This window comes from Thermobia domestica, chromosome 14 (genome assembly GCF_964235325.1).
Source record: "Thermobia domestica chromosome 14, izTheDome1.hap1.1, whole genome shotgun sequence".
Lineage (NCBI taxonomy): Eukaryota > Metazoa > Arthropoda > Insecta > Zygentoma > Lepismatidae > Thermobia > Thermobia domestica.
The window spans coordinates 50,070,954-50,215,132 of record NC_137467.1 but is presented as its reverse complement, the minus strand read 5'-3'; positions in this window follow the sequence as shown (position 1 = coordinate 50,215,132).

The following is a 144,179-nucleotide window of genomic DNA, read 5'->3' as shown; positions in this document are numbered from 1 at the left end:
TTTACTTTTCCTATCCGTGCTTCTACAACCAGGTTGATTATCAAAAGAGCGATATTATAGCGGTGTCGTTATGTCCTATCAACTTCCTTCCTATCTTGACTTACATCAATACTCACACTATCAACACGTAGCGGGTTCAAGGACAAACACCTGCTCGTAACGGAAGGAGTGCTCGATGTTAGACTTTATTTATTTTTGCCACTACACTACGGCGCTCTCACTCAAGAACTGTAAACTGTAAATGCCACACAGTAAGAGCGATTTAATGGCTCTACGAAAACACCACGATCACCATTTGAAAATCCATTCAAAACTAATTGACATCTAGACCTACGTATAATGCTCAAATTCATTTTTATAAGCAATATCGACAAAATTAGGCAGAAAAACACAACGTACCTACCAATAATATTTGTACTAAATTGCAAGCTATTTAATAACTGGCTTGAATTTCTAAATTGGCTTATACTGTAAATACCTCTGCATTTCCGCATATAGCCAAACTGCCCGTTCCGTATCTTAACACATTTCTTTTCATTCATTAAACTTACAATAAAGGCAACAAAGGCAAGGTTATACATTTAATAATCTCAATTGTATAATTAACCGTTATGTGAGCTTGCTTTTCACGAAAGTCAAATTTTTATTTTTATTCCGCCACTTATTAAAAAGAAGGAATTGTGAAGTTGAAATTTATTAACTTTTTATGTGCGTTAAGAATAGAGGATCAATTACCGCAACGTCACTGGCTGAGGAGGAATGAATAACCCATTCCGCAAATAATTTTCTGGCAGAATTTAAGAATGAATAGTTTAGAACAGCTAAAGTTTTCAATATATATATATATATATATATATATATATATATATATATGTGTGTGTGTGTGTGTGTGTGTATAAATGACTAAATCCAAATCTGCAGCCATATATTACTCATATTATGAACGTTTACAATAGTAAAATGAGTAAGCAAAGGTCAAATTAATGCTATTTTAATACATTTTTTTTCTCAAACTTGTAACGATCAACAAGATTATAACTATTCGAATGAGATTGATTTAACATATAATTCACTTTAAATTTTGCGAACATATAACAAAACTCCTAATATGATTTATGTTCGAGCTCTTTTATATGCAAGCTCTATTAGAATCAAGGTCAATAATGTAACCAGGAAAAAAATTGAATCTATTGTACAACCTATTTAACCACTAATTTCAAGAAAATATATAAACGTTTAAAAACGCTCACCAAATACAATTTATTAACTGGCACCTACCACAATATGATATTATTTACTTTCGCGAACAATTGCTTTAAAATAACTATTATATCCATAATTTTCTATTCACCTTTCACTAAACTCTATAGTACAAGTTTTGTTTCCGACCAGTTTGATTTCATTCACAATTGAAGCTTATAGCTCGTGACTAAATTTCGAATAGCCATAGTTCGGTAGATTGCCAGTATAGCAATATAGTCGGACTATCTCCCCGACATCTATACAACTCAATACGGTAACTTATCAGGATTCAGTTACTGTGTGTCCCTTTTTGGGATACGGCAATTCATGAGAGGTTATTCGGGTTCGTTTCCTGTGGGCTACCGTTTGTATAAACAAATTTAATTGTATAGGGTTTGATCCCTGAATGTCCTGACTCATGAAAGAAAATAAACCCATGGACTAAGTAATACCAACCCACAAGTGAACATTAACCAACTTAGAACAAAACTAGCGAAAACCAGGATTCGAACCATGGACTTTTGATATACGAGGACATTACAAAAGTTAAATATTGTTTCATAATTGTTTAACTTGTTGGTGAACAAGGTCTAATTCTGCACCATAAAATTGCAACATACAAAAAGGAGAAAGTAAATAAAATTAGATGTTAAAATTACTCTGTTGTTGATAAAAAAGTGACAGAATTTGTTAAACTATTAAGTATAGTACTAGTTTTCAAATAATAAATTGTGGAACTGAAAACGTCTGGAGGATTTTTTCAAATATATGACGATTTGAAGTGAAAAGTAAAACTATAATTATACCTAAAGTTTATTTAGAATATTATTTAAGCAAATGGAAATTGAAGGCATGAAGTGCTAATAGTTGAACCCACTCCGGGTTCTCACTAATAAAATCAGGTGTCTTGTAATATGATCTAAATTCTGGTTGGTAGTTTGTTTAAATATTAAGTAAATCAAAACCCATTATCTGTCTACGTATCAGCATATGGCTTTGGACATTCCACGTATAATTTTCGATGAAAACCATGGAAGTATGCCTACTGAAAGATCATTGGTGTTGATGGAAGTATCTGAAGTTTACTAGGATGTGCTGTAGAGGTATTTTAATTATAATTACAACTTTCATTCAGATTTTCATACCGGAGCTATATATTATTAATTGGTTGGTACAAGGGTGTTGAGGTATGTTTAAAGAAGCAACATGATTATAGAAAAATAATTTATTAATTTTATTAATGATAATGGTACAAAATGTGGAATACCACTAATGAGTAATTTTATGAATATAAGTAATAAATGTAGAAGATAATAATAATAACATATACAGACAACCTTGTATACCAAAGCAATATACGTCACCGGTTATATTCATCTGGAGCTATCTTAAGCAAATGTAGGACCAATATAGCCAACTGTAATAAAATAATCATATATTACTAACAGAAATTTATCTGATACTAGCATATTACAAGTATATATACTCGTAAAGGAAAACAATCTACAGTTATACATAATATGATCATAAAATTTATTGAACATCCTATGACTACCCTAAAACTATTAATAGTAAAATAAAGTGAATGATACTTACATATGATACCGACGTCCTAATCTCCAATATCTTTGGACGAATTGTGGAATTCTGCTGCTATCTATAAAGGACTAAAATTGCTATTAATGTCAATGTCATGTACAGATAATGTGATTTAGCAACGTCATCGATTCATGTTTACTAATTTATGTTTGTATATATATATATATATATATATATATATATATATATATATATATATATATATGGATGTATTATGTTACCTAATTTCTTTTAGTCAATAATACCATGAATCTAAAACACATTTTGATATTTTTGATTTTCTGGTATATCTAATAGTAAATTCATTTTTAAAATATGTTCGATTCCTTGGGGTACGGGCTCCCTACATTAAGAACTTGGATGTATTACTGCAAGAAATTTCCGTTGCGCATTAACATCAGAAGACAAGGCATTAGATATATCGTGTTTGTGATTATTCGCTTCTTCCATCTGAGCTGAATCAACTAATTGTTCCGTTCGTCGTTATCCAGTGTACGGTCAGTGTTCGGTGAACGTTGGGTGCGATATGTATTTCTTTCCCATGTATTTCACGAAAAACAATACCAACCTGTTGCACTGCTGAAACTATAAATTAAATGAATAATATACATGCACAATACATTATTGCAATTACATAATTACATTAATACAAAAAGGGAATATACTTCTTTGCATCCTGGATTGTATACATAGTTTCAAAAATCTTATACAAAATTATTTTTTTCAGTATAAAAGAGAATATTATTACTATTGATTCAACAAGTGGTTTTGTTGTTATTTATATTCGAGATTTGATTTATGGAAGGTTGGAATTGCTAGTTAAGCATTAACTAAGTCATAATATGTTTACTTGAGTATGATTTTAAAATGATGTCGTTTTAATTCTTTTCAGCCAGGATATTAATTTAATTTTCAAAGCATTGGGTGAATTTTAACATATACAGACTATTATTAACATAATATTAAACACCTGTAGTTTGTAACAAGTAAGGTGGCATGGTGGTAAGAACGAGGAGTGCTGTTTAGTGTCTGACTGTTACAAGTGATGTGTTAGATTTTTTGACTATAGTACATCAGAAATTATTGAACCAGGGCTTATGTTGAAACGGTATAACAATGTTGGCTTAAAATTGAATAGCTCCCTAAAATTCAAAGAGGAGAAATTGTTTGTTAGTAGGTAGTTGATACAAAGTAAATAGGTGTATCGCAAGGAATTGCGTCCAACGTGATTCCAGCATCAGAATTCACTGTAAAACAACACGGGTGTAAATTTGCATTGCAAGTAAGTGAAAAATCAGTAACTATAATGGACAAGTATTATAAATGATTTTCACAAAATACCGTGGAATGAATAGGAATACAGATACTGAGAGAGGTAATGCGATTTTGGAACAGCGTATTGCAGAAACGATAATCCAAAGCAAGTTGCCAACCTGAACATAAGAGGCCGGGCTGCAACTTTCAAAGGACTGATCACTACCACTAACGCTTTAATAGTAAGAAAATAGTATCGGATCAATGCAAAATTCTACTCGATAATTATATTAGTTCAATATGTTCCTTTCTCCTTATTACCAATAAGACTACATTTTTGCTTTCATGCTTCGAAAGGAGAGAAGGAAGTGTGAAACTAAATCAAATTGATTATTTCAGTGACACGTTTTACACGTTTCGTCACTAGTAGTTTTTTCGACATACACTGGAATTTTGAATTTGTTAATGGAAAGAGCGGTCCGTTGAAAACTTTGCGCCTATCACTACGTAGTGTTTTTGGTAGAGGTTTGGAATTTAATGTTTTACTATTTATTTATAAAATATTATGAAATTATTTTGTGAGTACAAAGATAATAAATTACATTTTTCTTATTTTATGTAAAGGTGATGAAAGGAAATATTTTTGTATAGGAATCTTATAGCTTTTTGCAGCCTCCATAGGCGTTTGCAACGACAGTAGGATATAAAATGATTAGTGACTTTCTTAGCTCATGGCAGCATTTAGACGTTTATGATGTACTTAGAAATTTCCTTATCTTATGGTAACCCCAAGAATTTGAGTAAGTTAATACTTTTTTGTTCAGGGTGATCTTAGGAGCAGGTGTAAGTTATGTGATCAGTAATTAACTAATATTTATTTGCTTTTGTTTTGGTATTTGATTGGTGACTTTTTGGAAGGCTTGTTCTTCCTCGGGGTTTGTTGTACTGGTTTTTGATTATTTATGTTTATTCTCTGCTTGCATTGATAGCTATAAATAATAACACTTGTTTTGTAAATATAATGACGAAATAATGTTTGATGTTTGATGAAATAACGTGCACTAGGATATAAAGATTATGTTCATTCTGATCTATGTGGACATACAAGCTAATATTTATTAAACTTAATTCAGTATAATTTTACGTTAAGGCTTATATGTCGTTCCCCAAAGTCTTTGTTATCTTTTCTAGAAATAAATTTATACGGGTGGGCTAAAGGAAAAGAAATAAATTTCCTCGTTTTGGAGATATATTTTACAATAACAACCTCATATTGTGGTATATGCCATTCGTCTATGACAAATTGAGAAGAGAAACTGGTGGATGTTGGATGCATTTTTTTACATTTTTTCTCAAAAGCTGATCATGCAATTTTGTTAATATATCATATATAAACATTTGATTAATAACCTGGCAAACTGCCATTACTTATTTCTCCTGAAAATTATGCGACGGCAATTTTATTCATTTATATGTCTTTTCGGAAGATATTCTCAAAAAAAATTCAGAGACAATTTCATTTGTATTTCATAAATAAATATTTAATAAGTAACCTGACAATCTTGCATGATTCATTGTTTAAAAGAAATCTACAGCACTAATTTACTATTCGGGTGAGGCTTCTCGGACTACTTTCTGAAAAAAACTACTCAGGTTACTGTCCGTATTTGAAAACTGAATCTCTCATAAATACTCTTATAGTGATACATAAGATAACCAATGAGAATACTAGAAAGCGTTTCTACAGTCTTTTAAAATATGATTCGCGTAATTCTGTAGATATATTAGAAAAATATATTTTGTTAATAAACTGAATATGACAGAAGTTATTTATTATGAAACAAACTACAAGGAATAGTTCAGTTTAGTGGTTAAGCTTAACATGCGTGATGTTTTGAAGGACGGCTTTTAATTTTGTTTGCATTTCACAAGAGAACATTCTCTTCACAATTGCAGAATAACCTAATTTAGTTTAAGGAATGGCAGCGATAAGAGTTAGTGCCGTGAAACATAACTATATATTTTTCAATAGTTGATTTATAAAGAATTTATATTCTAGAATCTCTATTCCTACCGTTAAACACGGATCTTCTATGATGTTGTCGGCCGCAAACATGTGATATTTTGTGTTTAGTGATTATGCTCACAGAACATACTTCTGCTAGTGATTTTTCAAAATGAGTGTTTATGTATATGCTGTTATCTATGTATTGCTTCTAGCCAGTGTCATAATTTTCAAAGATGACAATGAGTTAAATTACTGTCCTTTCACATTAATGAACATTTCTGCTCAGCTCTGGAGCTGAGAAGTTGAAACAGACATTCTAAATCCCAGACTGAATGATGCTATCTGTCAGTAGTAGTACATTTTTCTGACCACCAATAATGATTTATTTTGCTTGATTCCACAAACTATTCTAGAGATTGTCTCATGTCGCATTTACATAGGATTGCCTCAAATATATCGAACCAAAGTCAATGTGCAATACATAGTGCATGAGCAACCTATTCTCATGAGATAGCCATGAGGTGAGGAACAATATCTCGTTTATTACGCAATTGAGGAGAGTTACGATCGTAGTCTAATGCCCTCAAAATTAAACAGATTCTGGAGAAGCTCATTGTGACCCTTTTCGATGTTTAAATTCATGGCATCGTGTGTTGTAAAAATGTGTAAAGTGCGAACTTTTTTGTTAGTCGTAGTACTGTGAATCTTATTATATGTATAAATGTTGCTCATATACCTGGTACCATCACCTGAAGTGAACAACTAGAAACTGGCCTCCAATGCAGTTGGCCGAGCCACTATTGTTTGTGATTAGGCGTATGGCGACCTCCAAAAATCCATCGCACACAACGTGCAGTGACAAAAAAATTTCGCACATTGTAGGTCGATTGCACTATCCAGAACGATTTACATCTCATAGTCAATAGAAAGAAAATTGTGCAAATCCTGAAACCGTGTCATCTTGGCACCGAAAAGGTAAAAGTAGGTGCATGTATAGACGTAATCTTGCGGATCATTGGTGGAAGTTTGTTGTTATCATTTATAAGGAAACAAGCCACCTTACGGTATATGATTAATTTCGTTCCATTACATATATACCTCCTGACGCCAAAGGCTAAACCACGTTGTTCTGCTAGTGCGCAGAGAGTTTCCGAAGAAGATTCATGATTAAGACAGTTTCTTTTATAGGGACAGACTGCGTGTCCAAAATGTTGAACGAAATATCAAAATCAATTCTGCGTACTACTAGACTCATGTTCTGCCTGAAATGTACTAACATGAAACTCTGGTAATGTATGGAATAGAGTTGAATCAGATTGAACTGTACCAAGACAAGATATCCAATCTCACGACGAAAGCATCGCTAGATTTCTATCATCGTATGGAAATTGAAACTGGAGTTGGAGCAATACAATTCCTGAAATTTATATGAAGGGTCCAGATGTCAGCCAAATGTACTATTGTGCTTTCGGACTCCTCAAGCGGCGATTCTCTCATTGTTGAGTCCGTATCATCTGGGGTTGTGGAAATCTTGTAAGAAGGGATAGGTTACAATTGTTTTGACAGTCATGTAGTTTAATCTCCTGGACTGTAAATGGACGTATTACTATTTTTATTTTGTAGTAAATAAACTTTAATTGATAATTAAGGAAAAAAGGTATTTATTTTTAGAATGCGTTCTTGGATACATGGTTATCGCATGCACCTTTAGTGTGGGATCTCGTAAATGCGTAAAATTTCCTAAAAAATGATAATCTCTATTAATCTAATTTATTATATTTTTATTTTATTTTCAGTCAATGGTACTCTCTAAGGTACACAAAGCATTTGTAAAGCGTTGTAAAGCATTTGTAGACTTTTAGAAAAGCTTAAAATACCAAATTCGTTTAGATAGAAATGTTCTTCAGGTCTTATAATACTTACGGTAAATTAGTATTTTTCTGTTTGCAGTATCTTTCGGTGGAATATGTTCGTTATGCTTCGGTGTCAGTTTACTGTCCCTGGTGGAGGTAGCATATTTTATTGTACGTCCAGTACTCATGTTACCATCCTACTTAAAGAAAAACTCTCAAGAATCAAGGAAAAAGGGTTTATTAGAATCAATTTCTAAGAACAAAAGAGTTACGAGGCAAATCGTAAATGTAAAGCAATCATCAAGTTCTACACCTGATTCAACTATTGCAGTACAAGAAGCTTGGGCTCAAAGGAGAATCCAAGCGAATAAACCGAGGAAGCAGAAAATCAGGTAATTAACATTTTCAGAAAGTTTCAAAAATCTCATGTGAATTTCATAATGCATTCAATAAATAGGAATAGAAATTAACTTAAAGAACTAACTTAATTTACGTAAAATTAGTTAGATGTAATTCCGTAAAGTATATTATTAACTAACTAACTAACTAACTCTATGGCCTATGGAACCCGGAGGTTCAATGCCGCGTTCACAAGAGCTCTCCACTGACTTCTAGTCTAGCTAACTGCATCCAGTTTCTACTTTGTGTTCCAATCTCTGCGAGATCCATCTTAATATTGTCCTCCCATCTGCGTCTAGGTCTTCCTAATGGTCGTTTTCCGATTGGTCTTTCAGTGAAGACTTTGAAAGCGTTTCTACTTTCTTCCATTCTAACTACATGACCCGCCCACCTAAGCCTCCTAGACTTGACGATCCTAACAATGATGGGTAGACCATATAAATTATGTAGTTCCTCGTTATGAAGTTTCCGCCATTCCCCATTCCCGTTCCTCTTGGGTCCGAATAATCGTCTCAGGATCTTGTTATTATTAGATTGTTAATTTACTTGTGATGGCCTGTTGTGTAGCATCAGTGGGAGAGAAAACCAAAAGCCATTACCAGGCTACTTTAGGGTTTTCTAATTATGGTACATAATTACCATCCCAGAAATAATTCGTGATACATGATTCTATAGCAAAACAAAGTGGACTTCAAAAAGGATTTAATATTTTATCTCTCGATCTGTGCTTTTCATTTGTAAAACGATAACACAGAGAATCGTTAATGAAGTTAAGGTTTGTATATCAAGTAAAAATATTCTAAAAAATAAAATTATTTGTTCATCTTTCCTTCACTGACGAGTCCTAGATTTTGCTTCACAAATCAGTCCCATTAAAAGTAACGTTATAATTGCTTTCCATGTAGTATTAAAACCAATGTTAGATTTCGCCACTAACAATTAAAAGTCATCACTGATGTGATAAATACAGTTAATACAAGATCTTTTACTACAAATTGCATATTTGCGAATAGAACACACATAGAGATTTCCGTTTTCTTGAAAAAAAAAATACATGATTTCTTCTGATTTTACTCAGTTTTTGTAATTTCAACACTTCTTACTTTATGATTTCAAATTTTGAGAGCGCTTGGTAAGGATGGTCTATATCTTAAAGTTATTTTAGATCAATAGCTCTACCAATATGAAACAAGTATAACAGTTGACAATGGGGATGAAGGGAAACGTCTTGAAAAACGCGTAATAGTCAATATTGCAAGCAAAGTGTACTGTAAATGTTTTCAATTTGAACGTAGGTTGTAAGTCAATGTTAGGTATATAGTAATACAATGACATGTGTTAGGTATATAGTAAAACAAAGAAATGTTTTGTTTCTTTCATTGATGGATTATTTTATTATTATATTGTTAGCTATAAATTTAGCTGTAGTCTTAGTAGAATTTTAACATTTCGAGCTAGATTTTCTGATTCTCGTAACTTTTTTCTAATTGCACCTGTTAACTGGAGTATTTCACATACATTGAAAAGGAAATACTTTACCTGAATATTGGTAAATTTTTATTTGCACATGCTAGTCCCTTTAGAGTCCAAAACCATGCGACACATACCGATGTGAGCTGAACTGGGATATAGAAAGCTTCAGCAGTTCCACTATTCATATTAGCAACTTCAATAAAATGCATTGATTAGTATTGATTATTTTAATATTTCATATATGTCTATATCTATCTATCTATCTATCTATCTATCTATCTATCTATCTATCTATCTATCTATCTATCTATCTATCTATCTATCTATCTATCTATCTATCTATCTATCTATCTATATCTTCACGCGTTGTCCTTCTTTGACAAAAATGTGCTAGAAATCTAGGTTAGGCCAAAGTCCACTCATGTAACTCAAAGTCGAAGCAACTCTCTAGGACAGTCAGAGAGCTTTTTCTAAGTATATAGATTTCAAGATCCAGAAACTAGGTAACATGAGTAGAGAATCAACACGACACTGCTAATATCGCGAATTTCATAATTAATACTTTAATGCCAGTTTTAGAACAAATATCTAAGACCAACCCAAGACTTAACACTGGATATAACTCAAAAGAATATAAGTCTTGTAAACGCATTTTGCTAAATACAGAATTCGTGCAAGGAAATAAAGTGATATTTCGGTAAGCAAATATAAGAAAGGCCAGAAAGAATAGTGTTTGTTTTTTTTTTCATGAGAGCTGAAGTTTTGTGAAAGAAAACTTTATTGCAAACAAATCTATTTTCGATCTCTCAGCATGTTTAATATAAACTAGCTAATAAAATATGCTGCTGGCTGCATTATATTGGTTAGGAACGAGGTAATTATCAACATATAAAATGTAGTTTCTCCTCGAGAACTACAGAAAAGAACTCAAGCTCGATATAATTATTACAATTTTATGCTATGTATCGATATACACGTTGTATCTATTGGCTAATTTATAGTTAATCAAAAAATAAAATTGAATAATTAATTATAATTTCGAACAATATATCACTAATTAAAATGTGTGCTGATGCCTAGCTAATGCCATACCAGAAGCTTGATTTATGTGTATGTACTTAAGTATGTGTTTCATTTTAATGAGTTGCGTGACTGTCCTTTATCATAATCTTTTAGAGTATTCAAAACATGCTTCGTATCCTCGATGTTTTCTAAAACTGCTCAAGAGACTTCATGTTTACCATTTTATTTTCTAACCTCGATGCGATCTGCTTATTAGTATATACAGGGTTTCTCTGCAAAGTAGTAGGACTGATTGTTTTATTAAAGTTGTTAACAACTTTGACACATCGACTTAATAGTTTTTAAAATATGCCCCTTCCACATCAGCACAGCGTTTCCAGCTAATCACTGAAGGCTCCCTTGAACGCTTTAATTCGAATGCTCTACAGCTCTTTCGTTACGGCCTCATGAATTGCCTGTCCAGAGCCAAGGTGCTGTTCTTACATTACCGTTTTCCGTCGGAGAAGGAGGGAGAAGTCTGCAGGAGCGACATCTGGGCTGTAAGGTGGCTGGGAAGCTGTGCGATGCCATGTTTGGTTATGAAGTCCATTACAGCAAATGCGGTATGACTTGGCGCATTGTCGTGATGGATCTTCTATGATCCTGTGATTGCTGGATGGACGCGGGCGATTCGTTTTCTGAGTTTTTCACGTACTTCTAAGTAGACTGCAGCACTCACAGTCTCATCAGGTGGTACAAACTCTTTGTGCAACACTCCTTTGCAGTAAAATATATGATCAACAACAATTTCATTTTTGACTTGCTTAATTTGTGCTACTCAAAAACACTTGATCGACCCATGCTCACTTCCACTCGTGTCATGGGTCTCACTCACAGTTTTATCCATTTTGACTAATTGTGAAGATGGCAATTCACATTTAAAGACCCCCACTACTCAACCAGCGCAGTAACATCTCCCTACTTCACCAAGTTTTGGTGTGAAAAATCAGTGATACTACGTCGAGGTTGTCCTATATCTATCTATCTATCTATCTATCTATCTATCTATCTATCTATCTATCTATCTATCTATCTATCTATCTATCTATCTATCTATCTATCTATCTATCTATCTATCTATCTATCTATCTATCTATCTATCTATCCATCTATCTATCTATCTATCTATCTATCTATCTATCTATCTATCTATCTATCTATCTATTTATACTGTATACATAATGTTAATAATATCCAAAAATATTATATTTTCTGCACATTGTTAACATTTTTCCTTCATTGGAAAAAGTATCCGCTTCGAGTTTCTTATTGACTGACTAGATAAAATATTTCAAAATAATAATATTATTAGGATGTTGAGGGTAGATTTTGATATAATGTAACAGTCAACAGACAATAAGAAGAGTACATCAGATTATGTGTCGTTTTGTTTCAGGTGTAATATTTGCAGAACATCTGGCCGAAAGAGATCAATACTGGTTCTCACCATGAAGGAAACGATGAAGGATTTTTTTAGTCATTTCTCAATGGATGGAGTTAAATATATTTTATTTTCTCCAGGGATACTATCGAAGTATATATTTATGTTAATATGTTTCATTTTAAAATGTAAAAATATATTAATGCGCTATTCCAGTTCCAAAGGTGTTAGCTTACATAAGATATCGTTGCCACATTAACTTTTTAAATATAGTTAATGTTAACATTGGTCGAGTTTTGCCTTAGACAGCCCAATTATAAGGTCCAATGTATTGTCAATTTTAATTTGGTTCCGGTTTCAGCGTGATAACGTTTTCTTTCCTTTGCTGCATCGTCTTCGTCTCTGTAACGTTTTAAAATATTGATTTTGGTACTACATACGTTTGTTTATTTATCCATTTATTGAAATTAGAAGCCCTTTCTGATCACAAAAGCTTTATAAGATGTTAATCTGCAGTTTAAGGTTGTATATAAACCATCGTAATACATTAAAATATATAAATGCTTTCTCACAGCGAATCACACTTGGTACCACGTGTGTGGTGGTTAGTAGACAAGTGGGAAATACATATCCACATATTTAGTTCCAATTTATAGCATAGTTGTATGTAGGAAAGCACGGTACGTCACGGTACGCATTTAATTTATAATCTTTGGATTTCATTTGCATGAAACTTTATTGCTACTTATACATCCAGCAGGTAGCAAATAGGAATGACCACGTATCTTTTCCTAGTTAGGCACTTTCTACGAGCAAAAGTAGGAAACGTAAAAATTTCACTGTAGTGTCACAATCTGAATAGCATTAATTTGGTACCACTAACTATAACAGATAATTCTAGATAATATTCATGTTCGCAGTATCTAGAGCAAAATATGTTTACCTTGCACTACTCTGCTAAAATATAATTTCACATCTTTTATCATCTAAAGGCTTCTGTCACTTTTAAATGAGAGAACTAGCTATTTGAGAGAAAGAATGAACAAAAACTTACGTGACGGCCATTTACTGAATATACTTTCTAAAAATTATTTTATAACTAGTTAAAACGGACATGCACTGGCTAGTTGGTAAAACTCCTATCTTTTAGGTAAACTACGTGTAATAAATTTCTGGTTGAATTCGAACTTATTTTCACTAGGTTCATTGTGACTCATAAGTTCAGACAATATAATGTAAACGAGAACCGAGGTATTCTGACTAAAAATGCCATGATAGGAGATGTCCATATTTCATCTTTGATCCTTCCTTGTACTCGGGACAGGGCATCGTAGACTACAGACTTTCTGAAGAGAAAATATCCTTAGAGACCACATTCATAGATAACAGTTATGTTCGACAAACGATCTTCACTACATAGGCAGTGAAATTAATAAATGGGTTGCATTTGTTAAATTAATTTAAGCAATATCAATAAGGAAAGCAGGTTGAGATATGAATTGAGAGAAAGTAAAAGAAATGAGTTAAAAGTATTAACGTAGTGTTTAACACAGTATCTCCAATTTATTATGGCGATTATTCTCCACCATAGTTCCTCCAACAATATTATGATTGATGTTCGATGGAGCTATATAAAACCAAAAGTTGTGCTAATGTTCTTTTCAAATCTGAGAGATTAATCTAAAAATCTAAGTCTAAAAGCCTAAATATAAGAAACAAATTTTGTTTCCTTTGCCACTTTTGTGACCTTACACACTTTAATTTTTACATTGAATATGAAAGTTGAAACAGTTATTTTATTTACTTCGAACCAACATATTCGCGAGAGAGGAATTGAAAGGAAACAAATATTTTTTTTGTTACATGACCAGTGGACGTTCCAAAATTCAAAGATTACTCGAGTGAAAAAATACTTAGTTGTAAAACGACCAGGTAGGAAAAACTTCAGAACAATTAGTTTATATACGATACATTGTACATTTTTCATAGCTACATTATTCCTTCCATAACATTTTTAATAAATATATGTCGACAGTACATAAAAGACGTCATAATGTTCGTGCAATATGTAGTAATTTACATATATGGAAAGATATATTTTAGCTACTTCTTTCAAAAGGCTAAACCTCGGCTTTCAGCCATAACTTGCTATTTTCAGCATCCTTTTCATTTTCATCTTCTTGTGGGAAGTACATCCCATCTCATTGATCATAGTTTTAAGGCACGATATTCTCGCTTCGTCCCCTGGTCATTTTCCCTAATATGTTGTGTTGTAAAACGTTTCTAAAAAAGACATCATGTCTAAATAAATGATCAATGATGTTTGATTTTTGTACTTCTATTACATCGATTACTTGTCTTTTCTGATTCACTTCTTGCAGTACCATCTTACTGCTCTTCTTTCCAGTCCATCTAATTTCTGTTATTCTACTCCAAAACCTGTTCTTTTGTTGCCTTATACTGTCTTTCTTCGGTTCTGTTAACGTCCAGGTTTGGCATACATATGTCAAAACTCTCCACATAAAGGTTTAATAAATTCGTCTTAGCGTTTATGTTAATGTGCTTATGCACTGGAAAGTGTTTCTTGTTCTGAAAGGCGTTCTTGCCCAGTGCCACTCTTCTCTTTGTTTCGGTAAGGCACGTGTTGTTTTCTTGTATACAGTAAAATTCGGCCACTTCCTCGGATCTGTCTGGTCTCTATTTTTATCTCGGAGTTTCCTTCACCTCTCTTTCTTATCTGTAAATATGATTTTGGTTTTCTTGGGGTTAATACATTCACGAAGCTTGGTGGCTATAGCTTCATCATTTCCTGCTTACATTTATCTCGTTTTCTGAGTTTGGTACAATTGCGATATCATCGGCAAATCTAATGAGTGAATATGTGTACCACTAATTTTGATTCCTCTCGTTTTTTCTTTCGTTGTGATTATAGGCTGTACGATTAACATATTAAATAAGTAAGTTAATAGAGGGATGTATGTCTCACCCCTTTTCTAATTTTGGTTCCTCGTTGCTGCCATTAACATAAAAACTTCGACTTTTGTACATGGTCAAAATATATCATCTGCCCTTCAAGTCAAGCCCTAGTTTAGACATTTCTCTGAACATTAACTCCCAATCTACCATATCAAATATTGTTTCTAGGAAAGGAATGCTTTTTATGTTCTCCTATTTACTTCTGGTATTCTTCTTCAAAATTTGACGCAGTGCTGGTATTGCTACCTCCATTGCTTTTCCTAATCTGAAGCTAAATTGTCTAGATTCCCACTCGTTTCTTTTTAATTCTCTCTTTGGCTATCGCTAATAGTATTTTTGACCATCTGGTAGAGGGGCAGTATTCTTTAATTTGTAATACTTGCTCTTTGTTGGTGAATGTTACAATGTGGCTTTTGTATAATATGACTTTGGTATAATGTGGCTTTTGCCTAGCCAAATTATATAATGTTTGAAGTTTGAATAAAATAATTTTCAGTTCATTAGGGAGGAATTCATGTTATAATAGGTGTATAGAATGTTAAGTTTGTCCTTGCCAGGCATATTGTATTTCAGCTTAAAATTACAGCAAATACATGATAGCGTTAGAAATACTATGAAATTTTCACATTTAAGACTCTATTTAAAAGAATGCATTTTGTCAACAATGGTTCTAAGATTATTTCACATATTTTTAGTATCATCCAATTAACTATATTATCAAAAAAACAAGTCATCTTCAAATAGTTATACATTATCTATTTGAAGATGATTTATGTTGTCCTGAAAATACTTTTAATCGTGTGGTACTAAAAATATGTGAGATAATCTTTCTCTGTTGATATTTCTAAAAAATGGGAAAAATTCAGCGTTTGCTGTTCTCAATTGCAAAATTGTTTAAAGATAAATGCTCCATCATGTACATTAACCCAGAATTTCAAGTAAGTTCATTTCTCGTGTCAAAAGAAATAGTAGGTTTTTAATGTAAATCTGGTAAATTTGTAATCTTTCCCAGAAATACACTTATTTCTAACACCCTAGACATCTTGATATTTATACTCATTTTAGCAAAACAGAATTTTATATTTGTATTAAATACCGGTAACTTATTTTTTTCCACTGGAAGTTAGGTTGTGATGTGTGTTTTAACCTGAAAGTAACCATTTTTTTCAAAAAAATATTATTCTAATTCAGATTTATTTTAACAGATTATTCTGGATTATTGTAATAATAATGTTTGCAACTTTTGGAGCTATGACAGTTCATCAGTTTTGGACAAACTACAGATCTAATCCTTTGATGTATACTGAAGAACGACGAGAAGTAACATGGAATACCACAATCCCAGGGTTTTATGTATGCAGCGAATATATGTACCACACTAAACTGCCGTAAGTAACTACTTTTAGACTTTGTTATAGCAATGGACTGTATTATTATTTTGAAATTTGCAGATTGTCTTTGAGATGTTAGTTTTCAATGTATAACTCCCTAGTATCACGCAATGCCTCATTTACGGATTTGCCCTAACCTTCAAAATTTGGAAACACGTCTCCTTTCAATACTTTTGTATCCACTAGGTTCTAGACATTATCTAACTGTTAGGCAAAGTCAATATTTAAATAATATTTAACAAATAATATACTAATGTACGTCTTCGATTTTAAACGAGAAATGCCCAAAGTATATTCAGATATAAAGATAAGTTATTAAGTAATTGTTTCTCAGTTATTGAATATTTAAATATTCTGTTATTAAATAACCTAAAAATATTCAGTTATTTCAATTGCTTTATTTGAGTGTTTATAACAGTAGGAAGATCAAGAAATAAAATTTATCCCTGAGCTTCCAAGTTAATTCAAAATCAAGTTCGTATGTAGGAATCATTTTTCATTGTTTTGATTTTCTCTGTCCATAAGGAAAACTTTTTTGTACATATCGCAGTATGTAGTTGTATGCTTGAAGTTGACCATTACAAGTTCAAAAAATTTGTTAATTAACGGTTTATGATAACGAAACAATTTGATCTTATGTGAGAGAAAAAGTTAAAGACAATTGAGGACCGTTTCTTCAAAACTTGATAGAGAAAATGAGAAACGGAGGTATGCTTTTTCCTAGTTTGCTTTTTGTGCTACCAATTGAGCTGTAAAATCAGAATAGACAAATTTCGAAATGTGCCATGGTATAGAATTCTAAATTATGAACGTTTTGGCGAACTCGATAGAGGTTATGTAGAATAAGAACAAAATGAAATTGTTGTAAAAAAGATGATTTGTGCTCTATCGAGTTTTGATAACAACGCTCCTCAATTGTAGATGAAAACGAATTGTAGCAAGATAATAATAATAATAATAATAATAATAATAATAATAATAATAATAATAATAATAATAATAATAATAATAATAATAATAATAATAATAATAATAATAATAATACAACTGCTATTAAAATGTGGAAATCAATTCTAACAGAAAGACCCTGATTTTATGAAAACAATATTCGGGTTATTCTATTAAATGGTTATTGATGTTAGTATTACTATGAAAATCTCTTAGTGACAACAGTAATTGTTACCAAATTACACGGGCAGGACAAGAAATGCACGACTAGAACTTCTGATTAAAAAAATAATCTTATGTGGTAAAATGAATCGGTATTCACATTGTTTCCCACTACACACCTATACGCTCCAGATTGTGTTCTGTCAACTACAAAGCATTTGGGTGGCAGGCAGTAGCCAGGATTTCGTAATGCTGGGTTCCGTGACATAAATGGTGTGTTCTTCACACCAGAAGCGCTCTTTTTACACAGCACACCAGACTAGCAAGGGAACTTTTTCTGATGTTAGACGAAATGTGGAAAAACACTATGGTCAATCGATGTTTGTTAGTGAACACAAAACTCCATTGGTATGAAAAACCCTGGATCGCAACCGTTCCGTTCTTATGGGGGGAGGACAGGCACTGCCAACGCAACATGTTGTGGATAATGAGAGGAAACATCGAGGGCGTTCGATGAAAATATGCGTAGAAGCACAACGTATACTACTATGTGAAATTATATTCGACAGTAGTCTGACAAGTGAGGGCAGAAGCGTAGAACAAAGTAGGAGATTGGTAAGCACAAGTAAAAATGGCCATCCAATTGAGGGAAACGGAGAAGCAAGACGCCAGAGGAATACTACAGTAGTAATACATGGTCAAGTAATCAACCACACACTATAAAGAGCCTGAAGACGACGCCGTAAAGCAGAAATGGGAGAAAGAGAGCTATGAAGGGGATTGACCGTAGGTTCCGGACCTATTCCCATCGTAACGTAAGATGTATATAGAATGTTGTATACATGTAGGCATTCATTTTCATATGTTTATGATAATGTTGACATAAAAGTAAGACAACAATAAATGTTAGTGCACTGCGAGATCCAATACGAAAGTTTACATTCAGAGATCAGTTCAAAGAGATGAGAGCCGTTGTTCCTTTGTATTTCTACTCTCCACCCATGTACTTGTCCATGTCCATGATATTTTACTATGCTATTCACCTCAAATACGTTCTATGCAACTTTCTCCTACGCTATACTCCACGCTATCAGCCCTTCTCGTCTGTCGTTACATGCTCCGCCTCTGCCCTCACTTGTCAGGGTATTGTCGAATGTAATGTCACATTGTAGTATATATTCAAGTGCGCTTCTAAGTATATTTTAATCAAACGTTCGCCATATTTCGTCTCATTATCGACAATGTGTTTTGCTGGCATTGCACCTACAATTTCCCCTATAAGTGCGGAACGGTTGCGATCGAGGGTTTTTCCCGCGTATGGATTTTCTTGTTCACTAATGCAAATCGATTGACCATACTCTCATTCCACATTTCTTGTGACACCAGAAAATATTTTCTTGTAGGTATGTTTTCCAATTATTATGAAAAGTATATATCTAATAATATCTTGTAAAATATTTTACTATATCTGTGTTCCTTTCTCTGCTGAATCAAATGTTAATACAACTTTCTTTCCGAATAACTTTTTGTTTTCATTGTTCCGTCAACTACTGCCTGTGCGAAATGACAAGTTAAAGGGACACGTTTGATAGTGTAGAGAAATGATGACGAAAAATTATAAAAATATTCCCCGTTTTCTCCACAGAAAATTCTTCACAATATAGAGTAACGAACTGCTTGTTGCAGCTTTATATTTTCAATGCTAATTCTTCTTTTTCTCGTTACTTTTTTTATTTCATTCTCTCTTATTTTTTCATTTCTGGTTTCGAGGTTTGGGCCCCTTCACTACGTGCCTATAGATGGTTCTGTGATAGTTTGGCTTCTAATATATACTGTACGTATTAGAATACAGTATATATGTTTTAATATATACTGTACGTATGTGTGAAATCAAAGTTTTGACGGCACACACACACACCCAAGGAACATGAATTTCAAAATAGTGATTACTTGCCATAAAAATATTAATTACATTTATCTCAGGGTTTCGTGGCTTTGGTCTTCTATCAAGTTTCTGTTTGCTGCTAGCTTTCCATCTACACTTACCTGTTCTATAACTCTTTATTTGCTCACAAATAACTTTGGGATAATGATAACTGAATTGTTTACTCTATCTAGTTTAATAGATTGAATAGCTCAATGAAAATAAAATTTACAAATACAAGACGGTTATCATGATAGTGAATATTTGTTTGTATTATTTTAGAAAATTAATTCTTTGTTAATTGCAAAATCGTTAATTAACTTTCCATAGACTTACAAGTTTACTGGAAATGTCTTATATTACACCTAACCCAAGTATATAAGTTGGCCTTTTACCTAACCCAAGAGTGTAAGTTTACCTTTTCTTTAATACAAAATAATTGCATTGATTTTACAAAACAAAAGACAAAAATATAAGTTTACTCCAATTATGATAAACTTTCAACTGAGATTTGAAATTTTGTCTACAGATTTTTATTATCTTGCACATCACTCGAAATTCAGGTAATAAAATATCACTTTATCTTCTTGCTGACAACTATACATCGAATGTCTTCTTCTTACTAGAATACGAATATTTATATTTGTATCGTAATTTTATCTTGAAATAATAATGAAAATAAAAGCGTTACTAAGAACTACATTCTTTCAATAATGATTGAACAACTACTGGTATTAACTGTGGTATCCAGCTCTGCTCGTACTACTGATAGTGTATGAGTACTTATTAATACTTGTTGGCTGAATATAACGAAATTTACAATATACAAGTCTTATATATAATAGTGTTCAGGATAACCCTGTAAAAGTATATATCTACCTGCAATGGCTGTACAATATGAGAATGATCTTACTTTCCATGATGATACTCTGTGATATTGCTAACTACTTGTACCAATGATAATAATATTAAAAATAATAATGCTATTTTATTTTGAAATATTTCCACAGATTACGTACTGCTTTCAACTAGGTCAGAAATGATATTTTGCCTAACAGTGGATTGATAATATTTCTAGAGATACGAATGTGAATAGATCTCATATACGGGCTGTTTCAAAACAACACCGAGAAGGTTTGGGAGGTGATTCCTGATACCAACATAACACAAAAAGTATAGACCAACTTGGGTGCACAAATGCCTCCTTTCGGAGTTATAGGCTGGCTAAAACATGATATTATAATTATAATTATTATCTAGGGTCAGGTCATGCTATTCTTAACCTCTTACGTAGCAGAATTCTGTTATTGCTTCTCTTTTCCGAAGCAAAGTGTCGAGTTGTCATTGCGTTGGGTTCTGTTTTTGTACTATGTGTTCAATTGTTAGCAAATGTTTTCGTACATAATTCTAATAGTGCATTATACATCTTATTATTTAACCTTCTTCCCTCTACTAAATAATACTATTCTCTCCGGGAAATATTACCTTTTTCATTATATACTCTTAAATAGCGAAGTTTTATTTATACACTAAAATTTTCATTTGCTTATTTCTCGTATAAATTTGGCAACGTATAGGTCATTTGTATTCATGTTTGTTCGTCTTCAGTTAATCTGAAATGTGTGAGTGTTATTTTGTTTTAGGACGTGCCTCCACACGGGTTTAAAACCGCACTTCCGTCCGCTGTACGTACGGTTATTTTTTCGAAAGTGTGTTGGTGACAATCTACGAGTAATACTTATCTAGTAAATTAATTCTTTGTCTCGTGTTAGTCGATGAACTATCTACATTAAGAATTCTTCGTTGGGTAGTAAAGACGCCACATTGTAACTTTTTAGAAAAGAAACCACAAAATTTTCAAAATTGTCGACGCGCTTTCTCGTGTTTGGCAGAAAATCATGATATCTGTTTTTTTTCTTTTCTTTCCTTTTTTAAAGGAGAAAAAAATACATGTATGCAGAGCCAAGGTGTCTTGTTTAGTTTAAACTCTTATTAATTTAGTCAATTAATCTGTACAATTAAAAGTATTACAATGGCCTATCATAAGCTTGCATAGAAGGATAACAATGTTACTCCACTGCACCACTCAAACACTGTGATGCACACCATGCATTAATCAAAATGATTCAGGTTTTACTACACGGCTAGGACAGTATACAAAGCGTGAGTAGAAACATCCATACCTCTGCATGATTCTCAATTGAGAATCCCAGTATCATTTAACTAAGCGTGTGTCAGAAAACGGGGTCTAGTCTGCTTTTCTTCCATCGTAATGTGTAACAAAACAGGAGCTTGTTTTGCATGAAGAACAGTACAACACCGCAATTACCTTTCTTCAAGAACAAAATAGGTCCATCCTTCGTCGAATACATTCAGTTTTGCTGTAGAAGATAGTTAAAAACCATAGTACGTATATGTTTAAATAGTTTTGGCCTGTTTGCATTGTTGTGTCCCATCCAGTCCAGTGATGCTCTAAGTAATAGATGAAATTTCATCACTGTTTTACTCGGCGTGAAGTGAGTTTGTTTTGCAAATATAAAATTAAATTAGTAAAGCAGACAACTCTTGTGTGAAATGAAGTCTAAGCAGAAGGAGCTAAATACGGCAATATCACCGAAATATTTATATCACTACTTGTCAACATAATTGAATCAGTCGTTTGGGTAAAGTGACTTTTAAAATTAGAACAATTTCATTTCAAGACACGCAGGGGAAACAAAGATTTCAGGAGAAATTATGCTTGTGTGGATTTAGAAAGAGTTCATAAGGGGTATTGAAATATGAGGAACAAAGAGAAAGTGTACTCATCCAGACTATCGTATATTAAAATAATTTAAATCATATAATACTCCTATATATATATATATATATATATATATATATATATATATATATATATATATATATATATATATATATATAGACTTGTTTGCATTTGATTGAAATCGTGTACTTAAGATTTAGATCCCCTTCTATTTTATGTCTTTGATTACTTTCTAGACCTTGTAGAGCATTGATGTCATGTCGGTTGAATGGAAAAGCATTTAATTGCTGCTCGTATATGGATGTCATACAATCTGAACATGATCCATGCTATTTATTTAACTCGAAACAAAGCAGGTAATTGTAATATTCTTTTCCTAATTACGTATTGTATGGGCATTGCATTAAGGTATTTATCTGTATATTTATTTGGTATTTATATAGAAAAACTGTGTATTTGACAAAACACGTAATTAATGTTTTCGAACCACATTAATCATAATATTTGTTTTTGAGAATTTCTTCAATCTTCACAAAAACATTTCCTGTGAACATTATATAAAGACATTTCCTATAATCTCTAGGAAATACAAGCACATACATAAGAAAAATTGTAAAAAGGATTGCTATATTGAAGTGTAAAAATTAGAAAGACAAGAAGTTTAAAAATGAAATGATGTAGCATAGGAACTGCGATGGAAACATTGTTATATATTCTTCATTTGGTACGTATATTATAATTACAAGTCGTAAGTCCCTAATGAATGAAAATTTTATATTTGTCAAAGTTCTAAATCTAATAATTGTTTGAGATCTAAATTACAAATTTATATTGTTAAAATGGACAAACATTTTGGGTATCTGGAACATTACAAGGTTCATACCTAAGGTGTTTATCATTTCTTGTATTAATAATGATTGCATATGAAGAATATTAATTCTTAGTTACATAAACGGCTTTATAATGATATCCTTAAGCTTTCTTAATATATGAAATGGATAAATATACACAATTAATTAATAACACGTGAATACAGTAGTTAATTCGTGCAATAGTAATGCATAGTAATATGGAAAAATTGGAAAGTGTGAAATCACGAATTTACAGAACGTAAGAAACCTCGTAATATCAAATTTTTAGTAGGCAATAAAAGAAACTTACGTAATGTTTAACGTCTCAAAATGATGACTCAAGAGCAGGAGAGGCCGTGAGGATGACAATACTTTTAAATAAAATGATGAAACAAAGGGAGTAGCAAGGTACGAAGTAACACTAAAAAATCTCACACATTCATCCACAACAAAGCCCACATTGCGGCAATCATAGAAGAAACTCATCGACATATCGCAAGTGCAATAAATGATTTAGAAGTAATACATGATTCGAAGTTTACATGTATATCCCTGGCATCATACTAAATGTAAGACAAAAAATCATAGGTTCAGCTATACAATTGGTAGAGAATATAATATACCAGAAACTTTTCAAAAATTGTACTAATCAGGTTTGTCTCCAAAAACAGATATGCGATCGTCATGTGGAACCCAAATACAGAGGCTAGTTATAAAAATATAAAATTTCAATTCAAGTTCTTTTTAAATTTTGAATGATCTCATTTACATTAGTTTGCCATGAATGAAAAACTCTTATTAATTAGTAGGAATTTTGAGAAGGCGAAAAATTACACGGCAGGGTATTCTTCGAAGCAAAATACTGGATCATACTGATTTATTATGAAAAAACTATTTTGAGCTTTCAAATAAAGTTTTTCTCCCGATAATTATGGCTTTTTTGTTGGCAAAACGACGATCAACCTTTTACGCAAATTACCAACAACAAGCATTACCTTAACCTACAACGTACTCATTAAAACATTTAAGGTTGCATCCTTAAAGCATTATAAAGGGAAGATGTTCCTTTATTGTTATAGATGGAGTTATGTATATGATTATCAATCAATGACATTTCCTATAATTCATTTATTAATATTAATATCTCCTGTGTGATTGCATCCTGAACAATTTCGAAACTGTACGAACACTCTTAAAACAAATTTAGTACCTTCCTCGAGTTTGGTTTTGGCAATAGAATTTTCATGAAACAACACATTCAAAGTGAATGACGGGCTTCAAGCCTTTCATTAAAATAGATTTAAGAATTATATGGGCTTTGAAATAGCGAGTCACAAGTTTTGCATTATATATGCACTCAAATTGCTGGAGCGTCTATACGTCATGATGGACCGTAAGTATAAGTTCAAACTAGCGTAAGAAGTGGTCCAGTAACCTCTCTTTTTACACCCGCTTTGTTCACTTCAAACTGTGCCATGTATAAGTATTGGAAGTTTTATATTACAGATATTTTTTATGTCTGTTATGGAGCCCAAGCAAACACTTTAAACGATTACAAGCAAACGAATCTAATTTTATAACCTCATATTCAAAGAGGATGATGTAGAAATCAGCTACAGTTTTGACGATGTATCATCACACAGAAAAAAAACAATAGATAGAAACGGTTTTTTGTTATCGATCAAACGTTCTAAGGAAATACTTCATTTACATCCACTACAACGGACGACTACAACTTTGGGTTTCAAATGTAATCTACATAGAGAGTGATAGAAAAAGAATAGAAGAATTGGCGGTTACTACTTTCTCGGGATTGATTCCACGTCACAAGAATATATTTCTTGTCCATCTTAATCTCTTCTCGAAACCATGAACTGGTAGAATTTCAATAAATATTAACTTACAAAGCAAAATATGTAATAGCAGATCGTCTCAAAAATTAATTTTCACATAACATTTCATCCTCCTTTTTGTATGCGGGGATGTTGAAAATATACAATTTTCTGTTTTAAAACCTACCGCCATACGAAAAAGAACGTTAATAAATACCATTATCTTTTAATTTAATTATTTCAAATGGTCATTAAGGTTTGTGAATAACTTGCGTTGCTGACAAGGCCACTAAACATATTTAGGTTTAAGGAAACTAAACTAATAACTACATAATAATAAATATTGTTAAATGTAAACAATTATAGCTTTTTTAAATTTTTACTTTAACCTATAGTGTACAATGGGATTATGGACCAAGCACAACAAATTAATACCGCTAACACTCCTAGTTCATATATTTTCGAAAACAATAAGAAACATCAACGAGACTAATCAGGTCAGGATAAAGCTTAGAATAATGATAAATTTTGACTTGCTGTAGAAGTTATTGTGTGGTTTGAAGAACCTTAAAAGGAATTTCCTATTAAAACGTGGGCTATTGAAGATATGCACTACACCATATTCTACTGAGGCACATCTTGAAGACTGGACAAAATATCATTCGACGTTTATAGCACAAAACGGCAAAAACTAACGAAAACTAAGGTGTACAAAATAGTTCCAATTCCTAAAAAGACCCAGAACATTCACCTGGAACATATCCTGAAAATGAAGGTATATCAAAGCTCGGAGATAGGTAGAGAAAACAACACCAAACTTGCAAAAATAGCGTCATATAAAAGCTTGAAATTTCTAAATTAGAGTGGGGGCTAGAAAATATAAGGTTATTGACGTGGGAATTAATAGTCTAGACATCTTTGCATTGAAATAGGGCCACTATGTCAAACGTCTTGCTTTAGAACCGATTTAACTTTTCTAACAGTTGTTTTGCGCAATGTATGTTAATATGTATGCACCATTATAATATATTGTGATGAAACTCTCAGAATATATATTATACCTGATCATTAATCTCCTTGTATATGCATGAATATATACTATACCAAGACTCAAAAAGTTCTTGGTTTCTTCCTTCTTTGACTTAGTAAATTATACTCAACTGCTATGAGAAATGTGAATACCGGTTCTTGGAAGTGTGGTGTGTTCCGATGTCAATATCAAGTACAATTTTAGCATATGTGAGAATAATTTTGAAAGATATTAATATACGCAATTGAAATTTTAAATTAATGTACGACAGTAAGGGACATTAGGATTTTAGTAAGCATATAAATAGGAACTAATTTAGCAATTTGTACATTTTGACTATCTTATGCTCTTATTTTACAATAATCTTTATATTTTGAATTTGGTTTCCATGTTTCTCCTCCAGAATGGAATATTTTCCAATCAATATTTCAACAGGACAGGAAGTTTCTATTGAAGTGAAGCTTAAGAATGATTATTATGTGGTATGTGGTATTTATTCTTGAATTTATACTGTTTAATAAAACTTTGTTAATGAATCATAATAAATTGATAAGAAACAAACTTCGACTGATGTGTAACAACATAGGTTTTAGTAATCTTCTTGAAATATTTTTATACAGAAGATTGTTTACTTTAAATTTGACAATTTTTGACGGAAGCACATCTTAAGAGACACCGCGACACCACCATTGATCATGTTCTATGGATTTTCAGCATTCTGGAGTATCATATGGCATCACAATTTCCATTGAAGTAAGGAATGGCTGAGGACATGTATAGGAATTCTGTCCCATTCCTCGATGCAAGCTTTCCATAGACCATCCGGACTGCGATGTTGAAGACGCCGTTTCAACAGTCCAAAATTACAAACATCCATTGGCTGGAGTCCTGTCTTTTTGGAAGAATGTCTTCATACGAAATGATACGAATTCCTAATTATTCTGTCATTTCCTGATAATAACGTAGTCTTGTTCTGGCGGCATGATTCGAAGCCTTATCCATAAGCATCATTATCGGGTTCATCCATTCCATACAATTATAGGATGTCTTCCCGATAGATATGTATCAGGATAGATTCATAGATGATCTGTATTCCCCTTTACGTTTCTGTCGACCTTGCATATAAAACAACTCACCCTCATACCCTCCTTGCCGTCAATGTCACTGTATATGAATACCCGAATATGACCACTACAGGAGTAGTAGTGAGATGGACATATGATTTGTCTATTGTGACAACTTTCTTGCATTTGGAACACGCCAGGTATTTTACATACACTTTCCTGCAGTTCGTCTTACGTTCGACAATGTGTCGCGGTAGTAGGTGGTGTACACGGCATTCTATGCACACAGAGCACAATGTTAAGTGAACTTATTTATGAAAAATATACGATTATGACCTACTTTATTTTCATGCTTTCAGTCCATATTGAAAATTTATATCCATCTTTTTAAAACGCCCTTGCAACTATTAAACTAACAGATAAATATGAACCAAATTACATAACATGCAAATATCGTTAGGGTATATTGTTCCACTTACTCTGGAAAAAGATCAAATTACCAGTGTTGTCAATCCAACATAAAGTTATTATTTTTAAAACCACATTATGTTAGATGTATATGCTTGTAAAAAGTTAACAAAACTTGACTTATTATTCAGTGTTTCAGTGTTTCAACTCTAAAATAATAACAATCTAATTTTGGAGGACTTTAGAGCAAAAGTATTGAAATTGACACGGACTAGTCAATGCGTATTGCAAGTAAGTTATTGGCGAATACTTCGAATATAATATGACGTGTTTGTAACTGGTAGGTACAATGTTACAAGAATTTGAAAATGTTAATTTCATCAAAACATTTTTGTTCAAGAACCCAGGCAAGTCTCATAACAAAATATACGATTTTCAATAAACGCAAAGATTATGTGGCCATTTATAGCAACTTGTTTTCAGAAATCGTGCCGTGACACAAAGTAAAGTCATAAGTTTTGCTATAGTCTGCTACGCAATGTACTTGCATTTACTACAATTCAATAAAATCAGGTTGACATTACAAGTAAAGCCTTCGTGTAGGACTTTATTCAGCCACCATCCTGCCATTTCCTTGTTTTCATGTAGATGTCTTGTCCTTAAAGGCAACTGTTAGTAGGTGTTCTCTTTGGAAGTGTTATCTATGGTCCACAAAGTAGCACGGCTTGTATTCAACGTTTGGGCTAATTATCTTGTATTCTTTTGCGGGTTCACCCCTAAAATTTTGTAACATATGACACTTCATCTAAGATGACCATTCTCTTCGCCCTCTGTTACCGTCGATATGAGGCTTACATTGGTGTTCCGATCTTACAAAGGTGAAAATATAAATCTACAAATGTTTGGTACATTAATTACTGTCATTGGAAACCATTATTAGTGCTGCCATGCTACTTTTCACTCGTTGAAATTATCATTCTCATAAAATAAAACCCCCTGAGGTATGTATAAGCAACCATCTTACGAAATGATAATCTCAATGACACTATTCTGCTCTTCAGGACAAACCTATCGTTGGTTAGTCTCACTAAGTCTCTCAATGACTACTGAATTTCTCATTTCTTTTTATTTGTTCTTCAGATCCTTTTACACCAATCATGTCAGTTGTATCCAACGATATATGGGTATCATAAATATAATATACTAAGTAAACTGTGTCCAGTTAGCGTCTCCTGTACTACTTCGTATTATGCTGAACCGCTTAATCAGAATAACATTTTGTCAAATTTAGTCCATTCAGTGTGACAATAATTTAATCGCTTTCCGTTCATTCACCATGTATTCGTACACATCGATTTATGCAGTAGCTTAAAAAATATGAACATTTACAGCTTTCGTAGACAACGAGTTTCAAATCGGCTTACACTTTTCCTTGAGTTACTAGGGCCTTTTTCCGAAGATACGTTGATGCTAGATTTCACTGGAGTACGTATTTTCATGAGTTACTTTGGTTCATTTCCCATTCTGCATACGTTTTCACTTACAAATGAATAGTATGCAATCGCATAAATTGAATATTACTTCTTTATTTTTGTAAGACATCTACATCTCAGCAACGAATTAGCATTTATTGGTGAGCAGTTGACGGTACTGCAAGTATATTCCAGCTCTTACAGCCAATTAATTGACAAAAATCTAATACTTTTTGATTCAATCCCGTCTGCTGCCACTGCATGATTCTGAAACGAATGTCTTTTGATACATCGAGCTATAAGTGTAATTGAAAAAAAAAATCTTTTAAAAAATCAGGTACAATATGTATTATAACATTATTTCGGAGGTTTGTAGGTCTTTGCCGAACGCTGGTTGATAAGGACGTTTTTCTAGTATTTTGAAGGCATCCTGTATACACACACATACATACACATCTATATTTATACCTATCTAAATATATATTATCGAGATTTCAGTTATAAGCATTTATTAGCAAAGTATGGTAATTTATTACTATTATTACTCTGTTTTATTTTATAGTTCAATTAATTTTAATATTCGTTCCTAATTTTAGCGGCGGCTCAGTGCTAGAGCGTTTGCCTCCGGTGCTTGGGGTCCCTGATTCGATCCCAGCTCTCACCATGTGGACCTTGTGGTGGACAAACACCGTGCTCGTGGGTTTTCTCGGGTTCTACCGTTATCCCCCACTTTCAACATTCCACCATTTTACTCATTCCTCATTATGACCGTCTCCTTTAGTCTAACCGGCATAAGTGTGAGACGTTAAACTTAAAGATTTCATTTCATTTCATTTCATTTCTTTCCTAATTTTAGAATTCGTTTATGAAAATCAGTTTATGTTGTCTTCCTGTTGTAAACAATATATGTCGGCCAATAATTTTTTCCTGACGCAGTTGTGACGTCATCGTTTTGTTGATTATCACCTAACTGCGTGGTCTTCAATAAACTCCAATTAATCAGTCAGTGATCAATGATTGGTCATATTTCTCGATGTTTGGAAAGCTTCAATAATACTGAAAAATATTAATATACAAATAGATAAGAAGGATAGTGTCAATTCAATTTAAGAGTTGATTACACAGTTCATTAACGCTTTTATTTTTAAATAAAATGCTGGAACATGTCAAATATGTATAATATTTTAAATCTTATACCATTTCAGGTATATATATCGAAAGCATATGATGTACCTGATAGACAAAAGAAATTGGGATATGTACCAGGTTCTCAAAAATTAACTGAGTACAGAATTATCATACACGACGATTTTGCGGATGATGAGGTTCAACACACGATTCCCATAGAATGGAGAAATTGCAGATTCCCTAATGAAGTTGAAACCATATGGGCGTTTAAGTTCTACAGTAAGTCAGCATGTAGAACACAGTGTCATATAGCAAAGAAGTTGGATTTATGTAACTGTACAGATATGTATTATGGAAATACTAAAAGTAAGTTTAATAACATATTTGTAGTATAATATATGAGTTATATACACACTTTTATTGATAAAAATAGCGCAATATATAATGATTACAATGTGTTCAAAAGTGTATAGTTTTAAGAATAGCAGTACCACACCTTCTAAACGGTCTTTCCTCGTTAGGTAGCGAAATCAGCCCATCATGCCAATTGGGTCGTTAATGGTACAAAATGTTAGTTTACATCTAAAACAACCCACAAAATGTTTCGACACAATACAACCCCTAAGATCATACATGCTCAAAATTTTGAAATTTTGGTAGGCAGGCTTCCAAATATTTGAAAGTTTCTCCAATTGTAGTATTATCTAGGTACAAATACGAAAATGTTTCTTTTTAAAAAAGATGAATATTTTATTTTTTTCTATGTTGAACATTTGTTTAAAAAAATGTGAAAAAATGGGGGCTACGTTGGTGATTTTTTGTTCGGAATGTGTTAATACACTTAGGTACAACAAAACATGTTTTCAATCTGAAAGTAGTGGCACAGCAAAAGAAAATCATGAACTCTGGCAAAGAAATATTCGATGTTTAGACCTTGGGGCCCTTAAATGGTCAATAAACATATTTTAGTTTCATTTTCTGACAAGGTTGCCATCGCTTTCAGACCCTGACCAAATATATTTTGTGCCTAAGCGTTTGGCAACATTTAAACCATAAAATCAACTACGTGTCCCTCTCAAAAATACGTTTTTTTTTAAATTTCCAACACGCAAAAGAATCAAGAAAACAAACATCGTTTTTTTTTCTTAAAAAAATGTTCACGTTTACTTCCACATAGTGTCTACAAGCAGTGAAACTTTCAAATTACTTGTCCCACCCGACCATAGCAAAAAAAATATTAAATTTTCAGAATGTATGATACGATAGTTCGGTAAGAGGTGAGGACAGGGGTCGAAACTTTTTGGTGGTGGTTGTAGGTCAAAACTAACAATTTGGGTCATTAACGACCCAATTTGAATTAATGGCCTATTATACTATTGTACTAGGTAAGGCTTTTTCATAATTCGGCATCAAGTTTGGAAAACAACATAGTAGGCCAGATTATGCACTAAGTGTTTTGCATTTATTGCATATTTTTAATAATATGCTATATAGTTTTTGCATCTTGTTTCCTCTTAAAAAGCAAAGTAAGAAAAATAACTTACTCCCCCAAAAGATTAAGAAGTACAGCATAGATAAGAATACGCTTTTTATTTCGTGTGTCAAAATGCCGCTTGTTTTGAATTGAACTAAAGGTGTTGTACTTTGAGTCTTTCAACATTAATGTATTGAAGTAGTTAAAATTCAAATATGATTTGCCAAGTAATATGGTACATTATGAAACGAAGGCAATAAGTCCGTTAATATCGCAAATATCGGAACACAAATAAATCGTCTGTAGGAGTTACGAAATTATAAAATTTAATAAATTATAGATATTACAGTGTATTAGATATTTATGGCCCTCATATATGTCTATTTAATGATAAAACAAGTCAGGCATTTCAACCGGAAACACTGCTGTGTATTGCGATGAAGAGATGTAACATCAGTAATAATGGTTGAATTATTCACAAGTTTTCAACGTAGTGTTCTCAAATATATATATATATATATATATATATATATATATATATATATATATATATATATATATATATATATATATATATATATATATATATATATATATATATATATATATATATAAACAAATCAGTAAGTCCTTTGATGGTGAAAGATTCCTGACACTTATTTATCCAGTCTATTAAATTACTGTAATGTATCCATATATTAGATCGGAGCAGGAAATATTGTTAGAGGTTTATTTAATTACTTTAACAGTGACTAACGCAATCCATCTTCAATAAGTGCACGTGTAGTTTCCCTATACAAAGAAAGCATATTTTGGTTTGTATTAATTCTTTGCAAAATTTAAATACCAAAATTCTCATCCGCGAAACATGATATGTGAGTATGACACAAACACGAAAAAAGAGACACTAGATTTTGCTCGAACATTGATTCATATAGGCATATATGTCTGTCTGATTTTGGAAAGGAAACTGATTCAAGAAATGATTTGCAGATTTTTTTTTGTCGCAGACATGTATGTATAATCTAGTTGAAAAAGGTGTTGGTTATATTACCGAATGTGGCAGTTAGTGTTGTATATATATAATCATTAGAAATATTCTATGAACTGCAAATTTTTGAACTTCATAAAGTATAGAGATAAAAGGTAATTTAGTATATTCCTTCTCCAAATTCGGTAATATTTTAATACACAGAACTCTGTGTGCTACAAAGTACGTTGAGTTTTCTCGTTCACTGAAAAACAGGCATGTCCTTCGAAAGATGATAACCATTCTATTAGTAGCTCATTGTAACTTGGAGGAGCTCAGTCTTATTATATATACTCTTACTATATTTCAACTCAGACAATTTCAATAACCCTCAAGCTTGATCGAAGTTTTAATCACTCGATTTCAGGATTGATGTCATAAAAGAGACTTGCACTACCTAGATCTCATGCACATTAACAACGTCTTCGTTTACTGCAGGACTGAAGTCGCTATTATCAACAAGAATCACCGTAACTTGTGCTTATCCTTATCTAAGTGGAGCTCATCCTTGCCTCATTGAAGCCTTCTCTGTTTCCACTTAGTGTCAGACTTGTAACCTTCTTATAGAACGGGTTTACCTACAAACTTACGTTTTTTTATAATACTACAGACTAATTGAGCTCATGAGAAAGACACGCAAGTTTGTACACGTTTTGTTCATGTCGAACTGCTCACAATAAGAAAGTGCTTACTGAAATAGAATTCCAAATTAATAATGTAGGATAATTATGGGTTAGCTTTTAAACTCTTAACGTACGGTGTAGGACGTTTTGTCGTACTGTAGGATACGAAACTTTCAATTCCTTTAACAAAATATTGAATTTATACATGAGATGTGTAGAGAAAGAAAATTTTATTTTAGTAATGACAAATGTTGTTTACCTATTTGATACACGAACTAAAGACGTGATGCGGTTTATTTTTCTTTGGTCCGTAAAATACGCTTCTTTCCTTTAAAGGCTACTTCAATGTAGAGAAGGATACGTAATAGTATAACTTAACTTCCTCGGAAATACAGGGTAAGCAAATGTTACTTCAGCGCGGCACATCCGGAGCTTCGGCTCGTAACACACATTAAGGTATAAGTCTAGCAGAATATTGAATTGCTGTGAAAGGACTGCTAATTTAATCAAATCTACGAACCAACTTTACAAATAGATAAAAGTATCTTTGCTACTGCGAAAGTAAATTACTACTACTTAATAATTATCATAACTCACAAAAGAATATTAATCTAGTTTTTTTATATTTCCATCTACTTTTCTGCTTTTCATCAAATATATGTTCATGATAAAGTACGTCCACATTTAGAAACATTTTTATAACCAAATTATAGTTTCCTTCTGCTTTAAGTGATTTCAGTAACATAAAACATATTTTTTTTTTACTTCATAAACGTTTAAGTTATTAACGCAAGGTATCAACTAATAGGTAACATACCAGTTCTGAAATACTATTTAGGCAGAACACAATCAAAAACATATCATTTTCCAACATTTTGTTACAATAGTGAATAAGGAGGATGTTTGTAAAATGAGTAAAGAAAATTGGCCTATTTTATTTAAAGAAATGGTACATGTTTTAGCGGACATTTTTAAAAGAATGAAAATACAATACAGCAATCAGTAACAAATTAATTATAAATAAAGGAAGAATATTGTATTATATATATATATATATATATATATATATATATATATATATATATATATATATATATATATATACGTAAAGTGGAACTAATGTCTTTACGTTCCACTGAATTATTTGGTTGTTAATTTGTTGTTAATTTAATAATATTCCAGCTTAGTTAATATTTATTATTATTTGACGTTCTTTGAATTTTGTTTTGACAATGAGATGTTAAAAGCGATAGTGGATGTAAACCCACGTCAAAGAATCGAGGAACTGTACTCGATCTTGCCCAACCTTACTAGACCATCGAAGAACAATTCGTAGCTGACTGGGATGGTAAGCGGGTCCCGAAGAAAACAATGATAACCTTTCCAAGATATGGAAGTTATTTCTTCAATGGCACAATTCAGAACCTTTTTTTCATCGCTTGATCACCGAAGATGATAAATGTTCCCTATAATATAATCCAAACAGCGAAAGGCAATGCTCTCTCTGAATAAATCACGACGCAGTACAGGCAAGCCAGGTGTACTTTTGTGTGATTGATGTAAAATGCGCATGGTTGTTTATATTGAAGTTCTCGAACGTGGACAAACTGTGAACAATTGGATCGCATACAGGAATATTTAACTGAACAGTGGCCAGCGATTTTTAACAGAAAATGCGTTATCTTGCAACATGTTAATGCAAGACCGCAGTTCACACGAAGAATCCTAGAGAAGTTTATGATTTTGGGTGGGTTATTACCTCACTCACCATACTTGCCCAGTCTTTTGTCCTCAACTTTTCCTTTATTCCCATGGCTACAACGTGTTTTCAGTGTCAAAAAGTGTTGATGAAGATGCCCCCTACAGATATTTTGATCAAATACCGATTGTCTGGCATTAAAATTTACACAATAGATGACAAATGCTTGTTGATAACAAGGGTAACTACATCATTGATTAGAAATAAAACTTGTTCAGAAATCATGTGTTACCATTTACTGTCAAAAAAGACTTTACTTTCCGCTCCATCCAATATATATATATATATATATATATATATATATATATACACCATATTTTTCATTATTAAAATTAAAAAAAACAATTTATAATCATATTTTCGGCTAGACTAGTTGAGTAGTATCTTTCGTCATATGAGAACCAGAGGAACGTACCTCTATTTTCGTAGGCTGACAGAATAGATTGAAAAAGTTGTTTTTTTTTTAAACAAATGTTGCTTTAATAAGATGGTAAAAACATTATTGCATAGCAGACAAGTCAATTTCAATAATACTCAAATAAAACATCAAGTGAGGCTTTCAGAATTACGTGTTATACTTTACTCCGGGTGTGTTATACTTTATTCCTCAGTACCTACTGACCGTATTAGGACGAAATTAGGTGGACAAGTAGCCTAACGATGTGAAAAAATAGTTGTACACTGCCGGAAGATCTGAGCCTGGGAGAGGCTTTGGTAGACTGAAATAGCCACGAATGTGGTACTTCGTAACTATTTGCTGGGTTTAAACAAAATTTGGTGTCGAAGTAGTTCATTCTCTAAGAAATGAAACCAGCTATATTTCGTTGCCAAACGCAGTGAGTAACAGTCTTGGTAATTTATAGTTTTGTCATACTTTACTTCCAGGTGTCTGGTTTCCAGGTTTAAACTAAATTTGGTATACATAGCTACGACAAAAATGTAAATATTTATATAGTAACCTGCCAAGGTCGGCTTAAGACTGGATAGACTCGATTCTTTTCATCTCTCCTCGACTCGCCCTTACGTAGTACTTTATACCTTCCTGTCTGCTAGCCAGATATGTCCGAAATTCGAAGTTAAATGTAGCTCCTTGTCCATAGAATAGAGATCAAAATATTTGGTAAGTGAAATCGTCGAAAGACAGTTTCAGCTTGCCTTGCCACGTATCTAGTACTTTAGTTCTTGATAATTACTAGCCGGATCTGAACCAAGTTTAACTTGATATTGATGTATAGAATTCATATTGCTATATTTCAAATCCAGGCTTCGCCAGGGACAAGTGTGGCTCGGCTCGGCTCCTTATATATGCGGCACTCTATTGCGCGGTAACTTCTAGCTGAATTTGAATGAAATTCTCTGGCTAATTGGTCTTTCTAGTCTGAAGTAAACATCTCTATATTTGGTGGTCGGACTTTGCCAATTTAGGTTGGTTTCAGAAGTTGTGTCCACAAGTTTCAGGCCAAGAGCTTCTGCTTTGTTCATCTAGGCTAGCTTTTGTCTCTTATATAGTGCATTTATTAATTATCATTGGATAATTCATAACAACTACTTGTTCTACTACACAGACATGTTTAAGTATGTGTATGAAGTGTACATAAAATATTGCACATTAAAAACAACATTAATATAATGTATGAATATAATATCTAGCAATGCATGTGATTTTTTAAAAAAACCTAAAGACCATTTTCTATCGTATATATAGAAAGGAACGGTATCAAACATTGTTAAGTTTGTTTCTTTTGGGTTAGTCTTGATACGATTATGCATTTGTATATTGTTTGACTTCGAACTGAATTTTTACTCTTTTCTAACTGGCAGTGGCAGTGATTACGTAGAACACTTAAAACATCATACTCATTCAAATGTAAAATTGGATATATTGATCCATATGCGACTACTATTCTGGGTGTCTCAAGCGATAGAACGTAACAGTGTACAATAAAGTTAAAACTGAAACCCAACGTCAATACTTTATGAAGAAGAGTGTAGAAGATAGGGAGCTGTACAATGTTAATAGCCGAGTGCTGTGGTGATAACTCCCAGTAATGATCCATTCAGTTTTATTGAATTAGAAGAAGACTAGGAAAGAAGTATGGGTAGTTAATGGGAAGGTAAACATAGGAGAGGAGGAAGAAGAAGAAGGGTAGGAAGAAGAAAAGATGGTTAGAATGACATTATAAGGGAATAATGTTGTCTGAAAAATAGTAAAATGCAAGAGTAAAGTATTACAGGAAAGAGATACTGAATTTTTCTAATGTAAAGACAGAAAGAGATAAAGGAGAAAAGAAAAGAAGAAGTAGAGAGGAAGAAAATACAGGATAACCATCGAAGTACAGTAAAGAAACTCAAATAGTACTAGAGGTATTTATATTTCCATTCTATTTCTTGGGAATCGAGTTTAAGCAGTTTGCAGCATAACACTTGTCAACTCGTACAACTCTGACCTGAATCCAAGTAACAGCGCAAATCGGAGTTACTTAAACCATGCCCAAATGGTAAGAAAGGTTAGATTGGCGCTTGTAATCATTGTTTCTGATCATATAGTATCAATTATTTGCTTAATGTTTCTTACCCAGTAATCAGACTAGTACTTGAACTAGTCAGGAAAAAAAAATCAGCGAAAATGTTTCTTATTTGTCATTTGGAGTTACTGAAAGTTCTGAACTCAGTGATTACTTATTATTATTATTATTATTATTATTATTATTATTATTATTATTATTATTATTATTATTATTATTATTATTATTATTATTATTATTATTATTATTATTAAATGCTTATCGAATTGCCCTTTCACTCTCCATGCGCAGAATCACACGTTGAATCTTGGATGCCAGTTCGAACTTTTGCCATGCATCTGGATCTTGCTATACTGTGTGAATCTCTTTACTCTGTTTTTCATTATTTTCGTTTGTATTGCAATTGTAGCAATCAGCTGCAGCTTGTCTTCTACAAGTACTATCACCGGAACCGGTTTCAGTTCCTGTATAGTGAACGTTGCATCACCTCCTATTAGCGCTTTTTAATTACACATCTGTTGATCCTATGTAAAGCGCTGTATGTCTCTACCCCACTGTCGGACTGCCGTTTCTGCTTCCTTGAAAACATGGTTTGAATAAACCTGTCGAAATTGCGCTTCTTTCCTGTATGATTATGCAACCACGTACTTCCCCTGCCATCTTGGACTTTAGCTATTCGTTTCTGTATGCATGAAAACTTCACATACAACCTCTCACCTTACTTTGTCCTCATAACGTCCGCGGCATACTTCGCATCCTTTGGGGAATCCCTTGCACTCGCCTTGTACACATCTAATCTTAGTATATTTGGATAGTCCATGTTGAGAGTCTGTGTGGGCCGCCTAATACCGCCGTAGTATCTCCTGTAGTTTTGCCAGAATTGGCCTTCAAAAATTAATTTTCCCACCCTTTTGTACGTCCGTAACTCGGTTCGGAGGCCTAGATGGACATTGTGTTACATAGACATATTACTTGCTTTCATCTTTATTTAACCCATGTTAATTTAGGAAGTTGTGGCAAGCAAAAGCGGACAGAAGTGCCTACCTGAACTTGAGTTTACATGTTAAGATTTAACATACTTAACCCGAGAAAACTATATACTGCAAAGACCTATATAATATTTACACAGATAATACTCAAGGAAATTATCTAATGGACAGGTTACCGGACCTTTTCCCGGGAGGTGGAGGAAAGTTTAGAAGTGAAAACGAATATTCAAATTATGGGTTTGATAGTCACAACATCGAAAAAAATTCACTTTCACTTTAAAGCCGTACAGGGATCTTTGTCATAACGAACATGGTGTCTGCTAAATCGGATTTCATGTATAATGTGTCTCTTCCCGTCTCTCTGATTTTTTAATAGTCCTGTACTCTTCTTTACTTAACTGCTGTTTATTTTATAATCAAATTATTGTTACCTTATATATTGTTGATTTGTTTTACAAATTTTGCAAGCCTTTCACAGCCTGAGGTTGGAACTGTTATAACATGTCAGGAACAAAAGCTCCGTAGATGTGCGCCAAAGCACTTTGGCTGCTTGCAATAACCAATCACAATACAGAATTTTCACGCGGCAGCATTACAAATCAAAACAAATGGTTACAACCGGATAAAACTAGGGTTCGCCAGGATATGGGTATCTCATCGGGCTGAAGGGGGTCATAAGTGTCCTATCTGATTTTGGATTGGCGATAACTCGGAGGAAATTTTATCCAAGATTTAAAATATGAATTATATTGAAACAATAATATATACTATCTAACTGTTTAAATGAGATGACCATATACGAGAAAGTTATGAAGAAATGATGAGTGAATGAAAAGAAATTATTTCCTAAGAAACTACACACCTAATTATCCAAAAACTTGCTAATCATTACTTTTTAGGTAGAAAAGAATCGGATTTTATAGATGGGTTAAATAAATTTATACACTAAAACCTTATTTCAAATACTGATATTATATGGTGGTTTCAACATTTAACGGAATAGGTTCTAAAATTTTTAGAAAGTGGGCACTAGATACACTGTGACTAAATTGGTTACAAAATCAAGAAGAAGTAATTATTTTAATATAAACCTAAAGCAAAGAATAAGCACCGTTGTGGGTAAAAATCCAAGCATATCACTACATATGTTACTCTGTTATGAACTAAATGTTTTAGCGATTCTAGTTAATTTCACATATAAGTTTGCACAGTTTTTAAAAGTAATTTTGATATTCTTTCAGAGGAGGTTCCAAAATGTGACTTGTTTGGAATGCTGTGCGTGAAACAAATGGAAGGTAATACGTATGAAACGTATAAAATATAATAATTCTTATATTTATATATTAAAAGTATAACCTTTTGAAAACCTAAAAATTTAAAAATAATCTTGTTAAAAAATCTAATCTACTTTTTCCTGAAAATAGAGTAATGACAACTGTAAATAGAACTATATGAAACAGGTGGTACGCGGGGATCTTCATGTGCTATCTGTGGTTGGAAAGGTCACATCGAGTATACCACAAACGTGAAATATCTTACTTGAATGTTGCCTGTAGGTGCGTGGTGGCAGAATAAACCAAGCTCCGAAACCACAGAAAAGGTGGACAATATAAGAATTTATGGTGTAATTGTTGTGAGACGTGTTATATATATAGGTTTAAAAGGAAACTGAATGCGAATTCGACATCAAATATTTACAAATAGAAATGGCGGATCCAACAAAGCGGACATAAATTACAAAAGAAAAAAACAGGGTATGGATGAAATTGTGTATATAAGGATATTCGAGGTCTGTATATACGAATCGAATACAAAAGTGCAAAATTAAAAGTGGCAGTTCCAAGCAGGGAAAAATTATAAACACTGCTATGAAACACAAACATTTCAACTGCAGTGAAAAGGTGAGTATTTTGTATTGACAATATGCGTTTTGCTTCGATAACTGTCTTTGTGATATCACATTATGCCGTTTACACTTGTAGCTCCTAGGTGTGCACTCCTGTTGGTTACATGCGTGTAAGAGGATGACGGAAAGAGTGTAGAATGACAAATGATAATAGTAGAAGGCAAAGAAATAGGTATGACATACGACAAAAGACATAAGAACATGCAAGGAAGGGCACTTTCTGCTTGCAGTAATGGCAAACGAGGTCGTCGAAAGAAAAAATGTTGTCCTTGACATCTTACATCAAACTCGCTTTTTACCAGGCATACCTAAATAAGGGGCGATTAGGTGTCGACTGAAATTAGTTCAAAATGAAGCTATAATTTTCAAGACATTTTCGCTGCTGTGCAACAATGCTCCGTTTCCTGTAGGGAAGGCATGCTCAGTGAATTTTTTCAGAAAATCTTTCCACTGATGGAAATAGAACACATCCAGTGGTTGCACCAAAGCAGTGGAACTTGGTGGAATTATTAATGTAACTGCAACACTGTCATCTTGGTAGAGTGTTTCTCAGGTTTGAGCATTCCAGCCATCAGCAGTAAGAATGGCCGTCTTTGCAGCAAACGACTCGAAAAAAAAAAACAGGATTGCGGGCATCCAATGACGAGATTCTGGTAATTGGAATATATTATGGTGGGAGGATACTGACTCCCTACCTCTTGCAAACAAACAAACATTAGAGATAACAACTGCCCTTTCATAGGTAGAACATGCTGTATAATGTACGAACGAGTTCGAGTGTTTAACTATGGAATTAATGCATTTAATTTTTCCACCTGCATGCGATAATGTGTGGTTCGATAGTAAAATATTCTTAAACCCGTATTCGTCGGTATTCAAAATCTGATTTTGACCAAAGTTTGGGTAAATGGTATCCACAAACTCGAGATGAAGTTCGATGCCCTAAACTATAATGTCTTCTGTTTTTAGAAACTTCTTTGTAGATATGAAAACATAAATTATTCTTGATGACAAACGACACCGTTTCTTAAATGTTTGAATCCAATTATTTGAACCTTTAAATCCCGTCAGACCAATAAGCTTGGCCCAATAAAGGGTCCACCATTGAATAGTTTATTCGTGAACGGATATCCTTCGCTCTAGTGCTACAATGAAATGTTACAATGAAATGTATTTTATCACATTACTTTTCACCCAACATAGTTTTGATATATGCGCAAATACGTGCAACTTTTTTTTTTCGAAAACCGTACCCTGGTGAAAGAAAACGACAAATGCAGATAGTAGTTCTGCGCCTGTAAGACCCGTTGTGCATAGTACAAAGGTATAAAAGAACTTGCAGAAGGCTGTGATTTTTCTGAAGCATCCATGTTGTCATAAATTACATCAACGTTGTCAGTATCGAAAGCATCATCACAGTTTATTTCATGAACCATTTCGTAATCGAATTGATCCTCGTTGCCAGAGAAACTATTCTCTCTACTAATTGTATCTATTTCAAAGATGGATTACCTCCAATAGTGAGGGGTTTGAAGCTTCAGCTTTAAAATCTGAAACACTCTTAATGCCCTAGTTTTAATTTCAAACGATAAATCGCATACCTGTAATTTTACACATGAACAAAATGAAAGCGAAAAAAGAGCAAATTCAGCACATTGTGTTGCAAGACCCTGCTTCTACAGAATAGTATGTACCAAAGCTGAAATTATATACGAAGTAATATAAAGGGTTAGAGAAATTGCACAGATATTTTCATCACAGTAATGTGAACAAACTATATACGTTACACAAATATTCTATTTACACAGTGAAATAAGTCTTCTATTTACACACTGCTGTTTGCACCTTCAACTCTCTGGTAGATTATCCGAATGAAAAATGCGATTGTACAATTTAACATTCTGTCTCAAGTATTGTAATAATAACTTAAGACGTTAAGACTTCAAAGCACTCGTTCTGCATATGTGATTGCACAAATAATATTTGCTCTGCAAATAACAAACTGATTCACTTTCCCATCGCTGTTACTGCCACAGCCTTTACAACTATGCCGATGTTTCAACAGTGTAGCACAGCACTCCTAAGCATTCATATTGTTTGTAATCAACTATTCTCAATGTGACGTTCTCTACATATCATAGCAATTGACAATAACTGGAGTATATGTTTCTTGTACGTAAAATGAAAGGGGGTTACTGAAGCACTGCCAAACATGAAAGATATCTCCTGAAGAAAATGCAAGCCTAGAAGAATGATTTGATTTTCTTTATAAGAAACGTTCCATGACCTTTTCTTTTCTCTTTCGCAATTACAGAAACTACGGAGATGCCATTACTCACAACGATATCCTCACTCTCATACACATGTTTAACAATCAACCTCATGAAGACTAATTGATTCTCACCTTCGTGTTCATAAAGACCGCTTGGCATTCTCATTTACGAATATTGCATGGCCCTCACTCACTCTCACCCTCACGAAAATAACTTAGTTTCGCAAAGATCGCCTGATTCCATTCTCACTCACTGTCATGGAATTTATTTGACAATCATCCCCTTCAGACTAATACGACTGGTGCGAATGATTTTGCGGAAATCTCTCGTCAGTAGGAATGGTATCGAGACGAGTCTGGGCTCCGTCTCGGTCTCATCTTGATTTGGACATGCACATCACTGTGTCGGTCTTGAATTCAAGGCGAGATCGAGACTAGTCCCCTTATCAGTACTATCCTACACAAGACATTAGACGTTTATCATACACCTAGCACACAAGTGTACACAGCATATTGCGATACCGGAAAGATAGTTACTGAAGCATAACGATGTTATCAAGTCCAACGCACACTTTTCAGTGTCAGTGATGATATCTTCAAATAATTGCAACTTATCCTACAAGTACCATTCAAGTGTGATGCTACAGATGTGAAGTGCATTTTCTGCGAGTTTTGCAATGATATACAGTATAAGAGACGCCGATAGCTAAGTATCTTTTCAAGGGTGGGGAGGGAGTTTGTTGTAAAAATAAATATTTTCTATGAATGCATTCTGTTCATATAACAAAACTTTCATGTGTACAACAAATACTTCCCCGCATTCTGTGCCTCAATCTTGGCATGATTGCACAGCAAACCACGCTTCTTGTAAAACATTATCTATCCATACTTGCACACTTACGTACTATACGTATTTTTCTATTACATGTGCAATAATCTTATTTGTCCGTTCTGCACATATTTTTTGTAGTTTCGTCCGCCATATTGGATCTTTCTTATTGCATTTTCCAGTTTTAACACTGGATTCGTACTCCGCGGCCGAGAAAACGTACCCGCTTGTAGTTCCATAGCTGTGTTTTTCATATTGTCCGCCATGTTAGATTCGTCATTTTGAATTTTACAATTTGGTATTAGATTCATACATAGCGACGTTGATAACTCGACCGAATTTGTGATCCGTAGCATATTTTTTCAATTTGTGTCCGCCATGTTGGATCCGCCATTTTTATTTGTAAACATTTTATGTCAGATTCGTATTCAGGTACCTTTCAAATCTATATATACTACGCCTTAAAACAATTACATCATAGCTTCCTATTTTGTTCACCTTTTATGGTGTTTCGGAGCTGGCCTGGTTCTGATCTTCAAATAGTCGTCACGCCGCCATTCAAGCGAGATATTTCACACGTGTTTTGTACTCGGTGTGACGTAGCTAATGATACGAGGGTAAGTCAACTGAAAACCATAAAAGTAGAAATAAAAATCCGCATATGGCGCCAGTGAGCTGTAAGTTGGCATGCCTGTTTACGATAGTATGCCGGATGTCTCCTAGGTGGCAGCAGCCGGCAGATGCACCAACACCGGCGCAACAACAGTTCCAAAATGGCAGACCCACTAGCCACATGCACCAGCGAGGAGCAGCGTTCTGTGATTCGGTTTTTGCGAAGTGAAGGTGTGAAACCGATTGACATTTTTAGGCGAATGAAGGTTCGGTATGGAGATGCGTGTTTGTCACAGCCACAAATCTATGAATGGTGCTGGAAATTTGCAAATGGCGTTACGTCTGTGGCCGATGCTCCACGCCCCGGCCAGCCTCGGCGCGTAGTGACTCCAGAGACCATTGCAGCCGTTGAATCCATCGTTTTGGAAAACCGCCGTGTGACAATAGACGAAATTGCAGCATGTGTACACATGAGTCATGGATCGGCACATCATATTGTGAATGATGTTCTCCAGTTTCATAAGGTGTCTGCAAGATGGGTGCCCCGACAACTGACGCCTGAACTGAAACAGCGACGTGTTGATGCGTGCGAAGACATTTTGTGGCGTGCTGAACGTGACGGTAATGCCTTCCTGTCACTAATCGTCACTGGTGACGAAACATGGGTGCATTACCATCAGCCTGAAACAAAGCGAGCGAGCAAGGAGTGGCGCCACTCCTCATCAATGAAGCAATGGGCGGCAGGAAGTTCCACTCCGATGAAGAGGTACGCAACGCGGTGCAGGAGTGGTTGCGCCGTCGCCCCAAAGACTTTTTTCTGCAGGTATTCAGGCTCTTCCGAAGCGCTGGCGGACTTGCATTGAACGAGGAGGGGACTATGTTGAAAAGTGATTTACTTCTGTACCCTGTGTGACCAATCAATAATATTTAAAAAATAATTATGGTTTTCATTTGACTCCCCCTCTTATGTAACACATGCAGATCCCCGTGTACCACTTCTAGTACTGAGTTGTAGATACATATTAATAGTTGGAGGCAACATACTCTTCTGTGAACAGTTTCAATAACATGGCGTCCGCTCTTGTACACTTCTTATGGTCTTTTATTCCCTGTCAAACTATTCCTTCATGTTTCGTTTTCAGTTTTTAAACTTCATTAGTATGTTTTGCACAAGTAATAAAAGTCGTTTCGTCCTCTATCCAAAAGTATGAGAACAAGAATGATGAGAAGCAGAATCTTTAATTGACGTAAAGATTGAATAAGAGGTTCCAATTTATAATATTACCGTGAGTTGAAACCAAAAGTGGTATATATAAACTAAGTGTGGATTTAACCTTTATCAACTAGTCAGACACTAATTCTTACATTCAGTTTGCTAACGCTTCAGGACTACGTGAAGGCTGGTTATTATCGACTTAATATCCATATGTATCCTTCCAGACCACTGTTCCAAATGGCAACACTTCGGGCACACCAAGAAGCTGTGTAATGTGAGTGCTGCTCTTTGTAAAAACTTGTACCCGGGAGGTCATAGTGTATACCCCTGTAGAGCTACCAAGCCCTTTTGTGCCAACTGTTCGGGCGAGCATCCTTCCAGATATTAAGGTTTTCAACGTGAAGAATATATCATAGAGCTAACTGTTGTTGAGATCTCTGCTTTAGATGTTAAGTGTCGCTCAAGAAGAAGCATCTTTTCTTTAATTTATGTGTTATTTGCTTCTGTTGCAGCTACTTCTTGTAAATTTGTGGCAACCCAGACGTTCAAGTTTGCCACCCAAACTGACCTTATTCTCGGAAAAAGTTCAGAAATTCTGAGAAGAGTTGTATCGACAATAGAACCCCACAAATGCACAGGTGCTTCTATTATTGGTTGTCCTCGGCGAACACCAGTTCTTCGCCAGCCTTAAACTCAGCCAGCATGTATGCCGTCTCAAGGATACGGTCCTTTCCCCGTAATTACGAAACTCTAGAGATATTCTTAGGCCACCTACCGTTTTCTTTCAAATGTGATATGGTAGATAGAATTCGCTTGATTGGTCATTGAGTTTACCGCATTCGCCCCACGTGGAAACGTTTGCCTTAAACGTTAATCTCTCTAATAATGGCCATTCTTCAGTCGAACCTCAATGACTCATCTTAAGTAATTGACACAACTTCTCTCAGACCATTTACCAGTTTCATTCTGTTTGTTGAAAACTCATTTAAAGTTTACCCAGGCTTCTCTTATTTCTGGCTATACTGTTTATAGACGTGTGCGAAATGATACAATTAAGATAGAACACATATAATTTTAAAGCTGTAATAACAGAATATATTTTGTGTACAATAATAATTTAGAGTACATATAATGCGGGTTCTACGCCACTCCCTTTTGTGAGAAATTTAAATCTTTACATTTGGGGTGTTATAAACATATATATTTGGATGCAACCTGAGAAACGAAATTTTGAAGTTGAAATATACCGTATGTAGGAACATTGTCTTTTGCTCTAAATTTATATATATATATATATATATATATATATATATATATATATATATATATATATATATATATATATATATATATATATATATATATATATATATTTCTCTTTCAATTATTGTTACCTGGTAGAAACCCTATCAATTCATATCCATTTAGGCCCATTTTCATTTGGCAGATTATCCCTTGCGCAAGCATAGTAGGATTGTGAAACATGCAAATTTCAATACAGCAGGTATGACTTCTTCAGCGAATTTTTTACTCGCCCTCTTTACGTTGGATACTTTCCGAACTATTGGAGTCAGACAGTCATTTTCCACGCTCTCGGCACCTTGTAGATCCGAAGCTATGTCCGATAGCCGAAAATTCAAGAGAACTTTTTTTCTTGTCTCAGTGGCGGGAGTCACCTCCCAAGAGTTGTAACACTTTTTTTGCAACACCCGATTTCGCTTTCAATATTTAGAGATGCCCCAGGGCAGATGAGTACTGCCAAATACGATGAAAATTGTCATTTTGTAAGTTGAAACGTCAAAAAGGAAATTTTGGATTCGAAATATGTGCAATATGTGAGAAAGTTGCGTATTGACCTAAAATGGAAAATCACAAAATAATTTTCTGGGTTCTTAAGTCGAATTTAAATTTTTTAAAAATATTTCACATACGTGATTTACTCAGAAAGTTTCCAATAAAATTATATCTTATTTAAGAGGTTTAGTTTCCTTTATACTATACTAATTCACCGAAGAGAAAACTTGAAAACAAAAAGGTAAACAAAAATGAATTGTAATTGTTATTAGAAAAAGCATTGTTTTAAACACTAAATCCTTAGGGTACGGATTTCATTATTAAGTTTCCATAAAATTTCAAATCTCTAATAAACTTTTGTAATTTATGTTTTGTAGACAATGTATTACAAAGGAATTTACCTTTATATACGTTAAGCACTAGAAAGATGGGTTTATAATTTCAGAGAATAACATTCTGACTTTTAGTTAATACTTGTATATTATTTTAAATTATGGATATCAAGTTGTTTCCAAAACTCCCACAGTTCATACATCGGTTTGAAAATATTTTCCCATTATTAGTTTATTTATGTTCGGAGGCACTGATATACTTGATATTTCTTCTAAAAATTGAAAATGTTTTGTATATTTCTTTCTAGATCAGATTTATTCTTCAGAGGTATTGGATAAATGCAATTGCATCGCGTTGTGCTTGGGAAAATGGGTTACCATACAGAAGAAAACATATGAGTACGTTTAAAAAGTAGAAACATATAATAGGAATTAAGATATTATATAATCTTTCTTGAACGTTAAAATAACAATTACTGTAGTAAATATTAACGACATAACTGAGAGTAACCTTATCACCTAATGTTAATTAGGCTTATGTTTACTATTACTGCAAATTGTTGGTTTACAATGGATTTAGTTAGCGTATGGTTAAATTAAAGCTTAACTGTTTAGACGAAGAGGGAAAGTGCGTTTAAAAAAACTAAAAATCTATGTTGTGAATGTCAGGATTTAAATGACGAATGATACGAATAAGTCGTGGCTGTTATATTATTAATTTATATTTTTTCAACTGCTTCGCCACGATATCTCAGGCTTTCTTTTAGTTCCCTTTCTTTTTTAAGTGAATGAAAATATTTCAGAACTGGTCTCTTCACCAGTGAACCTCTCTTTGAAATGGACCGAAATCTAGTGAAACTATGATATCCATTGTGCTGTTGGTAACTTCATACCGACGTTTGAAACTGAGAATATTCAACGTAAAGTAAATATATTCTTTCAAGATACCGTGTGAAGGAAAGCCACTCTTTTTGTGGAGTATTGCACTAATTTGCATCATATTTACTAAACCAAATTAGTTATACTCTATGATTAGTTAACGTTCACTCTCAGTAATATTATGCCAACGTTCAAGAAATTATTATACCTTATATTTTAACGTATACTCTGTATATTTAGGTTATAATATACTTCCAGTTATTTCCCTATTTATGTCCAATTTTGGTCTCCATGTTTTCAGTTTTTATTGCTTAAATATTTCGAAACTATTAACTACTACGTCTAGAGAGTCATCGTGGTTAATTGGCATTGTGCTTACACGTGGCTGCAAGAGCCGGAGTGCTGTAGTGGACTACATTCAGAAGGAGGGGGGAAAGAGTTTTCACTATTCCCGAAACATAACTTTAACAATAACTTTGGACCTTAATGGCTACTGTTTTCAACAAAACACAGCGTCTGTTTGAGGATTTATAACACAATTATTTTTTACATATAGAGTTTATTTCCAGTTCGTATGCCACAAGAGAACATAATAGGTGGTTAGAACATAAATAGTCAACTAGCAATCATCATGGTTGAATATCTAACACTAACTTTATAATCAGATATTGTTTCGAAACTCGACTACGAAAGGTACACATTTTAAATTCTTCATTGTCTATTGTGTGTTTCAAATGACAAGTGGCATGGACTTGTGTTGGCTTCATACGGCGGCCAATTGGCTTTGAGCGTTGTTGACAATTCGCTACAAGCAGTTCTGCACTCTGACTTCTGCGCGCTACTTCGAATCTTGACTATAACAGAGGTGCTTATTAGAAATATTGTATTAGCACATGAACTGCTCGCTTTACGAAGCAGAGAAAAGGATTACGAACACATATGTGAAAACTACATTATTCTCTGTCAACTGGTTATTATGATAAAAGGTTTGCATATAAATCAATTAGTAAAATGAGAGATGAGTCCCTCATCTAATTTTGAATAGATTTTCCTTCAATTTGGAAATAGAACTCAACTTTTAACCCACAATAATCAAGGGTGTAACCAACATTTTGTTCTAGGGGAACATCACTTTCAGGAAGAGGAAAGCTTTTCACACATTTAAAAGAGAACAAATGATCTCTTTCAGAATATGAAAGCATTTTAACTCACCATACATACTACACACTTACAGTATTATATTTTCACGATGCTACTTTATCAAAAGACGGATATTGACAGCACTGAAGTTGAAAACCGGATTGTAGGAGATGAATGAATAAGGTATTCATAAGGAAACAAATGCTGTTTATAACAGTCTGTTTATCTGACTTTCTGTTTGTGTGGGTTAAAATAGTAAAGGAAAATACATGGCAAAAATATCAACTCAGATATTATTATGCAATAATATAGTAGTGAGTTCATATGGTGTGCGACCAGTTAGGGAAATAAGAATATAAAGCATATGATTAATTTGAGTTGTTTTAATTAGGTACTGAAACCGTATTGATGATGTTTATTTTTTTTAAATTTTCATAATTTACTATAAACGTCAATCGTTTGCATTAACTATTAAGTAAGCTTATAAAAATATACCAGAACCTCATTTTGGAGTTGGAAATAGTTTGGAAAGACAGGACACCCTTTTCCCCGTGGCTACTCGCCTTTGCAATATGATTCACATATATATGCCTAACATCGTAAAAATAAAGTATGGGAAGTTTGTAATATTGTTTTGAAAGTTACTTCAAGATAGATTCTTTCTTAATCCACAGAAGAAACGCAGTGTGTTTTCTGTTTTTTTCTTTTCTTCTTTCACGTTTTACTACCTTATTATGTGCGACTTTTATTCCCTCTTTTCTCCTCCACAAGGGTTTCAAAAGCACCAGCCGTCTGAATAGTGTTATAAATTATCGTAACCCAAAACAAACACGAGTATATCGAGATGCTTAGAAATAAGACGGATTGCTTTTTGACACCTGCACCAAGCCCAAGAGTGTTACTTGTTATAAAAAATGATAAGGAAACAAAGGGGCTAGTTGTGTAGAAACGTAAATTTTCTTCTAGCATAAACAGAATTCATCAGTGTCTGGGTTGCTTTTTTTCGTGGTAGGTCGATTGTTCTCCAAGATTGTAGTTGGCGTCTTTAAGAAAACCGAGTACAAGTGTGGAGTTTTCTTTAAAAAATTTGCTACGAAGTCAGGCTCAAGGAATTATTTTCTTGTGTTTACAATTTTTTAGCGCATGATAATAAATTTACAAGACTCAGATTCAGACAATGACGAAAAATTAACTGACATAGATGATAGTGAAAGTATAGTCCTTGAATTCGGTGTCTGGTTTCATGTAGAGGGAATAAATGCCACCTTCATTTGTTAGTAGTTAATATTCTGAACTTTTACATTTGGAATGACACATTTCGGAAAGCGGTAGCTTTCAGGGGGTAACACCCCCCAATTTAAAATCTTAAAGATATTTTTACTTATCTCTGTAGTCTTTTAAATACTTGTATCTCTGTCCATTTTTGTCACAGGACTATAAGTTATACCTCTTTTGATTTAGAATTATAATGGCTGTAAACCGATGTAACACACGTATGTATAGTATCGGCGGAAGGGAAGTAATGATTGAAAATTTAAGAAAATTCCCTAAAATTTATATTTTTACTATTTTCTTTTCTTATCACTTGACAACACTGCATACGAATCGTGTTTTTTAAGTAAGGTCCGTTTTGTTGTAGACACTAGTAGTTCACTCGCATACAGCAACGAGCGTCTGCTTCGTGTACCGGCATACCCCGGGAACAACTGTGCCCAGTTTCAGCTCTGTAGCTGACCTGTACAGTGTGTTTTGCGCCTTCACAATGTTTAAGACTATCAAGGCCCCCGCCGCGTGTGAGGTTCGCTCAGTAATACGGTTTTTATCAGCAAGAAACCTGTTTGCTGCAGAAATTCATCGAAAGATTTGCGAAGTGTACGGTGATACTGTCATGAGTGTAAGCAAAGTGCGTAAGTGGATACGAGAATTCGAAAATGGTCGTGACAACGTCCATGATGAGGATCGCTTCGGTAGCCCTTCTTCGATTACATACGATTTGGTGGCTTCAGTTGAAGCGAGGGTTCGTGAGAGCAGCCGTAAATAACAGGTCTCTCAAACGAATTTCTGACATGTCAAGATCAGTGCTTTACAAAATTGTTTCTGAACACCTAACGTTTAGTAAACTGTGCTCCCGTTGAGTTCCGAAACTCCTAACAGAGGATCACAAAAAACAAAGATTTGAGTATGCTATGAAGTTTTTGACTCGTTATCACGAAGAAGCTTACGGCTTCTTGAGTCAGATCGTAACTGCAGACGAAACATGGGTTTCGCATATCACGCCCGAGTCGAAGCAAGAGAGCATGGAATGGAGACACACACACTCGCCTGTAAAGGGGAAGGCAAAACAGACACTATCCCAGCGCAAAATCATGGCGTCGGTGTTTTGGGATAGGCATGGTGTTTTATTGGTCGACTTCATGCAACGAGGAACCACTATCAATGCAGAATCATACTGCCAAACCCTGAGAAAGCTACGCACAGCGATTCAAATAAAAGACGCGGCATGCTAACAAAGGGCATTGTCCTTCTCCATGACAATGCAAGACCTCACACTGCAGGTCAGATTCGCGATTTGTTGGACAGTTTTGTCTGGAAAGTTTTAGACCACCTACCCTACAGTCCTGATCTTGCGCCGAGCGATTACCATCTGTTCCTCCACCTCAAACAACACCTCAGTGGCAACCGTTACAATGATGAGGACGATGTGAAAACGGCAGTGAACTTATGGTAATCGGAGCAGGCGGCAAGTTTTTATGAAGATTGCATTTTGAAATTGGTTGAGAAGTATGATAAGTGTTTGAACAAACTTGGCAACAATGTCGAAAAATAGAGTAGAGTGTCTACTTTTTGAAAATACATTTACTTTTTTGAAATTACCTTTCGTTGTGTACTTATGTTCAAACGGACCTTACTTAAAAAAACACGCCACATATTTCAGAGTAGCCAATACTGTAAACTTTTAGATGCGGTATGATACTTTCCTGTACGAGGTAGCTTTCAGGGGCTAAATCCCCCTTTTTAGATTCTGAAACAAAATGGTAATGAAGTCCTGTGGTCTTTCGAAATTCCTATAACTCTGTTCGTTATGTTCACAGAAGTGAACGTTGTACCTCTTTGTATTTAGAATTATGTAGGCTTCTAAAATTTCTGTAGGGGAAGGGATGTAGGGGCAGGAAAGGGGTTATATTTTCACTTTGAGTTATTGTTTTTTCGCAGAGACCGTCTTGTAAATTGTTTGATGTTTGAAGCGAACTGATTGGGACAAAAGAGTTAGACAATAAGCTTTATAAATAGTTCGAACATAAAATAGTTTAACTTGGAATATCTTTTGATTGCAAAATATCACGGGGTATATATGTAAAGAAAAGTTCGTAAGTAGCATGGAAATGCTTACATCATCATTAGAAATATTGTAGACATATCAAGATGTAAATATTATTTATTTGCATTAGTTTTACATATCATTATTAAAATATGTAATGGAAATAATAATCACATGGAAAAATAGGCATTTCTTGTGATATAGTTTGTAGCCAATTTCATATTCACAGTAGTTGTTGAATACCTATATCTTTTATTTTGATTCTTTCATTTTCATCTGAGTTTACAACAGCGTCTAATAATTCAGTTATTTCTTCATTTTCTTGAGAATTTGAAAGTATTTGGATTTTGCACAGGTCAGTACACAGTAATATGGTGACACAGAGTTCTTAGCACACATATAAAACAGATTTCACTCTTTCTCGATGCTTTGCTTTTTAATGTTCTTATATGCTTTCTCACCTTTCTCATAAAAATTAATTAAGTAAGTTGTATCTGATGGGTACAGAAGCTACCATTGCACAATATATATTTAACAGATTACATTCCTTGAAAGGGTTTGCCCATTCATTCGCAATATCTCAACCATCGATGAAATATTTTTTTCGTTTTTCTTGATATTGTCAATGGTGAAAGGTCATGTTGAGCGATTTTACTTCTTGGTGAAGAATCTGTGACTTCTCCAAGCATACGTAAAATCTCTGATCTTACATCTAAAACTAAATAGTAGGCCTACCTTTCAACAGCAGCCTGACGGTTCGTAAATTTGATTATTCCAGCAGGGTATTGGGCAGGGCCGGATTTCCATGTTTTGTGCCCATGGGCCCTAATAAAAAAGCTGCCTCTAAGCACTAATACTACGCCCCTAGCTGCCTACTGCCACCCTTTCAGCTCATCCACCGGCAAGTAATCAAACCACCATAATAATCAACTGACTTACGACAATATTTGCGATGACTAATCTGCTACAATATTATTGTAGTCATAGCCATTAAAAAAGTGAATTTCGCTTATATTATTGAGTCGTTGGTGAAATATGTATTTTCAATAGTTTTATTGTTTTCCTTAAATATTTTTAAAAATTGCCGCCCCTCAACATTTGCCACCCTGGTCCCAGTCCCATGTGCTCCATGCCTAAATTCGACCCTGCCCTTGTGTATCTTTGTTGGTAGTCTAGTCTATTATTTGGTCTGCAGGTATTATTCCAAGTGGATTGGCTGTCCTCAGTTGCACGGAGAACTAATCTTTCTGAAATGCTTCATACATTCTTGATTTCAAGGCTTAACATTTCATTGGGATATATATTGAAAGATGCGTGCATAATTTAAATGATCATATGCAAGACACCACGGATCATCTTTCGAATACTTGCCAGATAAAGCAGCCAGTTATCTTTTCTTATTGCGCAAATTGTCATTTAAAGAACATCTAACATATCCACGTAGGATATCCAAACGGAAGATAGGTCACAATTTTCGTGCCTTACGTGACCCAGATATGCTTCAAATATTTTCCAAACTGTTTCAAAAGACTGTTCTGACAAAATTTGAGATAACTGTTCAGTAGTGGCATCTCCTATTTCTTGGAAAAATTGTGATATGTTAGACTAGACCTCCTTCAACACAGGAAATATATCTCTGTTCTTGGACTGTAGCTATAACCTGGATTCATTGAGCATTCTCACCAGTGACTTAAATGCTAGCTTTGTGCATACGAATGGCACGGTCGTAATGGTTTCTTTGTTTACTTCGAGTTATGGATCCCTCAGCAACAGTTCCTGATTCGGAGAGGAGCTCCGGAAAACAAGACTCTTGAAATCGTCGACCGATGATGCCATGAAGTTACAAATAGTATGGAATACTCCAAGGTTTAAAACTATTATCTGATACTTTCCAGGATTCTTCCATACAATTTCATTTGCTTTTTTAGTAAATAGCTTAGTCTGCAGTTATAACTAAAGACTGAAGTTGTAGTTGTTTTATATGACGAGTGAATGATTTAGCATTTTATATATTGTAGTCATACTGGTTGCTTGGCAATTTATTGTTGGTAGGTAGCTAATGCTTGTTAGGTGCATTTCATGATCCCTCAGTAGATTGAGGGTTGAATCCAGTCCAACTTGGATTTAGGTGATTCTGGGGATGTGTACATCACACCATAATCCTAAGTAAATTCTTAGACCTTGACGCTGCAACAAACTCTTCACAAATAGAATGATCATACCCAATTACAGCTGGACCAACTCTTTTCCCAGGGGTGTAAAGTGTTAGTTCTTTCGTGACACCAAGAAAAGTTCGTTTTCAAGTCTTTATTAGTATTTTTCTTGTAACTAGAGTACTAATCTGTGACTTTAATTACAACTATATTGCTATTCCATTCCCAGAGTGAGTGGTTCTCGCTCCAGACAGAGTATTCTCCAATTTATGAATGTTATCTCAAGCAAGTTAAGTAAATTTACCAGCCACAATTTTTACAGATAAAACTTCACAATCATCTTTCCCATCTGATGTTTTCTGGACGGCGATAGCAGTTTCTATTTTCTCTATTTGTGGTAGGACAAGCCGTGACCTCATCGGTTTAAGATCTTTGATAGTTCGACAATTCTACTATTCAATGTCTTCTACGCAAAAAGGAATATAATGTGTTTTGAGGTTTTAACTTTTCCATCAGTAACACCAAAAACAAGATCTTGTCCAAACGATCATATTAGATGTGAAGCTCTGCCATTTGTTAGTTTTGAACTGTTGTCTATAAGAATAACTTTCAAAAATAATGTTACAGATTCTGGTAGTAATACATTGTTGCCTTCACATGCTCTCGAATGATGTGGAGATGGATGCCACATGTTTGATAGTATATGATTTTATTGTAAATTCTGACTATAAGTTCTCAGTTGATTGGCAATAGATATAACATACTGCTTTAATATCTGAAATGCTTGTAGTTTAGAAAACAACTCCTCGTTTCTTCTGACAAGTCCTCTCCTGACAAGATATCTGGGAACATGAGAAGCTATCTACTGTTACTCATAGTAATGTTAAGATTTGAACCCTATACTTTTCTGTGTTTTAAGTTTTTCAGTGTATGGTTTTACGTCTTTGGCTTCATACTACAACATGCTCTGAGCATATCTACTATCATATGAACAAAGTACATAACTGAAAATTTAAAGCAAAGCTAGCTGATAATTTCTTGCAGATCCTCAAAAGCACGAACGCAAATAAAATGTCATTTATATATTGACGTGTCTACTACATTTCTTATGATATTGTAAGCATTTCTAAGAGAACTTACAAACTTCTCTTTAACTTGTATACCGCACGAGATATTTTACAATCAAAAGATTTTCAATTAAAATATATGGTCGAAATATCTATAGAGTTTATAGTCCAACTGTTTTTGTCGCATTCAGTTCAATTTAAAGATCAAGCAATTTACATGACGGTCTCTGCGAAAAACTCCATTTCTTGCCCCCACTTACTTATCCCTACAGAAACTAGAACTTCCTGACCTTTCATGATTAGTTACTGAATTATATAAAACCAGGATCAAACCACTTACCATATTTGTTTTTTACATCAACTTTTCTCGAAATCGTTACTAAATTTTCTGCCTCTCAAGGACTAAAGAATCAAAAAAGGGGTTTTACCCCCTGATATTTACCGCCGACAGGGAAGTATCATACCATATCTGGAAGCTTATAGTATAGGCTACTCTTAAATATAGGGGTCTGGAGTCTTTTCCTCGTCACGCTGTATTGCCACGTAATAAGCGAAGAAAATTGTAAATGTGGGAATTTTTAAGGTATTTCTCTTAAATTTTCCATCATTAGTTCCCTTTCGTCAGTATTATTGACGAGAGTGTTATACATCTAAAAACCTACATAATTCTAAATCCAATGAGGTACAACGTTTACTTCTGTGATCATAACGAACAGAGTTATAGGAATTTCGAAAGACTACGGGGCTTCATTAAAATTTTGTTTCAAAATCTTAAAAGGGGGTTTTAGACCCTGAAAGCTACTTCCTACAGGAAAGTATTATTCCACATCTGAAAGTTTACAGTATTGGCTACTCTGAAATACATGGGTCTTTTACTCCTTATGTAGTGTTGCTACGTGATAAGCAAAGAAAAGAGTAAAAAGAGAAATTTTAGGTAATTTTTCTTAATTTTTTTCTCATTACTTCCCTTCCGTCGGTACTATAGATAAGTGTGTTACATCACATTAAAGCCTATATAATTCTAAATCAAAAGAGGTATAACTCATAGTCCTGTGATGAAAATGGACAGAGAGACAGGTATTTCAAAAGACTACTGTGATAACTAGGAATGTCTTTAAGATTCTAATTGAAGGGGGGGGGGTAACCAGAAAGCTATTGCTTTCCGAAATGTATCATACCAAATATCAATGCTTATAGTATTCGCTATATAAAAATTTAGGTGTCTTTTACTCCTTCGATATGAAACCACACACATCCTCTGGCTCAAAGACTAGAGTGTTGAAGATGAGTGTTTAGCATATCCACTGGAAGAGTTAATAGGTAAGTAATTTAGTTGGCTATATACACTTCTAGGGTGCGCAGTCAAAATTCTTGAGTATCTGATCATCTCAACTGATGGAAGAGCAAGAATGGAAAGGGAAGTCCGCAATTCGGCAACACCGCGAAGAATATTTCTCACCACTGGCCACTGCCCGTGATGCTTTACATCTGAAACAGATAGTAATGTTAAGATCTCTTTCTCCCTACCCAATAATATAAGCACCATAAGAAATATCTCTACCTTTATTCAGAAATCACGATTGTGATTCTGGCCGACTGACAGACTGACAGACTTCGATTTTTCTGCTTAATAAAATCATTATTGTCCTCTGATATGGATACTGTTTGATCATGTATATTTCCAATTCTAACGTCTGGCATTCTCTCTCTCTCTCTCTCTCTCTCTCTCCTTCTCTCTTTATTTCTTAATGTTTTCCGAAACAAACGCACATGGCCTGGCATGAAATCTTTTACCCTTTACCTATATGTAAGCCCTCTACTAATAAGGCATATTGGCTCCCTATTGATTTATTTTTTATAGGTTGCAGATATTTAGTTACTACAAAGACACAACAATTAGTGAATCTTAAATTAAAAATATGCATATAATGTAGTCAAACTAAGCACAACATACGTCAAAATACTGAATAAGTATAAGATCATTTTCAATTGTAATTACTGAAAAAGAAAGGGAATTAATCATTGAAGTACGCTCATTTGTTTCAGTTCATTTAAAGTAATTGAGTCAAAGGTCAGAGCATATTCATGTTATCAAAAATTTAGAAGTTGAGAGCTCTACATATTCATTACAAACTCTTTATCTCTTAAATTATAGTGTCTACAACAACAATGTCTATAGATTTCAGTAGAAACAGCATGACCGTGCTCGATTTGATATAGAAGTCATTGAAGAAGGGGAAATAATGCAAACTGACGTGTTTGTGAAGCAATGCCAACTTTTGTGTGACTGTAGTTATGTTTAAATTAGAAAAAAACATATTTAAGAACAAGATGTATATTAGACGCTATAAAGCTGATAAACATTATACGTTTTTTCTAGATTTTGTATATTTTTTCCAGCAGTGAAGCTATATGAGAGATGCTACTAGATCAACTGCAGGTATTTACGTTTTGCATTCACGTTATGGATGAAGAGGGATTCCCTTGCTACGTAGGGCAATATGCTAAACTTTTCGTGTACAAATTAAGAACACATTGTTCGTTAATGATATAAAACAGATTTATTACGAAACAGTCTAAGTTTACCACAATTGTAAATATATTGCTTTTCATTATATTATTGGTTTTGGCGATTCGTTATTATAATTCATTAAACGAATACGTTTTGTTACTTTAGGCACTAACTTGTAGTTCTTGAGTTTACATCCATGGTTATATTGTCTCTTTGAGGACAATTATATCTTCTTGTTCTTCTCAGGTGGGACAAAGTCCAATGGACACATCGTAACGCTCTATTAAAATATTGCTCAAGACGAGTTTCTAAATGAAAGCAAGGAGAATATTATTTCACACCGGGAAACGAGTTCTAAAAACTGCTTTGTGAAGCAGGAGAAGCAGGTGGATCTGGAAACCAATAATAAGACATCACTGAAAAATGTATTTTACGTTTCCTATGCGATAGTTTCTTTCTATCTGTTACTATCTGGTCTGTAGCGGTGCTTTTAGCACTAGTTATTAATATTTGTCCTCTATTTACTTGTTGTCGTAGACATAGATCTTAGGGAAATACCAGGTAGTTTATTGTAACAGTTTATAACAGTTGCAGCTGAACAGAGGATTCTGTCAATTTAAAAATGCTATCTTAATTTCATTGTAGCTTAAACGGTATTTGAATTTTTGAAACTTCAACATAATATCAATACTGGTTGTGCGTTGCACATCCGCTAAAATAATTCAGCCCGCGATAATTTTCCAGCAATAACGGAAAGTAATCCTCTTCTTGATTTTCGGCAATATCAATGTTTCCTAAAAGCTGGAATTCATCCACCGGAAAGTTATTTTATTTCTCTTCGTTCGTACCTGCTGGAAATCGATTTCAATTACTGCAACTCTTAATTCTGTTTCACTGTCTTCTTTGGGCAATGCATGTACCCGATGGGCTACATTGATTTTGGCAATTTATTGGCACTACATTGGATGTAGTATTTAATTTTCACACAACCAGTGTTTAGCTCTATCCATGAGTCCTTGGGACTTTGTAACGAAACAAATCTCTAGTTTTGCAGGTAGGAAATTCTTTCTAAAGATAGTCTTGTAAAATGTGGAAGATGTTTAGCATTAGAAGCTTCTTGAGGTATTTAGTTGAGTCCCTATTCGATCGGAAATTGATACCTCTTTATCCGAAAGGTACATCTGATTCATAATATGTAAGATCCTCTCCATGCTTCTGTCTGATATTGATATTAACTTTATTGACGTTATTTTACTGGTTACACCAAAAGGAATTCGATTAAGTATTAAAACGTTTCCTGAAGCTTGTGAAATTACAATGAATGCTTTAATTTGAGCATTTAATCATGCCAAAATCTAACCAGATTTTGTGTAATCTAATTTCAATTATACTTTCCAACAATGTGATTCATAATCCTTTAACCCTACCTCATTAACATTTTAATCCTTGTAAATTCCAATATTAGTACACAGTTTGCAGAGAAGCTTTTACTCACGGTTTTATACACGGTACATATCGCAACGTTTAGTAAAATACTGACATTCTTGTTCTTAGAAAAATCATTTGCTAGGCAATATTTATTCGTTTTGTAAAGTCTATAAAATCTCTTCAGTACTAAGCATCACAATATTGAATTTGCTTAGCTTCTGGTACTGTAAATATTACACTACTCACATCTTCGTACCCAATTAGGCACCATTAAAACAAATCCAAAATTTGAACAATTACAATCCATCAAAATATTAATTTTCATTATTACTAATACTACTTATAACTTATTACATAGCAAATATACCATATTTAAAAATATGCCATTAGAACACACAGCATGTACTTTTAATATCACACAAAATCGAGATTCTTATCGTAATATTAACTATTTATTACTGAATAACAACAAATACTTTTCGTATCACTGTTTTTTTTTTTTCAAATTCTGATATTTAAAATTGGATATATGGTTAGCTTTATTCTTTTCAAATTCTTCCTAAGAAAATTCACACTTTTATATATTTTAAACAAAACAATGCATAATAAATGTCCAGCGTAAATGTTAAGGAAGTTATCTGGGCATTCCATACTCAGAGTCAGAGCTATTGGAGCTCCTGCTAATTTGTAAGTTTGTCGTAATTCTGTCATAATCATATTTGTAGCCTAAATGTTATAATTAATCGACAACATTTATCTGTAGATTGTTCCCCCAAATTGATTCCTTGAATTAAAAAGTGTGATTCACGCTGAACAAAATTGATTTATCCTTAAGGAGATGATCTACTGATAAAAGTATTTGCAGAAAGACTAATTATTCAGACAATGATTTCCATAATGAGAAAATTTCTTGTAAAAATCACATATTATCTCATTTAAATAAGTTTTCTTTAAACAGGAGTAATGGTAATAATAGCAATTATAGTTTATTAATTATATTTTCATTGTTATTAATACTTCTGTCTATCAAATGGGTGATATATAATAATCACATTTATTACATTTCCAATGGTTCATATATTTATTTTTATAGTTACTAAAAAGGAATATTGTTAAGGGTTTTTCATATCTACAAAACTATTGAATTTGTATATACAAATATTTTTTCTCTACATTGTTATAAATAATTTATAGTTTAAGGAATTTAATTATGGACAACTCCTGAACCTCAATATCCCATGGGATCAAACTGATGGTAAAAAAAATTAAGCTATGAATGATTTGAGAGTTCGTAATTTGTTTGAGACGATGAATACTATCAATATTTTTACTTTTTACAGGAAGTATACCACCTTTAGAACTTATTTTGAGAGCAGGAAGATTACCTACAGGTTTATCTACAAACTTGGTGACTTTAGAAGGAAACTCAGTGTAACGATGGACACACTGGATATAGCAGGTATGAGCGAACACACCTTAATCTTTCCAATAAATGACTTTGCAATCCTGAAATTAGAGCTCCAAGTCTCATTCGAGAAAAATGCCTTTCTGTTCACAAACGACCAGAAAATATGCGTGAATTTGGTGCCACATCATCCGAAGTTATTCGTTTCATTTGCATGTTATACTAGTTACGGATTATCTTTATTATGTTTCACTCCTGGTTGAAATGTTATTCATTATTTTGCCATTTCTTGTTTGCGATGTCCTTTTTTTTAAATATATTAACTATATAATCAGTATGACTACCATACTTACACTTTAGTCGCTTTGGAGGCATCTTACTACCAACCAACTGATAAGAGTTCATGGAATATTGTCGACATCTAGCTTCTCTGACCTCACATAAATTTTCTTTTTTAATGCTTGATAATGTGTAAATATTTTCAGCCCTTTTCTGGTTGCACTATATATTAGAACTTCAAATTTACAGATATAAATCAAACTATGATAAATCTGTTTACTTTTCCTCTTTGAACTGATGTAATACCGTGATTTTTGTTTCTTGTTCTCATGTTATTCGTAAAATTGATTATTCAGTTTCCACTCTTCTAGGTATTAGGAAATATATTTGTAGGCTCTCGGAAATTAAATGAAACGAATCTTCAATTTTAGGGATTCACAATTATAATCTTTGGAGTAAAGAAGATGGATGATAGAGACAAGATAATGATGATATAGTGTTGGAATAAAGATGTGGGAAGAAAGCAGAGTATCTGTGAAAACCCAAGCCCACGATGTTGTACGAAACAATCTCACTTGAAAAAAAATCGGATCAGTTATCCCACTTATCACAGATAAACTCTCTACCACCAAGCCCTCCTCTATGAATTCGAGTATTATTGCCATTCTAGCTCTTCCAGTGTAAAGGATGACATCTTTAAATGATCACGCTACCTGGGGATTTCGCAACTATTTTAGCTGTAACTCACAATAATTTTGATGAAGAAATTATTGTATTAATTTTGAATGGTGCACTGACAATTGGGAACAAGTAAAATATTAAAATGACTTAATTAACATTATCACTTTCATTAATATGTAGAAATAGCAACGCACGTTATTAAATACCGACGTGACTTATACTCATTTAAATCTGAAACTGGTAACACAGTTGGAACACTGATCTGAGACCCAATGGTATGGGTGTGTACAATCAGGTGTTCTGGTATTTTTCTGCATTTTCAACGACTGTTCTTGTGCACCATGTTGAGAACGAGCTATTATAATCGTTATGCATCGTGAGTGTCAGTGTTAAAACAGTACTCTAATTGCTACCTACCCTAATTGATTTTGAATAGTTTAACATTTTATCTTTCTGTGAATCTAAAATGAAAGTTCTCAATGTTTGTTCCAAGACAGGAATCAAAAACGTTTGATTAGATGCAATTTGAGAGCATAGTCGCATCGAAGTATAAAGCGTTATCTGGAAAGAAAAACTGCAGAGCAGGTTAGTAGGTAGATGACAGCCAGAAACTCTTAGCAGCTCTTACTACAACTTCAGAAAACATTGCTGCTGTCTCCAACTACCTGAAACTACCAGTTGTCTTTTGGATAGGTATAAGTTCAAAAAATAATCAGCCAATTATGTAAAGTAAAACGAATCTATGCCTATTACAGTTTACATAAAATATAAAAATGTAAATAAAATTTCTGCTGTTGTTTGATGTGTGCTATTCACCTTTCAGTTTTAATCTCTCCCTTCTGTAGGAAGTCAAAATTGTTAGAAGTCTGATAAACATTATAACATTTTGAAAATTATTTTCTGTAGGCCTATATTCCGTATTCATAATCTAGTATCTTCGTTATCTACTGATTAACGGGTTGTTTTAGATGCGATAGTTTGTGTTTTTAAGGAAAACACACAACGCACGCGGTGCTGTCATAATCTTCGAAAATGTGTACGACTATGCCACTGAGCGGTCATATTGTGTTCCTCACTTAGTGGTATTCATCTAGATTTAAGCCTCAATATCAAATATTAATGCTAAATTATTCTATTCTAATCTATAAAATAATTGAGAAAGTGGTCGGAATTGTCATAGCCAGTATGTTTCAAATAGTCTTCAAAACATAGTGATAGAAATTGTCTCTGAATATTCAACAAATCACAATTGTCGCTTATTTCAATTACTATATATTCATCATGGAATGCGGGATATTAAGGAAGAAACCTGTGATTTGTGTGTTAAGTACCATTCCTTCGTACGCCTAGTATAAATGAAGAAAAATCAGGAGAAACCTCACTCAGGAGGTCTGCCCTGAAATAGCTGTTACACGTTAGTAACCAATTTTCCCAGCAAACACGATAGTTATAGAAAGACGATATTCTCAGAAAATTGTGTTTTCAATGTGCTGTCTCTATCCCCTTCAATTGTTAAAATGGATAAATGTATAAGATATTAGAGGTTGTCAATAAAAATATTGTATTACAACATTGACATATTCTTTATATTAGGCATTACAATGAAATTTCGATTATTAAATTTAACACCCTCAAAATATGAATAGTAAAAATAATAAGAATGATTGATATATTGGCAAGACTACGGGTTTCAAATTTACATAATTCATGACTACAGCTCTATTCTGATAGTGATTTTTTAAGCAATCTTTGTGTTAGAACGTGTTCGTTGAGGTTTTGACAGAGAATTCACCAAAATTATATGATGTATCGTTAATATATATACATCTGAAACTGGGAAGCACTGAAGCATCAAAGGATGGTTTGCTGACTGTAAAAAGGGATATAATCACAGTGCATAGAAATACAGGATTCGTCCCATTTTGGCAATAAGTGTTTGGTAATAAGTGATTGTACCAGCTCATTTCGTATTTGGGTCCATCGCTGACGAAGAGGTCGTTGAATATCTTAGAGAGTTCGTGGAGGGGGTACAAAACTTGCAATGCGTCACCCTAAAGCATCCTATATGTGTTTGATAATGTACAGGTCAAGGAACCTCAATGGCCACTCATTTCGTTGAATATTCTGTTGGTTCAAGTACTGATCGACTAACGGTGCTCTAAGGGGACTATACAACGACTCACCAAGGGTAGTCGTCAACCTGGTTCGATCGATGATATATAAATCTTGAGTGGTAGTAATCGTTTGCATGTAAAATTATCTTTAATAATTATATATACTAATATTCTCACCTTTTCTATAAGAATTATAAAGTCGATGAACGGTATCAAATGGTTTATTAGTTGATACACTTTTTAATATATTTTCATTCAAACTGTCATACACACAGACATGATGACTAGGTATCCATAAACAACTACATAGCAACTAACTACATGATAATATCCCATAATATATTTCTTTTTTACGTATCATAAAAACATTCTTCTTTTGTTATTATTACATTAACATTATATTAGGTATAGTGCTTGTGTATGAGCACTTTCTGCCTAAGGTGCAGGTAATTATTAAACTATCCAAAGTATTTTGTTATATAAAATGTCGCCCGACAATTGGACTGAATATAAAAGTCATAAGCGAGCTTGGCTTTTATCTTCAAGAACCACTGGTCCGTTTACAATAATGGTTTTACACTACATATGTCCATCACATTTTGATCGCCCCTCGTATGTATCTTCATTACATATCATAGATATAGATACATTTACAACAAATCTTTGACTTCATTAATACTTATCTTTTATTACATTAATTATATTTATTTCATTATCATTCATTACATTATTATTATATTTTATTATTGATATTAACACATAAACTTAAAAATAAAAGTTCACAAGAATCTATAACTGATATGGGTTTAACCTAATTTCATTAACGGTAATCATCTCACATTCATACTTGCATATGATTCTAATAAAGTACATTGTACTGCACAATCATGATTAGGTTCCACAATATGTTGTACATGTATTTCATCGTGATTCTGATTTTGATACGAAGTGCCATCTCTTGACCTCCAATTACGTCTATCCATGTAGCTTGTTGTATTCCTGTAATTTCGCCCTATATTCCGATTGTTTTTATGTCTACTTCTGTTGGGTGATCTGACATCAGGATTACCACGATTAATTAGGTTAGGCGGATTCCCTACATAACTTTGCCTATTTTGTTCGTTTTGATTGCTAGAATTTACTCGGCTTAGGTTGTGTTCCGTATCGTTCACACTTCTGATATTTAGATTCCGAACAGGTACAAAATGATCTGTATTATTTTTACTTTTACCTACTCCTGCTTGTTGATTCATAGCATGGTATTGAGTTTCATAGCATTGGACAAGCATTAATAAATGATTGAAACTCATACACTGTGTAGAAAACAAGATCTGTTGTAACTTAAATGGGAGCAAATTTCGAATCGATGCTATTATTCTAGATTCCGATTGCAAGGGATTTACGACTTTTAATTCGTTGTATGTATTTACAACAAACTCGACAACAGATTTGTGCAAACGAGGATTGAAATGTTGATTTCTAATGGTGGCATCTCTATTTGCAAGCAAAAAGTCATTTTCATAATTTGCGATCAGTGCCGCTTTGAATTCCTCATATGTATTGATGTGATCACGTACTGCTTTAAACCATAAAGAACATGGTGGGAGTAATACATGAGGGATTAATTTCATATATTGTGATCTATCTATACACATTATATTGCATTCGTCCTGAAATTTTTCCAGGAAAGAAGTAGCGTTTTCATTACATTTACCACTGAATTTACTCATAGCCCGTATTTCACTCATCTTAACACTTAACTTTACCTTCCTTTTATCGTTCCGTGTACTTATTGGGTGACAATTCCTATCCATGACGTGATGTGTCGTTGCACCATCCCTTTTCTGCCCATCTGTACTCTTCGGATGAATTTCTTCCAAAATGATATCCTCATCAGACACAGGTGAAGGCGAAGTCATCTCTGGTGAGTGGGGAAACTCCAAGCGATCACTACCCATATTATTGTGGTATGTGTTGTCCTTAATCTGTAGCGTTCTAATTTCTTCCTGTAGAGTAGCTATCAATTGCGTATTTGCACGTATGTTGTTAGAATTATTGATGACCTGAATCTTTTGCTGTTGAACAGAAGAATCTATTACTTCTAAATCCTTTTTTACATCACTGATTTCTTGGATTTGGTGGTTGTGCTTATCCTGACAATCCTCAGATATTCTTTTTAACTTTTCCTCGAACTGCGAGGTGATGTGATTCATCGCCTGGACAATTGACTGTTTCGTTTCATCTGACTTCTGTTCCATTCGTCTACTCAATTCCTCGTATTGCTTATTGGATTCTTCAGACTTATGTTCTATCGTCTGCTTCAATTCCTCGTATTGCTTGTTGGATTCTTCTGACTTCTGTTCTATCTTCTGTTCTATCGTCTGCTTCAATTCCTCGTATTGCTTGTTGGATTCTTCTGACTCCTGTTCTATCTTCTGTTCTATCGTCTGCTTCAATTCCTCGTATTGCTTGTTGGATTCTTCGGACTTATGCTCTATCGTCTGCTTTAACTCGGTAGACATCTGAATCAATTGTCGCTGTAAGGCTAGCAAGATTCGGTCTTCTGATGTCATTCCTGGTGCTACACTATGTTCACCGTTGTCATTATTATTGGATTCATTCTCCATTGCTTCACCGTTCATTTTTCTTATAATTATTTTACCACTTCTTACTCTTGTGAAATTTGTATTCATTAACTTTATTACAAAAGTAAATTCACCCTTACTTTGCTTCGGGATATGAATTTACAGCAAATCCCGGGTGAGGTAAACCAAAATTTTTACAACGACTCACCAAGGGTAGTCGTCAACCTGGTTCGATCGATGATATATAAATCTTGAGTGGTAGTAATCGTTTGCATGTAAAATTATCTTTAATAATTATATATACTATTATTCTCACCTTTTCTATAAGAATTATAAAGTCGATGAACGGTATCAAATGGTTTATTAGTTGATACACTTTTTAATATATTTTCATTCAAACTGTCATACACACAGACATGATGACTAGGTATCCATAAACAACTACATAGCAACTAACTACATGATAATATCCCATAATATATTTCTTTTTTATATATCTTAAAAACATTCTTCTTTTGTTATTATTACATTAACATTATATTAGGTATAGTGCTTGTGTATGAGCACTTTCTGCCTAAGGTGCAGGTAATTATTAAACTATCCAAAGTATTTTGTTATAACTACAATTATCTTCCTGTAGAATGAATCCCTGATTTCTTGCACGTACGAAGGGTACAATGTGACGATCCGCAACGTCATCTCTATAGCGCTGAACTGTCATTGTGCCATAAAGATCAGTATGTCTTCAAAGTTAGAAATCACCCGACACAAGCACACCTGCATCACCACATCTATCCCTTTCAAAAATATTGGAATGACGGTAACAGGTTCCTGTTTCACGCTAAACCACTCAGCGTCGATAACCGATGTCCAGAGAAAATCCACACTCATCAGTAACAAGAACTGACGGTCATTGCTCCTGGGTCCGACTCACATCCGCTCTTGCAAAATTTAATCGCTGCCTTGTGTGACACTGGGTAAGCGATACACACACCACCGATCTTCTGGCATACAACCCACCTCCGTAAAGTCGCCTGCGCACTGTACTCGTTTATAGAAGACCTCCAGTGACAGCAATAGCGTCCATACGCACTTGAGGTGTTGTAGCAGAACTGTTTCTTTGAGTTCTTAAATATCGATCATGCCTTGACGACCGCCGCTGTAACTTATTCAAGCATTGTGTGACCTCTGGAACTTGCTCCATAACCTGCTGACCACTGATCGATCGACATTGATCCATCGAGATATGTCGCCCTGTTGCTGCCGTGTTTCCAATCTACCGATGCACAGTCGACAAAAATAAGGATCTAGCTGGAAAATATTCTGATGTGCAAAATAAATAGGCCAGCATTAATCCAATTATGGAGTTCGTATTCAATTGAATACGAACTCCATAATTCCGAAAATCATTCCTACGCGTCTATAATGCCCTATTAGAGACCTGCACATGCCGAATTTTTCGACCCGAGACCAATCCTGCCCGGGCCCGAAATGTTTTGGAGATTTTCGGCCCGGGCCCGGCCGGGCCCGATAATTTTTTAAAAAAATTCTTGACCTAAGCCCGACCCGGGCCCCATAAATTTTAAAAGTTTTTGGCCCGACCCCGGTCCGATAAATTTTTCGAAAGTTTAGCTCGAGCCCCAATCTTTCTCAAAAGTTAGTATTAAATTTGACCTAACCCTGAGAAACATTTTCGAAACTTTGGTTCACAACCTGACGCCCGAATGGTACCAAGGCCTCCTAGAATTTTGCCTGTCATCGAGAGAACAAACACTCCATTTCCTGTAACAAAAATGTAACTTAATTGATTTTTAGCATAAAGTGAAGATGGCAATATTGTTTAGCGACAGGCAAAACTTTTCCACACATTCTTGTCATATTTTGGTTTCCCTGAAGGTGAAGGTCAGAGCTCAATGTACCGCATAAAGCCTGCAATCCTCTATAGTGAAAGTGGAGCCGCTAAGCAACATAAACTATAAATAGCTATAGCATTCTTTGTAACATTTTTCACGGGCACACCACTTCAACGTTTGGCCTTATTCCAATTACCGTTTAAGTCAATAATTATTAAAGAATTGCAATTAATCGGCCCTAGCCCGGCCCGACCTGAAGAGAAGTCAGTGTCGGCCTGCCCAAGCCCGGTCAGGCCCAAAGAAATAAAGGAGTCGGCCGCCCAAGGCCGGCCCGCGGGCCGGGCCAGGTTTCATGCCTCGGGCCGAACCCGGCCCGTGCAGGTCTCTATGCCCTATAACATGACCAGACCATACTTCCTTGTACTATTGGTGAATGTTGGATTGTGTTGAAAACAATATCTGAAGTCTTTATGTCTCAATAAAGTGACAAATGTTTTCCGAAACGAATTACAATTATTTTATTATCGTACACCATGTGATCAGAAACGCCGTCTGACAAATATAAATGTAGGTACAAATATAATATAGACACAGAAATCGAAACAAAAATATTGCAAATGAATTTGAATATACATTTCAATAAGAATATACGCCGTGAACTAAAGAATAGCAAACAACATAGTGAACTGAACATTCTCAAAAGAGAAAGGCCGAATTATGTTGTTCTCGTTAGTGTACCTGACACTTTTTAGTTTCAGTTTATAGACGAGTAAACCCATCATTTGACATAAGCAGTAAATAACATCATATTTTCATTTTTCGTAGGCGTTATCGTCAGATAAACTTCTCATTTGCCGCTTTCTCACTTTAAGCCTGTGTCAAATGTTGATAACACACTCCAAATATCGTATCGAGGCATGCAACACAGATAGGTCAAAATTATATTTTCCCAGGTCATGTTCGGTTTGCTTGTTTGCCAAGTCCAAATTGTTGATTTTAGATGGCTTAGCTCCGCGCACAACAATATTGTGAGGGAGTATCAAAGCATTGCTTTTCTTTCCATTCACCATAGTCATCATCATGTGCATCACAACAGACACATCCATCTCATTTCTGTTGTTGAGTGAAGTTCTGATATCTGTCGTTCAATGATGTGTAAATATTTCTTGCCTTGCTAATTCTTTTGTATCCTTCTTGTATATACCTTAGCTTGATTCAATGACAGACTCTTGTCGCTAAGGGCTCGGGTTTTGCTACAATATCAGCCTTCTGTTATATTCTTGGTCACAATAAAGCTGGAGCAGTACCATTGGGATTACAAATATGTCAGCATCACTTTGAGTAATATTATCCGCAAACGTCTGTATTCACTGTACCAAGTGCTACCATGACACCCATTTGAAGGTAAAGCCTGCAGTTTCTCATCATTAGATGACACTGGAACAACATAGGTGTTTATAAGCTCTCTAAAACTTTGTGGCTCGACCAGAGCTGGTTTGTGTAACCTCTTTAACAATGGAGGCTGCGTCCGGCTAACTCGAATTTGGAGATAATGTTTTGCAGTATACAGTATTTCAATCTTGTTATGTGATTGTACTAATGGCTTCACTTTCATTTACTTTCCTTTCTTCTCTACATCAACCGAATACCTTTTAGGATTTTCCAACCTTTGTTGTTGATAGACCAAGTGTACTAGTTGAACATTCGAACAAAACCCCTCACTTTTGGGGCAAAATTTAAATTATTTATAAGTCATCCACTATACGCCTTGAGAAATTGTTCTTTCGTTCTGAAACATTACTTCTACTGCTTACTGAAATAATTTTAGAATGTAGGCACAACTACATATGCAAAGCTCAGTATATCTTCTGCAGCATCGTCTATTCCGAGTTTCTTGCAGATGTGTGTCAAGCGTATCCTTGGTCTCTATGTTGTTGTGTCAGTTAAACCATCATCATAGGTGCGAATTGCAAAGAAATATAAGGAAAAGGGGCAGATTGAGGCAAATATTTATTTCGATGCTTCAACAAACTGTTTAGCATTCACACTGCCATTACATACCATTCGAATTATAACTCTATATGAAAACAGAGAAGCTTCGTTACAAAGTTTTATTCCACGGGATACTAAATTGGTATATGTTGTAGACACTAAAGTTAGGTGTGATAACCATATACGAGCAACATTCAAAGTAAATATACGTATGAGAAATAATAACGCTAGAAAATATATTCTTTCACGTATTTTCGTTCACCATATACAGTCGAAAACAAACATTGACAAGCATATGATAAAAGTAGACAATACATTGAAACTGAAAGGTCAATATTGCATTCTTCTAATCGTTCCTTTGTTCATTTCTCGTGACCGTTATATGTAACATCACCACAAGGTGTATGAAGTTCGAATCATGAACAGTTTATGGATTTTTTTCCTGCTAGATTGCCACTTTTGTCAACTGGCGCGCCAGCGTAATTCATCCGGTAATGATGGCCTTATTCGTAAGTTTCACTCCACTATGCTTGCCTCTGCACTCTACATACACTGTGAGCCAATAATTCCGTGAGCTTATGTAGTCCTCCCTCGCATCTATTACTTTACGAAGCTGTGTTAGGTCAGCATAGTTGCAAGTTCTTCCGCACAATCTTTCCACGATTATAAGTCAATACACGTTGTATTATGACATCCACTTTGTCTGTATTTCAACCCCCGTCATTCCTTTCTTCTTGCACATTTTCCTTTGTTGCCTAATTTATGATGGCCAATATATATATGGGAAGTTCAACTGCAACCCGTTCGTTCCATGTATTATTCGTAAGTTCCTGTGTGTTTGGTATAGGAATGTTGTTGATAACGAGTGTAAGATGGCCGTCAAGATCCCCAATCATTCCAAACAAGACGAGCGTTTGGTCAAAGTCGATGTGTTAGTTTTTAAGGAATATAACATATACAGTAGAGGTGTTTGCACTTAATGAGTCATACAAAACTGTACATAATAGTAACATTTTTTATTTTTTATTTTTGTAATACATAAATGACAAATCTGTAGTTACAAATCACAATATAGGAGTATAAAGATTTTATCCGAAAATCACAAAATTCAATAATTCTAAGTACGAAATTATTTCGTAAGAAAATGAAGCATTCAATATTTATTCTATTTTATTAGATAGTAGAGAATTTGCGAAAGATATTTTGCGGAAAATGTTTGTTTCCTACATTTATGAATAAGATGTGTAAAAATCGGCAATGATTTTCAGCACATACATTACTCCTACTTGCAATCAAAAATAGAAGAAAACATAGTCTGGAGAGATAATTTTATTAGAAAATTTTGCAAAGAAATTTTTTTGATGACAGCATTTAACTGAATGTGGCATTCTCAAATGTTTACGATAGTGACCAGTATATATTTAATTTATTACATCATTAAATATATGTTAAATGTTATACGTCTTTTGTATGTAGTTGGGATGTCAATTTAACAACTTTATGATAATGTTATTTATTTCGCTTAGATAACTATTATATTGAACATTATAAAATTTTGGAACATGAAAAACGTACTTGATAAAAGTAGAAATAGTTTTGTTCTAAAGATAATAACTAAAGTAACCTTTGGTAATTATTCGTTCGTATTTGGATAGAATGGAAACCTAATAGCATATAACCAAAATTATTATTTCCAGAATTGAAATTAAAATTTAACGTAACCAAGAATGAATAATTCAGCTTTATTTGCAAACAAAAGACAACAATGTAGCTTACTGTACATGATTTACTAATTGGATGAATGCTTCTCAAAAGGCACATTCCAGACCCAAAAAAGCAATACATTGTTCTGTTAGTATATTTCCATTATTCGGACGTAGGCCATTTGTCTCCCAGAAATCAATTTTGAATCTTACACATAACAATTTGCAACCCTCCAAGTAGAATTGAGTATTCTTTACACTCGAATTACTGGACAGAGTATAACTTTATATATATCATAATTAGCACATTAATGATATTTTGAAAAGTTTGTTTGTTTGAAAGGTTTGTTTGTTTTCACTAATTCTGGTAGAAACACATCAAATTTTCGTTAATTGTACTACCATTTCGTAAATCAGAAATAGTACTATGTCCTAAAAGCTAATACGGCTTATATTCACTTCTGATAGTAATCTCTATAAATGTAAGTTTGTGTCAATTTTATGCATTTTGCTTCAGAGAGATGCAGGAGCTTCGTAATATCAGTTTAAAGTTATATTTTAATAATTTCGTTGCGAAATGGTTTTAAATATGTTAGCTAAATTTAAGACAACACACTATATTTTCATTTTTATCTGGTGTCTCCAATAATATTTTATTGTTATTTTTCAGTTTACCTTGGTGGAGTAGTTTCACTGTTTCTTGGAGCCAGCATGATAACTGTTGCGGAATTATTTTATTTTATTTTTGTTAGACCTTATTTTATATATACAAGATTAAATTAATGAAATTTGTTTGTTTTAAGAATCCTCAGACGTAAATGACGTAAAGGGATATTTTTGTTACTATCAGTAGCTGAAAATCTCGTAATTAATTACGTCAATAAAATTACCTGCAAACTCATTTACACAGTGCTGTTCTTTACACGAATTGCAATTATTTTAGAAAATTAAGTGGTTAATGTTTGCACATAATGATGACCCAGTAAAATTGTTTGCGAATTCTGTATTGCATATTATGCTTATGTAAAATTAACACATGTAACGCCAGTAGTTGATTTGAATGGTAAATGCCGCAAATATAGAGCAGTATCTTGTAAATATGTGTACCAACACACAAGAGATGTTATTACAAAGTAAGGTATCCAATAACGGCAAAATATTAATATAAAATTCCAATAAATATGCTTTCAGTTCTTACTGAGTTATAGAAGCTCCCATTTTCGCACGGAGAGAATTAGGTTTTAAAAATACTACAATTATATCTCTGACTGAAACTGTTCCTGCTATATTGTGTGCATTATTGTTATCAAAAACCTCTAGCGGAGCGAACAATTCAAGATGAGTGTTAGGTGTGAGCACGGTCGATTCATTTTATAGACCACAAAAATAAGTTGAGAGCAGTTAGTTTTATAAAATATAACAATATTAAATTTATCCATTAGTGCTTTAAAATAAAGGTAATGTAAAGTATGGTACCACTATTTCTCGTCTTTCGTCCTTTGTACATAAGATCTCGAAAACAGTGAAACATATCTGTAAATATTTTAAAATAGAGGTTAAGTACTAAATTTAATTAACTTTTAGTAATTGTGAGTTATATACGTTTTGTGATAATAAATGCAACTTCCTTCCAATTTCCTTATCTTGAAGGTAAATATCAGTAGCTTCTGATCATATGTTTAGTTATTTTACAGATTGATCTCGATACGAACTTTTGTACTCTAAACTTAAGAAATGATTTCATGTAAAGTATAAATGTAAAGTATAAATAACAAATTTATCGTTTTTTGTCTGGTCTTTGTGGTTAAATTTACCAACTACGCAACTTCGTGTCTGTTCTACGTCAAATTTTGTAAAGGTCTTTCTGTAGTAGCATTTTCCTATTAACTGTCTAAATTCGAAGTGTCTAACTGAATTGTTAGTACCAGGAGTTGATCACTCAGTTAATTAGTCAGATACTATCCTTTCTCTTTGTAGAGAGACTACTTGAAATATCTCTTCTTTGACTGAAATCAATAGATGTATATAAATATATGAATCCCATTTCTTTTTTAAGACACGCATTTCATTGGAACTGTAGTGCTAAATATTATAGTAAATAAGATCCTGTAAAGGGGTGCTGGTAATTATTTAGCTTACTATAAATCACAAATCAAACTTCCATTATATGTATATTCAATATAAAATCCTTCAGCATTAACCGTTTGTTGCTTCAGTATTGTACTATTCTTAAAATATCAAAAGCAATGCTGTAAGGTGTCGAAATATTAGATATTAAATTGCAACTGCTCATGAAATATTGCTGATTTTCACATCAAATACGTTTTGAGTAGGAATAGGAGATATTCAGATCGGGGTAAATGAGTGGACCAAGGTGGGGGAGTGAAAGTTTCAAGTCGCTATGAGGGCCGCGGTGGCTCAGTGGTAGAGCGTTCACCTCTGGTGCTTGGGGTCCCGGGTTCGATCCTAGCCCCTGCCAAGTGAACTTTGTGGTGGACAAACACCGTGTGCGTGGGTTTTCTCGGGGTTCTCCCGTTTCCTCCCACTTTCTTCATTCCACCATTTCATTCATTATTCATCATCACCGTCTCCTTTAGCCTAACCGCCATAACGGTGGGACGTAAAACTCAAACATTTCATTTCATTTTCAAGTCGCTATGAGACCGATTTGTTCTCAGAAATATTCTTCTTTTGGGAAAAAAATCATGCAAACATTTGGCTACCCGTTTGGAAGAAACATTTCTCATGTCCACAAGATCACAAAAAAGTTTACCATCGTGTTTATAGAGCAAGTATGTATCTGATACTATCTTACTAACAGGAAAGTGTTTGTGTGATAGAGTTATTTTATGCACGTTCCAAATTATGTCGCGTTTCCTCTTTCATCGTGAGTACCTCTCCTAAATTTGACAACTCAACTCTTAGCAAGGACTAGAGACCTCCCTTGTTCACAGACTTATTCAGAGATAGAGGAACTAATGGCTTCTTTAGTTTCAACATTATTAAATTCCACTTGCTGAGTTAGGACCTTAATTACTTGTGTGCCACAAAAGTATGTTATTCCCAGTGCTTACTTTTGAGCGGCAAACAATGAAGCAGGTAGCTTAATAAATATTGAAATTCCACATATAAATGTGCTAAAGCTTAATACTTCCTAACACCTAGTATTTGAGACATAAAGTGGAACTTACAAACTTAGGATAAACCACTTTTTAAACTGACATTATAAAAAAAAGCTAATACTAGACGACATTTATTTCAAATAACATAAAAAAGTAACACGAGGTAGGTACAAATATGTTTCAAAATGTATTTTAAACAGTACGGTTTGTATTCTGTGATGTAACCACCAGAAACATATAAGATCGTTGTTAGTTTGGCTAAAACATTTATCAAAATTGTCCCTTTGATTCGTATTCAACGTCGGGTGAAATATACAAGTATCCTCTTGGCCACTGAAACATGAGCATTGCAAAACACTAAAGCACCAATATGCTTATTGTTAAGGAGGAACTTACATTGAGCCACTCATCTTCCTAACTTGTCAAGCTTCTTACAGATGAAGCTTCTATCAGAAGTTTTGAAACTCAGTTCCCTTCTTAACATTCTAAACAATGTCATATAACAGAAACCCAGTTCAGGTAAGATTTAACTAGATTTTGAAATTTATTTTCAATGGTAAACTGATTTCCTTCTAATTTGGTTCACTAAAAATCATTTACAGTTTTGAACATTGGACATGCAAATGCTTCCTCTTTATCTTTTCGGTATTATCTGGAATAGTATTTTACGTTTTCCATACTAAACGTTTCATAAAGCGTATACCTGAACTAAAAGTACACCACACAACATTAACGCTTCGTATTATTCTCCATACTCTTACCTCCTATCGATATATTTCGAACATCAAACAATTGAAAAATACATGTTTGGTTTGTTAAAATATAATGTCAAAATTTCAAGTACTACGTTTTAACGTTTTGTTTCATCTTTTTGCGGTTTAGGTTAAATAAAAGAGAGAATGGAAACGCTAAAACACTTAGCACTTGCTTTAATTTAAAAGTCTGAATAGCCAACTTTAAAACTAATATTAATGGATTCTAAAATATTTTCATCTGATTATAATTACTTGACTTCCTAACAACCTTCTCCTTAACAAATTTATATTTTCTTTTACTTCAATAATTAATGAAACCTTAAACGTAAATCTAATTATTTTAAATTGGTTGTGCCCATATGAAATCATCTGTTTTAAACCTCAAGGAATAGTGATACACAAACATTCTATTGCACTAATAACAACTGTCACTCCTCGTTAAGAGATTTAAAATTAAATAAAATAAGTAGTATCTGTCTCCACATTTTTATATACCTTTATAATTCAAGTTTGCAGCACAAACAGTTCTGGCTGGGTTTTGATCAGTTAGTCAGTGTGTATCTGCTATGTTATACGGAGAAACTATACATACAAAATATGTAAATTTAAATTCAGTTTTTCTTGAAAGATATAAGCGTGTTTTATATAACTTTAATTAACATATGCGCCTTATATGCAAATTTCTCCGATTTTCTATCCCGTTGTTCTTAACTTGGCCAAAACTCAATTTGAATATACGTTTCTATTATAATTAATGATATTGGTTTTGTCTGATCAAGAGTTTATAAAAAATGGTCTGAAACTACAAATTCGTTTGAGGGATTTAAACGTAAGGGATTCTCAATGTTTTGGAAAGTCAAATTATAGTATAGATGCATTTTAATCCAGTGCATAAAGTAAATGAGATCTTACCCCTAGTTCAGTAAATTCTTATTAATATTATATGTGTTATATACTTAAGTGAAATGTATGTAACAACAAAGTGTTTTGCTATAATTAAATGCTTACTTTAGAGTAAGTTTTGCACAGGGAAGTTGAAAATTTGAAGTTTCACTACATAACAACTCCTATATTAGATTTTAACAATTAAAAATAATAGTGATCATATTATTCAAATTCTAGAATGATTATTGATTGTCTGATCAAAGCATATTATACAGTAGAGTTACATACTGAGAATGTAATAGAGTCTGCTTAAGATATGTACAAAAACTAATTTCCATCGTATTGTGAATGTTAGAAAAATAAACATAAAGTTGATAATAATTTGTTTAAGACAGAGTGCTCGAAAGATTTTATATTATATTGGCAATTATTAAATAAGTAATTAAATTAATACATTTTCGATCTTTTTAAAAACTTAATATTTTCTTCTACCAACATATAGTAAAGTAGGATATTGAAGTAAGGTAGGTTTGTGCAATTTCACCACATTTACAATTCCGCCACCCACTACCATTAAGAAACCTATCAATCGTAACTCCTTTTACATTATACATACTGACCTCTGTCCTAGTTTGTTTTATTGTTATTCTGTTGTGGTCATGCTTTAAAGTTTGACCTTATTCCTCCATTTGTATCTGACAGATCTTGGCCACTGAATTAGAAGTTTGCAACAAATAGGAACAACGATAAGCGATCAGGTTTTAGTGGTCAAAGTTGTATCAGGGTCCGCAATCCATCAAAGACTTTAGGCATAATACGGAAACAGTGTCTTGTCGCAACGAAGTGTCTAACAGAATTATACCATGTGCATGTCCCATGTTGTCATCATTTGTGGCCATAGAGGATCGTCCGGCCCCTTCCTCGTGCGAAACTTTTTCAATCGATTTGTACACACTCCGCTGCCGAAAGATACTGTTCCCGTATTATGCCGAATGTCTTTGATTGATTGCGACACCTGAACACCTTCCGACTACAAAATTCGGATGACTTCTTATTTTTCCTCTATTGATGCAAACTTTTAATGGAGCGGCCATGATCTATCTGCAACTATAGGAAGACAAACGGAGGAAAGAGGAAAAAAAAATACAGCATGACTTCAACAGCATATGGACAATGTAAGAAAAGTTACGTCAAATATTGTACCTGGTTTGTCCAAACAACGAACTAGGTAGCGTTCTCCATTTTCTTTTCTGATCTCCAATCAATTACTTGAATATGTTGCTCCAGCAAAGTTAGCTTCTCATGGTACACTTTCTATACGTGTCGTCGGCTCGCACTTGTTCTTAAGAGTAAAACTGAGGGGTAAGTGACTGGCGTGAAATAAGTCTTCTGTGTGTGAAACATCGACAGAAAGCCAGTGCGTAATCCCATGGGTTGTATAAAGGTATAATTGGAAACGTTATCCCACTTTTTCTAGTTCTTCAGGATTCTTGGCAGAATTATTGAATATACTCATAACCTGTTACAATTAAGTGTCAATCTCTTGAGTAGTTTCAAAGGTTTTCTTCCCTTTTTGGAACAGAGACAAAGCCATGTTACTTCCTGAAAATTCATGTAAAAATATCATCGCATCATCCATGTTTCCTCCTGTACTTTCATGTTTTAAAATATTTTGATTGATTGATGAAATCTTTTTTCTTTATGAAAAATTAGAAAAATACGCTTGAGAAAAAAACAGGTACAAGATTTAACGACACAAGCCTTTCCTTCATTTGTAATTTTTTATCTACTTAACCTGTACTTTATATCAAACGAGAAGAAATTTGTTTACAAAATATTTTGTTATAAGTTTCAAAATCATAATTGAACAAAAGGTAAGAAATCGAGGAAACATGGATATTCTATAGACTGCGGCGATCAAATGAAATATGGCAGCTATATTGGGTGAAGCTTAAGTGAATATCTGGTCATTTTAGGATATGCCTATACTTGATGGGAAGAAGCTGTCCCATAAGTTTTATTGTTCCTATTTTTTTTCGGTTCAGACCCCTGCATACTGCACTAAAACAGTTTGCAGTTAATTAAAAATTTACACTTTTAATGGTGATGCTCGATGTCAAGCGTATATTATCTATACCGTAATTGTGCTTATACTGATGTTTGGTGCTTTGTTTGATTTTATTTTATGAATTATGCAAACTCTTGTCGAATTTGTGACTTCATTTTATATTTTCTGTAATGCATTTTGTAACTTCATGTAATATTTTCATATCTTGGTGTCAAACATATAATATCTAGTCATATAGTGTAATTGCGCTTATAGTGTTTTGATATGTACTTTTTTATTTTTATTTTTATTTTTTTAAATTTAGAAACTACAAATTTCTTAAATTGTGTCATTTCTTATCAGTGCTACCAACATAATTTCACATTAGGGAATCTTGAATTCAAGATTTGCTTACAGTTTCTCTTGAGTCACCATCTGCAAATTAGATTACATGAGTTTATTAGACGAATATTGAACAGCCGAAAGTTGAAGTCAATACTTTCTTTCAAGTAGTTCCCCAATTGTCCTCGCGACGCTGGGTGGATACCGAAATGCCGATACCATGTAATGAGTAAGCATGGTCACTCGGGCCAGATCCGGTACTATTTAACTTCGCTGATCTCACTAGGACATTGCCGACTAAATTAAACATTAACAACTTTGCTTTCCAACCATTTTTTTCAGAAAAATACGAAACCCGTATTCTGTCATTTTATGTCTGCAATACCTGTTCACAATTTGATTCACTTCGGTTGAGGTGTTCTTGCCTTTAGGGTCTCAGCTTTCAGATTTTAGGTGGTGCTTTTATATTAAGCCTTTACATTATGCGACTTTTTTCTTTTTTATGAGATTCTTTTATGGGGGTGGAAGGAGAGAAATGTTTTTCTCTGATATCTGTTTCTTGCCATTCATCTTGTTTGAACTGCTTTAGTAAGATCATTTTGTTACTTTTGAGGTCATTCAACTCGTCACAATAATAAAATTGTCATTATTAACCATTTGTTTTATTCTCTTATTTGCAGTTTGCACACTGATATATTTGTTACAAAATTGAGGTTTCGTCCAGCGCCTTTCGAATTCACAACCAAACGAACCTTCGAGCATTTTTGGTTGCCTGCTATTGCGGGAAAAGGAGAATTGCAGGTAGTAATGAACATTTGGAGTCGTGTATACAATGGTTGGAGAAACTGTTACACCGTTATTATTTTAAAATAAGTTGCTTTGAATGTGCAATTTTCTGTATTTAAGCTATAATATAAGTAACTAACTCTATGACCTATGGATCCCGAGAGTTCAATGCCGCGTTCACAAAAGCTCTCAATTGACTTCTATCCTTAGCAAACTGGATACAGTTTCTTCTTTGTATTCCTATTTCTGCGAGATCCATCTTAATATTGTCCTCCCATTTGCGCCTAGAACTTCCTAATGGATGTTTTCTGATTTGTCTTTCAGTTAATACTTAGAAAGCGTTATTACTTTCTTGCATCCTGGCAATAAATTATAATACGGACAATATAAAGCGAAATAGGCAAAAACGATCCAGTAAACATTGTTAAAATTAAAAAAGAGATCTCTCAAATTAATTTTAGTGTATCCATATTTATAATATCTCTTAACATGAAATAACAGGCACTTTGCCACATATTGGGTGTCCACTTATAATAGTAATAATAGATTTAGTATTTGGTTATTTGCCGTTGTCAACCCTGTTTTTGTATCAGCATGTTACCCTCTAAAAACTGCAGTAAACATTTTTCAGATTACGTCACCATTACAAAGTTCACTGTCCAGGTATTTCAAGAATGTCAGGGGGAAAATTAAAAAATATGCAAAGAAGCATTTTTAGATAAGTTATAGTATATAGTTTTTACAATCACTTCATAAATTCAAAAATTCTTATAAAAATAAAGAAATAACTATTTGTATCACAGAAGTAGGAAGTAAAGCTGAGATCGAAAGCACAAACCGTGTACAACATATATAGATACATTGCTGCATATCTGTAATTCTAAATCTTAGAGGTCCGTATGGCCTGTACATTGGATGTATTGTATATTCTAATTTCCTGTACGTATATTCAAGTTTAAAGGCTTGAATCACCTGAAAAAGAGAAAGAGATTGCATACTAATAGAATGAATATTTGTTACGTTATTATTCTTGTAAGTTACTATTTGTGTACAGTCAGAAACAATATTAAGTATAGGTTAAAGCAATTATTTTTTAAAGCTCGAACCTATACTTAATATTGTTTTTAACTGTACAAGCTAAATTCCATATAATAACCATGTTTATAGCCATGTAATGTGATTTACAATGCTAAGTGGTAATGAATTAAATGTAAAGGTCAACATCAAACAGCAGACCCTCATCTAATTTTGTATCAACATTTAGTCCAAACTCCAGCTCTACCACGTTATCCATATTCAATATTAGATCACCCTGTCCACATTATAGACCCTTAATGAAACCAGAATAGAGTGTACCATATGTGTTTGCGGAATTTAAACATAAAATTATGATTGGTCGTATTGATGGCGACAAACCTATCGGTGCAATTGTTCTTACATTTTAGGCCTCAAATTTCTAAATTTTGGGTTTGAGCTTTCTCCCCCTAAAACCGTTTTCCCACAGAAAATAAAACAACGTAACAACCGGAACACCGGGGTAACGGGACAATTGGTGTTGGAGACCCTCTTCTCTCCGAAATTTCGATGTGCATGGTCCGCTATTGATGTTGTCTTTATCATCAACGATCATTGTATGTAAATAATAACGTCGAAGAACAGAATAATACTGCACAGTACAGATTAAGGCAAACAATGCGATTGAGCGGCAAACGAAAAGTGAAGCAGAAGACGCCTACACTGGTATCAGATTTGACAGACGGACAGTATCTGGTGTAGTTAGCATGGCGACCACCTGCTGAAACGAGCCCTAGTGTTACTGACACTGCATTAGCAGTCGCTTATATGTAGAGATTGCAAAAACAATATTTTTAGCGCTGAATGGAATACACTAACATCATAATCGGCTAGATTATCAACTCAAAACAATTATGGAATAATTGTAAATTATAGACGAGCTGCTAACTATTTTTGCATGAATCAAACTAAAGGAGAAATTTGTTACATTGATTCCATACACAAAACTGTGTGTGTAAAAAAATAACTTATTACTTTGTAAAAAATGGCTCAGTAAAATAAAAATTAACTTGAGGATAAATCGGGGCAATATGCGTCCCAACGAGTGTCCTGCCGGGACGCGGGACAGGCAGAAATCGGTACAGTCAGGAAAGAATCAGGAATGTTGGCAACTTTGGTAGAGCCTGAAATTTAAAAATCACCTTTCCTCTCTTATAAACAGATGTTCTTACATTAAATATAATATGAAGAAAAATATATATATATATATATATATATATATATATATATATATATATATATATATATGGACTGATAATAGTGAATCCACTCCGCTCGCTCAAGGCGTCTAAATTCACACGAATGCCCTGGTTTGTATTTACTATTTTTGAATGAGATAGTTTTTCTGTTTTTTTTTCCTTGCTACGTGCACCTGATCCGATGAAAATAAGACAACGGCAAAGTATTCTTTGTATTCGCTTTTTACTCGGTGAAGCATCCCACATGCAATATTAATCAACATTGAAGTATTGTGAGTTTATTAAGGGCGGAAGAAGTGTTATAGCGGACTTAGAAACACAATCTTAGACTGATTAAGGCCTGACACAAAGTAGTAACTATAGGCGTCACGTAATTTAAACAAGCCGATGTCTCAGCCTACTCTTTGGAAGGAAAACTATAATTATGGGAGCTTAACCATCATAGTGAATTTGACGCTTCCTAAATCCTAAAATACTCTAAATTTGGCTCCCTGTGCGGTTGCAAGCCTCGCCCGGTCCCTTCGTCGGCCTTAAATATAGTCCATTGATAGCAGTGAAAGTTGACTTTTGAATTGTTACTTGACTATTTTCATAAAAACGGAGTTGTCAAGAGTACTGACGACCGTTGAAGGGGAGGGGGAGTGACAGAAGATTGGAAATGAAATCTTTGGGTTTTACGTCCTGAGGTTTTATCGGATAGACTAAAGGAGAATGAATGCAACTGTGAAAAGAAGAAAGTAAGAGGAAACGAGAGAACTCCGAAAAAACTACAAAAATTACGTTTGTCCACCACAAAGTACACTTGGCACGATCTGGGATCAAACCGGGGATCACGTGCACCAGAGGGGATCGCTATCACGGGACCACGACGATTCAACCTGAACATCAATCAAATTAAGGTGTGGTTACTTGTATTGACTTCAAATCCTCAATAAAGTCAACATATATAAGTACAGACAAAAAGACAAATCATACTGATTCACAAATGAAACAATAATGGAAATTAACTTTATGACGAATTAGTTCTTATTTCTAGAAATGCAACTTAATAAATAAAAATAAAACAAAAATTTTATTACATAAATAGAAAGTAACACTTTTGTTAAAAACAAAAAAATAAAAACAATAATTGTTTGTTAATCGAGATTGATAGCTAAAAGGAACAGGAATGCTTTCTCAACATCAGGTGCGAACAGAGTTTACACGATTCAGTTTAATAAAAAAGCTTATCTTGCTGTGAAGGTGAACGACTTGCTTTCCCCTTCTTTAGTTGTAAGTGCTGCGAGGGAGGGGAGTTTCCTATCAGGTTGTCTGAAACAGATAATAGTAAAGAAGAAAGCACATTATGGAAATTTCAGTGCAGACAATTAAGTACGACGACTGTTAAATGAATATTGTATGGGGTCCCATATCACGAAGACGCACGTGTTAACTCAACACATGCTATTGATTATAAACAACCTAGCAGACAAGGAGCCGACACTAAAGACACCGAGGAACACCGAAAGAAGACGGACCTCACGGAAGGAACCGAAGAGGACAGATAAAAGGAGGACCACCGAGGGACTCTGCATCAGTCGTCCAACTGATCAAATCACGTACACCGGCCTGAGGTCACACTGGACTAGCGGTACACCTATCCTTTCCCGAGGTTTCACTGGACTAGAGGTCCTTACTACAAAACAGTCTCGCTAAGCTGCCTTGAGCTGAGGGGGCTATCCTTAAAGATTCACCAGAACCGGCAGGTGCGTTGGAGACTGTCTTGAAAGAAGGGGCACCGTGAAAAGACCTATTTCCTCTCATCTGGATAATAATAAGATTACTACTTTACTCTTTGTAATCAAAGACGTTTTGGAATTTTCAAATATTATAATAAATTGGTGATGGGGATAAATCTCGGTCCATTACTGACTCTACCAAAGTCATTACAATATTTTTTCATCTTGAATATATTGTGATAATGATCAATCTTATTTGATAACTAGTTGAATATACTCATGCTTCGCACGGAGGCTGTATTTGGAAGTCAACGCCTATGAGACAATTCATACATCTAGCTGAATTTGCATTTCATCGTTATTGGAAGTGTCACCATTGATCTCAGCTACCGCAAAAACTATGGATTTAAAACTAATATAGGTCATTTTGGATTAGTTTTACATGTCACGGTAACACCCCCCCGGCTGACTAGCGGCCTGAATACAATTGTAGCTGAATTTGCATATTATTGCTAATGGAAGTGTCACTATTGATCTCCGCGAACGCCAAAACTATGCATTTGACACTAATATCGGTCATTGTGGATTACTTTTACATGTTTCGTTATATATTCCCCCTCGCTGATTCTAGGCCCACATACAATTGTAGCTGAATTTGCAAGTCATCGCTAATGAAAGTGTCACCATTGATCTTACCGATCGCGAAAACTATGGATTTGGCACCATTATCGGTCTCTTAGAATTATTTTTACTTGTCTCGGTATTCCCCCGCTGACTCCCGGTCCACATACAATTCTAGCTGAATTTGCAATTCATCGTTAATGGAAGTGTCACCATTGATGTCAGCGACTGCAAAAACTATGGATTTGATACTAATATCGGTCATTTTGGATTACGTTTACATGTCTCGGTATCCGCCCATCTGATAACCCCCGAATAGGGTGAATTTCGAAGTTAATGTGAATAGAGTTTCAACATTGATTTCAGCGATCGTGACAACTATTAGTTGGCCAGGAATGTCGGTCATTTTCTACCACTTTTATATGTCCCTGTAAACTTCCTCCTGAGACCCCCTGTTTTGAATTTAAAAAAACGCTTTGTCATGACCTGGGGCTTGGACCAAGGTATTTGCGACGTAAATTTGTTAACTCTTGGTCAATATTTCTGGTTCCGAAGCCGGTTCCGGCGAACGCCCTCTGAAACCCCCTGGTTCGAAATTTTTAAACAATCCATCGTCTTGATCTGGGGCCTGGTACAAGGTACCACTGGTTAAAATTTGGTAATTCTCGGTCTACTCCTCTGGTCCCCAGTCGCACAAAGACAAACAAACACACAAACAAACTCCTTATTTTATTTATATTAGAAGATTAGATTACATTAGGTGTCATTTTTTAAATAGCATTTTTTTCTCTAACTCTAATTCACTTTTCACTTTCTCTAACAGTATGCAAGTTAAATTTCACACAGTGTGGCAAACAGGGGAAGGGATTACAACATAAGATTTGCTTTGCTCCCCACCCAATGAACCAAACCTTTTTGTAAAATTCAGCCCGGGGAAATATTTTCATCTTTCCCTGCCACGTGTCTACAACAACGTGGTTTCATTAGTCTGTTACATAGAACCTGTGTTATTGACTGATGGCTACGCAATACATTGACTGAGTGAAAATCTTAATTTTAGTACGGAAGATACCCTCAGGGAAAAAAGCAAGTTGCCCGCAGGAGTGATTTCTGTACTTTGTATCATTGTGTTTAAGAAAACAGACACAAGGTCAGTTATCAGTTGCTTAGTTCTTTGTAAAACAACAGATAAGGCTTGTTTCTTTATAAAAATCATATACGCCAAGTTCTTTATAAAATCATACGCCAGATCCATTATTATTATTATTATTATTATTATTATTATTATTATTATTATTATTATTATTATTATTATTATTATTATTATTATCACATAATATTTTTCGTTATTCCTCACAGCAAGTAATACTTAGCAGAAAGGGCAAAAGTACGTAGGAGCTCGGAGGGACCCATGTACGGCGTCCACTCAGTTTCTAAGTAATTACAATGAGCAAAGATCGGCATGGAGGACGGCGTGCCGTCATACCGCTACCTACCGTCTCCTACCTTTACTGATCCACTCTTACCCTGCTTAGCAGAAACCCAAAGTTTATCGCTCCTATTTTGATAAAATTTTCAGGTAGATACTATACATTAAATAAACGAAGTAAACGTGTTTCCTATTTTCTGCGAAAAACGGTTTAGGTGGCAAAAGCTCCACTAAAAATTTTGAAAGTTGATTTCCCAAGATCAAAGACAAGTGAAACGAAGCAATCGAAATTTTACACACACATTGCAGACATAAAACGAAAGAATACGTGTTTCATTTTTTCCTAAAAGGACGGTTAGGTGAGGAACGAACCCCTTCCAACATTTCATCGCGAAATATGGCAAGTACTAGTAACAAGAAGATGTGGGTAAATTACAGATGTGGGAGGGGTCCGTTACTAGTATTGTTCATACACAGTGCTAGTAACAATAAGATGTCAGATGTCGGTAAAATACAAGAAAATTGGCAACGAAACTGTGTATGAACAATAAGCAAGAAATAAAGGAATACGATTTTTTTTCTGCGGAGAAACCGTTTTAGGGGGCAAAATCCCCCAACCAAAATTTTGAAAGTTGAAGCTTGAAATGCCAGAGGACGTGAGCCGAAGTGAATGAAATTGTGCAGAGATATTGTAGACTTAAAATGATGGAATAAGGGTTTCTAATGTAACTGGGAAAATCGGTTAGGTAGGGCACGGATCCTTCCAAACCTTTGATCACGAAATATCGAAAGTACTAGTAACAGTATGCGAGATGTGTCTAAAGGACATGAAGAATTGCAACGAAACTTTTTGTATGAACATTAGACAAAAAATAAAGGAATACGTTTTTTTTATTTTCGAAGGGAAAATGGATTTTGGGATGCAGGAGCCCGCGTCCAAACTTTAAGAATTTGACCCAAAAAGGCAAGAAAAAGTGGACCGAAATGAATTAAATCTGCACAACTATTGTAGAGGTAAGATGAGGGAATGCGTTTTTCGTATTTTGCAGAAAGAAAAGAAAACTGTTGAGTGTACTGAGGCGTTGAGTGGCGAAAGAGTGAACCGAATCGATTGAAACTGTATGTATATATTGGATATGTAACATAAGGCCTTTCGTGATTCACAAGTAACGTGCCTTCATAGGATTTTTTTAAAATTTGCCATATCAACTACAAGCACAAATAGTATAGCATATTTTATAGTATTTCAGGAGGCACCTTTAACCCTTTCAATGTTTTAGCGCATAAAAAACAGGTCGATTTATTACCAGTTTGTTCTTAATCTGCCAAATGTGCGCAAAACGGATAGGGACATTTAAGAAAGACGAAAAGCCTTATTTTACATACGGTCTATATAATATCTACTCAGAATTTCATTTGTTTTGCTCCACTCCTTCCTGCGCTATTACGGTAATATTTACATTCTTTTCGGATGGGGACTAGGCCCCAGCATTGCATTTAAGCTCAAATTAAGACATTTCATTTATTGTTTTGCAAATTGTCCCTATACGAAATTTCGTTGCAATTTTTCATAATCTTTACGAGCAACTGACGTATGCTTATTTACACTTTTGATATTTCGTAATCAACTCCTTAGAGGGTCCGTGCATTACTCACCCGCTTTTTTAGAAAAATACGAAACCCAGTCATCTCATTTTGCGTCTGCAGTATCTGTGCACAATGTAATCCAATTTGGTGCACTTCTTCTTAGTGTTGTAAAAAAAGTTTTTTCTGTGAAGTTTTTTTTTTCAATAAAAAACATCGTTCTTTTCCATGTTTTTTTGCAAATGTCTGTTTTTTTTCTGAAAGCTATTATTTATTGATTTATGTTGATGATTATTGAAATAATCAATGTAGATTGAGTCGAAGCCCTCGTAACTTACAAATCGTTTGTTTCCTTGTACCTATACGAGGAAAATCGTGTGATTATTCCTTTCGGCCCCAGATCATTTTTGGAGTTTTCCTACTTTGTCAGTTAGTGACTTATTGCTCACCACTGTTGCCATATGGGTCTAAGTCACCTAAATAAATTCTTTGGTGCGTCGACAAGGTACAGTGAAAACCTGAAGTAGCTGGCTTCCATTCAAAGAGAGAAAGAAAAAAATCTTTGTTTCCATACACGTGAAATTTTGACACTTTTTACGCCTCAGAAGCAAACATCAACAGATATGCCGGGGCTACAGCTTCTCTAATTATCCTATTGAAACTTTTTATGGTGCGTTCTGTAGGCTAAAGAGAGGGCTTTCGGGTAGTGGTACATTTGTTGCAACGTAGCAAGCAAGAGGGAAATAATAGAGGGGAAAGCTAAATTTGCCGAATTTTTCACTTAAGATCGGGAATTAATTGTTTTGGCTGGAAACTCTGCCATAAAATAGACCTAGACTATCTGAAAGTACACCTTGGTACCCTAAGACTATATCCTACAAGTATCATGGCGACATCTAACAAAGTAAGCATGATTTAAAAAAAAAAAATCTTATTCTAACTCAGAAATCCACAATTTTCTTACCATTTACAGAACATGGTTTATCATAAGCCTCAACTGTACTTCCCCTAATTATTCTACCAAAACTTTGTATGGTGCGCTGTGTAGGCTAAGGACGATGCTTTTAGACAGTGGTACGCTTGTTCGAATGTAGCCAAAAACAGGGACATAATACAGACAAAAAGGGAATTTTTCCTAAATTTCCTCCTAAAATCGGAAACTAAAATTTTCTGTAGCTGACAACACTGCTAGCAGACACACACAAACTATCTTAAAAGAAGCTTTGGTATCCCTATAATATACTCTACAAGTATTGTGACGATATCTAATAAAGTAAGCAGATCATTAAAAAAATATTTCAGTCTACCTAAAAAAATCACAGTTATCTTTCCACTTAGAGAACAAGGTCTAGTGTAAACTTCAACTGTACTTCCCCTAACTATCCTATTGAAACTTTCTAAAGTGTGTTGTGAAGGGCAAAGACAAGACTTTCAGATACTGGTACTTTTGTTCCTATGTAGCCAACAAAAGGGATAAAATAGACAAAACATGTAATTTTCTCCCAACATCTTGAATTAAAATTTTCCGTAGCTGGCAACACTGCTACCAGTCAGACAAAAACTACCTTAAAATGAACACTGGTACATTACTAATATATCCTACTAGTATCATGGCGATATTTAAGAAACAATGCTTTTAATTACCGAAAATATATTTCGATTAACAGAAAAGTAGGGGAAAATCAAGAGTTAGAACCTAAATCCGAATTTTTCGTTGGTCCCCTAATTACCCCACTGTAACGATATGTACCCGAGTTTGTTTAGTAAGGACAAATGTTCGACTGGCGTAAGTTGACTTGCATTCGGAAGTATAGGTACGGTTTATAAAAAAAAAAATCGAATTTTTGGCCAAAATTTAAGGAGATTTTAATTTCCGTAGTTGGCAACACTGCGTGCAAGCTCGTCCAATTGATGTCAACAATTAGGTATCCATCCGACGTATCTACCTGACAAGTCTTAAGGAGCTCTCTCTACAACGAATGAAGCAACAGGGGAAAAGTAATAAAGAAAATTCGAAAATTCTCGAATTTTTGACTGGGATGAACTTTGAGAAGGAAATTCGACACACAGAAGAAAAAGAAACTAAAATGATAAACTATGGACCAATCATATTTGGCAAAAAATATATACCGATATCTTAATTAGTGACCATACAGGAGAGGATTAAAAAATTGACACACTCGTATGTGCCACTTTGGCCACCTGGGTTCGAAAGGGTTACGAGTGTGCATTTAATTACATTTTTTTGACTACTAACTTGTGTTGTTGTAGTAATTATAGTCTTGACTAATAATAATACCGTTGTTGTAAACAATCGCAATCTCTCCTTTTTAAATCTTAGTTCCAATACTGATGCTGAGAAATGCAGGGTGTTTCAAAATGAATATCGGGGAACTAAGTCTTCGTAGTACATATTACATTTTACGCACAATTATAAACAATACATCAAATAAAAGAACACCTCAAACAGTTTTTGCTTTAAGTTTTCGATGTGAGCTTCATTCGTCACATGGCACACCTTGAGTCAATAGATGAGAAAGGCCCATAAACTTTCCGCCATATGGCACAAAACATTCAATTCACACAGACGGTTACACTGTAACTACAGATTCAGTCTTTGCAAAATTAAAACACACAATGCTTTCTGGTCTCTAGTTTCCATCTTTGCTACTTGCTCTTTCTAATGGCAGACAGAGGAAACAATGCATGGCATTGTGTGTACAAAACTGTTTAAGTTGTTCTTTCATTTGATGATACTTATAATAGTAAGTTAATTGTAATAGATTCTACAAAGTTTCAGAACCCTAATATTTATTTTGAAACCCCGTGCATTACTTCAAATGATGTCATCCTATATTCATGTCTTGTATGTACACTCATGTCTAAAATTATTGTCGCATGTCTATAAATATGTTGTAGGAATATAATTTGATAACGAATCCGCCTGATATTTCTTATAATGTTAGTACGTGTATAATCGGCAAAGACATGTATGTGGCAAATTTCATGTCAAAACAGCAGTAAATAAGAACAATAAAACGGAAATAAAACTTTCTTGTCCATTTAGCAACATTTCCTTTTACTCTTTCTCATTTTCGTATTTATAATTCTTTTCTTGTAAAATTTACTACAAATATACATTTTCCGATTATACACACAACATCAGTATTAAAAGTACCTTCATAATCATTATCAAATTATATTCTTACAAGAAGACAATTATAGATATGCGACAATCATTTTGGACATGAGTGTATATCATCATCGGGCTGGCCCTAGGCAATTTGTCGCCCGCGCAATGAAGTAATTTGCCGCTCCCTCTTTCTCCAGAAAGAATAAATCTTAAAAGTCACGATTTTAAGTATGCTACTCCAACATGAACAACGAAAAGGAGGGAAACTACACTCGCACTCAGAAAGGCTTAAATACTTACTACAAATACAATATTGTGTCTGTTTTTTCCTTTAAATATTAATCTATTATGTTAGTGAAAGATAAAGCAAATACATCGAAAAGATGGTAATCATTTTTATAGAATTCAATATCGAAAAAAAATGAAATGAAATCTTTAAGTTTAACGTCCCACGGTTATGCCGGTTAGGCTAAAGGAGACGGTGATAATGAGAAATGAGTGAAAATGGTGGAATGAAGAAAGTGGGAGGAAACGGGAGAACCCCGAGAAAACCCACGAGCACAATGTTTGTCCACCACAAAGTCCACACGGCCTGAGCTGGGATCGAACCACGAACCCCAAGCACCAGAGGTGAATGCTCTACCACTGAGCCACCGCGCCCCCCTAATTTAATATCGAGTTTCAATCTCAACATACCAGTTTGCAATTATAGTGCAACTAGCTCTTTTACCTTTATTTCTTGATTTTCCTTCTACATCCGTTATTTTTTTAAAGTGTTTCCACCTTCAATGATAACGATCTTATTTGCGACAAAGACAAGAGAAGCTTTCATATCAGAACTTTGATAACTAACCAAATGGGAGAGGCATTCGAGAAGTTCCTGTATTTGACAACAATCAAGCAATTTATTCTGGGATTTATTTTACCATTTGCTTTAGCACTGATCATGTGACTTAAACTAATGCGACCTAAACATAATTTATGAATGTAGTATTCAAATAGAAGGTCAGCTTAGTAAATTTACTAAGCTACCATGATTTATTTTAAAAAAATTAGAAATATTTATTTTAAATAAAATACTTATGACAGATATTGCAGCCCCGTGAAAATGCACGTGTTGCACATATGGTAGAGCCAGCAATGCATATCATATATCTAGTCGACAAATTATTTATATATGATATTCAGAAAAATATTAGTAGGCAAATTAGTATTAGTTTTTACCTTTAGACAAGTTATTTGTATTTTATACCGTTCGTGATATTATTTTCGTACTTATTAAAGGCCTACTTTCACGAAAAAAAAAACAGATGTTCATTTATACTTTTATTTCTTCGTTGATATTGGTGAAACAGTGCAGAAACCCTGATTATTAGTATTAGTTTTTACCTTTAGCAAATTAGTATTAGTTTTTACCTTTAGACAAGTTATTTGTATTTTATACCGTTCGTGATATTATTTTCGTACTTATTAAAGGCCTACTTTCACGAAAAAAAAACAGATGTTCATTTATACTTTTATTTCTTCGTTGATATTGGTGAAACAGTACAGAAACCCTGATTATTAGTACGTACGCTACTCATATAAATTGTAAAATATTTGTACCGTATCAGTATCTAGTGTTTAATTTATGTTGCATTTTATGGTAATTACACCTACATAAAGATACTTCAGACGTAAATGACGTTAGTTGCATTACAAGTGACTATTTGAAAAAAAAAAAAAAAACGAAATTTAGAAAAAACGAGAGGCAATGTTTTTTTCTAAAAAAACGTACATTTCTGTAAAAATACAAACGTTTTTTTTCTATTTACAACACTACTTCTTCTTGCCTTTTTTTGGCCTCAAATTGCAAAATATTGTGTGGGAGCTTTTGCACCCTAAAACCGTTTCTCCGCAGAAAATAAAAAAAATATTCGTTTATTTTTTGCGCGTCCATTTTATGACTACAATGTCTGTGAAATATTTCGTTCACTTCGGTTTACTTCCTCTGGTCTTTCGGGCTTTAAATTTCAAAATTTTGGATACAGCTTTTGCCCCATAAACCGTTTTCCCCAGATAATAAAAAACATATTCGATAATTTTTTTTCGAAAAAACATATTCGTGTATTTTTTGCCTATTGTTGATACACAAAGTTTCGTTGCAGTTCTTGGTGTCAGTTACAAACATCTGACTGGCACTTTTGATATTTTGTGATCAAATGTTTGGAGGGGTCCGTGTCCCACCCAACCGTTTTTTCCAGACTATACGAAACCCGTATTCCTTCACTTTATGTGTACAATTTAATTCACTTCGGTTCACTTCTTCTAGGCTTTTGGGCGTTAACTTTCAAAATTTTGAAAGGAGAGTTTGCCACCATAACCATTTCTCCGCAGAAAATAAAAACCAGTTTCCATATGTTACTTGCGTTTTGTCCATACACAAAATTTCGTTGTATTTCTTCATGTTCTTTAGAAATATCTGACATACTGTTACTAGTACTTTTAATTTCTCGTGATCAAAAGTTTGAAGGGGTCGGTGGCACACCCAACCGTTTTCTGCAGGAAAATACGAAACCCGTATAATCAATTTCCGACTGCAATAACTGTGCACAACTTCATTCGCTTCGGTTCACTTCTTCCTGCTTTTTGGGCGTAAACGTTCAAAATTTTGGGTGGGTGCTTCAGCCCTCTAAATCCGATTTTCCGAAGAAAATAAACACCCTTATTTGTTTATTTTTTGGTAAATGTCCATACACCAATGTATGTTGCAATTCATGTCCTTTACGCACATAACACATACTGTTACTAGCACTTTTAATTTTTCGAGATCAAATGTTTGGAGGGGGCCGTGCCACACCCAACCTTTTTTTTCCAGGAAAATACTAAACTCGTATTCCCTCATTTTATGTCTACAATATTTGCGCACACTTTGAATGACTTCATTCCATATATTTTTGCCTTTCGGGCGTCAAATTTAGGTGTGTGCTTTGGCTCCCTAAATCCGTTTTTTGCAGAAAATAAAAAAAACAGTATTCGTTTATTTTTTGCGTATTGTCCATACACAAAGTCTAGTTGCAATGTTTCATACCCTTTACGCTCATCTGACATACTCTTATTTTCACTTTCGATATTTCGTAGCAAAGGATTGTAGGAGTCCGTGCCACCATTCGACCATTTTTGCGAGGAAAATACAAAACCCGTATTCCCTCATTTCACGCCTACGATATCTATGCACAATTTCATTCACTTCGGTTCACTTGTTTTTGCATTTCGGCCGTCAACTTTCAAACCTTTAGGTGGGTGCTTTGCCCCCTAAAACTGTTTTTTTCGCACAAAAAATTAAAAAAGTATTCGTTTATATTTTGCGTTTTGTCCATACACATCTTTTCGTTCAAATTTTTCTTGTCCTTTATTATCTGACATACTGTTACTTGCATTTAGGATATTCCGTGATCAAAGGTTTAGAAAGGTCCTTGACCCACCTAACCGTTTTTTTTTTCAGACAATACGAAACCTGTATTTCCTCATTTTATGCTTACAATATATGTGCCGAATATCACTCATTTCGGTTCACTTCTGCTTGCATTTCAAAATTATAGTGTGGTTTATTTTGTCCCCTTAAATTGTTTCTCTACAGAAAATTAAAAAAAAACTCTTCATTCATTTTTTGCGCATCCATACACAAAATTTCGTTGTATTTGGTCTAGGAATTAATTCGTGCAGTTTTACAAAAGATGGCGTAACTAGCTTATTGTCCCATAGTTTCGTTGATCCAAACATGCGTTGAAAACTACTGTCATTGAGCATCTTGTTTAGTATATGTCAGTTGCTTGAAGCGGAAACAACAACATTTTTTCTTCAACTGAAAATGGCGCATTTTGTGCCTGATAAAGTGTTTTCGCGGGGAGTTATTCTTCATTGCTTTAACATGAAGAAAAGTGCTACCGCAAGTCATCATATTTTAGTGGAAGTGTTTGGTGACCATGCTCTAGCTGAGCGAACGTGTCAGAAGTGGTTTGCACGGTTTAAAGGTGGTGATTTCAGCTTGGAAGACCAAAAGCAATTTGGACAGCCAAAAGAATTTGAAGATGAAGAATTGAGAGCATTGCTTGATCAGGATTCGTGTCAAACGCAGGACGAACTTGCAGAAGCATTTGGAGTTGAGCAAACAACAGTTTCCAAACGTCTCAAAGCCATAGGAATGATTCAAAAGATGTCTTATTGGGTTTCACATGAATTGAAAAGAAAGACATTGAAAGAAGAAAAACCGTTTGCGAATTGCTGCTTCAAAGACAGAAAAGGAAGGGATTTTTGCATCGAATTGTAACTGGTGATGAGAAGTGGATTCGTTACGAGAATCCTAAACGAAAAAAGGCCTGGGTGAAGCAAGGTGAACCAGGTCCTTCACAACCGAAACGAGATATTCATTGTGCAAAGGTTATGCTGTATATATGGTGGGATTTGAAACGTGTGGTGTACTATGAACTTCTGAAACTTGGTGAAACTATTAGTGGACACCGCTATCGACAACAATTAATGCGTTTGAAGCAAGCTCTGGCCTGAAAACGACCAGAATGGAATAACAGGCATAATAAACTTATTTATCAAGATGATAACGCTCGACCACATGTCGCAAAACCGGTCAAAACCTATTTGGAAAATGTCGGATGGAAAGTGTTACTCCACCCGCCATATTCACCAGACACTGCTCCGTCTGACTACTACTTGATCGATTGCATGAATAACGATTTGATTGGACAGCGGTTCACTTCTTCAGAAAATATCGAAAAATGGATCTTTGATTAGATTGCGTCAAAAGATGAGGAATTCTTTCGACACGGAATCCGTAAATTGCCTGAAAGATGGAAGAAAGTAGTGGCTAGCGATGGACAATATTTTTGTTAACGTATTCATTTACTTTGTTTTTGAAATAAAGCTTCAATTTTTATTAAAAACCGCACGAATTAATTCCTAGACCAAATAATTTTACATGTCCTGTACACATCTGACATACTGTTACTAGCACTTTTGATATTTCGTGATCAAATTTTCGGATGGGACCATACCCCACAAAGCCGTTTTTTAAGGAATATACGAAATCCGTATTCCCTCGTTTTGTGTCGATAGTATCTTTACAAAATTTCATTCACTTTGGTTCATTCTTGTTAATTTTCGGGCCTCAACCTTCAAATCTTGGGGTCAGTTCTTTTGCCCCTGAAAACGATTGTCGGCAGAAAATAAAACAAACCGTATTCCTTTATTTTTTGCGTTTCGTCTGTATACAAAGTTATGTTCTAATTCTTCATGTCTTTTACACACATGTGACGTCTGTTACTAGTACTTTTGGTATTTTCTGATCAATGGTTTGGAGGTGTGCGTGCCCCACATAACCCTTTTTTACAGGACAATGTGTAACCCGTATTCCCTCATTTTATGTCTACAAATCTGCGCATAAGTTCATTCACGGTTCAATTTTTCTTGTCTTTTGGGCGTCATCTTTCAAAATTTTGGAAGGAGCTTTTGCCCCCCTAAAACCCCTTCAACGCAGAAAATAAAAGCAGTATTCATTTATTTTTTTACATATTGGCCATACATAATGTTTCGTTGCTATTCTTCATGTCCTTTACACACATCTGACATACTGACAATATTTTTTTTCCTTAAAGATTTTTCGCGATCAAAGGTTTCGAGGGGTTATTGCCCCACCCAACCGTAATTTGCAGGAATATACGAAACTCGTATCCTCATTTTACGTCTGCAATATCGGTTGTAAATTTCATTTACATCTGTTCCCCTCTTCCTGTCTTTCGGGCTTCAACATTCAAAATATTGGGTGGTTGTTTTTGCCCCTAGAGCCGCTTTTCCGCACAATATAAGAAACATATTCGTTTATTTCTTGCGTGTTGTCCACACACGAAATTATGCTGCAATTCTTTGTATCCTTTACACACATTTGACATACTGTTACTAGGACTTATGAAATGTTGTTATCAAATGTTTGCAGGTGTCCGTGCCCCTCCCAACAATTTTTTCCAGGGAAATATGAAACCCATATTCCCTCACTTTACGTCTACAATGTATGTGTGCAATTTCATTCATTTCCGTAAACACCTTTTTGCTTTTGGGACGTCAATTCCAGATTTTGGATTGGGGCTTTTGTCCCCTAAAACCGTTTTTCCGCAGAAAAAAAAACAAACAGTAATCGTGCATTTTCTGCTTGTTTGGCCCTCCACTGTACAACGGTATACCAACCAGTTCACCTGTGAGTGTCGTGGTGTGAAAGTGGTGCGGTAAAATGTGCGACCTGAAAGACATCCAAAGAGGCATGACCATTGGTGCCCGTCTGTTTAGAGCTTCAGTGGCAACAGTGGCAAACATTGTGGGGGCATCGAAAGGCACTTTGTCCAATGTCACGAGGGCATACACAATTCATGGACAAACGTCGTCTGCAAAGCACAAAAGTGATCTAAAGACAATGCTGTCTGATAGGGACTGGAGGGCATTAAAACGGATTGCAGCAGCTATAAAGAAGACAACTGCAATTAAAGTTAGGTCCCAACTCAATTCCAACCTACAGAACCAGGTTTCATTGAAAGCAGTGCGACGGGAACTTCATAAAATGAAAATTCTTGTCAGAGCCGCTATTGCCAAACCCCTGGACACTGCAGTAAATGCTCAGAGGCTCATTCAGTGGTTCAAAGACCACAAGGCGTGTACTCATGAGCAGTGGAAACACGTAATCTGGTCCGATGAGTCGACCTTCAGCTTGTTTCTAACAACCGGTCGTGTTTACGTATGGAGAACACCGTCGCAGACCTATGATACAGACTGTCTGGTCCCAACTGTAAAGCATAGGGGTGGTTCTGCTGCAGTATGGGCAGTGATATCGTGAATTTCTGCGAGTACCATCATAGCTCTGCATGGAATGATGAATGCTAAGGTATATAAGGTTATTTTGGGGACCAGGTTCTACCCATGGCACAAATATTATTCCTTGATGGTGATGGCATCTACCAAGATTTGGCATACTGTCACGCTGCAAAAATTGTGAAATCATGGTTTGAGGAGCATGACCAGTAGCTATCACGCCTTCAATGGATCCCACAATCATCAGATCTGAACATCATTTATCCATTGTGGTCTGAGTTAGAAAGGCGTGTTCGGTCTCATTACCCTCCACCAGCATCCCTTAAGGAACTGGAGCATGTTTTGAGGATCAATGGTACAAAATTCCACACACCACGATTCATGAGCTGTATACGTCCATTACACGTCGGATCCAAGCTGTTTTTTACGCAAAAGGAGGCCCCACACCATTCTAGGTATGATTTTCATACTTTTGCAAACGTTTTAGATTTTTTGTCCACCCATATATATATATATATATATATATATATATATATATATATATATATATATATATATATATATATATATATATATATATATATATATATATACTGTATGTATATGTATATGGAATATCCATATCAAGCTTCTCTTTTACATATACAGTTAGTGATGAGCAAATGCAATGCAAGACCAACACTGGGGTGGTCTTGGTCTTTGTCTTGGTCTTGCACGTCCAGTCTTGGTCTTGGTCTTGCACACCCAGACTTGGTCTTAGTCTTGCACTGGAACCCTTGGTCTTGCACACCTAGACTTGGTCTTGATCTTGGTCCTGTTTGCAAGAGTCTTAAATCAGATATAATTATGTAATTATAACGTCAAAATATGTTTTCTTCTTTACAATCACGATTAGCTAATTTTTGTATTCAACAAACTTCGAATTAAGTATTGAGGTTTTGTTTTATTGATTACAATTTACTTTATGGGGCAGAAACATAGACATATCGTTAAAGCGATGACAAATTGCAGGCTTTCTAAAAAGAAAGGAGAGAATTACCTACGTTGAACGGAAAACGAATGAGAAAGTGTTAGAAGTATTAGCAATAGGGAAAAAAGAAAAATTTTAGATATTGTTAAAAGAGGAAGAGGAACTTGTTAGGATATTGGCCAGGGAGGAATTGTATTATGAGAATATTTTTGGAAGAAAAGAGAGGGAGGGAGCAAAGGAGATTGTAGTTGAAGGTAGGTATTAAAACAGAAAATTGCTACCTCAAGACGAAGAGACTAGCTGAGGACCACCGTACATTGAAGCTTCTCAGTTGCAGCAAGTAACCTGCCAATAATGACAGAATAGCTACGATGCTGATGATTATATATTTAGGAATATTAACTGAAAAGAGAGAGAAAAATTGAAACAATAATGATTATAATCAAACCTCTTAATATTTTAGAATAATTTGAGTGAAAACTGAAAAATGAAATGAAATCTTTGAGATTTACGTCCCACGGTTATGCCGGTTAGGCTAAAGGATACGGTGATGATGAGCAATGAATGAAATGGTGGAATGAAGAAAGTGGGAGGAAACGGCAGAACCCCGAAAAAACCCACGCACACGGTGTTTGTCCACCACAAAGATCACTTGACTGGGACTGGGACCCCAAGCACCAGAGGTGAACGCTCTACCACTGAGGCAGCGCGGCCCCTGAGTGAAAACTGAAAACGACTCAACTGTCTATGTCTTTTGTGTAAACTCAATTTATATAAATACTTATGACCTATATTACAAATAAAAAGTAACGGCATCAAACTCCAAGTTATTTGAAATAAGTACAGAATCAGTCTCACTTGTGAATATGGATTACTAGCATCAATTCCCACTTCGTTCGGTTATTTTTTTAAAAAAAATAACTAGCTGAGCCTGCGCTCTCTACACAGCGCATCATTCTCATATGAGCATAAATCTCCTTATCATTCCTTACAACATCTGCACATGTCCCTTTACAGACACAAGTGAAAGACGTATTGAGTAAAAAGAGCCAATGGGTATCATAAAGGGGAGACTTTTTTGATTATTTTTTCTCAATATCTCGCACCGTTTGCAAGATTTGAGCCTGCTTCCGGTTGGAGATTCTCATTCATGTATGACCAGTGTTTTCTTTCTTCTTGCATGCAGTATGTAATAAGCAAATACATTACATACACAATTAATTATAATGTCAGTTATATATGGTGTTCATTGGGCAAAACACTCCCCCCAAAAAGGTTCATCTTAGACTGCAGAAATGGTTATCCTTCCTTTTCCATTATTATTTGGCCCTAAAACAAAGGCCGGAGACATATACAACCCCTGTATACAACAATGTGGTTTTGGAATGTATAATGCTTAGGATGTGATCCTTTTTCTTTAAAAAAAAATCAACACTTCCAATGTATCCGTAAAAATGTAATAAAGAAATAGTGCCCATGTTTTATAATATTCAATTAGAACTGGACAATCTACATGAAATTTGCAATCGATCAGTGAAAACGTCATTTTTCTAGAGCCTGTAGTTTCCGAGATCTCATTGTCGAAAGGATTGGACGGAAACATATAAATGTCGTTTAAAAGAGCTCCAAAGCTGGCAGAACAATTCATTTGCATTTTTTCGGGGAAGGCTTATTAAAGACAAAGGCCTTTGAACAATAATTTTAAAGGATAATCTTTGTGAAAAATATTTCTTTAAGTAATTTATTTAAAGTACTCTTTTAAAAATATTTGTCTTTGTTATAAACGTGAAATCACAAATAACCGTAAATCAAAGGCTCTGAAATGAAAGCTATGGTTATAGATTAGAGTTCGGTCGCTCTTAACTGTGCCAAAGAGAGGGCGTAACCCTCTAATGGCTAGGGCTTAGGAGACACTCTAGAAGCATACAATTTTGGAACGAAAATAGATGAATAAAGCTTACACTACCAATCCTTGACCCTGTAACCGAAAAAAAACGCTCTTAATTGGTACTGTAGCATTTTAATAGGTAGATAGGTTACGTTAGTCAGTTACTTTTTTCTGTTACTAAAGCGCTCTCTGATATATGTCATTTTCGATTGTCTTTATTTTTCTCTCCCCTCCTCCTCCTCAAGTTGCGTGGCTGAATTTGGATTAAAATGACATGAGAAGTGTCACTGTTCTTCTCAGAGACACCGAAAACTATGGATTCGGCAAAAATACGATCATTTTCAAGAAATGTATATATCTCCTCCTACCCAATGTTCCGAGGTACGGCATTGAAAGTGTCACTGTTCATCTCAATAACCTCGAAAACCATGGATTCGACATTGATAATGGTCATTTTCGATCACTTCTATATGTCTCCTTCCTTCCCCTGCCCCAAGTTGCGATGCTGAATTTGCATTTAAACAGTATCTTAAGTATCATTGTTTATCTCAGCGATCCAGAAAACTATAGATTCCACTCTAATATCGGTCATTTTCGATCATTTTTAAATATCTCTCTCCTCCACTTCCCTATACTGCACCGTCAAAGCGATATGACAGAAACCATCTCAGGCCTGAACCTCATCTATGTTGAAATTTTGATCTAGATCAGTCGGGTAGTTCAAGAGTTATTAAGTTTTTTTATTTCTGTACATTTCCCCCTCCTCACCCCTCCCCTAAGTTCTAACGTCAATGTGATATTGTAAAAGTTTTATATATATATCCCCCCTCCACAGCCCCTAGGTTCTACAATCAAAATGAAACTGCAAAAAACTTTCCAATCCCGAACCTCATTCACGTTAAAGATTTGATTGAGATCGGTTGGGTGGTTCAAGAGTTATTAAGTCACAAACTTAGTCACCTTTATTTTTATTCTTTATCTCACCCTTCTCCTTCCCTACGTTGCTCTGTCAAAGTGAACTGACAAATAAAATTCCAGACTTGAACTTCATCTTTGTTATAAATTTGATCGAGATTAGTCGTTTGGTTGAAGAGTTATTAAATTTTATTTATTATTTTATAACTCCCTCTCTCCTAAGTTTTACTGTCAAAGTGAAATGAAAACATTCCAAGGCCCAACCTCACCTATGTTAATAATTTGATCGAGATCGTTCAGGTGGTTCAAGTGATTAGGATTCACAAACATAGTCACTTTCAATTTTATAATATAGATTTATTGTTGTACTATAATGTTATATTGCTCAATCCTCTATGTGCTGTATATCTAAGGAGGCTGAAAGTTATATTGATAAACAATTATTCAACGTATAAACATCCGCCCATGAGATCAAACTTGTGGTCGCATACACTAAGTTTATGTCATTGATGTAAAAATGTTATTTCCAAAAAGAATTCCAACGGATGCTTGAGTAATAAAGTCAAAGGCTATACCCATGTATTTGGCACCTATGGTGTACGGAATTACCGATGTTCAATACTACATTGCTCCTTAGTTTTGGAAGAAGAACACCACTAATATGCTCTGAAATGAAATGGCGTCCCACGATTACCCACCAAGGTTAAGGGAGATAGTAATGATGAGAAATAACTGAATTGTTGGAATGAAGAAAGTGGGAGGAAACGGAAAAATCCCGAGAAAACCCACGTACACCTACCTGAAAACACTCATGGCGCAAGATGACAAGTGTGGGGCTTGAAAACGAGCAATATCTACAGAAAACGACATACTGTAGCCGTACGCTACAGGGGCAGATCGACTCTCACGGATTCCATAAACTACTGGGAACACATTTCCTCCAGCAGCATTTTTACTGAAGCCAAGAAATTCAAGTAAAAGATGTAACGATTTTTCCCCTTCTTTTTTACATTCTATAAGAAAATTCAACCAGTACAGGTATTTGTGCAGGACTCTTGCGCAAAAGTCTTGGTCTTGAACCCTTGGTCTTGGTCTTGCATTCAAAACTCTTGCAAAAACTCCAGGACCAAGACTCTTGCGCTCATCACTATATACAGTAAAAGAAGATATTAACAATTAGGTATATTTCTATATTCTCTGAACATTATATATTACATGAATCGATTTTTAATTGTATTGAGTATTTATCTTCATTATTTCGAGTTACATTTTAGAGTGTCTATTTTACTGCCTATTTTCAAATTTTAATTGCCTATTATCCTGCCTAAGCATCCGGTCTCTACTAACTCAAAATAACTACCGCTTTAGCGGACGTGTATGTTAATTTAACACCATTTTTTTAGGTTAAGGGAAACGGTAAAACTTGTTTGTAAATCTTTATTCATCACTTGAATTTTAAAGAAGGTAAACGAATATCTATTCCCAGCCATTAGAGGGCTACGCCATCTCTTCGGCAAAGATGTGAGATGATTTCTACTGATGACCAGATAATGATAGATGACTAATTAATGGGTCTAATGAACACATGGGGAAGCCCTTGATAATGGTGAGGATCTTTTTGCTAAGATGGAAAAAGATGAGGAATATGATGATCAATGACTTATATATTGTATATTTCCGTTTCAGCTTCAGATAGGTATTCGTGTTTAACAAATAGATATACGAAAATATTTATAGTAAAGTGTTTGTACCTATATGGTGCGTCGATAAGAGCGTCGGGGAGAATGTCCGAGAATAGCGGATGGCCTGTTTGGATGCGACAGCTTATGTATCTAAGACGAAGTTGTGTAAGATGCTCGGTGATTTTTGGGAATTCTATGCATTCATATGTGAGCCACGTAGGATATGGAAGTTTATTTCGATATGCCATTCGAATAGCATGTCATTTCACACAAAGTTTTTCAAAGAAAGAAACAGAAGCATTACACCATGCTGTATGCCGAAAAGTAACGATGGGGAGAAGATATTTTATGACCTACTGCGCAAAGAAAATCTACATCCTATTTCAAACTCGGGATATGGGGGTTTTCGAACATGCCACACTTATTTTACCCGGGTCTTATATATGACACTTAAAACCCAATCAATCGAAAACAGAGCCACGTATTGAGGTGGTTTTTCCACACACCAACAATTATATGTGCCAATGGTCAACCCATGGTCGTAGAAAACCATGTACCCAAGCGTTCTCGAGAATGGTGGAGCCCAGTCGTGGCAATGTTAAATTTGGCAGGGGTGATGTTGTCTTATGTTGGCCACTTGCACAAGAGTTCCGATGCTATTAGCGCTGTTGGTAATTATAAATCAGCTCACCAGATGGCTGATACAGTCAGAAAATAATGATTGATAGTTTTGCTAATAGATGGCATCTCAATATGTATCAGGCAGAAAAGAATGATTAATAGCTCTACTTAAATATCTTTTTATTCAGAAATTTTTTGCCTTTCCAATTGTGGCGCAATTGGTAAATTCAGTAATCTAAAAAAAAAAAAACGGGGATTTGGCCGATAATGTAGGTTCAAATACTGTTCGGAGCCGTAATAATTTATAGCTTTTGCCGTGTTATAAAGGATTACATCTCCATAGATTGTTGAATAGAAAACTCTATCTCTCAATTGGGAGATGAAGGTCTCCAATGCCGTGCCATGGCAGTGGGTTTCGGTGACATAGTTGCAACCTGGCCCCCAAGCAATCGTCTCCCAGTTATGAGAGATAGCGTTTCCTCGAGAGTAGTTTTGCAAAAAATTACAATAATGTATTATTATTATTATTATTATTATTATTATTATTATTATTATTAGTAGTAGTAGTAGTAGTAGTAGTAGTAGTAGTAGTATTAGGGAAAAAGGCAATTTATTATAGTATAATTAGAAATTCCTTTTACAAAAAAGTATAAGCATTGCTTTCAATATAACGTAAACGTTATTACAGAAGACTCTATTTTGATTTCTTAGTGATCTACAGTGAATGATTGTTGATCGTTGTAAAATAGTGAGCGTTAAGAATAATAGGTTATTAGAAAAAAACACTAATTGGCATTCTATAGTTGGAAGACCCCAATTAAGATAAAACAGCAAACATTAACGCTAATACAACATTACTTGGTGATCTACAGCGAATGATTGTTGATCGTTGTAAAACAGCGAGCGTTATTAGAAATTCCATTTACAAAAAAATAAGGGACAGAGAGTGAGCGGTTTTGATCCAGTAGAAATTCTATAAAATTGCTTTCAATATAGTGTAAACGTTATTAGTGATCTACAGTGAATGAGTGTTGATCGTTGTAAAATGGTGAGCGTTATGAATAATACAGGGTGTCCGAGAAATTCTTCCCTGATTACAGAAATTGATAACTCAGGCTAGAAATACGGTAGAAATATCAAACTGGTGTTGAATTGTTTACAAGCTATAAAAGTTTTGGTCACATTAGCACACTTCCACATGAGCACCCTTGGTAGCGCGTAGCACATCTAGGCGATATTCAATTTCCATCCACACATTAGCCAACATCACTGGAGGAATCGATGCAACGACTGTGGTTATTCGTTGCTGCAGGATTTCAAGATCTGGAGATCAAATGTTGTCTGGAACTGTCCTTGCACCGTGGTTGGTGATCGTGTCTCATGGTACCACAGGACACACTGTGCCTTCTCCTGGTTGGTTGGCATGGCTTCTTGGGCTTCTTACTTACGTACTACAAACCTAAAACAAACAAAATTGAGACTTGGTAAAACAGAACAAACCTAACACTGACAAAAACTTTTATAGTTTGTAAACAATTCAACACCAGTTTCATATTTCTATCTTATTTCTAGTCTGAGTTATCAATTTCTGTAATCAGGGAAGGACTTCTCGGACCAGTAATTAGAAAAAAACACTAATGGCTGAATATAGTACTGTGAACATTCTTGTAACTCATATTGTGCACTCTCATTAAATGCCATAGAAGGAATTTCGAAGCTCTAGGTCCAAGAGCCACCTCTATAACCATCACGGACTGCTATTTTAATAATGTGCTTTATGTTCTTATGTCCGTGTTCCCATCCTTTCCTTCCCCCTCCAACTGGATACTTGATATCTTTTCTATTCCAAATTTCTGTGCTAGTTTTCTGCCAAAACCTTGGGTTTTGTACTCTCATCGGTTTCGAGTTAGTTAATTATTTAAGTTTAGGATTCCCTTTCTTCATCGAGGCTATATGAGACGTAGACTCAAAGATTGTGATGAAAGTGAAACACAGTAATCGTCCCAATTTTGTAAGCTCTATAGTGATCAACGTTAAAATCAGAAATTATCAATTTCTACCACTTCCAGTCGGCAAATCACCTCCATTAAGGAACTCCCTCGAGAGGAACTCCCTAAATTAAAAACATTCGCATTCTTCCAAAGTTATCGTGTGAAGTAACGGCCTCTCGTATGTACATACTAGTATCGATAAGTTCCACTACTCGATCCTAATTAATACTTCATATACCCCCTCACACACACTAGCATATGTACACATGAAAGTATACTTGGTAGTATTCACACTCTTACGCCGAAAACTAGAAACATACACACACACACACACACACACACACACACACACACACACAGAGAGAGAGAGAGAGAGAGAGAGAGAGAGAGAGAATCTTGTTGTAGCTTTATACTGAATGCACCATTACTCACAAAATCAGTTAAAAAAAAGGAAAAAAGTTGTTAATGAAACTTTCAAAGATTTGTACCACTGCTGCGTGTAAGGTATGAAATTGTTCCATAATGATTGATTCGTAATATGATGTATATAGGTTTCTTAATGGTAGTACAAAAAATGCCTTCAAATTGACCACAAAATAAAAAGTAAAATTTATTTCTCAAATTTTGTAAAATTGAAGTCGGTGTGCACTATGGGAACAGATTACAATAACAATATATGCAAATACATATTAATATATTTCACCTTTTGCAGTGGGTTCAAGAAAACTTCGAATAGTGTTTGATGTCATTATCATTAGCTGATATATATATATATATATATATATATATATATATATATATATATATATATATATATATGCATATATATATGCATTGTTCGAAAAAATTTGCACATTACTAAAACACCATTAATATAATACATGAATACAATATTTACTATTGCATATCTTTTTTTTTTTTTTAAAAAAACTACACATGGGGTTCTATCGTTTATTTATATAAGAAACAGTAATAAAGATCTGTTAAGCTAGTTTGTTTGGATAAATCTTAATACGATCATGATACAAATACTCGCTATTTGAATGAGGATGAAAGACGTATATGTTCATTATTAATTTCCAGGTCGTATTAAGAGATGTGTATCATTTGATTTTGAACGGAATTTTTACCCGTTTTTAGGAAGTGTGAACCAGTAATTATGTAGAACACTTGAAACTTCATACTGACACAAAAATATAAAATTTGACACAATCGTGCATATGGAGTTACATGTCTGGATTTCTCATATAATAGAACATAACATTGTTCAGGAAAGATAATATCAAGGAGAAACAATGTTCAGATGAAAGTGATCCTTTTAAATTTAAACCTAAATCGAACAATAAGCAGCATTTTGAGTAAAAATCGGAACATATCTCTACATTTGTTATTCTATTACAAACTAAATATTTTAGTGATCTAGTTACTTTTACATATAAGATTGAGCAGTTAAAATACTTTTGATATTGTTTCAGAGGAGGTTCTAAAATGTAATTTATTTGGAATGCTGTGCGTGAAACAAATGCAAGGTAAAAGCATAAAATATAATGTTGAAATATAATGTATAATGTAAAAAGCATAAAAATAATGTTTATATTTATATATTAAAAACATTACCGTTTTCAAACCTAATAAACTTTCAATATACACCCTGTTTGGAAAAGAATATGTGTATTACGAAGAATTATTTTGTCCGAACTGTCAATTGCTGCTCCTCGGCATGGTTATTGGAGAAACGAATACATAGTCTAGTTAATATTAATAGCCGCTAGACGTCAGTTGTCTTCTGTTTTGCTTGGTAACCGTCATATATTTAAAATGGCTACTCCACAGCAAAAATCATATTGTGTTTTCGAGTTTCTGAAGTGCAATTCCGTGATCACAGTTCAAAGACTTTCAGGTTGAGGTACAAAATTGATCCTACGAATCGGTGGAACATTCTCAGCTGGTATAGACAGTTTGTAGATACAGGATGTGTATGTAAAGGAAAAATCCCGGCAGCCCTCGTGTTCCTGAAGAAAATGTTGATCGAATTCAAACTGCTTTCCAACGTAGTCCTTCAAAATCATTTCGTCGTGCCAGTCGGGAGTTAAAAGTGCCTACAACATCAATTTGTCGTGTTTTGAGACGTCGGTTGGTTATGAAGCCGTACAAGTTACAGCTGTTACAAGGTCTGCGTCCTGATGGCAAACGCAATCGTATGGCATTTTGTAACGAGATTCTTGATGCTATTGACAATGATAACACTTTTGCACAACACATCGTGTTCAGTGAAGCGACTTTCCATGTTAGTGGTCAGGTAAACAAACAAAACGTTCGAATTTCGAGGCTACAGAACCCACATGCAGTCATCGAACATGTTCGAAATTCGCACAAAGTCAATGTGTTTTGTGCGATATTCCGATCATTTGTTTACGGACCATTCTTCTTTAATGGAAAAACGGTTAAAAGTCAACAGTATCTTGCTATGATACAAAAATGGTTGTTTCCGAGGCTGCACGAAGAAAACCTCATTTTTCAACAAGACGGGGCACCCCCTCACTGGAGTTGCCAAGTGCGAGAATATCTCAATGAAACTCTTCCGAACCGTTGGTGTCAAGTCGTCAAGGTGTTGGCGACTTAGCGTGTCTCAGCTAGGCTCCACGGTCACCGGATTTGCCACCCTGTGACTTCTTCCTGTGCTGTTTCGTTAAAGAAAGCGTTTATGTACCACAACTCCTATGGAAGCTGGAAGAGTTGAAGAACTGGATCCGTACTGCCATAACATCAGTGACGCAGGACATGCTTGCTTGAGTATGGAGGAATTTGAGTATGAATGTGATATTGTTCGTGTCGCTGATGGAGGATATTGAACGCCTGTAATTTGAACTTTGAAATGTAATTTGAACTAGAGAGGTTCGTAAATATGTGTGTAAAATTTCATATTCGTTAGTCTTAAAGTTTAATAAGTATATGTATTCGACATACGTATATTCTTTTCGAAACAGGGTGTTCTTAAATATTCTGTTTTTAAACTCTAATCTCCTACCTGTTTTGTGAAAATATTGTAATGTCAGCTGTAATTGGAACTATATGAAAAGGCGTGAATAATAATCAAGTAGATAAATAGTTCATGGCAACTTACTCTTTTGTGAATAGTTTCAATAACAAGGTCTACGCTTTTGTACACTTCTTATTCTTTGTCTCTCATTCTCTGTTAAACTGTTCCTTCATCATTCTTTTTCAGTGTCTAAACTTCATATCTATAGTTTGCACAAGTATCGAAAGTCGTGAAATACTATAATTTCTGCCTGCTATCGAAACATATAAAAAGAATGATTTTGAGAAGCAGTTTTTTAAACGATTTCTAGTTTAAGAACAGGTTCGACTTACTGCTTTAACCTTGTATTCAAGCGAAACGCGAAAGAGAGAAGCCAACTCCGACTTTAACCTACATCATTCCAATGCGATAATGATATCTAGAAGTAGTTTCTTAGGATACTTTTGAAAACACAGAAAACTTTATATCCCATCTCCAATATATTTAGTGAAACCCAAAATGTTACAAACGTTTGTTACTTCTTTCTTTTCATATGGTGATCTACATAGAGTAAAAACTTAAAGATACAGTAGTGAGTAGCTTTCTGGCATAACTTTAGGGTCTAAAAGAAAAGAGTTTCCCTCTCAATCTTGTATTCAACATAAAAATATTCCAACACCCGGTCGTGTCAAGATAAAGTTTGCAGCATAAGCTTAAAATCTATGAATCTCAAACCATCCTAGTAGCTTCCGTTCATGAACTGAGGAAGGCGCACATTGGTAAACAGGTTTTCTACTTTAATGTACTACTAATCGAAATTGCGAAAGAACGTTTCAACTCTCTTCTCTGTTTTTTGACCAACGAAGCGTCATCTTAATTCTCAGATTACGTGATCGCCCAGAACACTCTTACCAGCTCTGCAGAGAATGTATACAGAGAAACATATCTGCGAGTTGAAAAATTATTATTTGGTGTACAGTTTTAAGAATGTGGGTTCAATATTCTTATAGCAAAACTGAATAGTGAAATTTATCCTATATTCCTGCAACTATTTTGCGACATACCCAACAGAATCAACAAGAGAGTATATGTTCTAACTCTAATAAGATTGAGCTACATGTCGCACTTCGAACGAATTTCTGGGTTTGGTTATGAAGGTATGTATAAAAGAACAAGCAATAAACAATGTACGTACTATGGCCCCCTATTTTACGAGTTTTTAATTATGTGACATTCAAGTCCGGCTATGCTTAAATCAGGTGTAAATAGATGACTACCAAACCCTGGATGAAATGCAGGAAAGCATTACCCACACTTGCTTATAATAACACATGAGGAGTTATAGGCATTGCTAGCAAGTAAGCTGTGATGTACACTGAAGAATTGCAGATAGTGTAAGTGTTAATGTTTTAAGGTGCGCAAAAAGGTCTTGACATACATCGATGACTTGACGTATTTTTGTCTGGACATACTTTCAGAATGTAGATTAACCAAGACTATACTTTTCCCTGCTCTTCCGGTCGTATGGGCATTAACTCGTTATACTATTTTTGTGCAAGTAGTTCCTCGTTTTTAAAGATGCCATAATTGTAATTATTATCTTATAATCGCAATTTTATCCTTAGTGAACAAAGATGTTAAAGCTTTAGACAATTTAAACCTACGTTTAAAGGTGCATGTGCCATAACTATTTTAATAGGGCTGGTATAAAGATATTTCTCCGTTAATTACTTTTCTAATTTCTCGTAAGATTGAAGTTTTGTTATTATAGTTACAACTTCAAGTTTTTAAAATAGATTCAGTAACTATTCCACATTCTATGCATGATGTTCTTAAAGATTTTGATCTATTTTACACAGAAAGAAACATTCTTGCTTTTCTCTTTATACCAATCTCCCTAAAATTGAGTATGTACATAGAAATGTAACGATAATGAAAGGTTACAATGCAATTTCTAGCGCTTCGCAACCAATATTCCCACTCCATGTAGCAGACCGTCATCATCGGAGAGGTGATAGAACTTACAATCTGCTTCAATCTCATTCATGTATAAGCCCTCATCTGCATTTATTGCTTGCCTTCTCAGCCGCAAATACGGCTGGTGAAGTCACGGGTGGTTGTTGGAAGTTTTGGGAAGAAGATGGTCTGAGGACGTCCTTTTTCATTTGTGGTAGACGTTCACCAGTCCTGGCCTATTGTTGTATACGTCCCGTATTTCTGTGGTCCGTAGTCTCTCTTTGAAAATATAAAAATAAAATGAACTAATAAAACATAAAAGTAAGAAATAGTAATCGTACACAAGGAAAAATATTCATATTTTGTTGTCTCGTATGCTGTTGAATTCAACCTTTCTGATCAACAGATGGTTTCTTTTACTTCGAATTATTCTTTTTCCCAATGAAATGCGTTCGTGTAGATGGGGAATGTTTTCGTATCTATCCATTCCTTAGACCGCATCGGAAGCACACTGAACGTACGATAAAGCCTTGCTTATAGAATAGTCAGTGGAGTAATGGAAGTTCTCGGAAGAGGTGTTCGTACACATTTTTCGTTATAAACGCGTCTATAATACCAGCTTTCCACTGGTATTAAAATACAAACTCGGGTTCCGGCTCACCCTCTCCCAAAGAGCCCTAACTTAACTAAAACGAGGCAAACTCCCAAGTTGTAGATACCGTCAAGAAGACAAGTATTGTTATGTCTGTAGTCTGATACCTTGTAATTAAAGATAAAGATGCTGATAATACCAATGCTGAAGCCAATCGTCCGATTGCTCTGAAAGGCTTCTAATTAATGACACAATTACTTAAAACACCATACAGCTTATATATATCAAAAATTACGGAATGGTACTTTATTGGTGGAAGCGATCGACAGAAAGTAAAGAACCAAGTTACTTAAAATGACTACCATTAGGTAAGTGAACATGTTAATAGAATCCTATAGTGTGGTCAACGTCTCGCGGTGTGATATGTTGGGAAGAGGAGATTAAATCGGAGCTGACTGATCAAAATGTTCTAGAGATAGCTTGCATCAAAAGTCCGAAGCCCCGGTGAAGTCGGGTAAACTGGCTGCTACTCAAATACCAATTATTTCAGTTTGCTTGCACTTTCAGACTATGGGAATTCTGGTTATTAGCTTAATATTCGTTTAAATATATTTCCAATAAACTTAGCTGTTTGAAATGTCAACACAGGACGTCATGTAATAAGAGTGCTGCTCTTTGTGCGAATTGTGGCCAGGTTAGTCATAGTGTAGAACACTGTAGAGCTGCCAAACACAACTGTTAACTTTCAAATGTTCAGGTGAACATTCCGCTTTGTATCGGCAGTGTTCAGACTCTCAACGTGAGAAACATTTCCTAGGCTAACGGTTGTTGAGATCTTTGCTGCTGATGCTAAGCGTATCTTAAGAAAGAGCATCCTTTCCTCGATTTATGTGTTCTTTGCTACTGTTGCAGCTACGTCTTGGAAATCTGTGGCAACTAAGTCGTTCGAGTTTTCAACTTCAACTGATCTTGTTCCCAGTACAAATCTAAAAATACCGACCCCAGTCATACCGACTATAGAACACCGCAAATTGCTACGTGTTTCTGTTAGTGGTCGTCTTCGCTGTACACCTTTGGTCGCTGGTCTTAAACTTAGCGACCATATATGCAGTCTATATTATATGACTCCTTCCCCATAAAGACCACGTTTGTATATCAATTGTAGTTTCTTTTAAAATCTGAAATAGTAGAATTCACTCGAACGGACGCTGAGTAGACCGTATTTCACCCACGTGGAAAAAGCGTCATGAAAGTTAAATCTTTCAAATTATTGCAATTCTTCAGTAGAATCTGAATTTTTTCAGAAGTTACCTTGAGGAATTGACAAAAATTATTTGAGACCGTTCAGACAAAACTTGTTTCTTTACAAAAACTTCTGGCGTTACTGTTTGTAGAAGTGTGAGAAATGATACAGTTAAGATATGGACACATATAAAGCTGTACTAACTTAGGTAATAACAAAATCTAGTTTCCGTACAATAATAATTTACAGTATATGAATCGATTTCTATTAAAAATTCGTATGTGCATTAAACATAATTCTTGTGAAGTAACAAAAAACCGTTTCTTCACCAGTCGATTCAGTTGATTAAAAATGAAAACAAAAGTGTAAATATACATAGTAGCTACACAGGATATAATTGTGGATAATGGTTTACTGTACAAAAAATATTAAACTTTAGACTTTTATAAGCTATTTTAACAGAAAGTATGGTAACCAAATGTGAAACCAGCGATTTTCTTAAATATGTCTAAAATTTTAGATACTTTTACCTTGGTAGTATATTGACGAAAGAGAGTAATAATAGTATTTAGTAATAATAATAATTCAGAAGTGGACATCCCCAAAATAACTTTTCTTTAAAAAAATTATCTCTGCTAGGATAAGTTCTTTTTTAACACTTATATTCTCTGTTTGCTTACTCCGACTTGTAAAGTACCTTGATTCGCATATCGGGAAATACTGAGGTTAAGGCTGGAATATGCCCTTGGCAACCTACCTGTTAAATAAAAATCCTGTAAATGTTTAATATTGTGCCAGAATAAAACGTGAAATTTTCTCATGGTATTTTTTACGGGATCTAAAACTTTGGCTACAAAGTTGAGACTGACCTTCACATGGTGTAACGCCTAAGAAGGCAATTATAAGTTTATGCGGATTTTATTTGGGCTGTGCCACGAGAAATAATTGGGAATGGAAGGAAGTAGCATTGCATAAGAAAATATTATTTAAAGTTAGGATTGTTATTTTTAATCCAAGCGAGTTTTCTTTCAATTATATTCCCCAAATTCCTGAGCGTTTGTCCAGATTCCAGTACAGCTAATAGATCAACCGACAGGGCACAATAATATATTCTATCAAAGTATAATATAATATTATGTTATATTATCATAATATAATTCAATGTGTTATATTTTCAACACGTTTCGAGGAAGCACTTCCTTTTAGCACAAACTGTTGCATCTATATCTGAAATACAGTTTTAGAAAAGTGAAAATCGTAAACAAATGTTACATACGCCTTTTTAACAGAAATAGATTTATATACAGGGGTTAGACAAAACCATCTGAAAACACTTCGTACAGGATACGTAAGTTTGGCCCTCTACTTTACAACACGTGTTGCGGTTGCCGATCGTTTTTTGTTCTCAGTGTGCTATGTGGACCTTTCGACTCCGTCAGCGGTAACCACTTCACCTGTGAGTGTCGTGGTGTGAAAGTGGTGCGGTAAAATGGGCGACCTGACAGACTTCCGAAGGGGCATGATGGTTGGCGACCCCTGATTGGAGCTTCAGTGACTAGAGTAGCGAACATTGTGAGGGGTATCGAAACAAACTGTGTACAATGTCACGAGGGCATACACAATTCATGGGCAAAAGACGTCTGCAAAACGCAACAGTGAACGAAAGACAATCCTGTCAAATAGGGACCGAAGGCCTTTAAAACGGATTTTAGCAGCTAAAAAGAAAACCACTGCATTGCAAAAAACCTATGAACTCAATTCCGACCTGCAGAACCCAGTTACGTCGTAAACAATGAGACGAGAACTTCATAAAATGAAAATTCATGGCAGGGAAGCTATCGCTGAACCTCTGATCACAGCAGTAGATGCGAAAAGACGTATCCAGTTGTGCAAGGACTAAAAGGCGTGGACCCATGAGCTATGGAAAACATGTAATGTGGTCCGATGAATCACCTTCACCTTGTTTCTAACAACCGGTCGTGTTTACATATGGAGAATACCGTAGCAGACCTATGATACAGACTGTCTGCTCCAAACTGTAAAGCATGGGAGTGATTCAGCTACAGCATATGCAGTGATATCGTGATTTTCTGTAGGTCCCATCATAGCCTTGCATAGAATGATGAATGCTAAGGTGTATGAGTCGATTTTGGGGGACCAAGTTCTACCCATGGCCCAAAAATTGTTCTCTGATTGTGGTGGCATCTACCAAGATGATTTGGCACCCTGCCACGTGCAAAAACAATGAAATCATGGTTTGAGGAGAATAACTAGGAGCTATCACACCCCCCCTTGGCCCCACAATCCCCAGATCTGAACATCATTGAGCAATTGTGGTGTGAGTTAGAAAGGCGTGTTCGGTCTCATTACGCTACACCAGCATCTCTTAATGAACTGGAGCATATTTTTGGAGGAACAATAGTACAAAATTTCACACACCACGATTCAGGAGCTGTATACGTTCTTTCTACGTCGGATACAAGTTGTTTTCGACGCAAAATCTGGCGCCACATCATAGATGTGATTTTCGCACGATTAGATTTTGTAAACGATTTAGATTTTTTCTAACACCTGTATAATGCCGGTTCTACCCTACTCCCTCCTGAACCACATCAATCCTTAATTTTTTGTAACTTGTGGTCCAAAACCATATACATTAAGGAGAATGTCAAAAACGTTAATTTTGAATTTGAATTCTACCCAATATGGGAACGTTGCCTTTTGGTCTAAAATTAAAAAATCGAAAATATTTTTGTCTTGGAATGTTTAGAGGCGCAACGAGGCTTGCTAGTTTCGCAAAAACGATGAAAATACTCATTTTTTAAATTGAAACGTCAAAAGCAAAATTTTGAACTTGAAATCTGCCCTTCATGGGAAATATGTATTTTCGTCTAAAATGGAAAATCCGAAAATATTTTTCTCAATACTAATTTTTCTCATGATCTTAAGTAAAATTAAAGATTTTGAATACTATTACTACTGTTCCATTCACTGCCCGTAACTGACGGCTTGGGTTCATAGGAGGCGTCTTGGCTTCTGGTGTTTTTTTTTTAAGTCAAAATTCAAGTAAAATGGCATTAAGTGTATCAAATAAGTTAAATATCTTTATCGATGAATTGTAACTGCATTTTCTTGGATAAATCCAGTACTTACAAACATTCAATATGCTTTTAGCCTTGGATACAACTGAGCATCCAATAACAATTATTACACAGAACCTATGAATGTTCGTTACACACATTTTTCTTACATTTGAAGCACACTGTTTTGCTTTTCCTATCGAGTTTCCGTAGGCAAATGTGACATTTCTTATTGTAGTTCAACCTGGAGATATGTATGTTTTCTTCATTTGGACGTCCAGCAGCTCTCTAATCATCTTCCAGCTGATCACACAGTTATCGTCCCAAGTACTGGAAGAATATTCTTCTTCTTACAGATCTTGCTCCTAATTCTTTGGAATGCACTGTTTGGTATATAACAAAAGCATTCAGTGCACTGATGTCTATCATGTTATAAAATGTGATCATTTTCATCGACGAGTTTTACTCTTCACTGAATAATTGCGCATTAATTGATCCAGTTTGTCGACGACAACCTTTGTCTAGTTACATGTAGTTATTATTTCTGGCCTTTTCCTTGCAGTGCAATTGTCTACAATTGGTTGTTCATGAAGTGAATTTAGCATAATGCACTGTTTGGTATATAACAAAAGCATTCAGTGCACTGATGTCTATCATGTTATAAAATGTGATCATTTTTCATCGACGAGTTTTTCTCTTCACTGAATAATTGCGCATTAATTGATCCAGTTTGTCGACGACAACCTTTGTCTAGTTACATGTAGTTATTATTTCTGGCCTTTTCCTTGCAGTGCAGTTGTCTACAATTGGTTGTTCATGAAGTGAATTTAGTATAATTACTACTTTGTCTCCTTTAATAGCAAGGTAGCATAAGTTCATCTTCAAATTCAAATAAAGGAATTAGAATATTTTGGTTTTGAGGACACAAACTCCAGAGGCAATTCTGCTTGTTCTTTCGCATCGTTCCGACAAGTGTAACTTTTCATGTAGATCCTTTGCAAGACGTACTTAATTATTTTTCCTTTATCAAGTCTTTCACAAATCTCTTAGCTTGATTTATCTAACTATTTTCTCCAATTTCTTTTCCTTTGTACATTTGATCCTTCCAAACATATACTGTTTCAGAATTGCTAATCAACCACAACTTAATTCTATATTTTCCAGATTTTGATGGCATATACTGTCTAAAAGGGAAACGTGCTTTGAGAGTAATGAGCTGCTCATCCACAGTCATATTCCAACCAGGAATATATGCCTCCCTGTGATACACTGTCCAAGATACAAATACGTCCCTGATAAGATCCAGTTAATCTAGTGATCTATGTTTTCTTCTTTTCTGTGCGTTCTGTTATTGCATTGAATCTATCATGACTCATTATTTGAGATCAAAATACAGATCTGTTAATTTTACTATACATTTCATTCACATCTTCATTCGTGAATTGAATACACCCACAAGAATCGCCTCTACAATGTATTTTTTAACTCTTCTATCCTAAGCTCTTTCAATTGCTTCCCATACATAAGATGACCTTTCTTATTTGTCCAAGAGCAAATTTTCTTAAAAAGTGGGTCTCCAATAAAGAGAAGGAAGTTTGATGCAGGAGTTTCAAATCTTTTCTTCTAACCTTCAAGGTGGCTAAGTGGTAGATCTTTCACTTCTGGGCCATGGGGTCTCGCATTCAAATCCTGCATCCACCAAGTAAACTTTGTGTGGACAGACACCATGTGTGTAGGTTTCCTCGGGGTCCACCCGTTTCCTCCCACTTTCTTCATTCCACCCAATTCTTTTATTTCTCATATTCACCGTCTCCTTTAGCCTAACCTTAGTCTCCTTTTGAGTAAAACTCAAAAATTTCATTTCATTTTTACATTTTCTACCCATTTTGTTACTCCTTGCATCTCTTTTATAATATTACATGCTTTCAGACTTCCCCTTCAGCTAGTTACAGGTTTTGAGCACCAAATTGGAAGGAAAGAGTCAGAATCCTCTGAGTTTTCAAATTCTTGTAACAGTATACTTTGCTTATTTTTTGCAGTGAGTCCCCTAGTACATAAAACGAGATATATTTTTATATAGTCACTTTTTCCAACTACTCGTAACGCGCACTCCACAAATTGTCTCGTATGAAACCCATGGATCTAAGAAAATTGTTGTCGAATTCTAATACATTTCTGAATATAACATTCAGAGCGTCAAAATTGTTTGACTATGTACTCACACATTTGTAATAGTACTAAGGATTAAAATATAAGAAAATCTCCTGCAGTGGTACAGTCTTTTGAATTGTAAAACATAATAATACCAAAACATTACAGCTAATATTTTAGAATTCAATCAAGAATAATAGTAAAAAATTTTAGTTTTCAATATGTAATGAGTAACTGACACGTGCCTTTCAAGCTAATTGGCAACAAAGAACAAGGAACATTTTATTTGAAGTAAAATAAATCGGTTGCCATAGAACAGTACATGATCAAATATTACAGTTTTAGTTTTCACTCATTTTATCTTCGTGTGTATATGCTACTTATAAAATAAATTTTAAAAATATACTCTTCACTATATGTTCTTAAAGTGTGGTGAGAGTTCCGCGACGGAAGTAATCCGTGTATATACTTTCCGCAGAAGAAAAATAAACTAAATATAAATAATATGGCCGAACTCAATAGGCAGGGGTGGCATTTAGGCAGAGAAGGAGGGGCAATTGCGCCCCCCCGCAAATAGTTGAAGAATACATATACCTAAGGCGATTGTCAATTAATATACTAGTACAGAACGTGAAAGTCTTATGATGTGATTCTCTTGGCCCCTCAGCCAAAATCTGAAATGACGCACCTGCCAATACGCCCTTTACATCCGTAAACGGAGTCATCCATATTTGTGACGAAACTAACTGAAATTGAAAACAAGTAAAACAGGATCTTGATTGTTTTTGAAAATGATAAAATTCGCAAGAGCTGAAGTCGCTATCTTGTGTGTTAATATATATATATATATATATATATATATATATATATATATATATATATATATATATATATATATATATATATATATATATATATATATTACAAAATTTAATTCGGTTAACGTAAAATGTTTATTTTCCCTTCCGCTATAATAATTCACTAAGTATATCATTCCAAAACAAAATGGTATACAAGAAAATAATTTTAATTGTATCTATTAATGGAGAAACTTTTGTTTTTAACATTAAGCGATGAGAGTACAAAATTCATTATTAGTCTGTTAAATATACGTAGTAGCGATTCCATGAAATTTGAACCCTATTATAAATTTTGTTTTTTAAACAATGTGTTAAAAAAGAATATACTTTTAAATACCTTAAGCGATAGAGAGAACGGTATATGATAATTATTTCAGAAAAGAAAAGTTTGCCTTTTTGTTAATATTTGTATATTATTTTAAATGACGGATATTAAATTTGTTTCCAAAAGATCCACAGTTTTAAAATCTTTTAAAGGCATTTTCCAATTATTAGTTTATTCATTTTCGGAAGCACAAATATAATGATATCTCTTCCAAATATTGGGAATGTTTTGCATATGTTTTTCAGATCAGATTTACTCTTCAGAGGTATTGGATAGATGCAATTGCTTCGAGTTGTGCTTGGAGAAATGGATTTCCATACAGAAGAAAACATATGAGTACGTTTCAAATCTATTAATATCCAATAGGAATTAAAATGTCACATAATCTATCTTGGATGTTACAATAATAATTACTATGTTAAATATTGGGTGCCTAAATTAAGAGTGGTCTTACCACTTAGTGTTTAATAGGCTAGTGTTCAGATTATTAGAGCTTGTTAGTTAGAATGAATTTTATTAGCGTAAATTATAGTCAAATTTGAGTTTAACAATGGTGAAGAAGAGAAAGAAATTGTGTTTAAGATAGCTGTCAATCTATGTTTTTTTTTTTTTTTTTTTTTTTTTTGTAAATGTCAGCATTTAAATTATGAGTGAAACGAATAAGTAGTTGTCGTTATGCTATTAATTTATGAATTTTCAATTGGTCCAGCTACGATATCTTGGCTCTACTTTTAGTTCTCTTTTTTCTCTAGTTGTATGAAAATATTTCAGAATTGAAGGCTTCACCAATCCACTTGTCCTGAAATAGCAACCAAATCTAGTAGAATCGCGGCATTCATCTTGCTCTTGGTAACTTCATTCTTGCGTAAAATAATGGATCTACTGTACTTTATTCACCAGTGATGTATATCTACATCCAAGGGCGCCTATGTTGTGGTTTCCAAGGGGGCCCAATATAAGCGACATTTCAAATATAATTTCAAATTTTGCCGTAACTATTTAAATAATATAAAATTACTATTGGGTTTTCAATATTCAGAAGTACGACTTCCTCTAGTGGTCGAGCGCCCCACCTTGCCCCCGTGATGGGCGCCCTTCTATACATCTGTTAATTATTTTAGGCAACCGATGATTCTCTTTCTATCTTTTATTTCCTTTTCCTCTTATTTGTGTTCTCTTATTGTGTAGATACTGGTAACACTCTCCTCTTAATTTTTTAGCTGACGTAACCTATATAGCACAGCTCCTTCGGTAGTAGTTTCTGCTTTTTCGAATGATATATTTTTGATATTTAATTTGTTTGAAAGCGACCTCGAGTAAATTGTTACGTCTGGCTCTCAATTCTTACCTTACCCTTTGCTTTGTATAAAGCACACTTTGTGAATTTTTAATGCTGTGCTGTATTATACTTCCTCCTTGCAGAGAGATATTCGTCTGAAGCGATTTTGTAATTATATTGTGTACGTCAGACTTATGCGTTAACTATGTGTAATACTATTTTGTAGAGTTTAGGAATGTGTTACTGGTTCGTTTCGAAAAAATACATTTTAAAAATTTGAAATATGATTTCATGAAAAAGAAATGCGTTACTATTTGGACATCCTAAACGGATATATCTTATGAAATGTACAAACAAAAATTCAAGAGTAAGAACTTGATTAAAAGGAATACAAGAAACGCACAGATACATTTTCACATATATGTTCTGTTACGTTTTAAATTCGTAAATCCCGTGTGACATTATATATTTTTTCTATTGTTTTCATTTTCCAAGTAGTATTATTTCTTCACTTTTAATAAATAATTTCCGTACGTTTTAAAAATGTTTCTGGAAGTTCATGTAAAAAATAATTTCCTTAAGATGCCTCATCACGGCGAAATTAAAATACCACTAATTTTACAGTAATTATGTGATATCTTCAAGTAGATAAAAGATAATAAAAATGTGGAAGAAGAGCGCTTTGCACAATAGTATTTTGCATTAGGTATTGTTATTTCGAGTCATTTATTAGCTTTTCCATTTATAGCCATTTATGAACGCGATAATTAATGTCAATTTTCTAAATGGCTGGAAATCGAAATCAAATGTGTGAGTCGTGATAATATCTCATGTAAAATAATATTGACTAGCGTGCTTTTGTTATACATTTTATTATATATTATTTATTTTAAGATATCACATAATTACTCTAAAATTATCGGTGTTTTAAGTTCACTGTTTTTATGTCTCTCCTGATTCTCTAAATATTCTCTGAACCTACATAATGCAGAAACATACCGGTACGTCAATATGTGGATGGTAGGTCTTCACCCAAATCTTGTCATATCTAGATTTTCATTACACATTTTGACCGTAATACAATAATACTTCCTTGTTATGGTATATACATGGAAGTAGTGACAATCACTCACAGAAATGTAATAACATTATGACACTAAATTTGTAGAGAGTTCGTTTATACCTGCAGTATTTTTACAGTTAGAAATTGTTTTGATTTGTCAAAATCAAAACGTAAACGTAATTGTTATTACTCTGCAACGCCTATTATGGAAATAGTGCAAGAGTAAGCGTTAAGCTCTGTCAACCCTTTGGAGATCATAAATAAGAGTCTATACTTTAATACCATATGCAACAGATCACATAAAAGTGACACCTATAAACTGATTACAGGTACAGATCCTTTTTAAGATTATATATGTCTTTATGAAACATATTTAATCAAAATAGAAATACTTGTCATAATAAAGATTGAATGCAGAAAGATCGGAACAGCGGGAACTCATCTTATTGAAATGTAGATGATTTCCAAAGGTGGAAAAGAAGAAATTCCTACACATCACCTTGACAGAAATTATACATAATGAAAAGATTTTGAACTACGTAAATAAACGATCACCAGACACGAGTAAATACCATAGCAATTTTCACTTTTGTCAACAACGAACAAAATCGGAAATAGCAACATTGCAAACACAACATAAATATAAATTGAATGTTAAACAAGTGCAATAAAATAAATGCTGAGTGTGGGTCTGTAGTTGAAGATTGATCAAAAAATGATAAAAAGGTTACAAAAAGTTAAATCTTAAAGAAGGAAAATAAGCATGTGGATTGCTCTCCTGTGAATACCAAAATCATCTACTGGGAAAGAATTCTGTAAGTACTAATTAATGTTCGATGGCACATTTTTTTTTTTTTTTTTAAGAAAAGTGTGTGAAACATAATGCCACAAGCGAACAACGTAAACTCCATGCTACAGAGGTAAACAACCTAAAACGAAAGATTTCCTATAGTATAGAAGAATTCTTTTTAAGAAATACTAGTTAAAGTAACACTAGTAAGGAAAGACACTTTAAAATTCCCAAAATTCATAAATATTCACCAGTGGAAAATCAAAAGTTATTAAAACAATCAAACACTTCGGAAGTCATATAGAAGAGATAAACAAATCTTAAATGAAATTAACATTACTAAAACAAGAAAACTTAACTATTATATTTTTATTTTAATCGTTTCTATTTAGAAACTTATTTTGTTCTCACATGTTACAAGTAATAATTCAATGTAATAACTACCGTTTTTAATATTCTGAAGTGATTCAAAAATATTAAAAACAAATAATGAAAACATGATTGCAGGACTAAAAGAATGGTACTAGTACATGGCACGAATCATACTAAGAGAAAGTGAAAGTGGAAAATTAATTTGATTTACTGGTACTCTTCTTTGCTCTTAAATTTGTTCATAGCTGCGAAAACTCCTCTCTACTAGAGCTTCTGATCTGTATGTAAATGTATAACTTTTCAAATGAGGGTAGACAATCATTTGCCATCATGTCATTTAAATAACATTCACATAAAATCAAACCAACACATCTAATAAGTAAAAGTAAACGAATAAAACAGAGCGATATTTTTCTCTCGATTGATTTCAAATATTGATAACATTTCTTAACATTATTGCTCCAAACTTCAAAAGGACAGTTGGTTTCATATATACCATTTCTTTGTAGACTCTATTACTTATGCTTACAAATAGAGAAGTAAATATTACTACGAATTAGAGCTAATATATTAAACAATTTAGAATTGGTTGAAGAGCGATCGTACGATACTTTACATAAGAAAGTATATAACGCATAATTTATTATTCTACATTTACTTTTGTTTGTTACAGGGCCGGCGCGAGGGGGGGTCGAGCCGTGCCACCGCCCAGGGCGGCAAGTCTAATGGGCGGCAAAATTTGAAAAAGAAAAGAATATTATCAAAATATAATGCTTTGTAATAGGCTCACATGGAAAAATAAAATTGTGTTCACCTGGTAATGTAATTGAACTTACTTCACTCACATTCACGAAAATACTTAGAAAATTCAGAGCATTTCCCCTCATTTTAAATTTTCAAACTACTAGCCACAGGTATTTCGTTCAATATTTCCCTTGCAGCGGCGTAGATATTTTCAACTAGGGTGGATAAGATTATCAAGGTGTCTTTTATATTTGTTTTTTCTATTCAACAATGTTCTAACGCTTCACTCCAAGTATGCAAAAGGTACAGTCCGCAGCAAAAAAGCCTGCAACATGGGCATGTAAGTTTATTGTGAAAGTACGCCTAAAAACCCAGGGAATCAACATAACGTTTAAGTGGCACGAATCACGCCAGAAGAAGCCTCGGCGTTCTCCTCTGCACACTTATTTTGGAGCAAAAGATTTCGTCCTTTCACAATAAAATTGCATGCTCATGTTGCAGGTTTTTTGCTGCGGACTGTACACTCCCACTTGAAAAAGGCGTTTCTAGCCTACAGCATCTAGAGACATTTAGGTTCTAGCAGCGAGTTTTTAACCAATTTATAAAGTGTTCATTCCGAATATTAGAACCACTCTAATCAAAAAAGGTCCTCCAAGGCAATTTACCAAGTTTGACAACTGTCCCAGAGATAATTTCAACCGTCGGTTCGCAGATAACTGTCACAAATACACATTATGTAATAGCGAAACTACATTCAGAAAGTGGTTAGTTTATTCAGAAAATAAGAATGATGTTTTCGGGTTTTGTTGCAAATTATTTTCCACAAGTAAAACATCTTTCACACAGTAGTTGATGACTATAACAATTGGCACCACATTTCTGAAGGTTTGGCTAGTCATAATAGGTTTTCTATTCAGTTTGAAGCGCAAAGATGGTGGATGGAGCTTTTGATAAGACTGAAGAGTGGTCTTACAATTGGTACAGAGAGCTCCTTGGTGGCTAAGCAGTTAGCGTACACGCCTCTGGCGTGGGAAACCCGGGATCGATTCCGGGCGGGAGCTCATGTGGTTCGCTTTCCACGTTAATTAGGTCCCCGTCTCAAATAGCCTCGCTGCTGAACGGGACGTTAAACTCAAAATCAACTCAATTGATGCAGAAGACCAGAAAATGTTAAATATCAAAGCACAACATTGAAAGAACGTAATAGAACGACTAGTTACAATAATACAGTTTTTAGGTGAGTAATGTCTACCGTTACGCGGAACATCAGGTAAACTTAACACAAGTAATAATGGTAATTTTCCGAAACTGGTAGAATTCTTTGCAAAGTTTGACAGCGTCATGGCCGAAGACATTAAAAGAACCATGGGGAGAGAAAATAAATACCACTATTACTTAGGAAAAGATGTCCAAAACGAAATTATTCAAATTCTTAGTGAACAAATTAAAAGTAAAATCCTGTCTTTTGAGAGATACAAAATATTATAGTATAATACTAGACTGCACACCAGATATTTCTGACACAGAGCAAATGGCAGTAATCGTTACTTTAATGGAGAATGCCTTGTAAAATTTGCTAACATTTTCTTGGTTTCGTACCGGTAACAGACACCACTGGTCTAGGACTGACAGAAGTAATAATTAAACAGCTAAAGGAAATTAACTTTCCTATCGAAGACATGAGAGGTCAAGGATAAGAACGATTCTAATATGAAAGGCATTCAGGTATTCAGAAGAGAATTTTAGAAAACAATCCCGAGCTTTCTATGTTCCTTGCTGTAGTCATTCACTAAATACTGTCGTTAACGATGCAGCCACAGCATCTCAGTACGCCGTTTCTTTCTTTTCTTTTTTTGTATAGTTAATGACTTTTTCTACGTCAGTTCAACGTTGGGCTATACTAAAGGAACGTATTAGCAGTTTCACTTTAAAACCATTAAACACCACAAGGTGGGAGAGCCGAATTGATGCTCTGACTCCACTTAGATATCAAATAGGGAAGGTTTATGATGTCTTACTTTAAATAAGTAACGACAATAGAACAGGTAGAATGGTCGCCAAAGATGCTCTGTGTATAGCAAACCAGCTGCGTGACTTTCCTTTCCTTTGCTCACTCTTTATCTTGTAATTTTTTATTCCACACAAACATAGTAAGAAAAAGTCTCCAAAGCATTGATTCTCATGTGTTGGATGCAATCGGGTTTCTTGAAAATACATCTGAGTACTTTGAGATGAACAGAAATGGTGCAAAGTTTCAGTCTTACTTAGCTGATGTGATGGGAGTTGGCATCAGCATTAGATATGGATGATCCACTGATAGGTAATACAGTGCAAGCTCGAAGTCGAAAGAAGAGAGAGTTTCAGTGTGAGGCAGAGGATGAAGCTATTGAAGATCCACAAACAAGGTTGATATTTATTACAAAATTCTAGGGGTCATTGTGTTAGCATTAAGAGAAAGGTTTAAGCAACTTAAACATCACAGCGAGTATTTCGATTTTCTTTACGATATAAGTAATCTTAAAGATATGCCACCTGAACTTTTGTCTGAAAAGTGTACTAAACTTGCCAGCACTTTAACACTCAAAGAATCGGATGATATTAACCCTAGTGATTTGAAAGACAAACTGCAAGTGTTATCCGCTATAATAAAGCCTAAAAGTTCACCAAAAGAGACTTTAAAATTAATTAAGGAACATGATTTTGCTTCCAATATCAGTGTTGAACTTAAGGCTTTGTTAACCTTACCGGTAACAGTGGCAAGTGGAGAAAGAAGTTTTTCGAAACTTAAGCTTATTAAAAACTATCTACGTTCTTTCATGTCTGAAACACACTTGAGTAGTCTAGGGATATCAGTAGAACACGAATTGGCTGAAACATTGGACTATGCGAATATGATAAAGGAACTTGCTCATATCAAAGCAAGAAAACTTTCTTTCAATTAAGATATGTTAAATTTATGTATCTCTATTGTATTTTAGTACATTAAATCACTTAGTTTTTCCGTAGTATCTGATTCACTATGTTATCTTCATATTCCATAGGAAATACCTTTTCATATAAAATAAGGTTAAAAATTAAAATTCTTAGTCGTGACTAAAACGTAAGGAGTCGTTTATATATTACGTAAGCATTTGAAAGAGGCAGTTATTATTATTATTATTATTATTATTATTATTATTATTATTATTATTATTATTATTATTATTACAGGTTTAGAAAATAGTATTTATAAGAACAGCTCATATTTTTGGAACGTTTTTAAAAAGTCTGACTGTAAACAAGTACCGAAGCAAATAAATTGTAATGGTATGCTAATTCAAGACACTGTCGAAATTGCTGAGGCATTTAGGAGTGTATTTTATGAAGCTTTTAACTTAGAAGTAGGTCAAGAGGTATTGCCTGAGAATATCGTTATTAATAGTGCTCTAATCGGAATTCCTACCGTTACTGATTTAGATGTAATGGAAGCAATTAAACTAATTAAACCGAACACTACTCCAGGTCCAGATAATATTCCTTATTATGTAATAAAAGCTTGTGCAACTGAACTTTCAACTATTTTGGCAAATATATTTAACGTTTCATTACGTACAGGTGTATATCCTTCAATGTGGAAGCAAGTATATGTTGTTCCGGTGTATAAATCAGGTGATAGACAGATTGCAAGCAACTACAGGCCAATAACTCTTGTCAATGCTTTCTCGAAGATATTTGAACTAATTGTCCATAAACACATATATTTTAATGTAAGAAATATCTTAAATGAGTCTCAACATGGTTTTTATAAGGGCAAGTCAATTGTAACAAATCTAATTCATTTTACAGACTTTACCTATAACGCACTGAAAAATAAATTGCAAGTCGATGTAATATACATAGATATATCAAAAGCTTTTGACTCTGTCAGTCAGAATTATCTTATTAGCAAGTTATCAAATATTGGTTTGTCACCTTTGTACATTCGTTGGTTTGAAAGCTATCTGTCAAACAGAACTTACGAAGTTAAAATCGGACCTGTACATTCTAGTGTAGGCTATGTAAAAAACGGAATACCACAAGGGTCGCCTTTGGGCCCTCTTTTATTTTCTTTATTTTTAAATGACCTGACAGAAAAAAATAAAATACTCTAAAATTCTCCTATATGCTGACGATATGAAGTTGTTCAGATTAGTCAACAATGAGTTCGATAATTATTTACTGCAACAAGACTTAAATGCAGTAAACACGTGGTGTAGAAATATTTTTTTAAAAATTAATGATAAGAAAACAAAATTTATGACATACACCAATAAAACTCAATATTATGTCAGTAAATATGAGGTCAATGGTGTACAAATTGAGAAAGTAAGCATTATTAAAAACCTAGGTATTACATTTGACAGTCAGTTAAAGTTTTCTAATCATATAAATTGTATTGTACAAGGTGCCAGAAGGATAATAGGTTTTATTTTTAAACAGTTTCCTGTATTTCAAAGAGATAAAACGTATGTATTTCTATATAAATTACTTGTAAGACCAAAATTAGAATTTGGTTCGGTAATTTGGAACAGCATTTCTAAAACTTTGACAAACAAGATTGAATCTGTGCAAAAATGTTTTATTCGACTTCTATGTTTTAAAATGAAAATGAGCTATTACTCACATAGTTATGAATATTGGACTGATTATTGGGGTTTAGAAAGCCTTATGAATAGACGAAAAAATTTCGACAGAGTATGCATGCAAAAAATACTAGATAACATTTATATCAGTGAATATTGTTTACAAAACATAGGTTTTAAAGTGCCAAATCATAGCATAAGAAATACCATGATTTTAGTTCCTCTGAATTGGAAATGTGAAATTTTAAAAAGATTGACATATTCTTTAAGCTCATTTTAGACTTATTGAATCAAACAATGTGAAAGTTTTATGTGATCTGACTGATAGTTTTTAATCAATGACGTTTAGAAACATTAAGCCAAATGTAATTTTATGACTGCTGTTCTTAGCTTCTTGTTGTTTTAGATGGATGGAAAACTTGATAAGTTTTACTGCGTTGACAAGGAATTATTTCTGCTTAGCTGACTTTTAGCTACATTGTGTTTTATATTAGTACCCTTCTTTTATTGTTTTCTTTATTATTTATTTTTTAGTAGTATTATTATGCCATCGCATACTCTGATACCAAGTGCTGTATTTTTGCCAAAAGCTGTTCGCGGCACTAAAATAAAGATTATTATTATTATTATTATTATTATTATTATTATTATTATTATTATTATTATTATTATTATTTTACTTTTCCACTTTATACATGCTCTTAAACGGGGCATCTTATTTTTTCGTGACACTTGAACGTCTTTTCTCAAAAGACAGTTTGTAGATTAAAGGGGCGGCATGTGAAAGTACCGCGGCAAAACTGCTAGCGCCGGCCCTGGTTTGTTAATATTACCTTCATGTAGTAATCATCTGAGAATAGTATAGGCAGAGAATAACAAATATTTATTTTTCAGTTAAGATCATTCGTTAAGCCAAATTAAATTCAAAATTGCTTAATGGGTTAATTTAAATTGTGTATATATTTTAAATACAAAATAATTATCCAACGTAAATTATACAGGAGTTCTGTCCAATACTACCTGAGTATTCCTCACTCAGATCCACATCAGTTGGGATTCCTGCAAATTTGTCAGTTTTTTTTTAATTATAGAGTATAGAGATATAATCGTATTTACATATTCAAACGTTATAATTAATCTGCAACGTTTATTTGTAGACTGTACCCCTAAATCATCATCATCATCATAGGTATTCTGCTTTTATTGGCAGGTCACTTGCCGCAGCTGAGAAGCTTCCATACTCCGCTAACCTCTTCGTCTTCGCGTATGATCCTTCTGTTTTTATATCATCCATTAATTAGTCTCCTTCGCCCCTCCCTCTCTTTCCCGCCACCATACCCCCTAAAACGTCCCTCATGATACGATCTCTTCTTAGGCAATGTCCCAACCAGTTTCTTTTCCTCTTCCTAATAATCTAAAAGTGTTCTTTTCTCACCCACCATTTCTTACACTTTCTCATTCGTTTTCCGCTCGACCCAACTAATTCTTTCTATTCTTCTTCACACCCACATTTCGAAGGTTTTCAGTTGATTTTCATCACCTTTACGTAATGTCCACGTTTTCGCCCCATACAGTACAACACTCCACACGAAACATTTTATGTGTCTTTTTCTCAACTCTTTATTCAAGGTCCCACAAAACAGACTTCTCTTCCTCCTAAAGGCTTCTTTCGCCATTCCTATCCTTGCTTTTATTTCACGTTCGCACTTCATGTTATTACTAAGAATACTACCCAGATATCGAAAACTATTCAGTTGTTCTATTTTCTCCCCTCCTACTATTATATTTGACAAAGACCCCTTCGTTCCAATCACCATGGCTCTTGTCTTTCTAACATTTATTTTCATCCCATATTCTGCAAAACCCTTTCTCATTTCTTCTAACATTTTATTGATATTTTTTTTAGATTCTTCAACAAGCGCCATATCGTCTGCAAATCTTATCCACCTAATCATTCTACCTCCTACCGAAATGCCATCATCATCATATAAACTTTTTTCACAATCTCTTCTAGATAGACATTAAACAGTGTTGGCGGGAGACAGCATCCTTGTCGAACTCCCCTTCCAATTGCACTCTCTTCCGTCAGTTCTTCCCCTATCCTAACACTTACTTGTTGGTTCATGTATAAGTGTCTTATTAGTCTTCTATCTCTCCATTCCAACCCTAGCTTCGTTAGAACTCCCAACAACAATTCCCAATTCACGCGGTCAAAAGCCTTTTCTAGATCAATAAATATAACATAGTCCTCCTTCCCTATTTCTATAAATCTTTCACCGATCGCCCTTAATAATCCAATTGCATCTATTGTGCCCTTGCCTCTTAGAAACCAGAACTGCTCCTCCTCAACTTCTTTATTTGTTCTTTCATATAACCTTCTGTTCAGTATTCGGAGCAGAATTTTAACTGCGTGAGATATGAGACTAATAGTTCTATAATCCTCACATCACTTTGAGTTCGATTTCTTAGCCATCGGTATCATGATCGTTTTCAGAAAGTCTTTTGGCCATTCTCCTGTTTCATATACTTCATTGCGTAGTTGGAACAATTCTTTCTTTCCCTTGCCTCATACATTTTTAATGAATTCGATTGGTATGTTATCTATTCCAGTTGCCTTTCCATTTCTAATCTCGGATATAGCCTTTTCAAACTCATCCTTAAGAATACTAAATCCTTTATCATCCTTGCGTACTTCATTTTCAACTTCAACATTTAGCCTATACGGTCTATCCCTACTCTCATATAAGTCTTCAACGTACTCTTTCCACCTACTTATGACCTAATTTCTCTCACTGACTACCTTTCCATTCTTATTTTCTACTGACATCATAATACCGCCTTGTTTCCTCCGAAATGCCATAGATTTCACCTCCTTGTACATTTCCTCATATTTCGCAACTCTTTCTAATTCTTCTATGTCCTCGCATTTTCTTTTGTAAAACTCTTCTTAATTCATTATTTAACTTTCTGTACATCTTTCTGCCCTCTTCTGTATCAACCTGTTTCCACATCTTTTTCTCCCTCATTTTCTGCAACATCTGCTCTGTAACCCATGGTTTCTTAGCAGTTTTGTGTTCGCAGTAACCTACTGCTTCTTCTGCAGCCTGCTTTTTGCAACGTTTAATATGTTCCTACCGTGCGTTACTACCTGCAAGTATTCTTTCCTCGTTTGAACATTTTTCTTCGAATTTTTCAACGAATAGATTTCTTATTTCCTCGTTTTTCAACTTTTCAGTATTCAACACTTTGTTACCTACTTTTCTTCTGTCTACATTTTTCAGTTGAATATCTACTTCGGCCAGCACAAGATTATGATCAGAGAAAATATCAGCCCCGGGAAGGGTCTTCGCGTTCTTTAAGCTATTCCGATACCTGTCCTGAATCATAACATAGTCTATCTGATATCTCCCGCCGTCTGTTGGTGATTTCCCAATTACTAGTGAATTCTGTCTACAGAAATTAACAAGTCCCTCTCTCTTTTCATTTCTTTCGCCTAAACCATATTTGCCTGCGATACTTCCTTCCTGTTTTTCTCCCACATCTGCATTGAAATCTCCCATTAGAATTATGCATGCACCCTTCTTCTCCCGATCTATAATTTCTTCTATTTTCTCATAATTTTCCTCTACTTCTTCAGTTGCATGCGAAGTCGTCGGTGCATATGTGTGTATCACCACTAGATCCTTCGTTTTTCCTTTAAGCCTTAATATCATAACTCTATCATCAATAAATTCTACTTTCACTACCTTCTCCTTTAAGCGCTTGCCAAGAATTATTCCTACGCCATTATGACCACCCTTTTCATTAACTGAGTAAAATATTCAATATCCGTCGCTGTTCAATACCCCATTACCTTTCCATCTAACTTCACAAACGCCCACCAAATCTAAATTATTTTGTTTCATTTCTTCTTTAAGATTTTCTAATTTTCGACCCTGGAACATAGTACGTACGTTCCATGTCCCTATCCTAAATCTTTTGCTCTTCCTTGTCTTTCTTTCTCTGTCTGTCTTCCCCCCATTATTACTTTCTCGTCCAATAGTCCTTCCCAAGCCATCCCAATCCCGGAGATCCGAATGGGAATATTTTACCTACGGAACTACATTTTGACCTGCGAAAGACCATTGTTCATACGTTCTCTTTTTGCTGCCAGCAAACTAGGGAAAATAGAGTGGTGATTTCCCGTTGCCATCCACCCCGCAGTATCCCAGCCGTTAAAGTCACTCTGACCACGCCTGTGACTAATGTCCAAGTTGCCGTACCAATCACTATTTTTTCCGCCAACTTGGCTACTGGAGAACTGCAGCCATCTCCCAGAACACTCTTCGTCTGGCTATTCCATTTAGACCAATTCGGTAGGGGTGGCCCTTCTTGCCATCCTCAAATTTAACAGAGTACGCTTTATCTTCTAAAATAATTATTTGCTAAAGCACTAATTCGACGTATAATGATTTCCATAATAAAAAAAGCTTGTTGCGCAAATCACTCATCGTTTAGTTCAAATAAGTTTTAGAAAACAATAATAAAAGTAATAATGGTAATTATAGTTTATTAATCATTTTGTGTTACTACTACATACTTTTCCATCATGTTGGAGATGTATAGTAGTCATTTTCTTACATATTTGAAGGTTCACATATTTGTTTTTACAGTTACTAAACAGGAACATAGTTAAGGGCGTTTTAGTACCAATAAAAGTTTTGAGTTTACATAAAAAATAATTGTTCTCTGCATCGTTATAAATAATTAATACTTTATGTAGTTTAAATATGAACAGCACGTGGATTTCAATATAGGATCAAAGTTATGGTAATAAATGAAGTTTTGAATAATTTGAGAGTTTGTAATTTGCTTGAAGCTAAGAATATTCTCAATATTACATTGTTACTTTTTACAGGATGTATGCCACTGGTAGAAGTTATTTTGAGATCAAGAAGATTACCTACAGGATTATCTACAAACGTGGTAACTTTAGAAGGAAACTCAGTGTAACGATGGACACACTGGATATAGCAGGTAGGAGAGAACATACTTTAATCTTTTCAATAAATGCCTTTGCAATCCTGAACTTACAGCTCTAAGTCTCATTCAAGAAAAATGCCTTTCTATTCACAAACGACCAGAAAATTTGCGTTAATTTGTCAACACGTCATCCACAGTAATTCGTCTCTTTTCTGTGATACACTAATTTCAAATTATCTTTGTTATATTTGTTGTTTCATTCTTGATTGAAGAGTTATTTATCACTTCGCCTTTTTGTGTTTGCAATGTCTTCCTCTGTCATATATGTTTACTATGTTACCACCAGACGAACACTTAAAGCCCTTTTGAAAAGATCTTAGTAACAACGAAATGAGAAGATTTCATGAAATACTGTCGTCAGCTAGCTTCTCTAGCCTCACGTAACAACTTTCTTTTTCCAATGCTTGATATTTTGTAAATATTTCTAACCCGTTTTATCCGATTGTACTATGTATCACGTACTTAAATTTACAGATATAAATCAAACTATGCCCAATCTACTTACTTTTCCTCTTTCAACAAATGTAACGTTGAAAATTTTCTATTTTAGTCTCATATTATCCCCAAAATTAATTATTTAGTTTCCGCTCTTCTAGGAATTAGGAAATGAATATTTAATATTAGGAACTCAAGGTTATGATCTGTAGAGTAAGGAAAATGGATGGTGCAGACAAGAGAATGATGATATAGAAAGTTTTGAAATAAAGATGTGGGGAAAACGAGAGTATCCGACAAAACACAAGGCACGATGTTGTCCAACACAAACTTACTTCGAGGAACAAATAAGGGACCTCACACAACAGAGTTTAACAAAACTCTCTTCCATTAAAAGCAACCGAACTTTTCTTTAGGGTTCCGACAACTATAACCATTCTAGCTTCTTACGTATGAAGGATGGCATCCTTGCAGATCACAGTATTTGGGGATTTCGCGACAAGTTTACCTTGACTCACGATAACTTTCATCAAGAAATTGTATTAATTTTAAATGCTCCACTGACAATTGCGATAAAGTAAAAACATTAAAATGTATTATATTTAAAAATCAATTTCATTAATATATAGAAATAACAACACACATTGCTTCCAAATATGACAAAAATCAAACCTTGGGAACAGTTGGAATTTCAAATCATAGTCACGTCGAGGTACACGGCCATAGCGAAAAAAACTGTAGAGCAGGTTCGCAGATAGGGGACAGATAGAAAGGGTTACCTGTCCTAAGGATGGACTGCTGTTATGTTCAGCCACCTGAAAATATCAGGTGTTTTCTTTGATAACTATACGTTCCAAAAATAAACAGCCAATTATATAAAGTAGAACAAATTTATTGCTATAACACATTACATAAGAATAAATACATAAAACAAAAATAAAATGTATGATGTTCCTTAATGTGCGCTATTCACCTTTCAGTATTAATTTTTCCTTCTTTAGGAGCTGGGCATTGTTTGTAAACTGATAAATAGTATAATGTTCTGAAAATTATTTACTGCAGGCCTAGCTCATCATCTGGTGGCTTCACTGTCCACTCATTAGCTGTTTCGCTTTACATGAAATCGTTTACCTTTGAAACACACAACACACAACGCTCTTGTGCTGTCATAATCTTCTATGAAGTGTACGAGTATCTCACTCAGCGGTCTTCATCTAGAATTAAGCATCAATATCAAATTTTAATGCTAAGTTATTCTACTCTAGTCTGCTTTATAAAATTATTGAAAAAGTGGTAGGAATTGTCACAGTCAGTATATTTGCAATAGTCTTAAATTCATAGCGGCATAAATTGTCTCTGGATTTTCACCAAATTACTCTTGTCGCTTGTTTCAATTACTACATATTCGTCATGGAATGTGGATAAGGAAGGTAGAAGCCATCGAGTTCTTTTTTAAGTATCATTACTTCGTGTGCATGGTATAAATGAAGGAAAACTACCGAGAAACTTCACTCAGGAGGGCTGCTTTTTAATGGTTGTTACACTTTTATGACCAAGTTTTAGCACCAAAGACAATAGCGATAGAAAGAGGATAATTTCAGATAATGGGGTTCAATTTACTGTATAAACACACTTCAATTTTTAAAAGTGGAAGGAAGACGTTGATGATATTAATTTTCTTTCAAATATTAAATTGCAACTACAGGTTGTCAGTAACAACTTTGTATTAGAACATTCCTATATACATATGTTACTTTCAGATATTACTATGAAACTACGAGGATGCAATTTAACACTCTGAAAATATGAGGAGAAAAATAAGAGTAATCGAGACCTTGGCAAGATTATTAGTTTTAAATTTACGTCCTTGATGACTATAGCTCTATTCTGGTTGTGATTTCTTTAAGCACTTTTGGTGTCTAATTATAGTTATAGAGAATTTGAAAGAGCATTCAAAAATTACATAATGTATCTTTGAAAAGAGTGTCAATCGAACAATACATTGTCGAACAATACATTCACCAGCCGTTAGCATCCTAGGTTAAATATTCTCTCTTGCAGAAGATTTTTAAAAATATTTTTCGAGTTTGTTCCTATAAAATGAAAGATATATAGAGACAGTTATAAACTTAGTTGTGTACAAAAAACATGTGGCATAACATTTTTCTCTCATTACTTGATTACAGGGGGAAAAGGGGGATTACTATTTTCCACTTTCACGTAAAGGGCCATTTTCTCCATTACAGCATTTCATTTAGTCCTCATCATCCCCGTCTCCTATAGCCAAGCCTGGATAAACGTGGGGCGAAAAATTCATATATATACATATACATATATATATCAAAGCCCCCCAAATTGTTCCGACAATGTACTTTAGAACTTTGATGTTTGTAATTTTATTTTGGAAGAAACAGTTGCCTTCCATGTACTCTATTTCAAAATAAAATATGTCACTGAACAGTTTCTAGACAAGCTATGTTCGCCAAGGTCGTCTTTATTCTTTAAAATATTTGCAATTGTCTGTGTGTGTGGGGGTATTGAAATCGAGATTTATAGAAATCCCTGATGTTTAAAGTGAAGAAGGGAAAGACAGTGAAATATTAAATGCATATGGTAACCTTGAAGTTATTGTTCTACTGTTTCACACAGCAATGACCACATTTTCACGTATCTTCTTTGATCCAAAGCCTTTGCAGACTGAGCCATGCAGACAGACAATAATCAGTTCCTTTCTGATCATACAAGGAGGTTCGATAAAAAAAAAAACTTTACATTGGCTGAAGGATTAAGAGGGAATGGGCATATTTGAGCCCTAAAAGTGATTGACATCCACAAAAATGACAAAAAAAGTGACTTGTCAGTTTTGTTTTGACTTATTCACCGCCGTTGCTAAAGGATTAACTGCAACAGGAATTCTCCCGCAATTGGCATAAGAGAAAGTAGCGATAGATAGTTTCTTTAATCTACAAGTGGAAAGGAAGAAATGAAGGATAAAAACAAAGATTTTACTCTGTTATTTTGGATTAATTTAGATGAAAAATTTTCAGGAAAAATTGTTAACAGGAGAGAGTGGAAAACGATAGTAAACAATTAAAGAGTTCAATATCTCACAGTAGTTTCTGACGTTTGCTCAATTTGTGCAGTTTAGAAGATTTGCTCGAGTTAAACGTGTCTAGGGTTTGGAAATAAGAACTTACTTTGCAATTGCATAATTGCAATTGCAACATTTTAAAAAGTGGTTAAAGAGGAAGAAAGACAATTGTGTTAATTTCGGTGAGAAAAATGTGTAAAGGAAACAAAACAAAAGAAACTATGGAGAACAATCTAACCAATTTGTTAATTCATGGAAAAACCCGAAAAACGTTTTTAAAAATTGCTAGAACGAACAAATGACAGTTGTCTTGTTAATTTTGGCGAAGAAAATGAGAATAAACAGCAATCAAGAAACAACGAAGAAATATATAAAATAACCAGTATTCAGTCAAAGATGACAGTATTATTATTGTTATTGTTGTTATTATTATTATTATAAATTATCATTCTGGCTTAACAAACGCATATATATCCTAATCCTAACAGTATATAAAACTGCATGAACTAACACAAAATAAGGGGTATTTCCCGTTGACGTGGGAAGTTGAAATCTGGTATGATTCTACCTTTTTAGCACTAACTCAGAGGAAAATTGCCAAAAGTGAATATTTTTAATTTTTAGTGGGTCTAAATTGCAGAAAAAGAAATGCTCTATGTTATTTATAAAAAGCCTTTTTTATCTACAATCTCATGTTTTAGGTATTTTTAATTAGAAAAAAAACTTGAAACTTATTATGCTTTGTACGCTTTATATAGAATTATTTAACAAAATCACTAGAAATAAAAGAATCCATTTCTAGTGGAGTTTTATGGGCAATTGAATAATCTTTCTCATGTTATTTATATCAGACATCTACACCCCAAAATTATAGGACACTATCGGTAGAGGTGCAAGAATTAAATTTAATTCGATTGTAGATTTTCAGGACTAACGTACAGAAAAAATGCCAAAAGTAATATCTTTAATTTTAACGGATCTAAAGATGGATGAGGAAATTCTCTATGTTATTTTAATTGACCTTAAATTAACCTATAATCTCAGATTTTATGTACTTGGAACAAAAACGTGTAATCCCGTATACTTGTAGGATTTTGTTAGCGTTAAACAAGTATATCACTAAAAGCAAAACTTTCCAAATTTAGATTGGTCTTATGGGTAACTGGAAAATTTTTCCCACTTTATTTATATGGGATTTCTTCTCCACCGGAAAATGTTTAGGCACTTTCGCCGGAATTAGAATGAAATTAGGTATGATTATAGCCTTCCGGAATTAACCGAGAGGAAAGTTATCAAAAGTTAATATTTTTATGTTTTAAGGGGTCAAAGGGGGATAAAGAAATTCCCATGTTTAAATGGGTGTCTTCTTCGGTTAAAAACTTTCATCGTATAGGTAGTTAAAGTAGGTAAAGAAACTTCAGTAGAATTTCGGGTTTAAGGAGTGATCGTCCGTGGAATGTACAAACACGATGGTTTGGGGGGCAAAGCCCCCAACTGGACAAGTTCAGAAAAGATTAAGAGAAATGCACGAAATTCACCCTTTATGCAAAGGCTGATAGATGCGAGGCAGAGCAAACACGGAAGTCAGGGGGCCTAGCCCCAGCTAGTCAAAAGCCAGTCTATATCATAAAATTGAAAGTACTATGTTTGTGACTCTTAATCCCTTGAACCATTCGACCAATCCCGATCAAATTACCAACATTGATTAGGTTCTTCTATTTATTTTCACTGTAGAACTTAAGAGTGGAGGAGATATATAAAAATAAATAAAAGTTTTGAACCACCGAACCGATCCCGATTAAATTTACAATCTAGAGAGGTTCGGGCCTCGAGGGTTATTATCGTTTCATTTTGACGTAGCAACATACAAGAGCGTTGGGAGGGGGAGTAACAAAAAAATCAATATATATATATAAATGAAAGTGACTGGGTTAGTAACGTAACAACTCTTGAATCAACGGGCCGATTTCAATCTAATTTTCAACATAGGTGAATTTCGGGACTGGGATTTTTTTTTTTATAATTTCACTTTTAAGGTAGAACGTAGGTTGGAAGGGAAGGGGGAGACGCATAAAAATATATAACATTTAATAACTCTTGAACTACCCAACCGATCTCGACCAAATGTTCCACATAAATGAGGTCCATGCCTGGGAAGGTTTTTACATTTTACCCAGATGGTGCGACGTAGGGGTTGATAGAAGATGTAAATAAAATACAATTGAAAATAAGAGTCTCTGTAACTTCACCACTCTTAAACAATTCTACCTATCTCATTCACTTTGAAGGTGCAACGTTGGGGAGAGTGTGGGTGAGATACATTTATAAATGATCGAAAATGACCGATATCAATGTAAGTGTCCAGTTAGTATTTTTCGGGATCGCTGAGTTGAACAGTAACACTTTCGATCTCATTTACATATGCAATGCAATACGGATAGGAGGAGGGAGGAGACATAAAAATGATAAAAAATGGCCAATATTAGTATCAAATCAATAGTTTTCGGGGTCTTTGAGATGCACAGTTTTACTTATGTCAAGGTTTAAATCCAAATTCAGCCCGCAACTTAGGGGAGGAGGTTGAAGGATACATACAAAAAAATGATCGAAAATCACCAATATCAGTATTGAATACATAGTTTTCGGAGTCGGTTACATGAACATTGACACTTCCGATGTGTTTTAAATTCAAATTTAGCCACGCAACTATGGGAGGAGGAATGAGGAGGTATATGAAAATGATCGATAATGGCCCATATCAGAGAGCGCCTTAGTGAAAAGAAAAAAAAAATGACTGACTAAAGGAAGATATTATTATTTTTCTTAACCTACCGAAGCGGGGTTATAAGTGTAACTAACTTATATAAGTATATATATATATATATATATATATATATATATATATATATATAATGAGTGTCTCACCTAACTTTGCGACCTAAAATGTTTCCGAAATAACAAAAATGACAAATCTAGTTAGACAAGAATGTACTCATACCAGAGCCCTTTACAATTCTGTTAACAAGTGCCCCCAGGGGTCCCATCATAGGGCCTCAGTGGCTAACTCGAAATTTTCAAATAGAAGTCCAATAATTTGTGACAAATTGTGATTCTACGGTCAAAACTAAGCAACTCTTACTTGAAGCACTTATTCGTTATTCTAATACATGGCGCTGTAATCGTAAAAAAATAAATACCATCGTTCCTCCGTCCCCTACCTTTGGGACCTCAAATATTTTTGAAATACCAAAGAATGTAACAAATCTAGTTACGTAAGAATGTACACATGTATAACATTCTGTAAAATATAAGTGCCCCCAAGGGTCCCATCATAGGGTCCCAGGGGCCAACTCGAAACTTTCAAATAAATACTGCTTATTTTTTATTGGAGAGTCTGATTCTACGAACAAAACTAAGCAACTTTTACTTAAAGCACTTTTTCGTTGTTCTATTAGATGGCGCTGTAATCGCAAAAAATGAATATCGTATGCACGACCGCCAACTTTGCGATCTACATCTAAAATAAAAACATGTATAAACTCTATTTAAATAAGAATGTACACAGGTCAAGTATCTATAAAATTCTATAAACAACAAGTACCCTCATGGGTCCCATCGTGGGGCCCCAGGGGCCAACTTGAAAGTTTTAAATGGAAACTTCCTATCTTTGTGCAGTCTCCAATTTGGGATCGAAAATACTCAAATTTTACTTGAAGTACTTTTCGTTACCCGCCAAGATGGCGCTGTAATCACAGAGACGAAATATCATCGTACTTTACCTGGGATTGATAGTAAACTAAATAATTCGAGAAATACATGAGCAATTTAAAAGCACGAGATATGTGACCAAAATTTTAAAAAGGCTTAGCATAAAACCTAACTGCTTTCATTTACATTTTAATGCGACCATAGTTGACAATTACGACACGGAAAAGAAAGATTTTGTGTTTGGAACAAGAAACATCTTCCCTAGAATTGCAATGGTAAAGTACACCAATATGTTTTTTAAATATCAAGTGACATGGACAGATTAAATAAAATCATTATTTCACACTAGTACGTAAAAGCACAAATGACAAAGGAGATTTTACAGAACAAATCTACAAAACCTGAATAAAGCACAAAGAAACTTAATTGATATACAGGGCTATTTAAATAATCTTCACGATTTCAAAGGTTAGTAATTTAAATTTGTTTAGCCACAATGACATGCAGTTTATGTTAAATTAGAGAAAAATCAAAATTATTATTTTATTAACACATGCGTGTTATGTTCCTTGTCAAAGCTGCTCAAGATGAGTGCAGTTTGCAATTCAACATACATCAGTATGATAGTATAATTCTTGGCACACTCTTTTTTACATTCCAGAAGTAAAATTACTGTTACCCTAGTTACGGAATGTGTAACTACACATCAGCTTTAGCAGCCACGTAGTGTATTTCCGTTGTTTTTTCTTCGAAGAATTTGATAATCATGAGTCCCCTTGCCTCCCACGACTTTGTTGTCTAAAATAGGCAGATGAATAAATGTGTAACTGATGTTTCACAACACAGGCTCAAACTGCACACTTTCTTTGTCTGACAGTGAGCAATTTGATGGCAAAATACAAAATACTGCATTCCTGCTGACGTTCAGTAAAATAAGTGCAACTTCATCAACAACAATTTGACGAAGATTATCCAAAGTGGTTGGTATTGTTTGATATAAGATAAATACTCGGAGTTTTAGATAAATCCATAAAAAAGTAGTATAGTGGCTATAAATCATTGGAACAGAGAATGAGTGGGACACACAATGTCACCTCTTTTGCAAATCCGTTATTTAGGAAATTCCGTGTAAAAAAAATTAATGCTGGAAGTATTTGATTTCGAAGCATCTTCTCAGAGAGTTCTGAAGTCAAAATGTTATTAATAAAACAAGTGCCCAATTAATTAGCACTGCCGTCCATATATTCAACGTTTCAGGATGTAGAGTGCGTTTGAAAGGACCAATGAGATTCCTGTCAAATCAAAACCTGCTTTTACGGCTGTTAGTGTAACCGGCTAGGTGGAACGTGCCTTCATCAGAGAACACAATACTGGTATAAACGTATGATCATAATTGGTTTGTTTCATCATATCTTTACAAAATTCTACACGGCGATCAAATATATCTTCATTCAGTTGGTGTATCACGTGGATTTTGTATGGGTAGAACTTAATTTTCTTCAACATTCTTCTCGCAGACATGGACTAATGTTATATTGTTCCGCAACTTTATGAATACTAAGTTGAGTATTTTCAACAAACGACTGCAACATGAAGCTGATTTCCGCCGATTTCGGTCCATCAGGAATGTTACAATCCGTTATAGTTACGGTTTTCTCGACGCGTCTTACGATACACTCTACAGTAGGTGTCGAAATTGGATTGTGTGGAATGCTAATTTTTTCGTTAAATATTACCCTTACTTCAGCACATGACCTTTTGTTATTGCCCATCCTCGTATCACTAAGAGCGTTAGAACTTTACTTTGAGATCAGTTGAAATACAGTAGAAATACAGCTTGAGTGTTGAGAGGTTCTCTGTAATAATGTCTATTGCTACCAATATCTAATCATGGCTTCTACGTTCCTGGACCGTAATTTACAATCAACCATAAGTATTTACAGAACATGACATAGGGGTGACACATATGTGTCTTCTGATCAGATGTTATTAGTTCCACTAAATTTACAAGAGCCCATTTGCTCTCTTAGATCTTTACTTCCACTTCTCAAATGGAAATATATGCAGTTTCAAATAATATCGTAATTATGTACATCTACAAAACCATAACAACAAAATAATGATGTTCTTTTAGAATTTAATAAGTCCCCCGATCAACCTTACGCGTTCACTTTCAATTTTATCTCTCAGGTTAAATCACATGATCTATATTCAAATGAAAAAGTATTATACATATCTACATAAACATGGCAAAATGAATAACTTAATTCTCTTTTGACACTATGCCCGATTATTAATTGAAACTTCATGACCCAACGGAGAGCTAGAGTAAGTCAAGTTTCATAGTGTAAACCAGCTCACAGAAAAAATATCAGTTCTTGAAGAATATTATTATCACAAACTTGTGTTCTAACTTTGTTTGCAAGTCTTAGTAGCAAGATCGCACAGTACGTACAGGTCTTGAATTAGCTTTTCATTTATCAACCTCAGGTACGACGGTAGTATTATTTTTGCAATGTATACGTGTTATCTAGGAAGACAACGAAAACAGTACTTAAATGAAAAGTTTCGTATTTTCGGTCGCAGTATCCGAATCTGCATTAATGGATAGGATTACTATTTGAAATTTTGGGAAGAAGAAGCTAACTTCATTTTATGTTAGTTGAATAGATCTTTTAAAATGATTGCGCACGAACTTAAATTGCAAGTGTATTTCTCGAAGTATTTATATTATCACTAGCCTTGGATGACGTCCAAGCGTACGATGATATTCCATTATTTCCGCTACAGCTCCAGCTAGTGGAAATGTGCTTCAACTAAAAGTTCTTTATTTTCGATCCCAGAATCAGAATCTGCAATAAAAATAGGGAGTTTTGCATTGGAAATTTTCAAGTTAGCTTCCGGGGCTCTATGTTAGGATCGCTACTGCCACTTGTTGTTCACAGAATTTTGTAGGCCTCTGACATTCTTAGGTAACTATATTTTTTACAATTGTCTTGTTATTTGGGAAATATTTGAGGTCGCAAAGTTAGGGGACGTACGTATGATGCTATTCTGTTTTTAGGAATACAGCGCCATTTATTACAATAACGAAAATGTGCTTCAAGTAAAAGTTGCTTAGTTTTCATCGTAAAATCAGAATCTTCAATAAAAATAGGGGGTTTCCATTGGGAATTTTCGAGTTGGCCCCTAGTGTCCGAATTGGATGAACTTTCGTATAGATACTAATTTGATTTCGGTAAATAACGTGGGGATGGTCCTTCGATTCGCTTTTGCGTACTTTACGAGATATACAGGGTAATACAAAACAGAATGTAACATAAGACAATTATGAAATTCGAGTCCGAATTATAGGAAATTTTGTGTAGATATTAATTTGAGTTTGGTAAATGATAGGGTAATAAAAATTCGATTCGCTTTTGCGTATTTGATGAGATATACTTCTTCTTGTTCACCTCAACCATGGTGGGCAACATGGAAATTTTAAAACTTTTCTCTCGCTTGGGAGAGCTGTTTTATACTTTGATAAGGCCTCTTCTTCGTAA